This window comes from Silene latifolia, chromosome 1 (genome assembly GCF_048544455.1).
Source record: "Silene latifolia isolate original U9 population chromosome 1, ASM4854445v1, whole genome shotgun sequence".
Lineage (NCBI taxonomy): Eukaryota > Viridiplantae > Streptophyta > Magnoliopsida > Caryophyllales > Caryophyllaceae > Silene > Silene latifolia.
This window is the reverse complement of record NC_133526.1, coordinates 29,955,418-30,099,596: the sequence shown is the minus strand read 5'-3', so window position 1 is coordinate 30,099,596 and position 144,179 is coordinate 29,955,418. Positions and strand designations below refer to the sequence as shown.

General features: G+C 39.1%; 4 protein-coding genes and 1 non-coding gene across 5 annotated transcripts; 3 read left to right on the top strand and 2 right to left on the bottom strand.

Annotated features, from left to right (window-relative positions):
- Positions 1-432: 432 nt before the first annotated feature.
- Positions 433-539, top strand: LOC141619700 (small nucleolar RNA R71). Its single transcript, XR_012531786.1, has one exon. It is a non-coding gene; the product is annotated as a small nucleolar RNA R71 (small nucleolar RNA).
- Positions 540-49,455: 48,916 nt separating this feature from the next.
- LOC141602117 (uncharacterized) lies at positions 49,456-109,572 on the top strand. The gene is made up of 9 exons (XM_074422432.1): positions 49,456-49,537; positions 50,869-50,953; positions 52,491-52,586; positions 52,677-52,808; positions 53,466-53,858; positions 54,717-54,948; positions 97,413-97,909; positions 99,074-99,178; positions 108,043-109,572. The coding sequence occupies exons 4-6, from the start codon at positions 52,717-52,719 to the stop codon at positions 54,853-54,855; spliced, it is 624 nt and encodes a 207-aa protein (XP_074278533.1). The 5' UTR covers positions 49,456-49,537; positions 50,869-50,953; positions 52,491-52,586; positions 52,677-52,716; the 3' UTR covers positions 54,856-54,948; positions 97,413-97,909; positions 99,074-99,178; positions 108,043-109,572.
- On the bottom strand, positions 103,611-106,156 carry LOC141658407 (uncharacterized). Its single transcript, XM_074465402.1, has 2 exons — positions 103,991-106,156; positions 103,611-103,883 (listed from the first exon to the last, which is right to left on the bottom strand). The coding sequence occupies exon 1, from the start codon at positions 104,872-104,874 to the stop codon at positions 104,056-104,058; it is 819 nt and encodes a 272-aa protein (XP_074321503.1). The 5' UTR covers positions 104,875-106,156; the 3' UTR covers positions 103,611-103,883; positions 103,991-104,055.
- On the bottom strand, positions 108,090-116,264 carry LOC141602111 (non-specific phospholipase C6). The gene is made up of 4 exons (XM_074422427.1): positions 115,216-116,264; positions 111,211-111,512; positions 109,358-109,534; positions 108,090-108,567 (listed from the first exon to the last, which is right to left on the bottom strand). The coding sequence occupies exons 1-4, from the start codon at positions 115,971-115,973 to the stop codon at positions 108,269-108,271; spliced, it is 1,536 nt and encodes a 511-aa protein (XP_074278528.1). The 5' UTR covers positions 115,974-116,264; the 3' UTR covers positions 108,090-108,268.
- Positions 116,265-118,161: 1,897 nt separating this feature from the next.
- LOC141658249 (uncharacterized) lies at positions 118,162-118,953 on the top strand. The gene has a single exon (XM_074465381.1). The coding sequence runs from the start codon at positions 118,369-118,371 to the stop codon at positions 118,570-118,572; it is 204 nt and encodes a 67-aa protein (XP_074321482.1). The 5' UTR covers positions 118,162-118,368; the 3' UTR covers positions 118,573-118,953.
- The last annotated feature ends 25,226 nt before the right edge of the window (positions 118,954-144,179 follow it).

Here is a 144,179-nt window from a genome sequence, read left to right as displayed (position 1 = left end):
TGGTGAAATGGAGCATGGTATGGTTGAACATTGTGCATATTATCATCATTATTCATCATATTCATATACATGGGAGGTGGGGATGCATATAAAGAACAAGCGCAAGAATCATGACCCAAATAACCACATGTATCACAAGAATATGAAAATGAAAATGCATGCACATCATTCTCAATTATGGAGGGAGGGTTAACACAATTTTGTTGAACATTTTGAACATAAGAGGGAGAATCAACCTCAACTTATGGTTCAATCAATCGTGTCACTCTCCCAAACCCATAATTAGCATCCGTCTTAGCCACTTTCTCAAGCAAAGATCTTGCCTCATCATCACCCAAACTATCAAAGGCACCTCCGGCCGATGCATTTATCAATTCTTTAACGGCATGATGCAAATTGTTAAAGAAAGTTTGTGTGATTAGCCAAATTGGGATCCCATGATGAGGGCAAGCTCTCAAAAGTTCATTTAACCTTTCCCAAGCCTCACTTAAATTCTCAAACTCGCCTTGATGGAAAGTAAAGATCTCATTTCTTAGTTTGGCGGTTTTCGAAGGTGGAAAGTATTTGGTAAATAAGGCTTGGGCAAAGTCATCCCAAGTAGAAAAAGTGCTAGGAGGGTGAGAATATAACCATATTTCGGCTCCATCCCCAAGAGTAAGAGGAAAGAGCATGAGTTTTACAACATGTTCGGACACACCATTCTTTTTCACCAAAATGCATTTTCTATTAAACCTCTCCAAATGATCCAACACATTCTCATTTGGTAGACTAAGAAACACATCTTTTTGAAAGATTTCAACCTAATCCGGATGCAAGTCAAGCTCCACATCCTCTCCAATATGAATAGGAGAGGTAAACAAGTTCGGATCGGGTCTACTATGATCACGTAAAGACATGGATGAAGACATTATATAATGCAAGACACTAAATACAAGACACTAAATACAAAACTCTAAATGCAAGTGACTAACAACTATAACTAAAGATGCAAGTAAACAAACAACATATTTTTTTCTTTTTCAAATATTCAATTTTTTTTTCTTCTTTTTCAAAAGCAATAAAATAGAGACTAATCCTAAAACTCAACTAAGACTTATATCTAACAAAGCACCATCCCCGGCAACGGCGCCATTTTGATAGCAGGGTAAAGTCGTCACACCCTTATCAAAAACAAATTTATAAAGCTCGATACCTAACTAGTAAAGTCGGGTAAGTCGAGGTCGATCACAAGGATGGTGGGGTTAGAATCAGGTTATAAGTCTATGTCTCCGTTTTAGTCTAGTCGGTCGATGAGATTGATGTTGGAAATATTCTAAGAGTAAGTAAAAAAAAAATGAATGACCAACTAACAAGTAAACAATGAAAGTAGATATAAAATGACTAATTAAGGGAGTTAGGGGGATAAAGGGGGTTCATGTGTCTAATTGAGTTCTCAATGGGGTTTAAAGATTCATTAATCAACAAAGTATAAGTGTTAATTCGAGGTCTTAATACTCTCTCGAGTCACTAAGTACCCAACCACCCTATTACTCACTCTCGTGACAATAATAAGAAACGGTCTCATCCTAAATGCGCCTAATCAAGTCACGGGTCTCCCACATCGACCCAGTAACAAGGTCAAATAATACTAATCGTAATTAGGGTTACACAACACATTAAAGTACCAATTAAGTGACAAATTAACACAAATGACTTAACGATTAACGATAATAATGACTACCCATTAAATGAAATCCCAATTTAATACACTAATCCCTTCCCCCTAACTAATAATCTACTCTAACATAATTAAGGTCACAATAATTAGGCTACCCACTAATAATAATAAACTAGGTAGTATCCCGCGCTTCGCGCGGCCTGTTTTAATATTTTATGATTATAATTGAAGAAAAATTATATAATTCATATATAATCTTCAATATTTTCTCTTATAAATAATTTTTTCTCAAATTTAATATTTTTAGGTTTAACTTCAATGTTTTAAAATAAAATACATAAGAGTTTTAATTAAAACTAATAAGTGATAATTAATTATGCATGATCGACGTTTTATAAATAAATTTGTGAATGGTGAAATATCATACTAATCAAAATAAAATTTATTCGAGTAATAAAAAAATCAACAATAAGTTCTCAAATTATATCATTTCAGGATACTTTATGTCTCAAATCAATTAATATTTATTCAAAATGTTGTGAACATAATTTCATGTAATTTTTAATTTTTTATGTATAACATGTGACATTTATCTATCAAACATATAGAGTTCAAGCTCAACTTATTTAAATGTTTTGATTGTGTCTTGCATGTGATATGTGTCAAACATATCTATGAGAAATTTGTACCTTTTGTTTTTTTAAACAATTATATAGAATGATGTTTAAGAGTTTATTACCTGTAAATATAATAGGTTGAACTTTCTCAAATATTATTTTTTGATGTTTAACTTCAAAGTATTTAAAAGATAACATATAAAATATTTAACTAAAAGTAATATGGAGTATTTGGTTAGTCATAATCAATATCTTATATTTAACTTATACACATTTAATTAACGATATTAAAGAAAAATGTAACATGTTTTTACTTTTTCATGTCGTTTATAATACTATATTACTTAATAATCAATACTTTTGTTTTGATTATTCAAATGCACTCGCGATCACTATGTACATACACACTCGTACACATACTCGTTATCACACTATTGAAACCTATCAAAATCTCATATGTATTCAATTTGTCCAATATAATTTTTTTCATTCCCAGACTATAAAAACTTATCTCTTGGTAGTTTTTTTAAAGAGGTGTTTTTAATATATACAATGACTCTTCCAAATATATTTTTCTTAATGAATTTAATAGTCTGAGTTTTATAACTTTCTCAAAATGTTTTTTTACGTAAATGTAAAACATTGTGAGACACTCACTTTAATCATCTCTACATATTAAAATATATATTTCAATAAATATAATAAAAATTATACTCAATTGAAAGCATTTTTCACAATGAACGTAATTATTTACATTTTAAAATTTGTATCAAAATAACTTTTTAGTAAATTTAGAATCAAATCACCGTAATTATTTAATATAATTTTATAATAAAATTTATTAAACTATAATTAATATTTTGCTGAGATTTATACAGTATTTATTATGTTTGTATTTAATTCAGCTGTAATTAATAAGTATATTTAACGCTGGGTTGACACGTGGCGCATCCACAGCGTTTCAACCCGGTTTATATATATATATATATATATATATATATATATATATATATATATATATATATATATATATATATATATATATATATATATATATATATATATATATATATATATATATATATAGTATAAGGATCAAGAGAGTCCTTCTTCCCCTATTGAGTCCATAAGTCCTCTTAGAGGCCCTTGGATCTTGGAGAATGGAGGGCTTAGATTGAAAGGCAAAATGAGGATTATGGGGGTAATTAAGACTCTCCCTTATCTACTCCCTAACTAAACACTAATCCCACTACATATACCTTCCCCCCTCTCTCTCTTACCTTATTATTCCTCAACTTACTTCTCTCTCATCCTAACAAAAAAATATTCTTCTCTCATTTCTCTACAATCCTAACAAAAATCCCAATAACTAAAAAACCCAAATAAATAAATAAAACAAAAACCCAAAAAATCAAAAACCCAAAACCCAAAACCCAAAACCCAAATAAATCATCCACTCTTCTATTCTTCATTCACCACCACCCACCACCGCCGCCAACCCCACCACCACCCCACCACCGCCTACCCCATTACGGGTATTTTTTCAAATTTCGTTTTTTTCCCAGATTTTGGGTCTCGTTTTTTTTTTTTTTTTTTAGAGTCGGTTTATTTTTATTTGTTAATTTTTTTGTTTTTTATTTTGATTATTGTATTGTTATTTATTCTTTTCAAATCTCGTCTTGTTATACTTTTTTTTCCTAAGATTTCGGGTTTTTAAATTTCGTTTTTATTTTGTGAGATACTTTTATTTTGATCTTAGATCTACTAATATAGATTTCATATAATTTGTTTATTTTTATCTTAAGTTACACCGTCATGGACTAAAGTTACAGTGGGACTAAAATTATATGCTTGTCTTAAAATTTCATAAATTCTAATGAATTTATAAGAAAGGACTAAAATTACACTATTATGGACTAAAGTTACATTGTCAGTGGACTAAAGTTACACTCAAATAAATAGAGTTACATAAACTACACGACTGAAGTTATAGTATTAATGACCAAAGTTACATACTTAAAAATATATAAATTACATGAATTCCAATGAATTTATCAAAAAGGACTAAAATTACACTATTATGAACTAAAGTTACACTGTCAGTGGCTAAAGTTACACTCAGAACAAACTAGAGTTACATAAACTCAATATAATATATAAAATGGACTATATGACTGAAATTATAGTATTATTGACTAAAGTTACACCCTTTAAACATTAAAGTTACATGAATTCAATTAATATATTCAATGACTAAATTGATTTTGAATATATAAATTTAAATTTATATAATTTTAAAACAATTTGATATAACTTTAGCATTTTATTTGTAACTTTAGTCCAAATATGTGTAACTTTAGTATTTTATAGGTGAAATTTTAGTCCAAATTTGAGGAACTTTAGTCCTTTTTTATAAACTAATTGAAATTTATGTAACTTTAATCTCAGTGTAACTTTAATCATTTTTTGTATAACTTTAGTCCCAAATTGTGTAACTTTAGTCCAAAATCGTGTAACTTTAGTCGAAATTTAAATTTCAAACCAACACAATATAAATTCAAATTAATATATCCAATGACTAAAGTGATTTTGAATATATAAATTTGAATGTAACTCCAATATAGGAGATATGTAACTTCAATAAGGATGAATGTAACTTTAAACCCCAACTAACATACACCATACTATCACCACCACCATAACATGAAAGTTTATGTAACTTTAATAAAAAAACCAAAATAAAAACCAACTATACTAGATCTAAAATAATAAAAAAAATAAAAAATAAAAAAAAACGAAAATAAGGAGGAGAATAACTAGATCTGAAAAAAATCAACAAATAAGTATGAAAATGGTGGACTTAAAAACCAGATTTAAAAAACCAAGATAGCAAAAAAGACGCCTTAAACCACGAACAATCGATTTATTTTATTGATTTTTCGAAAAAAGAAATATAGGAGATCTGAGAGAACAAAAAAAGAACAAAAAAATTAAACGACTACCACCCACCAGAAAAACCATTAAACCACCACCAAAAGCAAAAATAAAACGAGATCCGACAACAAAATGACCGTAAAAAACGAGATCTGAAAAATCAAAAAAAAAAATCTAAAATAAAAAATTCGAACTGAGAAGAACTCGAGAAAAAAAACACAAATCTGAAAAAAAAAAAAAACAAAACTCAACAATACTAATCTACCACCATAACCAAAATCTGTAATTTAAACACAAATAATGACACAGACAACGACGACAAACACAAACCGAAATGAGATCTGATTTTTTTTTTAAAATGTAATCTGAAAACGCCATCGAAACCAACAACATCCAGCATCGAAACCAACAACCAACAACAAACACATCTCTTTTTTTGGTCGGCGTGTTGTTTTTGAAAGAAGAGGCGGCAGTAGTAGTGGATGGTGGCGGTGGTGGCAGGATAGGCGACGGCGGAGAACGACGATAGGAGAAGTGGTGTAGTAGAAGGAGAGAGAAAGGTGGTGGTTGGAGGAGAAAGGTGTTATTGTTGTCGGAGGTGGTGGCCGGTGGAGTTGTTTTTCATTTTGATTTTTTTTTTATTTGGTTTGATTTTTTTAGGTTTATGGGATGGGTATTTGTAGATCTATTTTTATGGGGTGGGTTGGTGGCGGAGGCAGGGGGCTGGTGGTGGTGTTGATGGCAGCCGGATGAATGTAGGGCTGCGGTGCTGGTTCTGGTGCGGTGGGTTGGGGTCCTGGTGGGGTGTTTGTGTCGGGTGGGCTGGTAGGCGGTGGTGGTGGGGAGTAAAATTTCTGGTGGGGTGTTTGATTTGAAGAAATATGGGAGAGTAATGAGAGAGAGAGGTGAGAAATAGAGAGGGATGATGAGGCTGTGATAATGAGGGAGAGGTTGAATGATTAAGGGAAAGTGATTGAGTTAAGGATATGATTAGAGGAGACTCATTTCTAGCCCTCCATTTAGATCTAATCTCAACCCTTCATCCACTCCATCCAAAGGCCTATAAGAGGACTTAGGGACTCAAATAGATGTAAAAATTTCATTTGAACCTTACTATATATATATATATATATATATATATATATATATATATATATATATATATATATATATATATATATATATATATATATATATATATATATATATATATATATATATATATATATATATATATATATATATATATATATATATATATATATATATATATATATATATATATATATAGAATTAGGTTGAAGTGAGTCCCACTTAGATTAGATGAAAGTCATGAAAGTCTATTCTATTCGCTTTGGATCAAAAAAAATAAATGAATGGTTAAGATTAAAACAAAATAAAAAGTTGACATATAAAAACAAAGAAACCCTAATCAAACCCTACATCCCATTTCATTTTTTCATACTGCCTCCCTCATTCTCACTTCTCTCTCTAACCACCACCACCCAACTCTCTCAACCCCCACTGCTCCATACAACAACCGCCATTTCCACCACACAGCCACCCTAACACCATCACACACGACCTCTCGCCGCCACCATCATCACCATCTGCCTATGCCACCACTGCCACGACCACCGTCTGCTGCTGCCGCCCCTCTCGCCTGGGACCACCGACGCCTCTTCTTTCCCCCCCTTTTTTTTTTTTGGTGTTGAGTTGTCGCGGTTGTTGCTGCCTTTCTCTTTTTTTTTTTGTTGGATGTTATCGTGGTGGTTTTTTTTTTAAAGATCTATTTCGCGGGGGTGGTGGTGTTGTGTTGGGTGTTGGTGGTAGGTCGGGTGGCGGTTGTTGAAGGCTGCCGCCTCTCTTCCATATCCTTTCTCTTTTTTTTTTTCCTTTTTTTTTTGGTGTGGTGGCGGGTCGTGGTGGTGTCGGGTTAGATGTTTGTTAGATTATTTTTTTTTTTTTTCATTTCAGATGTGAATTTTTAGGGGTTGGTTGTTGTTGTGGGTAGTGGTGGTGGTTGTTGTCGTCTCCCTCTCCTCAGCCGCCTCTCCTTCCCCTTTCTCCTTTTTTTTAGATCTTATGGTTGCGTGGTGTTGGTTTCTTGTTGGTGTCGTTGTCGGCCTTGTCGTTTCTCTCTCCTTTTTTTTTTTTCCATTCAGATCTGGTGGCCGTGTGGTGGTGATTGCAGGGGTCGTGGTGTGCGTTAGTGGTGTTTCGTGAAGTTAGTTGTGTGTCAGATGGGCGACAAAGGAGGTGGTTGTTGTTAATAATTGGCGGCGGTGGTTATTGTGTGGTGGATCAATTAAAGTTACCCCTATCGTCTATTAAAGTGAGATCTTCAAGGACTTAAAGTTTCGCCTTGAATTGTTGGAATTACAAAAAAATTACACAGTATATATTAAAGTTACACTCGCGTAGCATTGAAGTTTCACACTTGGACCATTAAAGTTACAATCGTGGATTACATAAATTTTAGTAACGATTACATTATTATATAAATACAAATTTTATACTGGAAATGGCCTGTAAAAACATAAAGTTTCACTCGTTTAACATTAAAGTTTCACTCGTTTAACATTAAAGTTTCATTCATAAACCAGTGAAATTTAAAGTTTGATATTGAAAATGGACAAAAAAAACTAAAGTTTCACTAGATACCATTAAAATTTCATTAGTTTAACATTAAAATTTCATTCATAAATCAGTGAAATAAAAATTATTCCATAAATTCTATTTTTTTTATTAAAAATGATTTTAAAAAAATTAAAGTTTCATCTTTAATTATTAAAGTTACACTTATATTTCATTAAAGTTATAGTCAAAAATCAGTTAAATAAAAAAAATATTAGTTATAATTATATAATTTCATAAATTCAATTTTTATATTAAAAATAGCGCAAAAAAATTAAAATTCTGCTTTTAAGATTAAAGTTTATTTCGTAAAACATTAAAATTATATTTAAAAATACATAAATTTTTATTTTTATTTACAAAATAACTTTAAAAATTAAAGTTACAATCATAAAGAAATAAAGTTTCATTCATGAGTTAAAGTTTATTTGATAAAGCATTAAAGTTTCATTCGAAAAATTGTTTAGAAGTTCAAATCTCAACAATCAATCTTAGAAGATCAATGGGCTTAGATTAGACAGGGACTCAAATATTTAGGTGATTTCATTTGAACTCGACTCTATATATATATATATATATATATATAAGCCAAGTTCAAACAAAGTCACCTATATATTTGAGTCATAATGTTCTAATCTAAGCCATTAGATCTTCTAAGATTGATGGTTGAGATTTGAGACTTCTAATCAATTTTTGAAATGAAACTTTAATGTTTTAAAAGTGAAACTTTAATCTGTGAGAGCAAATTTAATTCTTTACGATTGAAACTTTAATTTTTTAAAGTCATTTTGTAAATAAAAAATAAAATTTATGTATTTTTAAATATAACTTTAATGTTTTACGAGTGAAACTTTAATGCTTAAAAGTGAAACTTTAATTTTTTTAGGCCATTTTTAATATAAAAATTTGAATTTATGAAATGATGTGATTGTGATTAATGTAATTTAATTTAAATGATTTTTGAATATAACTTTAATATTATACGAGTTCAACTTTAATGCTTAAAAGTGAAACTTTAATTTTTTTAGGCTATTTTAATAAAAAAAATTGAATTTATGTAATGATGTAATTGTGACTAAAATTTATTTAATTTCATTGATTCATGAATGAAACTTTAATGTTAAACGAGTGGAACTTTAATGGTGACGAATGAAACTTTAATTTTTTTAGGCCATTTGACGAGTGAAATTTTAATTGTGATTATTTTAATTTCATTGATTTAAAAATGAAACTTTAATGTTAAATGACTAAAATTTTAATGATAATAAGTGAAACTTTAGTTTTTTTAGTCCATTTTAATATAAATTTCTATTTATGAAATATCTCTAATTTACAACTGTAACTTTAATGTAGTGCATGTGGAACTTTAATATATTTCGAGTGAAACTTTAATGTATCGAGTCATTTCACCGCTATATAAAATTTATGAAATATTAACAGTCAAGTGTGCAACTTTAATCAATCCAACCGCCATCGACACCCACCACTACTTTCATCGACCACCAACAACACCCACCACAACCCAACCCCACCAGATTTGAAAAAAATAAAGGAGGAGCACCGACACAAACCACCACATTCGCCACCATGACCAATCTGAAAAAAAAAAGGAAAGACGTCTGACAACCACCAACTGAAAGATACATATTTTTATGAAAGATACATATTTTTAATTGAAGATCTAAAAAAAGAAAAATCTCATATTTTAATTGAAGATCTAAAATTTTCGACAATAAAGATTAAAAAAGAGTAAATTTTCGAAAAAAAATGAAAGATACATATTTTTATTTGTAGGTCTGAAAGTTTCTAACCAAAATAGCGAAAAAGGAAGAAGGACGGAGTCGGTAGCGGGGTGGTTGGTCCACCTCTGACAACTACCTCTGACAACCACCAACAACAACCAAACAAAAAGCAAATCTGAAAAAAAAATGAAAGTAGAAAGGAGGCGGCGGCGCCCATACCCACCACCCCACGGCATCACCACTCCCACCAGCCCCACACATGCAAACAACAACCAACAATCACTCTTTTTCTCAGATCTAGAAAAAAAAAAGGGGGAGGGAGGCGGGGTAGCAGTGTCTGATGGTGCCGAGGGAGGTCGAAAAGGAGAGGAGAAGGGCGGCGTGGCAGGTTGTTGTCGATGGATGTGTGGCGGTGGTGTTTGAAGTTGGTGGTGGCTGAAAAAGAAGATGGGAGGAAGAGAAAAAATGAGGAGGTGGCGGGGGGCTGTTGTAGATGCCGGTGGTGGTGGGTGGAGTTGGAGATAGATGGGTGAGAGAGAGATGGGAGAGAGAGAGATGAGATGAGGTAGTGAAATGTGAAATGGGTTAGATTAGGGTTTTTTTTTTGTGTTTTATATAGGTCTTTTATTTTTAGATCTAATCTTAACCCTTGATTTGTTATAATCTAGACCATTTATTTTTCTCATCTAATGGTTAGAATTAGGACTTATGGACTCACCTAAGAAAGGTGGACTCATTTGATCCTAATTCTATATATATATATATATATATATATATATATATATATATATGTAATAAACATAATTAAACTAATAAAGTAATAAACTTGGATTGAATTAACAAGTAAGACCAACATAAATAATGAAATGAAAGTGATAAGAACAATAAAAAAAAGAGATGAGAAAATTATACCATATGAAAGGAGATTGCATAAATGGGATAGATCTATAACTTGAATACAAAAAGATTAAACCTTGAACCAAATTGATGAACTAAATTAATATCTAATTAAACTAATAAGGAGGAAAAATAAGAGGAGGTTTTATTTTTGAGACCTACTGTTTTTTCTAACTACCCGTCTAAAATCTTGTCTGCCTGCCTCTATATAAGCTGCTCTTTTTACAAAAAGCGTGTTTAAATATGAGGGGTGTATAGACCAAAATGCCCCCACTTAAAAGAACAGAGAAAGGCAATAGCAAGGGTCAATGCCATCAATAGCACAAGTAACAGGCTATTATTCGTAATCAACTCCTACTTATCGTGTTAGGGCAAGCAGGTTAAAAAACAAAATGGTCTAGGGTTTCCTAGGGTTCCCGTCTGAAAATCTCTGTTCTCTCGTCTTTTTTTCTTCGTTCTTCCTCTTTCTCGAGGCCTTACTCATAACCGCGGGTCGTGAGTCTGGTTTTGCCTTTCGTTTTTTTGTTGTTTTTATTTTTGCTGTGCAGGTGCTGATGGAGAGCGGATCATCGGGTTCTCACCGGGGCGGGAAAGAGCCAATGGGGTCAGATGATGAGGTGCTTGAATGGGAGGAGGATGGAACGGATACGGCTGGGGAAGGGAAATTTCTCCTTATTGGAAAGCTATGGGCGACGAGGGCAATTAACGTAAAAGTGGCAATCGACACGATGACTAAGTTATGGAATCCCTCTAAACCTATGATGGGCAATGTTATTGATGCAAAGGATAAGACCTTCATGTTTAGTTTTGGTGCTGAGCGAGATAAAGCGAGGGTGTTGGAAGGACAACCATGGCATTTCGACAAGTTCATGTGGTGTTTTGACGAGCCTTCTTTGTCTGGTAAAGTAACTGATTCATCGCTGTATCTTTTTCCGATTTAGGCACGAATATATGACCTCCTATTTCGGGGCGTACGAGTTTGTCTAATGCCAAGAAGTTGGGGGATCGATTGGGTACTTTCATGCACTTTGAACATGGCCCTAACCCTGAACTCGATAGAGCTATCCGGGTACGAGTTCTGTACGATATTCGAAAACCCTTGAAGGCTGATATTCCAATACAAGTTCGAGGTGGGAGAACTATTAGGTTCAATGTTAAATATGAGAGACTACCTACTTATTGTTACGGATGTGGTCTTATCGGGAATGGGGAAAAGGACTGTGACGATGGTCCATATGAAGAAGACGACCTTAAATTTGGTGACTGGTTGCGTGCTTGCCCATGGAAGGTGGTTAAAACGTCTAAGGAGGGTGTGGGGAAAGCTGCAAAGAATCTTAGTGCGCGATTTGAGGAGGAGTTTAATCAAAGCTCGGAAGATACTATATCAAATATGATCGAGAAGCTTAAGAATATTGCCCTCGACCTGCGTGTTAAGAAAGCGGTGCTGAAATCTCAGGGAGTGAAGGAAGTCTGCGTGGAGGGGGGCAAGGGAGTGCTGTGGAGTATGTGTAGGGGAATGAATCCCAGGGGGTGGAGAAGTCACCTTTGCTTGAAGAGAGGGAGTGGGAGCAGAATATGGGAGGAGGTGGCAGGGAGGAGAGGGTGGTTGAGCAGCCTACCTGGGTGGGACATGGGTTTTATAGTCGGGGGAAGAGATGGAGGGAGTGGTGCTGGAGTTGAGTACAGGGACTGAACGAGGTAGTGGCTTTGTTATTAGGGGAGGGGGAAGATGCTGGATGCGGCTGCCACGCACAGGTGGGAAGGGAGTAGGAATGGAGAGTATGGGCTTTCTGAAGGGGCATGATTATGCTAAAAGGGGCAGGGAGGGGGAGTTGGACGAGGAAGCACAAAAGAGGGTACGACTTAACATAGACGGGGGCGTCTTAATACCTGAGGCGGAGGTTGATGAGTGTCAACCCCGCCAGGCCCAATTAATATCATAAGTATCAACTGTCGGGGCTTGGGCAACCCTGATACGGTTTCTGCGCTCCGTGCTTTGGTACGGAGGGAGGCCCCGGCCATTCTTTTCTTATGTGAGACGAAATTCAGTGGTCGTGAGTTTAGGAGGGTGAAAGAGAGATTAGATGGATATTTCGGTATAGAGGTGGATAGTGTAGGTAGATCGAGTGGGCTTTCTATGCTTTGGCAAAAGGAGATCGACTGTAGCTTTGTTTCTACTTCTATACATCATATGGATTTTGTCGTGAAGAGTGAGGCAGGGGAATTGAGGATGACCGGTTTTTATGGGTGGCCAGCTATGTCTGATCGACACCTCTCTTGGGAGCTGCTTAGGCTCCTTGGTAGACAGTCTAATTTACCTTGGGTATGTATTGGCGATTTTAATGAGATTCTTTACTCCACCAAGATGAAGGGGGGCAGTCGACCGCAATGGTAAATGAATAACTTTCGTGCAGCTGTGGATGAGTGTAGGTTGAGAGATGTCATGTGGGAAGGTTATAATTTTTCATATGATAATGGACAGGTGGGAGAGGCAAATAGACAATATATGTTGGACAGAGCGCTTTGTTTGCAGTCGTGGAACGATCTCTTTCCGTATGCCAAATTATTTTACATGACGCGAGAATGGTCGGACCACGCTCCTTTGAAGCTTGTTCTTAATTACAGGGAGGATGGGAGGGACAAAAAACGGTGCTTCAGGTTCGAACAAATATGGGTCGGTGTAGACACCTCGTTTCTGCACCTCCCGCAAACCACCCGGTGATGATTGGGCCGCATGTTTGGTACGCGGAACGATTTGTGACAATTCGTAAGATTATCGTCAAGTGATTGCTCAAACACTTGTGTCTACCTCATGGTCGTCATCTACGCACCGATACGGTCGTTTTGGCAGTAATTAGAGTACATTCGGAGTCCGGGTCAAAAACCGTCTTCATTTCCTAAAACCGTCAAATCCCGAGTCAAAGCAATGTGCTTGTCTACCTAAGGTTAGGATGTCATAAAATGTTGAGATTATATCTCATTTTGAGTCTCATGTCACTTCATTAGGCTAAACTAAAAGTTTACATTACAAAATGTGCATTTCATTTAGCTAAAATGATAACCCGACTTTTAGGCCCGTTTTACAAGGTCATAACGAGTTTTTTGGGTCAGGCCTATTTCATAGAAAGTTCTAGATCTCTTTCTTAGCTTTCCAACGCCACCGAAATCACCTTAATCCGAGTCTTATAGAGAAAGTTATGCCTAAAATACGACAGGCTGTCAAACGCGTTTTCTACGCGCAGAGGAACCTACCCAGGAAAGGACGCAGCAAGTGCTGCGCCTCTTCCAAGGGACGCAGCACCTGCTGCGCCTTTTCCCAGGGCTTTCTTTTTGTCCAAGTTTCCGCGTTTAACCTAAGTCGGTTGTTTTCGGATCTTTCCTTCCGTATCCAACTCTTACCATAATTTCCTCCGTGTGATTAGTATAAATAGAGACCTTCGGTCTCACATATTTCTCACGCGAGTGTCCGCCCTTCTCTTCTCCCTTTGCATTCTAGACTTTGTTCTTACTTATTGGCGCCTACGTGCTTGAACTTTCGACCACGTAAGCTCGGATCTTTCCGGGTACCAGCATCTCCGTTGCATGACCGACCAATTTGACCAATTACACATAATCAACTTAATCAATCAATCGTTTTCCTCTTACGAGGGCACTCTCTTTGCATTCGCGTCGAGCATTCACTAATCGATATCTTAGTCCTTCTCGTTTCGGCAACATGTAAGTCTGAGGGTGTATAATCCTTATTTATTTATTGTATTTTACTTTTCGTATCATCAATTGTAAGATTTACGTCGAAAATACCATTAAAACCGATTTCTAAAACCGTCTTTAAAACCTATTTTTACGGATTTTCAGAAGACTGACCGTCGAGAAAGGACGCAGCAACTGCTGCGCCTCTTCGAAGGAGCGTTCCTGCTGCGCCTCTTCGTGAGGCTGCCGCAGTTCCTGCTTCCTTTCTTCTTCGTTTGTCCTCTGTAATTCGTATTCAAAATCTTTCTTTTGCTTGCTTCGTCTGTTAATTCTTCGTCGTAGTATCATAATAATTCCATATGTATTATAATCATCATCATTCTCATGTTTAATTTGTCATAAATCCGACTTAAATCCCAAGTAATCCAATATTTGCGGGTTTTCGTCATTAAATTCAAATCCGGATTGTAGAGATTCAATTTGTTCATATTGGGTTTCTGGAATTCGTCCTTGACATAGTTTAATCTGCCTTTTGTCATGTTCATCGCATATTCGTCATTAATCCGTTTGCATCCGTCTCATTCATATTTTATTGTTTTTATGACCCATTAATATGCTAAATAACCTATTAATCACTTTCATCCGAGTAAATAATTCAATCGATCATTAAATTCACCAATTAACATTAACGGCTTGCAATTACGGCTTCACAGCCAGAACTGAGCCAAGGAACAGACGCAGCGTCTGCTGCGCCTATTCCAAAGGACGCAGCTCTGCTGCGCCTGTTCCTGGCTGAGTTCTGTCCCTGAACTCCGTTTCTGCTTTGACTTAGTTTAATTAGCATACGTATTAACTAACTAATATCCGTAATATCGCTAATTCCTGTTCGTTAATTTATTTCTTTTATTCTTTTATTCCTTTTTCTCAAATTATCCGTTTTAAAGGTATTTTCGACATAAATCGCCTATTCCAATGTAATTAATGTAATTTTCATTATTGTAATTTATAATCATTGTATTTCTTTTATTGCTTGTATGCTTTCACATGAAAATTAAGCGTTAAATCCAACTTCGACCCAATTGTTTGCTAATTACGTGTCTCACCGACTTAGCCTAATTCTCACATGTTAGGATTAAAACTTGGATGTTGCATTGCATGCATATAATCGACAATATATCAAGTACGAATAACTTCCCTAATCATTAGTAGAGGCCGCTATCGAGGCGGGCGGGATTAGGTGTTCGATCAAAAGAGCTTCCTAATACGTACCCTCACCCCTTACTCCAGATCTCCGTGAGCACCCGTGTTCATTGGCATCCACGAGAGTCATTCTAGACATAGAATGCTAAGGGTAACGATTGCTTAGTGTTCATGTCACTACTTTGTGTCTTGACATGACACGAGGTATTCGAACGGTTCCAATTTCCCATAAAAATTGGTGGCGACTCCATACAAAATGCAAACGCTTGTTTCGTTTCTCACCAAGCGCCCCCGTGGGCGGCCCGCTGTCCACAGTTTGGCGACTCTGCTGGGGAAAATACACTTACGTGTAGCTAAGGGTGAAACTTGAACAAGGTTAGGGAATAGTTTGTACAAGACAATTGTCGGTTTTCATAACTCGGTCTTCTTAGATCGTTTATTCGGCCTTCCTAGGCCCAACCCAACCCATTCGACCAATCGTCCCGTCTAAAGGGTCCTAATTCTTATTTGGGCCTAAGGATGGATAGCGATTGACGTCATCCATACCATGATGCTTACTCTTGTTTGTATCAAGGGCCTTCACTACTTGAGGAAATGGACTAGGAATCGGCCTTACTCTTGTTTGGCACGAGCCTCTCCACCGACTTCGGGTTTGATTGTTCGGTATGGCAACCCACCCTTTAAACCAAAACCCTTTTTAATGCACTTAGCATCCCGTTATAATGCTTGTATAAATGTGTATACCTTACGTGATCGCCATTTCTAAACGAAACCATGACGATTTTTCAAAAAATCAAAACCCTTTTTTTCAAACAAAAATTTCGAAACATGGCCAAGCTTAGCGCAAAACCCAGTCGAAACTCTGTCCATTTGTCAAGTCAAACTTCGGGCCTAAAACCCATTTCAAAACTAAATACGATACAAAAAAAACGAAAAAGAAAAAAAAACAAAAAAAAACGAAAAAAAAAGTCCAACAAAAGAAGTCCAAAAAAAAAAGAAAAGAAAAAAAACCAAAAACGTTTTAATCAAAATATTTTCGAACCTTGTAAATGTAAATATGTAAATTCAATTGGGCTAAGTTAGAGTCAAAGTTCAAACCGACTATGTCCTAGTCCGAACTCTGTCAAGTTATAAACCCGTCTTCCTTTATATTTTGGGTCTTTTCAAATTCAAGTCAAAAGTCCTAAGGCGTCACGCCGTCATTTTGGACCCCCTACCCCAATTCAGTTAGGATCTAAACATTTTCGACACCTCGAGTCACACGGGCCTCATATTTGAGTCTAAACTACAACAGTCTTCTTAACACCTATAAGCAAACCTCGAGTCTAGAACCAACATGTGTCGTCAATCCCGTCAATCAAGTCCACCATACAAATGTCACTCCGTCAAAGTCAACACTCGAGTCTAAAGGTCAAGGTCAAGCACCGTGAATTCAAACTCGGGAAGTCGCCCACGACATTTCCTGGATTCACAAGTCAAGAGTCTAGTCATCTCGTCTCGTCGTTTATCCTTTGTTTGTTGCTCTAGTATGCGTGATCCTATGTTAAATCAAGTTGTAATGCGCATCGTTTTCTTCTCGGTAGGAATTCTGCAATTTCCAACGAAAGTATTCAAGAACGTTTATCTGTCGTCGTCGAGGGACTAAGTACTGCAGTCATTAAGCTCCAGGCCACCGTCGAAGACTTGAGCACTCGTGTCATCAATATGGAAAACAAGATAGACATGATGAAACCTTTACCATCTTCTCATACCCCAAGGCCAAGTTTTAGCTTCAACACGACTCACCCATCTAAGAAGGCCAATGAGGGCAAGGGAGTTAACCTCTTGCAAACTCCACCCAGAAGGCCGGGACGAGCTCATAGGGAATTCGTTGACCTCGGAGCCACATATGAAGTAGCTCTACAAAGACTAATTTCCCAAGGAAAACTCCATCCAATTGGTCCAACCCCAGACCCTGAAAAGATATTCCCTAGATGGAAGGGCGATTCATATTGTCAGTACCATCAAGGTAGGGGACATGATACGGAGGAATGCTTTTGTCTAAAGCATATTATTCAGGATATGATCAAGGATCGCAAGCTTCCTGTGCCACCTTCCGCCAAGAAATCCAAGAAAATCGACCCTCTTGGGTCTAATATTATTAAGCATGATGAAGAACCATCTCTAGATTGCTCTCACCTCCTCGCTCCACATGGTAGTGAAGAAATAAATGTCCTCGAAGATGAAGATATCCAAAATGGAATGCTCATGCTTTCCATGGCCTTTAACAACAAATTTTCTAAAATAGAGGGAGCTATTGATAGCCTAAACTCTCGACTTTCCAACATGGAGAAACCGATCGCCGAAATGAGTAAGAAGCTTGATGCCCAACCTCTCAAGATGAAAAGCGTCCAGACAAACCCTCAATTTGACAGTCTTAAAGAGAAAGTAACTAGTTAACGATCTATTCCTAACAACCCTCCAAGGTCATTTACAAAAGCTTCCGAAAATAAGGGCACACCTCCTAGGAAATTTACCAACATTGGTATTAGATACGCCGATGCCTTTAAGAGACTCATGGAACAACGAATGTTGAGTCCTATTGGACCTACTCCCGAACCCGAAAGGAAACCCAAATTCTGGGACGAGAACTCGTACTGTGAATACCATAGAGGCAAAGGGCATGATACAGAGAAATGTTACAAATTAAAAAACATCATTCAGGATATGATCGAAAGCGGGAGGTTGTCCCTCTCAACCTTTAACCCACAAGGTAGCTTAGGCGATCCTCATGGATATATCACTTATCAAGAAACTCTTCTTGACTGTTATCCTTCCAATGTTCCCAATGATGAGGACGAGGTGCTCAAATGGGTGAATGCTCAAAAACAGATGCCGAAGCCAGTTGCTGGAAGAGAAAATGTTCAAGCATGGGCCGATGATTACGAGTCTAGATCTAAGATCGCGTCAAAGTCCGAGTCCGAGTCCGAGTCTTAGGCGTTCCATCTCATATTTGTCATAGTGTCTTTCTTCGTGTCCATTTCCGTTTCTAGTGACAACCTGGGGGCTGTCCCACGAGTCACGTATCTTCTCATATCTATGTTAAATACATTTATTATCCATTTCAATAAAAGTACACTCTTCAATCCACATATTCTATCATATCTCCTCCTTTATCCTTTTCCTGTGACAACAAGAATTGATTTGAGACATTTAAAATGAATAACAAAAACAACCACATGTTCCAAGTCGATGTGAGTGCACTTAAATGATGTTCCATTCCAAGTTGTAGAGGACCTGAAACTCCGTGTTCTTTTCTTACCTATTCCATGTCTGGCAATAGAAACCACAATATAACCCTAGTTTAGGACGAGCCTATCTCAAGAGATTCTAGGACGAATCCAGACCATCTCCTTTATTAACGATCCGTGACGGAAGGCAAGCCCACTCCCCACAATAAACAACCCGTGTTACTAAAGACCAACCCGTTTCACACCAAAGGTGCTAGTCTGACCCAAATCCATGGTAGCAATCAAATCCAAGACGATACGAGCCACGATCAAAGACAAAGGCTCAATCAAGAGAAACTGAGGTCAATATCCAAGGCCGCAGTTATGCCCGTAATCCAAGACAAATGAGTCAAAAGAAGAAGGCTCAATCAAGCAAGTCAAGTCAATATCCAAAGACAACGTTATCTTCAAAAACCCGATCAAGATTCTGAGCCAAAAATCCGAGATATATTCTAGACCAAGAATCCAAATCTGAATCAAGAACAAGCCTGGAATCAAATGCTGAGCGGAATACTGCTGAAGTCTATATAGAATCAAGACATCGATGAAGATGGTCAGCTAGCACCCTCACTTAGCCTTTCATATTTCATACACCCTAAGTCCTTCTCGAGACCGTTATGGGGAGATAGTTAGGAATTTTGAGAATCCTCTTAAGCTCGTCAAGTATACCCATCCTTTAGGGCCAAGACATGGAAACTTGAACCCACGTCATTTTAACCTACCTTCATGTGCTCAGGCTACATCAAGCCAAGAGACCCCATTTCCAAGCCACATTACAAGCCGTAACCCCATAAAGCCTCAACACCACAAAATCAAGCTCCAGAGATTTGTTTCATCAAAGCCTCTTATGTCCAAGCTCCACATTCCAAATATCCAATCCAGTTTCACCTTGACCCATACACGGAGTCTTCAAATACTTTGCTACCCAGAACGGTACATACCCATATCATCCTTAGGGTCCACTTTTAGGTGTGCTCACACGACAAGGAAATTTTTACAAAATTAGTTATACCTCTTTGGTCTATGATCAGAGGGAGTTATCTCAAATCGATTCTTCGAGTCACCAAAGGAATATTACCCTTGTGACCTATGCACTTTAAGGTCCTAACAACATAGCTTAGGCACACACTTGAACTACGAGCATGGTTTGATTTCACCTCTTCAGGTGGATACGTAGGCAGTCCTTTCTTACACAAGAAGGATACAACCACAACACCCAAATAAAATTAACCAAACCTCAGAACTACGATCTGGTTTGATTTCACTTCACGTGAATACATAGGCAGTCCTCATGGACACAACCATCCCAACTTTCAACCTCAATTACCAACCATCCCAATTTTCGACCTTCTAATCTCAATTAACATTCCTTCCACAACTAACACCTCTATACTGGGGGCTCCTTATTGTCGCCCAGCCTCTTTTTTACCAAAGTCCAAAGTCATCTTCTCATCCTGGGGGCTTCTCTTCCAAGATGCCACCCTTCCTTTATTCCTCTAAGTCTAGCTAGTGCTCGGTCCGGATGATGACAAAGATCTTAGATCATTTATCCAAGTCATCGTGCCTCAAGATGGGTCTCTTTTACAGCAAACGGCAGCGAAAGAAGTCCTAGTAGACAGCTGCTCCACGGCTCATGCCTTGCCTTTATATGCCTTCATCATACCTTTATAACCGATACGTATTGTCACCCACACTTGGCTAGGGGTTGCGCATACTTAAGCAAAGTCTGTCAAAGTCATCCCTGTGTCGCGTCAAATCTAAGTTAGTGTCGCGTCAGTCAAACCTGAGTCTACATTTTGCGTCACGTCCGCATAAGGTCTACGTCGCGTCAGTCACGTGTCTAAAGCCCATTGAATATGCATAACGCATTACAAACGACAAACTTCTTTGAATAAGTTTTAAACTACTTTTATAAAGAAACAACTTTTGCAAAGCCTATGTGTTTCCTCATTCGAGGTCCATGTGATAATCGCTTACGTGCATATATTAGATTGCATTCTTGTGCGGCTACTAACCATGCAGGTAAGTATCAGAAGCAGTACTTTGCCAAGACCTCGCTTGCCACAACGAGCGAAAATTCTTTGACAGGTGTTTCGACACATCTCTATTATGTTTCCCAAGCGAGAGTAAGCGGATAAACTTTCCCTCTCAAGACATGGAGATTAGTTCCCGATTATGTTCCCCAACGAGAGTAAGCGGATAGACTTTCCCTCTCGAGACATGGAGATCAACATCAGCCCCTATTTCTTCCGAAGTTTGTTTGAAGCTGAACACGAACAGATTTCTCCCAGCAGTTCCCGCCTGTGTCCTGCTACTCACAATATTTCGTGTTTCCCCTCGGAGTGCGATAAAGATGTCGTTCTCCAGAAGTTCCCAAACCAGCGTCTCCTTCCTTAGGTTCGTAAACCCAAAGTTAGGATTCTTACCCCTAGATTCTTAGATCTCAAAATGGCTTCCTTAGGTTCATAAACCTTTAAGCTCCCACACCAACGACCTTAGGCTCATAAACCCATAAATCCTTTTGGAGTTCTCGTTTCCCTCAGAAAGCTTAAGTGCATGCGTTCAAAACAAGAATTAGTAACCCAGTAAGTTCCTAAACTTAACCCTAGGGTCCCAAATCCTCTTAGGTTCACAAGCCTTTAAGTTCTCATACAAGCCTTTCCTTTCCTTTTAGGTTCATACGCCCAACTCCTTAGATATCCCTTTCAGGATAATCCTTCCTTCAGCCTTATCCCTTTCAGGATAATCCTTCCTTCAGCCTTATCCCTTTCAGGATAAACCCTTCATCCTTCAGATAACCCTTTTTCAGGATAAACCCTTCATATCTTTCAGAAATTTGCCTTAATCCTTTAGACAACCCCTTAGATGACCCTTTCAGGATAATCCTTTCAGTAACCTTCAGAAAACCCCTTTTCAGTTTAAGTCCCCTTTCAGTCCTTTAGAGAGAGTTATCCTTCAGCCTTTCCCTTTAGAGATAACCTTCAGAGTTAGCCTTCAGAAGTATTAAGAAGTTTCTTCAGAATCCCTGTGACCCCTAATGCCTTCAGACACCAAGTTATCTTCAGACCAAAGAGTTTTGCCGAAGCGTCTTCAGTCCCGTTTCACCCAGGGGTATCTCAGGTATGGTCTATTCTTATGGCTGGCGAGCTTCCTTACGTAGTCTAATGGACTTTAAACGACCCTCCCCGATAGTCGACAGACTCTAAAATGTTCCCGACGACAGGTCCTTGGCTCAGACCCCTTGAGCCGCCTCGCGTCGCCATAGTCGTCAGGTTGTAATCTTCGATTGACCTGATGGCTATACTTTGACTTTCGCCTTGTCCAAGCCTCAGTCAAAGTGGGGCTCAGAGACACCTCGTTTTCGCACCTCCCGCAAATCACCCGGTGATGATTGGGCCGCATGTTTGGTACGCGGAACGATTTGTGACAATTCGTAAGATTATCGTCAAGTGATTGCTCAAACACTTGTGTCTACCTCATGGTCGTCATCTACGCACCGATACGGTCGTTTTGGCAGTAATTAGAGTACATTCGGAGTCCGGGTCAAAAACCGTCTTCATTTCCTAAAACCGTCAAATCCCGAGTCAAAGCAATGTGCTTGTCTACCTAAGGTTAGGATGTCATAAAATGTTGAGATTATATCTCATTTTGAGTCTCATGTCACTTCATTAGGCTAAACTAAAAGTTTACATTACAAAATGTGCATTTCATTTAGCTAAAATGATAACCCGACCTTTAGGCCCGTTTTACAAGGTCATAACGAGTTTTTTAGGTCAGGCCTATTTCATAGAAAGTTCTAGATCTCTTTCTTAGCTTTCCAACGCCACCGAAATCACCTTAATCCGAATCTTGTAGAGAAAGTTATGCCTAAAATACGACAGGCTGTCAAACGCGTTTTCTACGCGCAGAGGAACCTACCCAGGAAAGGACGCAGCAAGTGCTGCGCCTCTTCCAAGGGACGCAGCACTGGGCCTTGCGCCTTTTCCAGGGCTTTCTTTTTGTCCAAGTTTCGCGTTTAACCTAAGTCGGTTGTTTCGGATCTTTCCTTCCGTATCCAACTCTTACCATAATTTCCTCCGTGTGATTAGTATAAATAGAGACCTTCGGTCTCACATATTTCTCACGCGAGTGTCCGCCCTTCTCTTCTCCCTTTGCATTCTAGACTTTGTTCTTACTTATTGGCGCCTACGTGCTTGAACTTTCGACCACGTAAGCTCGGATCTTTCCGGGTACCAGCATCTCCGTTGCATGACCGACCAATTTGACCAATTACACATAATCAACTTAATCAATCAATCGTTTTCCTCTTACGAGGGCACTCTCTTTGCATTCGCGTCGAGCATTCACTAATCGATATCTTAGTCCTTCTCGTTTCGGCAACATGTAAGTCTGAGGGTGTATAATCCTTATTTATTTATTGTATTTTACTTTTCGTATCATCAATTGTAAGATTTACGTCGAAAATACCATTAAAACCGATTTCTAAAACCGTCTTTAAAACCTATTTTTACGGATTTTCATAAGACTGACCGTCGAGAAAGGACGCAAAGAATCTGCGCCTCTTGAAGGAGCGCAGTTCTGCTGCGCCTCTTCGTGAGGGGCCGCGCAGATTCTCGCTTCCTTTCTTCTTCGTTTGTCCTCTGTAATTCGTATTCAAAATCTTTCTTTTGCTTGCTTCGTCTGTTAATTCTTCGTCGTAGTATCATAATAATTCCATATGTATTATAATCATCATCATTCTCATGTTTAATTTGTCATAAATCCGACTTAAATCCCAAGTAATCCAATATTTGCGGGTTTTCGTCATTAAATTCAAATCCGGATTGTAGAGATTCAATTTGTTCATATTGGGTTTCTGGAATTTGTCCTTGACATAGTTTAATCTGCCTTTTGTCATGTTCATCGCATATTCGTCATTAATCCGTTTGCATCCGTCTCATTCATATTTTATTGTTTTTATGACCCATTCATATGCTAAATAACCTATTAATCACTTTCATCCGAGTAAATAATTCAATCGATCATTAAATTCACCAATTAACATTAACGGCTTGCAATTACGGCTTCACAGCCAGAACTGAGCCAAGGAACAGACGCAGCGTCTGCTGCGCCTATTCAAAGGACGCGGACTCTGCTGCGCTGTTCTGGCCGAGTTCGTCACGAACTCCGTTTCTGCTTTGACTTAGTTTAATTAGCATACGTATTAACTAACTAATATCCGTAATATCGCTAATTCCTGTTCGTTAATTTATTTCTTTTATTCTTTTATTCCTTTTTCTCAAATTATCCGTTTTAAAGGTATTTTCGACATAAATCGCCTATTCCAATGTAATTAATGTAATTTTCATTATTGTAATTTATAATCATTGTATTTCTTTTATTGCTTGTATGCTTTCACATGAAAATTAAGCGTTAAATCCAACTTCGACCCAATTGTTTGCTAATTACGTGTCTCACCGACTTAGCCTAATTCTCACATGTTAGGATTAAAACTTGGATGTTGCATTGCATGCATATAATCGACAATATATCAAGTACGAATAACTTCCCTAATCATTAGTAGAGGCCGCTATCGAGGCGGGCGGGATTAGGTGTTCGATCAAAAGAGCTTCCTAATACGTACCCTCACCCCTTACTCCAGATCTCCGTGAGCACCCGTGTTCATTGGCATCCACGAGAGTCATTCTAGACATAGAATGCTAAGGGTAACGATTGCTTAGTGTTCATGTCACTACTTTGTGTCTTGACATGACACGAGGTATTCGAACGGTTCCAATTTCCCATAAAAATTGGTGGCGACTCCATACAAAATGCAAACGCTTGTTTCGTTTCTCACCAAGCGCCCCCGTGGGTGGCCCGCTGTCCACAGTCGGGGAGGAGGAGTGCAGCGAGGCTATTGAACGGGGTGTGAATAGAGGCATGGGAAATTTGGTTCGAGTCTTGGACGAGTGTGCATGCGAATTACGCAAATGGAAAGGGACGAGTATTAAACAAATTGGCAGGAGTATTGTTACTAAACAGAAGCAGCTGGACTCTTTAAATAATAAGGACAGGACGGATGATAATGTTCGACGAAAGTTAGTTGCGGAGCTGGCGGGTTTGCGAAAGCAGGAGGAGCAATATTGGAGGCAGAGGTCGAGGGCTTTGTGGTTGAAGGATGGGGACAGGAATACAAAATTTTTCCATACTCGGGCGGGTGAACGGAAGAGGAAAAATCATATTGCGATGCTTATTGATGATGAGGGTGTCACGAGAGGGGGAGATGATGCCGTGGCTCATGTGGCAATTAACTATTTCCAGAGTCTTTTTATGTCTGCTAATCCGTCCATTCCCACTGATGTAATTCAGGGCGTGGAGCACCGTGTTACTGAGGATATGAATACTCAGCTGCGACGTGAGTATAGTGAAGAGGAGGTGATCGAAGCTTTGAACCAGATGCATCCTTTGAAAGCACCGAGACCGGATGGAATGAATGGGTTGTTCTATCAAACTTATTGGAATATGGTCGGGCCGGAGGTTATTACAGCTGTGCTAGCTACTCTGAGAGGGGAGGCTTCGCCTAGGATTTAAATAAAACGAATATTGTTTTAATTCCCAAGAAGAAGACGCCTAATAAGATACGAGATTTCCGGCCCATTAGTTTGTGTAATGTGGCTTATAAGCTTGTATCTAAGGTGCTTGCTAACCGTCTGAAAGTTTTTCTAGGTGAGATCATCTCGGAGAATCAAAGTGCTTTTACCCCCGGTAGATCAATCTCGGATAACGTGATGATAGCCTTTGAAATTTTTCATTTTATGAAGGTGTCAAGAAGTAAAGAGGGTTTTATGGCAATAAAACTCGATATGGCCAAAGCATACGACAGAGTTTAATGGAAATTTCTCAAAAGGGTGTTGGACGCTATGGGCTTTGATAGGGGATTGACTTCTCGCGTGATGGAATGTGTCACGACAGTCTTCTTTGCGGTTCTTATTAATGGGCAGCCCACGGAAACGTTTCGACCATCACGGGTTTACGTCAAGGTGACCCATTGTCGCCGTATCTTTTTATATTGTGTGCTAAGGTCTTATCGAGTTTGATGATCGAGGAGGGCGGTTGAGAGGGGGAGCTTACATGGTGTTAGAATTGCGGGTAATGCCCCTCCTATCTCGCACTTACTTTTTGCCGATGATAGCATCTTTTTCACAAGAGCATGTCCGGAGGAGGCGGATGTGATCACGGCTATTTTGCGCCGCTATGAGGAAGCTTCTGGCCAGCTTGTTAGCCTTGACAAGACTACAGTGTCTTTTAGTAAAGGGATTCCCATCCAGAAGCGGAGTAATTTAGCCACGCGATTGGGTATTGTTGAAGTCCAGGAACAAGAAAGGTACTTGGGGTTGCCTACGGTGGTGGGTAGATCGAAGAAAGCTCTCACGGACCTTTTACGTGATAAAATTAGTAAGAGACTGAGCGGATGGCGCGGGAAAATTTTGTCTAGGGCTGGTAAGGAGGTTCTTATAAAGGCAGTGGTCAATTCACTCCCTACCTATAATATGAGTATTTTTAAAATTCCCGTTCATTTTTGCGATGAGCTAAAATCTCTTATTACTCGGTTTTGGTGGGGCTTTGAGGAGGGGAAAAAGGCATTAGCTGGGTGGCTTGGAAACGGCTTTGCCAATCGAAGAGCTATGGGGGGATGGGATTCCGCGATTTTTATCTCTTTAATATGGCGCTCCTTAGCAAGCAGGTATGGCGATTGTTGGCAGAACCTGATGGTTTATGGGCTCGGGTGATGCGTGCTAAGTACTATCCGACGGGAAATTTTATGGAGGCTGATTTGGGTAGTGCGCCTAGCTATACATGGAGGGGTATTATGGAGGCTCGGAGTGTGTTAAGCGGAGGGTGGAGGAAGAGGATTGGAGATGGGCTGACAACGAAGGTCTGGCATTACGCATGGCTGCCCGAGACTCGGACAGGGAGAATTTTGAGTCCTCTGATTACGGGTCGGGAAAATATGGTCGTCGCTGAGTTGATGGAGCATGGCGGGGGGTGGAATGCGGGTTTACTTGCTGACCTTTTTTGCCATTCGAATGTGAGAGGATCTAAGGTATTCGGTTAAGTCAGGCGAGGCCGTCGGATAATTGGTACTGGGTAGGGAAAAGGATGGGTTTTTTTCTGTAAGGTCGGCGTATAGGAGACTAGCAGGTGATAGGGATGTCGTGGATATGGGGGGTGTGTCGGAATGGGGTAAGGAGAAATGGCTATTGAATAGGCTCTGGAAAGTCCCGGTGTGGCCCCGAGTGAAGCTCTTCTTCTGGCAATTGTGCAGTGAAGCTTTGGCAACAAGAGCGAATATTGCTTCTCGAGTTCGAGGTGAGCCTGCTTTCTGTTCCTTATGTAATTCTTTTATTGAGTCTAGTATACATCTATTTCCTGATTGTGCCATTGCTAAAAGGGTGTGGGAGGGTGTCGGTCTTGGCGAGGTGGGGAATGAAGGAGGTGGGGTAAGGGATTGGGTCGAGGAGAGGTGGAAGAGCTTTGGGGGCAGGGAACATACCTTATTTATGGTGAGCTATTGGGCTATGTGGGAGCACCGCAACAAAGTGATATTTGAGGGAAGGGAGGTGGACCATATGAGGGTGATAAGGCGTGTCATGGACGTGGTGGAGGAGATTGAAGGAGGGGGGTATGTGAAGGCTCGGAGAGATAACTAGAGGGCGAGGAGTGTAAGGGAAGGCGAGACAGGAGGATGGAAGCCACCTATGTCGGGTTTTGTTAAAGTCAATGTGGACGCAGGAGCTACGGAGGGGGTAGGTGTGAGTTGTGGAGCCGTCTGTCGGGACGATAGGGGGAGGGTGTTATGAGGAGCCTCGCTTGTGCAGGATCAGTATTGGGAGCCACAGGTTGCGGAAGCTGTTGCAGTCTTGGAGGGCATTCAAGAAGCTGCGAGAAGGGGACACGACAAGATCGTCATGGAGAGCGACTGCTTGGTGGTTGTGGAAGCGCTTCGAAAGAAGACTATCGGAAGGAACATGCTTTCTTTGATTTACTCGGAGATTTTAAATTTATGTAATTCTTTTAGTTCGGTTGTTGGGTCTTTTACTAGCCGTGTTAACAATAGCGTAGCACATTCTTTAGCTCATTTGGTTCCTAGAGTAGTCGGTAGAATAGTGTGGTCGGAGGATCTTCCACCGATTGCGAACAATGCTGTTATTGTTGATTCTATTATAATGCAGTAGACCTTCGGGTCTTCCCTTCAAAAAAAAAAAAACTCCTACTTATCAAAACGCAGCACTTCATCAACTGTGAAACTCAACAAATCCAATAACCCGTCTTCATTGAACACCTCCTGGAATTTCGCCCACTTGAGCTCGAGTTTTATGACGATGATGCTCGGTGGTGGAGTTGTTGCTGCTATTGCGGAGGTGTCGAGTGGTTGTTGCGGCGTTGAATGATGGTTCTGGGACGGAGCACAGGTGGGATAATGGTGCACAGCCACGAATTGAACGGAGGTCTTCAATTGAAAGAGCAGGTGGTGGTTGATTGATGATCACGGTGGTTACTAGTTTTTGTTGCTGCTGTTGTGCTCGGGTTGAATTCCGAGCTCGGAACCGTTGTTGCTAATGTTGTTGATTAATGATGGTGAGAACACGAGCAGGGGACTGGCAATGATGAACTGGGTAGTTCGAAAGTAAGACGGAAGGGACTCGGGTCTGTTTGCAGATCAGAGGTAAGGCGAAGATGGGTGGTGATGTGTGAGTTCGCATCGAGGTGGTTGCGGTTTGTTGTGGTGTGAATGAATGAAGATGAAGCAGCAGGAGTGCGAACTGAATTGATGCTGGTGGTTAATGATGAAACCAAGTCAATGAGGATTTGTCGACCTTTGACTTTGCTACATTTGTTTAATACTAGATCTCGTATTGACCCGTCTCACTCCTCGTTCCTCCTTAATATTCCGTCTCACCTACACATAAAAGCAATGAAATAATAATAATACTAATATTATATATAAATACGAGTAATTATTAAATACAACTAATATGACTAATTATTATAAATTAGTAATTAAATGAGCTTTTTAATCAATTAGGCACGCAAAATCGAGTCGGAATAAGGTATAAATGAGGGGTAAAATACGACCAAAATACTACTCATCAATGGTATTTCCCGACCGAGACCATATTTTTAAAGCTGAAAACTCGGCCACTTAGATGAGAAAAGTGGACCATTTTGTTAGATGCATTCTACTACTTGTTTCTATGCTCACATGATTGGATGCATCGCATTTTTCTTGCAAGCCCCCACTTGCCTTGCGAGTCGTGCCTTACCTCATAGGCATGACTACGTGAGTTGAAGGGACGGAGGAGGCCCGTTAATTGCCTTTCATCGGATATTATTAGAGTAGCTAACCTTTAGTCAAATAAGGGTCTCATTTTGGCTCATCCTCTTACTCGGGGACGGGTAATGTTTAAGTGTGGGGAAGTTGATATAGTGTGGTAATGCACCAATTTTCCTCTCTATTTTCATGTTTTCCGACTCAATTTGAGACGATTTTATGTGTCTTGCATTGCATTTTGTGGCCCGATTCCCTAGTCTATGATACCATGCCCGTCTCGCAGGATTTGGAGCGGAAATGGAGGATTTGGACCAAGCAAGGCCTTTGGATAGCATGAGCATGAAGAACGAGGAAGAATTGCTGAGGAGGTACTCCCAGCCGGTAGGCCGGCAGCCGGTCACCCGACTGGGACTACATATACACTTGGCATTTTGGAATTTTGGTGGAAGGTTACAGCGAACTCCCAGCCGGTGCTAGCACCGGCAGCCGGTCACCCGGCTGGGAGAACAAGAGGAAGAAAGAAAATTAAAGAAGTTACAGAGAACTCTCAGTCGATGGTAGCACCGGCAGCCGACCACCCGGCTGGGAGTACATGCCAATCACATAAGTCAAACTGAGAGAAGAAAAAGTCAAGATGCACTCCCAGCCGGTGGGAGCAACGGCAGCCGGCCCACCGGCTGAAGCCACCTGATGTTTGATTTCAAGAAAATTCTTCCAGCGAACTCCCAGTCGGGCCAAGCACCGGCAGCCGGCCCACCGGGAGCCGGCCCACCGGCTGGGAGTACTATTCCGCATTTTGAAGCCTCTTTATAATTTTCACCCTAATTGTATGCAACCTATAAATACCCCCTCTCTTAATCATTTTTGGCACACAACCCTAGATCTGAAACTCTCCTTTAATTTATGCAATCTTCCTTAATCAAAGCACTAATCTTTCCTTAATCAACATTAATTACTTAGTAAAATTAGCTTAGTAGTAGTTATTATCAATTGTTTACATTTGGTTATTGGGTTGTAATTTGGAGATATTGAAGAATCTCTTCATTAATTCAATCAAGTGACCATCTTTCCTTATTGTTGGTACATTTCTCTTCTTATTTACTTTGTTTAATCAATAGTTTACATTTCAAGTTGTCTTTTATCATTGTTGAAATTTATACCATGTCTTCTATTTTGATTACTTGTCTTTCTCCAATTATTTGCATGTATCATTTAATTTGAATATGTGTGAGTATAAATCCTCTTAGGGTTTAGGGGGAGTCTAAATGGGATTAATGGGTATGATTAGATGATTAATATTTGGGTTTTTGGTGAGTTGTTTAGCCTTCTTATCCATGCACACAAGGTGTTTGATGAATTGTATGAGTGAAAGCACATGCCTTTCTTCATTATTTGCTTAATTCCCCTATGAATGAAAGTTTATGGAGGGTCTTGTTGTATGTTTAGGAGAAGTGTTGATGCTTTATGAAAGTTAGGTGTCATCTTTAGGAAGGTCAAGACATTGATTGTTTTCCTAGGCTAGCCCTTACCATTCACCCATTAAATCACCATGTTTGTCCTTAACCCATTTAGATGAACCCAAAAGCCCTAGTCTTTAAATCAATCGTTTACACTTCATCTCAATCGCTTGTCTTAGTTTATATCTAGTAGTTTAAGTTTGAATCAACTCCCTTCGTTTTCCCGACTAAATTAGACTCGAATTAAACTAAGTAGAAACCCCTCCATCCTTGTGGTTGACCCCGATTAATACTACTTCTTAATTAGGTTTATAAATATTGTTGGTAGTAAGAGTTGACGGCTTTATTTATTACATTCATCTTACTCATCATCGAGTCAATTCCAATTCCAAATTCTAGGAGTTCTCAAATACTTGAAATGTCTCAATTACGGAATTCAATTCCAATTCAAGGTTCTCAAACATACCATAAAGAAGATCTCACTTCTCCTTCTCTCCAATCGGAAAAACACAACTTCTATTCCAATCCTTAAATCACTTCCACGGTTCCACCACAATCAAATTTTCATTCAAAAATGATTACGATTCCGTATTTGATAAGAGCAGGTGTATAAATTTGTTCGTTTCGAATGGAAATAGGGCTGTGCATATTTCGTTAGTGGTACCATTTCTAGTTTAATCACCATCATCTCCGTGAATTTCCCCAAATTGTTTTATTTTATTTTTCAAATTGAATTTCAAATTTTAATTATATATTTGGTTTTATAAGGTGTGGTGTAGGATGTGGTGGTTATGGACTTATGGTTGATGTAGGTGGTGATTGGGAGTGGCGGTATTATGGTAGTGGAGGATAGTGGGTAGCGGTGGTGGAGTTGTGATAAGCGGAATGGAAATTGTGGTGTTTAATTTAATGTTAACGGTGAGGGAGTGTGGGATAGGGTGGTGGTGATGCGGTGATGTCGACACTGGTGCTGTAGTTAGGGGAGGAGGTGGTTCATGATTGAGTAACTGAGAATTGGTGGTGATAAGTTAAAAGCAGGGGGTAAAATGGTCAATTTTAGAGATTTGGTATTAAGTATAAAAAAAATAGAGACTTTTGGTATAAGTTTTGACGAAAAATTATTCGAGGTATAAAATTTGAAAAGTATGTTATTGGATGTATAAGTTATCAATTTACCCTTGATTTTAGGTCAATAACAACATCATCATGACAGCCACTATATGCCACTTGTTCAAATATTTATGCCAACGCAACAACCACACGCACCATGCTCACGGCTTACATACGTACCACCCACAAGCACTATCCACCACCTAGAAGCACCGTCCAACACCCAAACCACCACGCCTCGGCTAATAAAATTTGATAAACTGGTAAACAGTTAATTTCACTAATTAACAAACCCTAACAATTTCAACCGAAGATGTTAACAATTGCTAAACAATAAAATTATTTCACTATTGGAGAATTATAATCCATTATTCAAGTTTTTAGAACAATTCGAATCGATTTTAGGAGAAAGGGTATACTCACTCCATACCAGACCAATGGTAACATGGTAAAAAATAGGGTTTTTAAGAAAAGAGGGTACAAGGGTAAAGAGGGAAAAATTAGGTGGGGAATGTAATTGTGGGTTGGTAGGTGAGGTATATGTAATGACATTTTGTGTAGATATCAAATGGATATAAGGATTACTTGGTAATGTTGTGGGCCAAATAAGGAATGTTACCATTGGTGTGGTACGGCCGTATTAGGTAAGTGTTACCATTGGTCTGCTATGGAGGGAGTATATAAAAGTTAATTTGATTATGTTTAGGAAAAGGGTGTGGTATATAAATTTTATTTATGATAAAATGTATATGAAAGAGTAAAATTTATATGTGAAAAATTAATTCCGTTAAAATAATCTATTTATATCTATATCATATCATATCATCATATATTATATTAAAGCAATAACCGTCCACCTCTTTTATCGCCACGTGTCACAACTCCTTCAAACGCCACGTGTCATCATCTATTTAAAAAAAAAAGAATCATCAAAATTTAAACAATGTCTTTTGATTGATTTAAGAAAGGCAGTTATATGGAGGTGTGTTCACTTTTCTCTGTAATCAAATCTAAAGAATCAAAGACGTATAACGCCAGTTTACAATATCATCCAATTAACCTCTGATTTTTAATTTTTTTTAACTAAAATAAAATCTCATAATATTAAATTCTTCTTAAACGCAATTCACATAATTTCCCATAATACGATTATACGAATATATTAGAGAAGGAAGTTAGCATAATTATATATAGAAGGAAGTGACTATCACTATATATAGGATGATGCAAGTTTTCATAATATCAAAAATATTTATTAACATAATCAATTTATTCATAATCAAAATTCAGTAATTAGTGATTTGTTACCGAAAATGAAACCGTTATTTATAAAAGTAAATATAGTAGCATTATTGTAATGATTAGTCAATTTGCTTAGATCGAGAATATCTTACCTCCCTATTCTAAAATCTAAATTCATATTCCAACTCTACGCTTCTTTGTTTTATTTTGATTTTTATATTACTTTCAAAAAAATTATTTATATAATTTATAATGCTAATTATTCTAAAGATGAAATATGTTTAATGTGTAGGATGAAGAATTGTAGATTTGTATTTGGAGTTGGGGATAAGTTTTAGAAGACTTTATCATGGGCGTCAAACAACAATTAAGAGCCCCTACGTTCGTCGCTTATTCGTTATTCCCTTTGGTAATTTATTTATGTTTTTATATGTTTCATCTAATTTCTATTTTTATATTGTAATCATATACTTAAAGATTTGACGACGATTAAATTGTTGCTATAATAATCAATTGTTACTCCATGTTAGTTATTTGAACTTTTTGTTAACTAATGTTATAATTGTTAGAACTAATGTCCAGACTTTATTGCGTATATGAGCAAGGTAATATATTGGTAGAGCTATGTAGTAACCAAATGGGATGCAAGTGGCTGGATGCTAATGAGCAACGTAAACAACAATGAGAGAGCAAGACATGGTTGATATGGCGCCTAATGTGTATATATATATGTATAATACAGCTATGATTACTCCCATGAGCGAAACAGTCAGTGGTAAGTTGTCTTTTTTTTTTTGCCAAGTAGGAAAAAATTAATAATTGATGATAGTTTTTTTTTAATCAACGATAAAGTCTATTTTTTTTAAGAGAATTGAAAGGGGAGATTGTAAACGTCAAAGACTCAAAGAGGATTCATATGAATGAAGGCCAAGGTGAGAAAGGTGATTGTCGAGATGATCAAGGGACTTACAAAGAGGTTTATATGGACCGAGATACTAAACTTGTGCAACAACAATAACTCAATCGATTTGCTTTTAGCTTTAGGTTTATACGGAGTATCATTCTTTTATTCCTCTCTTTTTTTTCTCATAATTCAGTTAATTACTTCTCCACACAAGAAATGCACAACGTGTAATACAAGAACATGATACCTTGACTCCTAATATCATTTATTTTTGTATATTATAATTTGAATAAATATTCGCATTCCTTTCATAATTTGAATACTTCCTCCGTTTCATTGATTTTTTTACAGGTCAAAACAAGTGGGATAGAGAGTCATTTGACGATAACAAAACGATTACCCCCATACCAAGTCGGGGTAAGTAAGTTATCATAGTCATTTAGAAAAGTTGCAATTCAGATAATAAGGTTCATTGTGAGATGGAGAAGGTTAAAATGAGTACAAATTATGATTTTTTTTTATTCAAAATGACCTGAAAAGTAGGATTTTCAGGTGAGTTGGTATTAGTTATGTGTCGGGGTTGATAGTTTGGTACTGATTATGAAAGATTTTTTTTTAGTCCGGTACCATTTATGAAATTTTGGCAAAACTTGGTACTATTTATCAATTTTTCCTTTTTTTTTTATGTATACTGAACTTAATTTTGTCTTCGACTTGATAATATCTTGAGATAGACTTTTATTTGACTCTAAATTATTAAATCAATTTAGTTTGGATTGTCTTAAATTACGGGTGAATAGTGACGGGTTTAGACCTTGATCAAACGGGTTGTCAAGTTAAGTCAAATTTTGACCGGTCTATTTCAAATCACTCCGTTTTTCTGATATCTTAGAACAGAGTTACGACTTCCCAAAGTTTATTCATTCAAGAAATTTTGACTGATTTTTTTCCGAACGCGAAATTGACTTTTTTTTTTTCAAAATGATTGTCTTTTCGAAATATACAATTTGAGAAAAAAAAAGCGGCTTTATGAAATTTTGACTAACAGATATGAGTAGTTGAAGTAATTTTTAAGAAAAGTAGGGTTATTTGGGAAAAAAATTGCAAACTTTAAAGGTACCATGAGAATTATTCGTATAAATTATGACAATTACAATTATAATATAAATACTATTTATAATGCAATTTTGAAGATCGCCCTGTGCGGGCACGAGTTCAAAAGCTAGTCTATATCTATATAATAATATAAAAAGGCATCTTGAGCTTCATTTGAGATGCCATGTGTCACACCCTAAACTATTGCCACCTATCGACCTGCATTGTTCATTTGCAATAACATAAAAAGTCAAGTAGTCAAACTGACTGTTGATCTGCCTCTCCCCATGTAATTAACCTCGCTAAACCGGTTGTTCATATTCAATGTCTCAATGTCTCATTCATTAACCCAATATTACATCTCAATTATAAACTTATGAAATAGACTGTAATCATCACTGTTTAATTGCATACCAACACACTCGGTTCATCTCCCATCATAACGGCTTACTGTATGAGTAACTCTATAGGGTAGATGTCTTTGTCTCTTCCCTTCATTCATGGTACCATTTAATGAATTTAAGATAGTTACCATTTGAGATGGAGTTTTATACCGACTATAATTTTCTTACTGTACTTATTTAGCTCTTTAAATATGGAGCAGTTATGATGAAGAAACCACTATCTTGGTCTCCCTCAACTCCATCTTTCTCCTACGAGGCTACTAACTTCTCTACCGCTGACCCTTTGATTATGAAATGTGATTTACAATTTCTTATTTCAGGGTTTTCTCGCTGACAGTACGATTTTCTCAGTGTAAGCTATACCCGAGTCGATGTAAGGCTCATTTTTTTGGGTTGGATGTAGTTGCAGCGTAAATTTTTGACTCGGTATTGCAAAATTAATGTTTTTGCAATTTTTCGTTATTGCAATTATTGGGATGCAGGTTTTCGTTGTACGGAGTATTAATTATCGAGGTATTCAGATTATTACGGAATATCTTATATTTGACAGAATTTATTTTTACGCATTTATTCCTTTTGATAGGAGCGTTATTTCTTACTCGATCGCAGTGTTGATACCAAGTTTAGTTTGTTTAGTTTTCAATTTAATATAATTCACCATTACCTATTCGAAACATCTTATTACTCATCCAAAGCTTTTTAATGCTTCATAGTTCATATAGTCTTATGGTGTTTTAATGACGCTTCCGTTGTTCTACTTGAAACACCGACTAAGAAGATTATATTATCTACTCATCATAATGTTAAATAATAAAAGCAATATCTACTGATTTAAAACGTCTTGCATATTTTTTTCTTTAGGGCGGAGAAAAGTTGGTATCACGATCCACTTAAACCAGGCTACTATTTCGTGTGATTAAGATTGCCTAGTACCTGAACAAGGGTGGCAAGTGTGCTCAATGTCTCGGCTCGCGTTCCCCTCATTTTCTCTCTTACGCCCTTGAATATCGTACTGTTGATAGAGGTGTTGGAGATGGCTTGAAACGCAGAGAGAGACAACAAGAAGAATAAAAGAATAATGCCAAGGGTTAAGGCACATTTGGCTGGCTGGCAAATATGGTGAAGAGCTAAGCAAACTCCTAAGGTAAATATATCACCATTGCTAGCAGCCGCATTCTGCTTAACATTCACATCGTTCTTCCCCCACAAGAAAGCCACTAAATATGCTGCTAGAAAGGCAAGGTCGGTACCGTTTCTCATGAGTTTTTTTGTAGCGTTATACTTATGTTGGATTGGGGAATTGGGATGTTCTTTTGCCTTACTTTAGTGTCTGCTCATGTTAGGAGTGAATCTTGTGAGCCATTTTAGTATGTTACTCTAGAGCTCGCTTGGAATGAAAGTAATTATTAAGGGAGTAATAGAGCTAAAATGAACTAAAAAATGGAGGGAATGGATGGAGATAGGAGATAAAAATGGGGAAATATAGTGTAATAGTTCCTCCATTAGGGGGTAATTGTTACCTACCTCCCCCTCAAGTAATTATTACTCCCCTAATGGAGAAACTATCACACTATATTTCCCCATTTCTATCTCCCATTCTCATCCATTCCCTCCATTTTTTAGTTCATTTTAGCTCTATTACTCCCTTAATAATTACTCCATTCCAAGCGAGCCATAAAGATTACTAATACTGAGTACTAAGTAAAGATAGTCTTCATTGTTAGAAAGCAAGATCTGTACGGAGTAATTGTTATCTCTCGCACTGTCGATCTTGTATTCCATTGTAACTGCATATATCTAATGGAACTATGGAAGCCAATAAATGTTCAAAGCGATTTATTTGAACCATGACACGAATTCAAGATATTGTAATTGATCTCTCATAACGGCGTATTTCTCAATTCTCATGCAAAAACTGTGCCATTAACTCATTTATAGTCGTTAAATGGTTGTATGTTTTTGCAGCTAAATGCTCACGTACAATTCCTTTGAGGAGTTTTTTTGTTTGAGATTATTGATGATTAAAACTAACAATGCTGCGTTTTTGCTCATTCAGAAATAGATACTCACTCTTTTTATACAATACTTGAATACTCGTATATCCTTAGCTGTTGAAATTGAATCACAATTAACAAATAATGTTTTCCCCCTATTTGTGCAATACATAGAACACCACAAAAACGTCGTGCAATAATTTTTAAAGTATAACATTTGCTGACCAAAGACATCAAATAAGAAGGAAATCCACGAAGCAAGTACACATACTTTCAGAAAATGTTCATATGCTTCAACAGTTGAACAAGACGGCTAACTACCTAGCAATGACATACAAATATACTTCACTCTTTCTAGAAATAAAGAAAAGCATTTTCGAGCTCACAATTAACTAATGCGAAGATACAGTACAACTCCAACAGTTGAAATGATGAAATCTTAATGTGTTGTTTTATGACCCTTCAAATTAAGGGCAAGAAAAACTTTGTTGATGATCAACAAAAACAAAGCATCAACCAATAAAAAACCCGTGGATTTCACGGGTAATAAAACTAGTTAAAGAATAATAGACAAACCACACTAAACACATTATTGGACACGTGTCATCTTTCCATGCAACAATTATTTCCCGCCAAACTATTACGTCTAACCCTAAAGATTGTCTAAAGCGAATAAGCGATGAAATCCGTATCTTTTCTAAGCCGCCACCCACTACTCCCTCATTCTCTTACTACCTCAATTTTCCTCTCTGCCTTCCCACTGTCTCCTTCAACAATTTTTGGTTTTTTTCGTCTTGATTTTCCATCACTCCCAACATTTTGTAAGAATACAACATGGAAGGGAAGGATGAATCTAATATCGCGAATCTTATGACGATGGTGTTTCAAGTTTAATTCACTGCATTATTCACAATGTATGTTTTCAGTCGTCCTCATCTTTCCGTTTCAGTTTAGGTGTGTTCTAAATTTCTGTAACTTCCTACCTCATTAAGTTGGAAATAAATTTTAATTGGTGATTGTTAGTCGCTTCTGCCAATAAGAGGAAAAAAACCCTAAATTTAGGCTCCAACCACCTTGATTTTCCTCCATTTTTTTTAGTTCATTTAGGCTCCATTACCCAAGTAATAGTTACCTCTAATCCAAGAAAACCCTAAATTTTCATAATTTCCCTGATTTATCAAGAAGGAAAAAACTATTCAATTATAGTAGCAGCTTCACTGAATGAAGATTGGATGTGTTTTGCGAACAATCAGGTTAGAATATGGCATATGGGTTGATTTAATGAAGGTTCACTGAATTTCGAACGCATCAATGTCGCTGACTTCTCTCTTCATCTTGCATTTTCATAATTGATTACTTCTAGATTGATTTATATGAAGATATATTCACTGTTTTTTTATTATTATCAATTTCGAACCAGATTATCTTGAGAGGATAATGCTTTAGTCTTTGTTTATTATCAATACCGAATAAAGCAGTCAATATGTGTTTTTTATTATTATCAGTATTGAGCATTATCAATTTCACTCTGTTTTATCTTTAACTTGCCTTTTTGTGTATTTACCTATTATAAATTTCGCTCACTTCTCGCTTTTCGAGTTAATGAAAAGTTTTCACCCCCGATTTTTCATTTTATACAGGTGTCTGATTCAATGAAGTTGTTTAGGTTGTTGGCAAAGACAAGCAAGGTATGAAAAGTTACACTTGTGTTCAAAATAGGACTGCACATGTCCCTTCTTTTCCATTCCATTTTACCTTTATGTTAAATATGAGTAGTTAATTCTGATAATCACGAGTGAAATACTTTGAAAATTTAGGTATTGGACTGGAAAAGAAAATGTTTGGGCGTTTGATACCTCACAAATTTTCAACATTCTCAAGGAACTCAAAGTGAGTGGTATGCTTTTCATTTTTTGCATTTTCTCCCTTTTTGAGGCGTACTAATCTGAGTTGAACAAGATAGTTGCATTGTAGAATAAGAATCTCTCTTTTCTTGCTTTTGAGTCACATTGTAACTAGGGACCATATCATACACTATATCACTTTACTAACATTGTTTCTCAACATCGAAACTCGCTTAACCTGCTGATTCGACTCATTTAGTCGTAGTTATTTGGAGCGATTTAGTATGGTTTTAATGGCTTGGAGTAGTATTATGAAGCTTAATTGCAGGTTATTTGTTAGTGAGCTTTGGTTAGCTATTGGGCCGGTTTTACAAGTTTAGAACGGAGTCCAAGTCCGAGGAGAGATAGGCCCGGATACCTATGGAGATACATGAGACGTGTGCGCTAATTGAGCGCACATAAATCAAAAGAAAAGGGCAGCGGCAGCAGCTATGCGTGACCTGCGTTCAACCTACATTCGAGCTGTGCGCGACCTGTGCGCGACCAAGGCGCGACTGAAGCGCGTGCGTGCTGTTTCAGCGTCCAGCTTTGCGTCCAAATTAAAGACTCGTGTTTTGTTTCCTTATTTGACTCGTTTGTTCCGATGAATTTTATTATTATTATTATTATTATTATTATTATTATTATTATTATTATTATTATTATTATTATTTCTAGTACTTTATTTCCTACTTTAATTATTTTACCTAATTACTATATAACTTATTATTTTAGTTTTAGAAAAGACTTACACAACTTTGAGAAGAGAAAAAACCCTATTATTGTTATTAGCAGACGATGTGTAACTAATCTTTCTTCTTGGATTCGAGCAATTGAAGCACTCTTAATACGATTGTGAGTTTGAATGTTTTAATTTCTTGTCTTGATTATTGTGAATTGCTTAGTTATTAATTTTATGAATGTCGATTGATTATTGCTAGGTGTACAACTAATGATTGATTTCTTCATTCTATTGTTAGTATTGTTAATTGAATAGGATTTATTGATTAACTCTACGCTAGTAACAGCTAGGAATTAATATTGAACGGGATACATTGATATTAGTACTTAGAAGCGATTTACATAAATATCTAAAGTGCAACTGGATTGTATGCATTATTTATTCTCTATCGAGTTCTCTATTTTATATTGCTGCTGTTGAATTAAATCTTGAACTGGATTGTTAAGGTTGTTTAACAGTTAGGGTTGATTAAGAACGGGATTCGTTTTAATTAACTATTCGTAAGGAGAATTGGAATTTGTCATTCACGATAGAGTAATCAAGATTAGTAATTGAAACCGTCTTACAGTGATCAATTGTTATTGAGTGTGGATATATGCTTGGCTGTAAGACCCTTTTAAATCATTTGATACACCGAAAGTCATTAGTTTTATTACTCAATTTGCATTAGCTTTTAATCTTAGTTTATTAGAAAATCAACTCAAATCCCCCCTTTTGTTACTACGATCTTTAATTATATTAAAGATCGACTTTTCCTACATTATAATTTGCATAAATTGTTAATCTAATTCCCTTGGGTTCGACCCTTATTTCCGCTTTACTACTATTTAGTAATTGGATTTAAGTGATATAAATTGTTAATTTGAGGCATACGACTTTAGCCTGTCAAATTTTGGCGCCGTTGCCGGGGAATTGGCATTAATTATTTTTGTGTTTTAGTGTAGGTTTATGCATAATACTCGTATTTCTAACCTGAACCTCGAGCCTTTCGATCCAGAGATTGAGCATACTCTTTTCAGGTTACGAAAGAACAAACGAGGTGCAATAGTGGCTGTTCCTGAAGGCAGTGAGTTCGACGATCTACATTCTGAATATTCTGAAATTTCTGAACAACCCGAACCTTTGAATATGGCTAGAGAAACCCACACTCTAAGGGAGCTCACAGCTCCAAATCTTAACGTTCAACCATTGTGCATCACTTTTCCAGCATTGGATGATGGAGTTACTTTTGAACTGAAATCTGGTTTGATACATCAATTACCAAGGTTGGTGGTATGAGCATTGAGGATCCGAATAAGCATCTTTCGGACTTTCATATTGTGTGCCTTTGGTATGAAGCCACCTGCTATTACTGACGAGCAATTGAAATTGAGAGCATTTCCTTTCACCTTGAAGGACAATGCGAGAGACTGGTTAAACTATCTCCCACCGGGAAGTATCACTACTTGGGTAGGTATGAAGAAGGCGTTCTTGGAAAAATATTTTCCTCCTTCTCGATCATCTCAGCTGAAAAGAGCCATCAGTAATGTTGAACAGCAAGACGGGGAAACTATGTATGAGTATCTTGAGAAATTTAAGAAGCTCTGTGCTAGTTGCCCTTACCATGGTTAGTCTGATCAGGATCTTATTATGTATTTTTGTGGTGGACTGAACCAAGATGACCGTCGCATGATTCACTCAGCTTGTGGAGGAAATATAGCCAACAAAAATCCAGATGAGGCTTGGGAGGTTATTTCAGAGCTAGCTGAGACCTCTAGACAGTTTGAGAGGAAACCATCACGAAGAGGAGTGAATGCTATGGGTGTTAGTCCTGGTTTAGAGGAAAAGGTTGATAATATTGTTTTCACTCTCCGTGACATGTTATCTGGGAGACAAATGGCTACTGTTTGTGGCATATGCGCCACTGAGGGTCACCCTAATGATTTGTGTCCTTACTTGCGAGAAGTGGCCAAGAAGAAGTAAATGGTGTTTGGGAGAGTACTACAAATAACAGGAAATGGGATCCATATTCCAAGACTTATAATGAAGGATGGAAGGCTCACCCTAACTTTCGTTGGGGAAATTCTCAAGCCGGTTCATCGTCTGGCCCTCCTAGAGGTCAGTTTCTCCAAAGACCACAAGGACAACAATTTAATCAACAAGTACCTCAACAAGCAGCTGAACAAGCACCACCGAGTTCATCAATGTCCACGAAGGATATGATTCGGGCTCTTACTCTCAGTGTTACTCAAGATAGAACAGATAATAAGCAAAATTTTAAGAATCTTGAAAATCAGGTTAGTCAGCTGGCTACTGCAATTAATAGGTTGGAGGCTAGAGATTCTAATGCACTACCATCTCAAACGGTGGTGAATCCAAAGAATGTGAGCGCAGTCTCTTTGAGAAATGAGAGACAATTAGTGGAGGCTGAGAAAGTGAAAAGAAAAGCCAAGGAACCGGTGATTCATGAAATATAGGAAGAGATAGTGATCAAGGAAGGTGAAGAAGCTTCTATTGTTAAGGAGAAGGAGCATATTCCCTCTTCTATACCGGTGGTGGAACCGGATGTACCCTTTCCTGATGCACTTAAGAGGACTCACCACTTTGAGCACGACAAGGACATTTATGAGGTATTCCAAAAGTGTGAGGTAAACATCCCCCTTCTTAATATTTTGAAAAGTATTCCTAAATATGCTAAATTCTTAAAGGAGTTGTGTACTATTAAAAGGAATAACAAGTTGAAAGGGGCGAAGAAAGTGAAGGTTAGTGAACATGTGTCCACTATGTTTCAAAGAAAATTACCCACTAAGTGTAGTGATCCGGGCATGTTCACTATCCCTTGCACCATTGGAAACACCAAGATTCAAAAGGCCATGCTAGATTTAGGAGCTTCTGTTAATGTGATGCCTTACTTCTTATATGAATCTATGAAACTTGGTCCTCTACATGCTACTAGTGTTGTTATTCAGTTAGCTGATAGATCGAATGTCTACCCGAAAGGGATTGTTGAGGATGTGCTTGTTTTGGTTGATAATCTTATCTTTCCTGCTGATTTTTATGTGCTAGACATGGAACATGATAAACATGCGGCTCCTATTCTGTTAGGTAGGCCACTCTTGAAAACTGCTAGCACTAAGATTGATGTGTCGAGTGGGTCTATGACCATGGAGTCTAGTGGTCAGGTGGTACAGTTTAACATCTATGATGCTATGAAATATCCTGATGATTACCACTCTTTGAATTTTATTGACATTATTGACCATTTGGCCCAAGATTTCTTTGGTTTTAATGGTGATGATGAGTTGCATGTAGCTTTGGAAAATAGTGTGGATGGTCAAGAGGTAGAATATGTTTTTTCTGCTAACTTGAAGGAGGTTGTGGCCGATTTACATAAGTTGGAGGAGCTTCCTTTGGATTTTAATAATAAATTGCCATTAACTGTTCCTTCGGAGAAATTGTTGCCATCTGTTTTGCAGACTCCTGTGGTAGAACTTAAGGCTCTACCTGAGCATTTGAAGTATATTTTCCTTGGTGAGGGAGAAACACTTCCTGTTATCATCTCTAGTAAGCTCACTGAGGAACAAGAAGCAAGGTTGATAGATGTACTTGTGGAGAACAAATTAGCTATTGGTTGGACTATTGCCGACATCAAGGGCATAGTCCAAGTACTTGTATGCACCGGATTTTGCTAGAGGATGATGCTAAACCGGTAAGGCAACCACAACGTCGATTGAATCCTCCTATGATGGAGGTAGTGAAGAAAGAAGTTCTCAAATTGCTTCAAGTAGGTATGATTTATCCTATTTCTGATAGTAAATGGGTGAGTCCGACCCAAGTAGTCCCCAAAAAGTCTGGGGTGACTGTAGTTGAGAACAAAGATGGTGAGCTTGTACCCACTAGGATCCAAAACGGGTGGAGAGTTTGTATAGATTATCGTAGGTTGAATGCGGTAACTAGAAAAGACCACTTTCCTCTTCCCTTTATTGACCAAATGCTTGAAAGACTAGCGGGTAAGGCTTATTATTGCTTTCTAGATGGGTATTCGGGGTAATTTGAAATAGCTATTGCCCCTGAGGATCAAGAGAAAACCACATTTACTTGTCCTTTTGGTACCTTTGCGTATCGACGTATGCCTTTTGAACTTTGTAATGCACCTGCTACCTTTCAGCGATGTATGGTTAGCATATTTTCTGAGTATGTTGAACGCTTCATTGAGGTATTTATGGATGATTTTACGGTGCATGGTGATTCTTTTGATACTTGTTTACATCATTTATCTCTTGTTCTTAAGCGTTGTATTGATACTAACCTTGTTTTGAATTCTGAGAAGTGTCACTTTATGGTGGAACAAGGTATAGTACTTGGACATGTTGTGTCTTCGAGAGGTATTGAGGTAGATAAAGCTAAGATTGATACTATTTCGTCTCTACCTTACCCTACTAATGTTCGCGAAGTTCGATCTTTTCTTGGTCATGCGCAGTTTTTTACCGCAGGTTCATTAAAGATTTTTCTAAGATCGCTTCACCCTTATGCAAGTCTGCAAAAGGAGACAGATTTCATCTTTGACAAGGCTTGTAAGGAGGCTTTTGATGAGTTGAAAGGTAGGCTTACTTCCGCTCCAATTATTCAAGCACCGGATTGGTCTCTTCCCTTTGAGATCATGTGTGACGCGAGTGATTATGCTTTGGGAGCGGTGTTGGGTCAAAAGAATGGGAGGGCTTCCCATGTTATTCATTATGCATCCATGACCCTAAATGAAGCACAACGAAATTACACCACAACTGAGAAGGAGCTTCTAGCAATTGTTTTTGCTTTGGAAAAATTCCGGTCCTATTTACTTGGTACGAAAGTGGTGGTGTTTTCAGATCATGCAGCATTGTGCCACTTGATGGCGAAGAAAGAATCTAAGCCGAGATTGATAAGATGGATTCTATTGCTTAGTGAATTTGATTTGGAGGTGAAAGATAAGAAGGGAGCAGAAAATGTTGTAGCGGACCATTTGAGCAGGTTAGTGGATGTTGATGCAAATCCACATGAGAAAAATCCGGTGAAAGGATTATTTCCTGATGAGAGCTTGTTCGCTATTCGATCCGTAGAGCCATGGTATGCCAATCTTGTAAATTTTCTTTGCTCTTCTAAATTTCCACAAGGTTTTTCTAAATCTCAAAAAGACAAGCTTCGTAGTGATGCGAAGTATTATGTGTGGGATGAGCCTTATTTGTGGAAGCATTGTTCCGACCAAATCATAAGGAGGTGTATACCGGAGAATGAGATGGCCTCTATCCTTACATTTTGCCACTCACATGCTTGTGGTGGCCACTTTGGTGCAAGAAGAACTGCGAGAAAAGTGCTAGATTGTGGGTTTTATTGGCCTTCTTTGTTTAGAGATGCTCATGGATTTTGTCAAACTTGTGACAAATGCCAAAGAGTAGGCAATATTTCCCAAAAGAATGAGATGCCGCAAAGTTACATGCTTAACTGTGAGATTTTTGATGTTTGGGAGATCGATTTCATGGGTCCTTTTCCAAGTTCATATGGAAATCTTTACATATTATTGGCGGTAGATTATGTGTCTAAGTGGGTGGAGGCTATTCCCACTAAGACCGATGACTCCAAGGTGGTGGCAGATTTTATCAAGGCTAACATATTTGCTCGATTTGGAATTCCAAAGGCCTTGATAAGTGACCGTGGAACTCATTTTGTCAACAAGACAATTAGTGCTTTGCTCAAAAAGTATTGTGTCACTCATAAAGTTTCCACGGCATATCATCCGCAGACTAATGGACAAGCTGAAGTGTCCAATAGAGAAGTCAAGTCTATCCTTGAGAAGACGGTGAATCCTAATCGGAAGGATTGGAGCTTGAGATTAGATGATGCATTATGGGCATATCGAACGGCCTATAAAACCCCAATTGGTATGTCACCTTATCGACTTGTGTTTGGGAAAGCGTGTCATTTACCTGTCGAATTGGAGCATAAAGCATATTGGGCAATAAAAAGCTTTAATATGAGCTTGGATGACGCGGGGTTGCATCGGAAATTGCAATTGCAAGAGTTGGAAGAGCTCCGACTTGAATCATATGAGAATGCAACTACTTACAAAGAAAGGACGAAAGCTTGGCATGACAAGATAATATTGAGACGGGACTTTAAAGTTGGTCAAAAAGTCCTTTTGTTCCAATCTCGCTTTCGTCTATTTCCAGGTAAGTTGAAATCCCGTTGGATCGGTCCACTTATAATTACTAATGTTTATCCTCATGGTGCAGTTGAGGTACGAGATCCGACGACGGATAAAGTGCTAAAAGTAAATGGGCAAAGACTGAAGCCCTATCATGATGGTGTCGAGATTGAGGTGGTAGAGTCACTGGATCTCTACGACCCCATTTATGAAGATTAATTTCACCAATAAGTCGAGCAAACGACTATAAACAAAAGCGCTAACGAGAGGCAACCCGGGGTTTTGTATCCTTTTTCTTTGTAATATTTCTTTAGTTTTTATAATTAGTTAATTTATTTGGTTTAATTAGTAATTAGAAATATTATTGTGTTCTTTTTATTACTTGTTTTAATTCATTTTATTTTGACGGTTTATTATATGTAATAGGAATGATGAATAATGCTTCGAGACGGAGAAAGAAAGAAATATAAGTCGTGAATGTAAAGTGTGCCTCAGTCGCGCTAATTAGTCGCGCATAAGTGATGGACAGTCCCTATTTCGCGTTCTACATTCACCTTATGCGCAATCGACGCGCGCTCGATGCACACTCAAGGCACACTTTACATTCACATTGTTATGTCACCTTATATCACTCAGGTATGGAAATTGTTTGATTGCTTTCGACTCTTTCCTTTCTTCTTCTTGTTTCCTAAAACTCAAATAACTCTCATACAAATCAATACTATATATTAATTCCAGAAACCAAGGGACTTCAATGTAATTAAAGAAATTTATACAAATTAATTATACTATATAGTTTTAAATCGATAGCACCGTGTGATGGACCTAAACAAGGGACTTCAATGTAAATATTATATAATTTTGGTTAAAAATATTAATTTAGATAAAACTAGAATATGGCGAGTTTCCTTAAAATAACAGGTCCCACTTATGATGTTAATTAGTACTCCATAAAGATGTTAATTATTTAGCATACACAAATATAATATAAGTATATGTTAGATTTTGGAAACTATTAATAGGTAAGTAAATCAATTCAGATTTCCAAAAAAATATAATATTCCATAATTCATTAGATTTTTAATTTAATTAGTAAAATAATTATTAATTAATTTTTCTTAAAATAAACATATAAACATGCCTTACTTATGTTATTAATTATAAAGATGTTTTAACATAAACAAATATAATTTAAGTATATTATATTTTGGAAATTATTAGAAAGTAGATAAATCAAGCTAGATTTCCAAAAAATATATTCCATAATTATTTTGACTTAATTAATTTAATGCATATATTTAATATATTTATTTCGAGTAGTGAGAGTAATAAAAGTAACCTTGGGTATAGTAATCACTCATTGGATATTTAGAGAGTAAAAATAATTTTGTTAATAGTGAAAAAAATTGTAGTAACATTGGATATAGTAATATGATAGTAATCATTCATTTGAATAGTCAAAATAACAATATTAGCAGCGAGCGAGAGTAGTGGAAGTAACAACGGGAGTAGTGAAATTATCAATATTAATGTACAAGTAGTGAAAGTAATAATAATTACGCCGGGAGTAGTGAAAGTAAAAGTAATAATAATAACAAATGTAATAAAATTAATAATTCTAAGAACAAAAGTAAGTATGTATGAAAAATTAGCTAAGCAATCGATTTAAGTAAAATATTAATGGCGGGAGTAGTGAATTTGTCTCATTATTTATTTCATTGTAAAATAGTTTTAGTTAACTGAAAATATATTTTAATACTAAATAGAGGTAGCCCGGACGAAGCCGGGCACCCATACTAGTCCATCTGATTTCCAAATCCCTCCCACAAATTACTGCTCAATAAATCACAAAATAAAGAAAGTTGTATCAATTGTGTCGGTTTCATTCATTGTGCAAACTGGTTCGAAATTTGGGGGTTTATAACCCTAATTTCTGCAATTTCGGAAATTCCAACAATTACTTCAATAAATCGTGTCCCTTCCTTGTTATATCAACGATTTCGTGCCAATACTGCTGAAATTGGTGCGAGAATATTGGGGTTTCGAAGAACCCTAATTCTGCCTCAATCAAACAATTCTTCCCCAATTCGTGTAAGTTTCGTTCCTTTCTTGCTTAAATTTCGTCTCTTTATTGCTGAAATTGGGACGAAAACTTGGGTTTTATAACCCTAATTTATGAACGGGAAATTTGCTTCTCAGTTTAGGCGATTTTGAGGACTGATTTGGGTTTGTTGCATCTGTTTCGACGCGTTTCAAGTTTTACTCGTGTCTTTGTGTGTTCCTTTTCTCATTGCATAAATTCGAATTCGCTGAATCGTAAAATTGCAGGGCTGTAGTTTTGTGCGTGTTTTTGAGTTGCAGGGAGACTGTGCAGTTACTTTTGTGAAGTGTCGGGAGTGTTACTGCGTTGTTGTTGCTGTATTGTTGGTGTTGGTGTTGGACAGTTGCTGAGGGGTGTGTTGTCGAGGCTACTGTGTTTGTGCTAGGCCGTGAATTTCTGGAATTAAAAGGGAGTTGTGTCGTGAGTGTTGTGTCGGGTTTTGTCGTGAGTGCTGTGGAGTGTTGGTATTCTGGAGGTACTGCTGTTGGATTGAGTTGTTGTGCAATTGTTACTGTTTTTGTTGCAGGCTGCTGAAAGTGCCGTAAAATGACCACAAAACGAAAAAACCCACCTCGAAAAGCTACAAAAACTACCCCAAAGGCCAGCACTAGTACCTCACGTGCTAGTGCCAACCGTCTAGCTGTCGATTATATGGGATGTACTCTGACTGAGGTTCAACAGAAATACTGGAGAGCCCTTATACTTCCCAAAAGAACCATCCGCGTAACCAAATTTCTTGACAGAGAGGCATTGAGACAGTTGGGAGTCCTTGAGGCGGTGGAGGTATTGTTAGAACGGGCTGGGTTGAGTGAGTTTTTGAATAAGAAGGCCGAGACATATAGGAGATTAACGCTGGAGTTCTTGTCCACCGTTGAGCAGGTGCCTGAGAGTGACCCCCCTAGCATTAAATTTCAGTTAATGAACAAAGAAACCGTCTTGACCTATCCTACTTTGAGGGAAATCTTTGGTGTGGCCCCGAGAGCTGATAAGGAGAGTTGGGCTGGTACTCCCTCTTGGGCGGCGACGAATGAGTTTTGGTATGCACTTACTCATCAGCGTAGTGATGGTCACACTCCGAAAAGTTCTAGGATTCCTCATCCGGCCTTTCGCTTTACTCACCGTGTCCTCGCCATGACATTCTTGTGCCAAGGGGAACCTACCAATATTACCCGGCCTGAGATTGAAATGTTGTGGGGTATGGGCCCGGAAGGAGTGGGTCGGCCAGATTGGGTGGGCCGATCACGTAACAAAGAAGATATCCAATGCCGATACATGACGTTTTTCGACTTTTCAAATGATATGGGATTGGAGTGACATAGTGGGATGAAAATGGAGTAGCCAAGTTGTTTGATTATTTAGCAATGTAGGTTGGATTGGAGTGACATATTGGGATGAAAATGGAACGGGGTAGTATCCAGCTAACAATCTAGGCAATAGTCCAGCTAACTCGAGATCTAATTTTTTACCTCTCTCTAAGCAATCGGTCATTCTTGGTAATAATCCAGTCTTACAGTTGTCAGTTGTGAGTCATAATCTCGCAATATTTTATGCAATGACTACACATATACGGAGTATCTCTTAATTCCTTCTCTTTTTACTAACAATCTTTGCTAGGTATCATCACTTGGGACAGTTATATTCATTGGTATTACCTCCGTCCCAGTAAATAATTTACGTTTGCTTTATTTTCCTCTCACCAAATAAAGCAAATGTAAACTATTCACCGTGACAGAGAGAGTACTACTTATTAGAATGCATTTATAAATTAAAATTTTCAATCTAGATTTGCAAATAAAGCGATTATAGTCATTTAATTTGCAGTAAATGAATACTCTTACCGCTTATAAGTCGCCGCAGTGTTACATTAGGGCATATTACTATTTTCCTTGCAAATTCCTCCTTATTTTTGCCCCATTTTCCATACTTTACTTTCCTCCCATAACTTAACACATGAATTCTCGTTCTTGAACTCATCAACTCGATCAATCATATTGAGGGATTAGATCAGTTCATAGACTATACCTCTGAGGTAGTACCTCTTATTATTTATTTTTTGAGTTTTATTTTAAAGTTTTTGAGTTCTGCTTTAGTATAAAGTTTTTGAGCACATTTACTAAAACATTACACTAAAAAAATAAAATATTACTCAAAAACTATATTTATAAATGGTAATATGCTCAGAAAAAATGTGTATATGCTCAAAAACTATAAGGTCTGAGGTACTACCTCAGATGCGTAATCGTTTTTCTCGGATTAGATGATTGGGGCATAATGGCTTTATTATTTAGCTATTAATACATATACCAAATAAAGATGCGAGACAAAGACGTAAATATGATATTTAATATGAGTGTACATATTACGAGACAAGGGAATGAGCAAGTCATTTCGAGTCGGGGTGTTATATGATAATTTTAAAAGATAAGAAGTTATTTAATATAGTCATTTAAATATCCATTTATTATACCAAGTTAGAGAATTTAATATTAAAGCAATATTGCAAATAATTTTTTGCATTTTTCATTATAATTGTTGTCTTGATTTTAGAATGAATATATATTTATCTAATGTAAATTAATTGCGAAAAATATTATACACTCAAATACTAAAATGATATAAACATAAAATTGTAAAATCTTATTTATATATGTCCGTGCAATTTTGCACGGGTACTAAGCTAGTACTCTATATTTTGCTACATCAAAAATCAACTTTGCTGAGAAAAAAGAGCGAGTCCCATTTTCACACAAAATAATAACCCAAAACCGTAATCGTCTTATGTCAGTGCTAAGTCCAACACTAATAACCTGTTCTAAAATTGCAGCAACACTTTACAAGTCAAGATTTGTGCTTCAATTATTCTGCCAACATTTTGCTTCAATTGTTATTCCTTCCTTCAAGTTTTTAAGGTATCATCTTTATGCTCCTAATAACTGCTTAAACCCTAATATCTTGTCGTAATTTACTTTATCATTATTTTTCGCCCTCTTTGGTCATATAATCAGTTGGATGAAACGAAAAAGATCATAAATTTACTGTTTTTCATCCTTAATAAGATAATCAGACGAGATATTAGCTTTTATTTTCATTAATTGAAGTGTATTAACGGCTCGTATGTGTGTGTTTGGTGTGGATTGTTAGGAGTATGCTGAATGATTTAATCGAAATTTTATCATAGACATAATAATAAATCTTTATGCACGCTAAATTTCCCTTTTCTGCTGTCTCACTTTCTTTCTTCTCAAAAATCGATTCTATAACCTTGAATTTGCAGTTACTTATTTGTATTGCACTCAGAAAACATAAATGTTTAATTTTTGGTCAATATTTTTTTTGTCTTTGTGACATATTTTTTGGAAAAAGGTTTGGTAAATTTGATGCGAAATATGGGTAGGGTTGGGAATTTAGGGGTTTTAAGGCTTAGGACTAGCCAATCCTTCCTGGGTCATTAGCTGAAGTAAGAACTTTTGTTTCTTAGCTTTAACTGACATTTGGTTGAGTGTAGTAAGAATTTCTCGTTGTATTTCCACACGTCTAAATTTTAATCAAATTTATACCTCAAATCTAGCCCCAAGGCATCTAAATCCTTGGACCTCTCCTGGCCGTGTTTATAAATTTAAGCCGCATGTTTACTGAATGTTCGTTATTATGTTTGTTTATGTTTCGCTGGTGTGTCTTAGTTAATTCTATAATACATTGCCTTAATTGCCTTGTTTGGGTATAACTTAAGGTGGGAAAGGTAGGGGAGGGGGTTAGATGGAAAGGATAAGGAGGGAAAGGAAGGGGTGAGGTAATGGAGCAGGTGTGTTTGAAATTTGGATACAGTTTCTCTCCAAATATTTCCTATGTTGAGGGATTTTTATTTGCATTGACAAAGGTGAAATGGATTTGTCTATTTCTATTTCCCTCCTACCCCTATTTGCTAACCGAAGGATTTTGTACCACTCCTCTCTCCCCTTCCCTCCAAATCCTTTATCGAAACAAAGCGTAAGTAAACTAAGGTTGAGAGAATTGTGGACTCCCCCTTGAGGTTGATGCTAGGTTGGCTCGCGTCTCTGTAACGTGTGGTAGAAATCTAAAATAAGTTTTTCTGACTTCACTTTCAATCAGTAATGTGTTTATATTGAAATGATTGAAAGTCATATTCAAGTTGCTATTATTTGTGCCAATTCTTACCTTTCATTTTCATCTTGAAGCGCCCTCCTCTGAGTATTCACACCACCACAGCACCAACAGTTTTGGCTGCACGGTGCCGGTTTATACTCCTACAAATTTTTTTGAGTGGAAGAGAGGCAAACAAGGAGAAACAAAAGCAATTGAACTACGCAATCGCTTGTTCATCACCGTTCTTGATTTCCCATCACATTCCAAATAAATGGAATGTTCTGAAGAAATTATTAACAACAAAACAATGACTAATCAAATTCATGCACTTTCTTGGTCAAGTTCTGGTGAAGGAAGTGATTCGGAGTTCTGTTTCGACGATTTTATTGATGAAGACTTGCTTAGCGAAGCTGGCTCTATACCCAAATTACAATTTAGGTAAATTGTTTTCCGATGCTTCGTAAAAAAAACTTTGACTGCTTTACTAAATTTCTACAATTGATTTTTCAATTCTCTGTTTTTGAGCAGGAAAACTGTTATCAACGCTTGTTGGAATGATGAATTGTGTATGTCTGAGGTTTTACGCCACAAAGGGGGCCAGTTGATCTCAAATGGCATTGTCCGAAATGGCAAGGTTTATCTCTCAATTGAAGAGACTCTGTAGGTTATCTCGGTACTCATTGTGGCCCTGTTTTGTTTTATTATGCAATTGTGTTGTAGTTCATGTCATTGTTGTCTCTTATCAATTCCAAACACTTGTTTTGTTTCACTCAATCAACCACATTTTTAATAAATCTTCCTAAAAATTATAGCAAATGGGGTTAATTGATGAAATAGAGAGAGTATAGGCAAGATTTGTCGAATTTTTCTAGTTTGTTTCTTCCAAAATAAGCGAATATTGCTGCGATTCTCATTCTCTATGTTTTGGTAATCATGTGTTCCTTGCTTGAACCAGAAAGTGAAGAAAACTTTTAAGTATCGTATAAGACTTACTTTTGATTAAACCAAACTTGACTGATGACTTGTAGCCCTGTAGAATGTTTGATTTTCATTTGTCACAATAATGATTTTGTATCTTCCTGACTTCTTCTGGTCTCACATCAATGTGATTATATCCTAAAAATTGACCTTGTATTTTTCAATTTATGTAGTATGTTTTAATGTTACGCTTGTTAATATTAATTATCCCTTTACATGTATTTCTATAGTGTTATTTTTGTATGTTAGAGATGTTCTAGGATGTTATAAGTTGTGATTTCTTATGCTTAATCATCTATTACTTTTGATCATTATAGTGAGTAATCTGTTGTGTATTAGGTTTTTATCTGAAATAGGGTCGTTGATGGTTGTTGATGATAAGGACAGAATATTTCTGCTGGAAGACATGTATAAGAAACTCGCGGAGGGCAAGGGAGATTGCAGTTTGGAGTATTTTAAGGTTTATAGGTACTTGAAGTCTCTTGGTTATATTGTGGGAAGACACGGCATTCCATGGAGCTTGAAGACTATTAGGAGTTGCTCAGTACCTTTAGAGGACAATGCGGTGGGGAAAACAGTAGCATCAGCTGTGCTGGATGAGACTTTCCTTGTTGAGTCGTTAAATAATTTACAGATCATAGAAAATAAACCTTTCTTTGATGTTTATCTCCCAAACTGCAAGTTCAGTAAAACATTACCAGGGGATCCTGTTTTTACTGTCTCTTTGGCAAGGTAACTCTTTTGCTTGCGATTTAGACTTTCTGACCTGATGTATACTTTGGTAATTTTTGTCTGTGAACCACGCAAGTCTAAATGTTCATTATATGATTATGCTCTGTACAATTTATTAAACTGTGGGAAGTTTCCTTGCTCGAGTATTTCGGATGTTCATGTAATACTTTAATTGATCTGCCCTGGTAGAGACACCAAAATCAACGAATAAGCAGCAAGAAATCCCTCTGCATCCATACAGCTACAAAAGAAATGACTATCTTAAATGTGTTTACCTGCAAAATTTCTCTATGTGCTCATGTATATGTATGGTCTAATTTTGCCAGAGGAGAATGAAATCAATTTGGCCAAACGAACGAGTCAGCGTAGCCCAACCCGTCTCACGGGTAATCATCCCCAAGGTCCGCTAGTAACCCATCTTGAACAGGATTGGGCCTGGGCCACACGTTCTGGCCCGACCAGCCTGAATCCTCTAAAAAACATAAAAATATTAAATAGGCAGTGCGAATGGCTCAGGGCCAGGCATGAGCCAGCCCAGCTCCTCCCGACCCTTGACACTAGCTGATTCAGGGCCGGGGGTAGCTTGGCCAAGTCTAGTTAGAAATTACACATGATATGTTTGTTACCCTGAAATGGGGCTCATGTAATATTGTACCTTTGAATGCTGAGAATAATTGATATTGAATCCTTTGCATGGTGAATGTGTCGTAATTGGTTAATTAATGATCTTCACAGCCTCCCTAAATATCTCTTTTTTTTTCTTTTCTTTTTTTCATCTAATCTCTTTTTGAAGTTGCAGTAATTTAAGCGGGTTTGAGGATATGCACCTGAAATTTGTTGTTACATTCTGTTATTCAGGCATCATCCGCCATCAATACATGAGATTGAAAAACTAGGGAGACAGTGCAACGGAATTCCTGTGAAAATTGCTCATGTAGAGCACGACCGAGTTAGTTTTTTCTCCTTCAAGCATGTGGAGCTTCCTACTTTACCATGATGTATTTGAGCTTTCTTTCATTCTCAGCAAGCTCTACTTGATGCCGTATGCTTCAAGGTATGGCGAGAATAACTATTTCCATACGCTTCATGAGTTTATTTGTTTGAATTTTGATTCACAATACAACCTGCTTCGCAAATGGCGGGTTAAGGAGGACATAGTTGATTCTTACGACGATGTAGGTACATAATAATTATATAAGCCATTTCAATTTAGAATCTTGGAAGTTTGAGTGTTTTGAGTTTCAAGTTTCCAAATCTGATAATTTTACGATTCACCTCTCTTTGGTAAGGTTATGTCAGCAAACTGGAAAAAAGGAGTTTCTTTTCCTTCCATTATAAGATGTATAATACTTATTGATAGATGTTTACATTTCCAGATATGTGATTTGTTCATATTTTTTTGGTCTCTGGGTTTATAAAATGATCACTAAACCGTTACTTGAGCCTCTTGCACTCATAGGTGGTTGGAGAGCTCTTGTTCGTTTTCATCTTTGCGATTAATGCCTCAGTCCATTATCCTAAACGTTTTTGTTTGAGCTTATTTCTGGATTCAATCATTTTCCCCTTGCATCTTTTCGTTTGGGTTTTCCAAAGTAGCGTGTTTCTGTTCTTGCTAAATAAGTTGTTTTTATAAAAACTACCGGAATATGTACGTTTTATTTTAATGGTGATTAGTTTTAAGGTTTAAATGCGTGATTTTAACTTGACATATCAAAAATTCCCTCGTAAACTTTTAGTAGATGTAACATATCCTATTTTACTGCACATACGTAAGGAGTCTCTTTTGGGTTCTAAAGGCGAGTGTATGTAGACGTTTGTAATTTTAGTTTCTTTTGTGCAGAGGAGTCCGAATTTTATCTCTCACCGCTTGTTTTAGAGGTGAAAGTATTTGTTGCTCACAACCTTTGGGCCTCCGCAAAATTTCGATAAGAAAAGTATTTTTTTATTTTTTTTGACGAGGGGGTTGAATCCTTCCGGGCCCATGCATTCCTGCACCACCACATGGACCATGTAAGCCACCCCCTTCGGGGGCTGCAGTGGCCAAGTGATCATCGTCTCAGTTGGTACCAGTCGAACCGGGACCTCTCAACTCCTGCATTTCTGCAAGCTTCAAAGTTTAACCCGGCTACCACTAGACTAACACCACTTGGTTAGACTCTTACTAATTAGTATAACTATTATCGAGTACACATCAAATATCTTTATCGATTAGTTACCTTCAGTAATGTTCAAGTATTTATAACGGATACTTTAGTCGGGATAAAAAGTGACAAAATGCCATATCGAGACATAGTTACATTGAAGGCGATAGGGTGTCACCCGGTGGCGCTGAATCTTGGCGCCATCTTAATTAAAAAAAAAAAATTGTTGGTTTTTGTTTTTGTGCCAAATGTTGGAGGATAGATATGTAATTTTGCCTTATCTAATAAATTATCTATTACACAATACTGTTCTTCATCATTGTTTTCATCTGCTTCTTTTTAATTTCTTTTACTGGTTCTCTTGTCAAATATAATACGGTGGTTTATATTCTATGCTTTGTTTTACTTCAATTCTCCTTTTCAGATGGTATATTTAATCCCGGTGAATATACAAGGATGTTGGTGAGAAAATACCTACTCTAGTAAAGTTTCAACATTTTTAATGTCAAAAAATTAATTCAGCAATATGTTTGAGCAAAGAGGACAATCAAATAACCTTGTGAATGAAGAAGTAAGTAGATCAAACATGGAGTAGCAGCCATAGTTCGAAAGACCGTCTTGGAACGATCAAGTCAGCTAGCGCATTCGTTGAAATACTATTGTATTCAGTGTCAAATAACGTAATTGATGAAGTTGCTTAACACCTATAAAATTTTCCTCTCTCTCTAACTTTCCTCTTCCATCTCTCTTAAAACAAATAAAAAACCCCTAACCCAGCCTTCCTTGTTCTGCCGCCTCCACCCTCCACACATTGTCCCCTTCTTCTTCCCTTACCCTATCGCCGGAGATGGGTTCTTCCCAAAACCTATCTCCGGCGATAAATCACATCTCGTCCCTTGAATTTCCCATTAAGCATCGTTTTCTTCCACCTGTCACTTCCACCACAGTTCCAACTCTGCCTTCATCGTCGTCGGAGGTGGGGTTGTTTACCTGTCCGGGACCACGATTAAGCATCTTTTATCCGGTTTTCTTTAGGATGTGGCCGCGTCGCTCGATTTGTTAAAGGATCTTCTTTGTTTCATTTCACTCCGTCTGTCTTGTTGTTGGTGTCCTTGCATGTTTCAGGGTGTTTCCCCTCTTGTCGTCCCCGTCCCTCCGTTACCTTGTCCTGTCACCGTCTCTTTTGATTCCAACTCAGGGGTGATCCCCCCATTCCCCCCACCCTTGGTTTGGTTTTGGTCTTGTTTTGTTTGTGTGTTTTGGTCCTTGTCCCGGGTGCGCGTCATTTGTTTGTCGTTGTCGATTTGGGTTTGATATGGTGATCCCCCATTCCCCCACCTATCGTCCCATTTCCTTTTCATTTGTTTCTGTCAGTGTCGTTCCGGTTGTTTGCTTTGTTTGCATGTTGGGCGGTGGTCCGGGGAGGTGTCGTTGGTGAATCGGGTTTGCATGCATGCGTGTCCTTGACTCCTTGGTGTAAGTCAGTTGAGGTTTGTGTCTTTGGAACTTAAGCTGTGGGAGATCCTGTTTTGGTTCGTGTGGATGCTTATGGTGTTGGGTCCTTTTCTGGTCTTCTTGGTGGTTGTCGGATCAGGTTGGTGTGTCTTCATGATTGATGTGAATTTCTTTGTTTGAGATGTGCGGGGTAGGGTGAAGTCGAGGTTTGGCAATGTTGTTGGTTGGCCTGGACGCGGTGGTCTTCACCTCCGTCTAATGTTTGCTCTTGGTTTCGTTTGCTTTTTAATTTTTCAAATAATAACCTCCTATAGGTTTATCTTACTAGTTCCTTTATGGATTTTCGGGGTGTCCTGTCCTCTTATCCATGGGGTGTCTGTTCCAGTTAATTTACTTTTGGTCATAATAAGTCTCATTTATGAGACTCTAGTGGAAGATTTATGTCTTGTATGGGTTGGATTCGTCACAAGACTATGCTTTGTAGCAATTATGGACAGAAGATTGGTTGCCGGGCGTCTTTTGATATGGTCTTTGTACTCTCTGTATGTTTTGGTTCGTCGCCGGGTGTGTGACCGTAGAGTTCCATCACCAAGGTGTAGGAGTTCATTCTCCATCGGATGTAGGCCGTTGCAATGGTCTATAATCCACCTTTCCTTTCTACGCTCTTGTGGCGTAAGTACACCTAGTCCTTGCCTCTCCTCAACTCACATGTGTCGATGGCATTCCGAAGATGCTACCTGTGTGCAAGATGTTGACAACGATGACTGCAACTTCTATTTCGTACTCCACCAACCTGCTTTTTCTATCCGACATTATCTTTCTTTAGTGTTAGTTGTTAGATCCGTTGTGAAGTTAAATTACGAATGTATTAAGAGCTTAGTATGCTCTAACATTATGTAATTGCTTCTTCTCTTACTGTCAAAAAAAAAAAAAAAAAAAAACTTCAGGTGTTCAGGATGTTTGGAATTGAAAAACTTGGACAGTAGGACTCAATAAAGTTATCAGTGTATGATGATTGGATACTTACCTTTTGAATACAACAATTAGTATATTAATTTCCTCGCGTTATCCCTCATATGCAAACTTGGGAGATCTAATTTCCTAGGTGACTGCAGTAGTACAGTAATAATTTTGAAGATTGTAACTATCTCTGTTAATTTCACAACCAACTCGAATTTGGTCTAGCTCGGCTGTTATCCGATAACAGTTGTGACAAAATTTTGACACAAGCTTTGAACTAGTTAATTCCAAAGGCTATACGAGCACTCAAATCATTGGCAGGCCTAGTGCTATGTAACAACCTCAAAAATAGAGGTGTACGGGATTGACCGGTATCACCGACTCAGTATGATTCAAGTTGCCTCTGTAATACTCCGTATTTTAGTTGGAGTACTCGGTCGAGTGTGCGTTATTCGGCCGAGTGCACTTGACCTAGTAAACCGGTTTAGCAAGTTTGACCAAGGATTTTGTTTATAAGGCTTAAGTCATTTTTAGTTCATTTTAACATCTCTAAAACCATTTCTAAACCTACAGAGAGGAAGAGGAATTGTTGAGCCGTTCATTTGATTAAAGATTTCTCACCGATTTCAACCTAATTCGATTTCTCTGTTTGTAAATCGATTTCATTCAATTGTTTATACGGTTTTAAAGTCTTTGTCTTCGAAAAGTTTGAAAAGAGAGTCCTGTTTATTTGAAGTCTAGTTTATGCATACCAAATTTCGTAGTCAGATTCTTTATGGTTTGTCCTAGGTGATTTATTTATGAACATGTCGCTGAAAAGTCTGCGAATCTGATTTGGTTGTGGAAAATGATTTGAAACCCTAATTTATATGTCGATTCAGTTTTGGGGATTTTTCATACATTATCTTTGTAGAGTCTAGATGACAATAGGATTTGGAATTACCGAAAAATGATGTTTTAAACTCGTTTTATGAATCAATACTTTTTCTGTGACGGATTCTGTCAGCTTTTGAAAATCAGTTTTAAAACCCTTGATAAGTTTGGAATTTGAGAAAAATACGTTAGATAAGATTTGTAACTAAGACTCATGGAGTTCCAATCCAATTGGCCTTGCATCGATTCGATTTTTCTGGAATTAGTTATGCATTTTATACCGAGTCTGTCATGTGCTGGAAAATCAGGAAAAGTCGTGTTTGTTCTTTAAGTTGATATTCCTATTAAGTTATGATGAGTCTAGGTTATGTGCATGATTAATTGATTGAGTAGGTGGTAATTATATATAATTATGCTATGTAGGTGATGGATATGTGAAGGATCATAATTGATTGCTTGTGTGTGCTTAGATTGCGAAAAGGTAGGGTTTCCCTACTCGGTTTACTGTTTAATTGTTATAAGATTTCATTGTGATTCTTGTACGATTTGATATTGTGATTATCTGCTGATTGTTGATTTGGAGTTGAGTGTTGGAGTTGTGATGGTTGATGGAGATTTTCGCGAGGTGCGTCCTCGGCTGAGTGGAGTCACTTGCGGGAGTGACTTCACGCCCTAGTTTTGCCCTCTGTGGAACCTGCCATAGGAGGGGATGTGCACATTAATGAACATGATTATCGCTCGTTGATGAGCGGGGACTTAGGTGGGTACGGCTGCGGTCCCCCACTGGTAGGTGCAGCAGGAGCTGTTAACCAGGCTAGTAATCTTTTAGAGGATGGCCAGGGAGAAACCAAGCACACCCTTGTCTTGTCAGGGATACCAGACACAAATCAGGTCAGCAACAATCACAACAATAGCACTCAGGCAACATCTACTGTCAGTCCAAGTTCATCAGCTCACAAGTACACAATTCAGGCCAACAACCAGCTGCCATCTTGGCCAGCTGAATCCTTTTTCAACTAAGATTAAATCAACCCTAAGGAGCCAGGCTTAATTTCCATTGCATTTCACAGAAATCAAACTGAGGAGCCAGTTGCAGGAGGGGTAAATCAGAAAAGTAAGATTGCCTCTTTTGGCCAAACAAGGGAAAACTCTCACAAAAAAGAACCTTGGCATGTTCGAGCATTCTTTAGATAATACGTAGAGCAACAGTTGGTGCATGAACCAAGGTTATTTGACTTCATACAACCAGCCAAGAAGATACAGCAGTTTATGACCAACCTGTCACTATCAAGCCTGCAACACTTTTGTTTTACTCAGTTTTTCTTTAATTCTTTTTGTATCCATTGTAATATATTTCCAATGTTCTTGTTTGCTTCCTTAGACTAATCCTGGCCCTTAGATGGAGTTATCTAGGGTTTTAGTGTTTTACTTGTACTGAAACTTCACAGGAAGGCCTATATAAGGACCATTCCTCAGTCTGTTTTACTCAGACTTTGATTAATGAAAACCTTGAGATTTCTCTCAAAAATTTGCAAATCTTATTAACTTTGCCGAGTCTTAGTTGTAAGTTAGACTTAATATCTTCTTGTGCTTGCTTGGAAGGTGATTAAGGATCCGTGGTGTTACTTAGAACGGGTCTGTGCTTGCTTGAACTGTTTTGAGTGCATTGTCTGTCTGTTGTGAGTTTGTTCTGTGCTTGCTTGAGTAAATTCATTTCAGGCTCCCTAAATTATTAAGTTTAACCTCTGTGCTTGCTTGAGGGTGAATTTGATAATTATATCCTGGTTTCTAGGTCACAAAAAGAGATTCAATCCAACTAAGAAAACTGTCTGAGAATTAAACCGTGTCAGTTTGGTTTTCTATTTATTAAAAATAATTAGGTTGTGTGTAAAATTCTGAGATTTGGCACAGTTTAAGTTTACCGTTCTAACTAAATTGTCACCAAGTTTCATAATTTTTCAAGTCCATTTACTATTTTTACAAAATTCATCAAGTTTATTGCATTCCCTGAGAATTGCTCATTGTCTGTTTCAGGGTTTGTTCAAAAGTGGCTGTTCCCATAGCTTATACTGCAGCAGGGCTACACACTTTAGTGTATAGCCAGTTACATGTTGTGATTGGGAGTGGAGGTGAATAATGACAGCTATTTATCTTGATCGTACTTTGTCTTATTTTGATTATGCAATGAACTGACCCCGTTTAATTGTTTTAAAAACTGTGGTGATCCATTCGGAGATGATGAGCAGTTTGTGACAGGTGATAGTTGTCTTTAGCTACGAGGACGAGATGGGATGTCATCACTTCGAGTCTAACTTCCGCTGTTACGAGTTTAGCTTTTTGATCCAGTTGTATTGAGACTATATACTTTTCTTTTGAGTCGGATTTCGAGACAATGTAATAGTTATCTTTAAATACTTTAATAGATATTTTGGAATGGTTTCTTTTGATATACTAGCCTCGGGCAACCGAGATGGTAACAGTCTCTCATGCTAGGGTGGTCCTTGGTAAGACACCTTGGTATGTGGGGGTGTTGCAGCCTCCACCGGCTGAGTATGGTTCAAGTTGCCTCCAGCGGCTTTGTGTAACTATCGTAAATATATCAAAGGAAAACAGAGACACACGGAATGCAATAACTTATCAGATAACAATATAGTATTTTACAATGGTCCTAAAATCGTCTCTTTGTTACCACAATGTAACACCTTCTTCGTTCAAGAGTCTTAAAACGATGTTCCCGAATAAACAAGCGTGTTACCAGACCTGGCAAAATTGACTCGATCCGAATGACCCGACCTCAACCCTAACCGACACTCGAACCCTAACCTGAAATGGCCCGCCCCGAATAATGTTTATGGTTGTAAATAGATTATTTTATGTCCAAAAATAACTTAATAATAGTTGACCCGAAAATGACCTAACCCAAAGTCTACAGACCCGAAACGACCCGATCAGAAATTGATCCAACCGAAACCTGACTCGGTTGACCCGTTTGTCAGCTTTGCGTGTTACCATTATTGACCATCATTTACTTATTTCGACGCTCTAGCTACTCAACCCGACGTGTCTCACTTCAACTCAACTCTGCCAAATATCGACTTGTTAATTAATTAAATTCCGTCGCCCTTCATTCCTTTTAAATCTTCTTATGTTGGACTCGGTTTCTAAGTTCCGTACTCAAAGTTTTGTACAACTTAGTTTAATTTAATTAAGCTCAATTTAGTTAAGCTTAACTTAGTTCACCATCTTTCAAAATCATTCCGTCTAGCTTAGCTCAGCTCAATTCAGTTTAGTACGGTTTTGCCCAACTAAGGTTATTCCGGTTCATTAACACAATAACACTTGAGTATCTTAGATATCACTTTATTTTGACAACATAATACTTTATAAATAATTTCAACATATAATTTTGACATCAATATAAAATACAAGTATTAAATTGTCGCGCTAAAAGTTATAACATATTATATAGTCCACCGTCTCAGTAATGTGTTTACCACTTTACCTTTAATTTAAATACCGCTCACGAAGAATAAAAAAATGTAAACAAATCATCTACATAAAGGGAGCACAAGAATACAAGATAGAGTATACTTTACCATTTTTATCTAATCATTTTACAAAACCTAAACATTTCTACATAACTCTAATCCTCTCCAAATCTCTCTCAAGTGCGTGGATTGTTAGCAAGTTTCTTCATCTTTCATTGTATCGTCGGTGTCGGTAAGTTCTTGATTTCATTAGTTCCATTGATTGATCTTTTAGGGTTTGCCTTAAATTGTGAATTGGGGGAAAAGGGTTTTCATATGGTAATTGGAGTTTATGTGATTGTTGTTAGGTGAGGACTTCGTAGAGGAGCCATTCTAGATTGCTTTGCTTGTGTCTCATTGTAGTTGTGCTAAGGTAGGGTTTCCCTACTCGGTTTATTGTTTAATTGTTTTAAGATTGTGTTTGTATTGTGTACGATTGATTATTTGTTGATCATTGTTGGTGTGTTGGAGTTGGTGTGGTTGTTGATGATGTTCGCGAGGTGCATCCTCGGCTTAGTGGAGTCACTTGCGGGAGTGGCTTCACGCCCTAGTTTCGCCCTCTGTGGAACCCGCCACAGAAGGGGATGTGCACATTAATGAACATGGTTATCGCTCGTTGATGAGCGGGGCTTAGGTGGGGATTGGCTGCGGTCCCCCACTGGCGGTGAGGATTATCTGTTGCGATGGGTAATCTGACAGGGCTACACACTTTAGTGTGTAGTCAGTTACTATGTGAGATCGGGAGTTGTGTGTGGATGATGATCAACAGTTTACCTTTTTGTACTTGTCTTATTTTGATTATACAGTAACTGACCCGTTGTTCTTTTGTAAAATATGTGGTGATCCATTCGGGGATGGTGAGCAGATTATGACAGGTGATGATGTTCACTAGCTATGGGGCCGTCGTGGGGAGTCATCACTCAAGTCTAGCTTCCGCTGTCAAGAGATTTAACATTCAGTCTTAGTTGTTGAACTTTAATAGTAGTACCTTGGTTTTGGTTTTGAGAACATGTAAACTTTAATCATTTATCCTTTAATAATTGTGTTTGGATTGTTAACTTTGATATACTAACCTCGGGCAACCGAGATGGTGATGGTGTCTCATGCTAGGGTAGTCCTGGTAAGGCACCTTGGTATGTGGGGGTGTCACAAAGTGGTATCAGAGCGACGATTCTGGCACCTAAAACTAATGAACCCAATGAACTTAGGGAGTCTAAATAAAAAACTCGGGGAGAGTTGTTTGGAGCCAACGCAAAGACTTGGGAGACGTCCCGAAGTCGCATTAAGGCTCTTACGATCTCAAGCCGGTCACATGGTGGGGGGGGGGGGACTATTGTACGTTTGAGTCATGTGTGTGTGATATCTATAACTTGTATCTTAGGAAGTTGTTGGCTGAAATGATGAAAGTGTTAGAATATAGTAATATATGAAAGGTGAATTGTGAATTCGTATATGATACATCTTGAGCATGAAATATGTTGCGCATGTTACCTGTTTATTACGTGGCTTTCAAAAGGGTAGTGGTACGTACATATGTGTATATCTTGATTGAAAAGTATGTTTAAGTATGTTTACGATAGTTACTGTTCGTTTTTGGCATAACTCGGCCGAACAGGGCGGGTACTCGACCGAGTAACCAGGCACTCGACCGAGTGTTGTTTGGGGTATGCGTAGCAGTAGCTACTGGTTGTGACCACTCGACCGAGTATTATAGCATACTCGACCGAGTGGAGCATACTCGACCGAGTATCACCATACTTGACCGAGTATGTTTTCTGTGTTTCTGACGTTGGCTACTGGAGTGGAACACTCGACCGAGTAGTCCATACTCGACCAAGTATCTCACCATACTCGGCCGAGTACTTCTTTGGCGGAGGGTCATGTTTATTTTGAGCCGTAGGCTATGTGCTTACGCTTCCTTGCTTTGATCAGCTCAAAATGTCGCCAAAGAGGTCAGCAACGTATATCCAAGAAACTTAGATGACCACAGAGGAGGTAGCCCGTATGATCGAGCAGCAGGATGCACTCCTTGAAGCTCTTAAGAATGTGGGTAAGGGGGCGGAGAAACCGGTGGATGCTACCCACCTGAGCATTATCATTGCCCGCTTCAACCCATCTACTTACGAGGGCACTGGAGAACCTAAGTTGCTTGATAACTGACACCGTGAGATGGAGAGTCTCCTTGAGGTTGTGAAGTGTCCGCCGGAGTTAGCTATTGAGCAAGTAGTGTACTACCTGAGGGGCGAGGCTGCAGTATGGTGGCAAAACGTGAAGGAAGATGCCAGGGCATACTACACGGATGAGGAGCTCGGTGTTATACTGTGGCCAGGTCTGAAGAGTGCCATGAGAGAGCAATTCGTGCCGGAACACATTTGTCACAAGTTGAGATCCGAGTTTGATTCTTTCACCATGACTAACGACATGACGGTTACGGAGTACTATCACCGATTCCTTGAGTTGTCACGTTATACTGAAGACATGGAGCTGGGGCAGCGGGGTTTATCTCTTCGTTTCGAGGGGGGTTGGCACCCAAGATCATGAATAGGTTACCAGCCGGGGTTATCACTGATCTGAATGATGTGTACTTGAGGGCCGGGCAAGCTGAGAGATTGGTGGACTTATCCAAAGAGGCTACGGAGAGGACCACTACTGAAAAGAGGAAAGCAGAAAGTGAAAGTGGCAATCAGTCGAGCCACAAGAAGGGCAGGTATGGTAAGTCTAGAGCCTTTTCGGGAGAATCTGGGTTTTCTGGGGTATCTCGAGCATGGGGAAGGGGTGGTGGTCGGAGTTTTAGTGACAACTCCAATCTTACTTGCTTCAACTATGGGGGAATAGGTGACAAGAGGTACGACTGTACCAGTGCCAAAGTTGGAGGGGCTTCAGGAGCTTACCAGGGGAGTTTCTCTCAGGCTCCGAGTCAGAGCTTTGCTTGCAACATGCCATCTGGGTCTTGGGGTAACCGTGGAGGGCAGAACAACAATAATGGCGGCTTCAACCACAATAATGGAGGATCTTATCAGTGCCCGAACAACAGTGTGACTCAGAACTCGACAGCTAAGTCGACTACTTCTAACACCTCGGTCCAAGGTGGAGGTCAGAAAAGCAGCGGGAAGCTCTTTATGATGGACAAACAGGAAGCTGAGAACGATGCTCATGTGGTTACCGGTACCTTTCTTGTTCATAATACACCGTCTTTTATTTTGTTTGACTCTGGGGCAACAAACTCTTTTGTGTCTAGAGGCCATGCTTTGTCTATGGGTTTGGGGGAGTTTGAGCTTGTAAAAGATGACGTGTTTATACCTTCGGGAGAGTCGATGTCTTGTGTTAAGTTGTATAGGGATGTGTCCATGTTGGTTGGAGGGGTGGACTTACCGGTCAACTTGTTAGAGTTTCCTATGGATGGGTATGAGGTCATCGTCGGGATGGATTGGTTGGGTAAGTATGATGCTAAGATAGACTGTCGACAAAACAAAGTTTCCTTAAAGGGGCCCAAGGGTATTAGAGTGTCATATAAGGGGTTTGTTGTGAGACCTAAGTGTAAGCTCATCGTGGTAATGACCTTAAAAGCATGTTTGAGGAAGAAGTGTCCCTTGATTCTTTGCCTAGTGAGAGACCGGTGCGCTGAATAGCTGACAACATCTGATGTACATGTGGTGGGAGAGTTTAGTGATGTCTTTCCAGATGAGACATCGAGGTTACCACCTAAGAGAGATATCGACTTTAATGTGGAGCTTAAACCGGGAACAAGTCCTATATCTAAAGCACCATATCGTATGACACCTAAAGAACTGGAAGAGTTGAAGAAACAGTTACATGATCTGTTAGACAAAGGGTATATCCGGCCTAGTGTGTCACCATGGGGAGCATCAGTGTTGTTTGTGAAGAATAAAGATTGGAGCATGAGGCTATGCATCGACTACAGAGAGCTGAATCGTGTCACAGTGAATAACAAGTATCCTTTGCCAAGGATTGATGATCTTTTTTACCAGCTGAGTGGCGCAGGGGTGTTCTCTAAGATCGATTTGAGGTCGGGTTATCACCAGTTGAGAATAGCAGATGAGGATATTCCTAAGACAGCTTTCCGATCTCGTTATGGTCACTATGAGTATGTAGTGATGCCTTTTGGGTTAACGAATGCACCAGCAGCTTTCATGGATCTTATGAACCAGGTTTTTAGTCCGTTATTGGACAAGTTTGTGGTCATTTTCATCGATGACATCTTAGTCTAGTCTAAGACTAAGGAGAAGCATGAGGAAGTGGCTTTTCTGGGCCATGTGATATCTAAAAAGGGTGTGTCGGTGGATCCTAGCAAGATTGAGGCAGTGACCAAGTGGGAATCACCGAAGAATGTTGCTGAGATTCAGAGTTTATTGGGTTTAGCTGGTTACTACAAGAGGTTCGTGAAGGACTTTTCTACGATAGCACGGCCTATGACAGCTTTGATGAGGAAAGAGACCAGTTTTCGATGGGATGAGAGTTGTGAGACGGCGTTCCAGACTTTAAAGGAGCGTTTGACCATAACTCCTATCATAGCTTTACCTGAGGGTTGTGATAACTTTGAAGTATACACCGATGCTTCAAAGAATGGGTTGGGATGTGTTTTAATGCAGAGTGGGAAGGTCATAGCTTATGCGTCGAGACAACTGAAGCCATATGAGGAGAACTATCCTACTCATGATTTGGAACTGGGTGCCGTTGTTTTTGTTCTTAAGATTTGGAGACACTACCTCTATGGGGCAACCTTTAAGGTGTTTTCAGATCATAAGAGTCTGAAATATATCTACACTCAGAAAGAGCTTAACATGCGACAGAGGCGATGGATGAAGCTGATTGGGGACTATGATATGGAGATCATCAACCACGAGGGTAAGGCTAATGTGGCTGCAGATGCTTTGAGTACGAAGAGTGTTCATTCGTTGTGTACAACTATTTCTTTGCTGAAGCTGAGGGATGAGATGTCCGAGATGGGGATCCATATGATTCGAAAAGGGGATATCGTCGGGGATTTGACGATCGAGCCAGATTTGTATGAGGATATCAAGAGAAAGCAAGAGTATGATCCTAAGATCCAAGAATGGAAGTCAAGGGTGGAGAGTGGCACAGTTTCCAGGTTTTCTATCCACACAGATGGGAGTGTTCGCTTTGATGAGAGATGGTGTGTTCCTGATGATGCAGACTTGAGGAGGGTAATCATGACAGGGGATCATTGCACTCCTTATTCGGTTCACTCAGGAGGTGACAACCTTTATAAGGACCTCAAGAAAACTTTTTGGTGGCCTAACATGAAGAGGGATGTGGTCGAGTTCGTGGCTAGGTGTCTGACATGCCAGAGAGTTAAGAGTGAGCAGCGAAGACCACAAGGTAAGATTCAGTCACTTGAGGAACCTGAGTGGAAGTGGGAGTCGATCTCTATGGACTTTATCGTAGGGTTACCAAGGACACAACAAGGTAACAATATGATCTGGGTGATTATCGATCGGTTAACAAAGTTAGCTCACTTCATTCCGATGAAGGATACTTGGACTAAGATACAGCTAGCCTTGGGTTACAGGAAACACGTGGTTCTGTTACATGGTGTGCCTAAGGATATAGTGTCGGATCGAGATGCAAGGTTTATATCACGGTTTTGGAAGGAGTTGCAGGATTTTATGAGTACAACCTTAAAGATGAGTACAACTTTTCATCCTGCCACAGATGGTCAGACGGAGAGGACTATAAAGATTTTGAAGGACGTGTTGAGGGCTTGTGCCATGGAGTTCGGTGGGAGTTGGGAGGATAGGCTGGATTTCATCGAGTTCTCGTATAACAACAACTACCATACTAGTATCGGGATGGCACCTTTCGAGGCTTTATATGGCAGAAAATGCCGAAGTCCAGTTTGTTTGGATGACAGCGCAGAGGTAGTGGTTTTAGGGCCACAGATGGTGCAGGATATGATTGAGCAAGTTCGGCTGATTCGTCAAAAGATGAAAGCAGCTCAGGATCGCCGGAAGAGTTATGCCGACTTACACCACATGGACATCGAGTTCGCAGTGGGTGACAAAGTCCTTTTGAAAGTATCACCAATGCGAGGAGTGATGAGGTTTGGAAAGAAAGGTAAGTTAAGCCATAAGTTTATCGGTCCATATGAGATCTTGGATCGTGTAGGTGAGGTGACCTACAGGTTAGCTTTACCACCAGCTTTGGATCGAGTCCACAACGTGTTCCATGTTTCACAGCTCCGGAAGTATGTGAGTGATTCGTCACATGTGCTTGAGGTTGAGAACATCGAGCTTGATGAGTCTTTATCTTATGCCGAGGTTCCTAAAGAGATCTTAGACCGCAAAGTACGCAAGACAAGGAATGGTGAGACCGTCTTACTTAAGGTGCTTTGGTCTAATCATAATGTGAAAGAGGCCACATGGGAACCCGAGGAGGCTATGAGAGAGCGTTTTCCCGCCCTTTTTGAGCAGGTATGTTTGGTTACGGGGACGTAACCATTTTCTTTTTAAGGGGGGGGGGGGGGTAGGAGATAGTCACATGTTTATTTTTGAGTTAGTCTAAGTCGTTTTAGTGATGTTTTGTGTTGGTTTAGCTATAGTTGTGTCGTCTGGTCGGTTGTGTTGGGGGTTTTGTTGGGTGTTTGTTTTATGGGGTAGGAGTTGGTTGGCTCTTGTTGGTCTTGTTTTGTGTGTATAGTGTGAACTTCGGTGACAAAGTTCTTTTTAAGGAGGGAAGACTGTAATACTATGGTTTTTCCTAAGTCTGTACTCGGCCGAATATGGCTTACTCGGCCGAGTAAGGGCGTCGCGTGTTTCTGGATAGTTTACTGCCCAGGAATACTCGGCCGAGTATGGGAATACTCGACCGAGTAGAGGATACTCGGCCGAGTATACTCTATACTCGACCGAGTATTCGGTCTGACGGGTGTTATTTCCGCGGTTTGATTTAGAAAGGGTTAGAGTTATATAATTGTAGATTAACAGTTTCTAATCATTTTACAAAACCAAAACATTTCAACGTAACTCTAATCCTCTCCAAATCTCTTTCAAGTGCGTGGATTGTTAGCAAGTTCTTCATCTTTCATTGTATCGTCGGTGTCGGTAAGTTCTTGATTTCATTAGTTCCATTGATTGATCTTTTAGGGTTTGCCTTAAATTGTGAATTGGGGGAAAAGGGTTTTCATATGGTAATTGGAGTTTATGTGATTGTTGTTAGGTGAGGACTTCGTAGAGGAACCGTTCTAGATTGCTTTGCTTGTGTCTCATTGTAGTTGTGCTAAGGTACGGTTTCTCTATTCGGTTGACTGTTTAATTGTTATAAGATTGTGTTTGTATTGTGTACGATTGATTATCTGCTGATTATTGTTGGTGTGTTGGAGTTGGTGTGGTTGTTGTGATTGTAATACTACGGATTTCCTAAGCCCGTACTCGGCCGTATATGGCCTACTCGGTCGAGTAAGGGGTGGCGTGTATCCTAGAATGGCTACTGCCCAGGACTACTCGGCCGAGTATGTGGAATACTCGACCGAGTAGAGGGTACTCGGCCGAGTATACTCTATACTCGGCCGAGTATCCGGTCTTACGGGTGTTATTTCCGCGGTTTGATTTGGAGATGATTAGAATTATATAAAACGCGTTAATCAGTTTCTAATTACATTTTTACAAAACCTAAACACTCAACGACGCTCTAATCCTCTCCAAACCTCTCCCTAGTGTGTGTGATCGTTAACAAGTTCCTTCATCTTTTGTTCTATCGTCGGTAAGTCCTTGTTTTTTCCCTAATTCTTTGATTAATCTTTTAGGTTTGGCTTGAATTGTGAATTGGAAAAAAGGGGGTTTTGCATATGGTGATTGTTGTTTATGTGATTGTGTTAGGTGGGGAATTCGTAGAGGAGCCGTTATAGATTGCCTTGCTTGTGTCTCTTCCAGTTGTGCTAAGGTAGGGTTTCCCTACTCAGTTCCTGTTTAATTGATTTGAGATTATGTTGTTTTGCGTACGATTGTTTGTCTGCTGATCATTGTTGTAGTGTTGGTGTGGTGTTTGTGTTGGTGTTGTAATGATCGTGGTGGAGTCACATGCGGGAGTGGCTTCACACCCTAGTTTGCCCTCCGTGGAACCCGCCACGGGTGGGGATGTGCACATTAAAGGACAGAGATATCGCTCGTTGATGAGCAGGGCTTAGGTGGGGATTGGCTACGGTCCCCCATTGGCGGCGAGGATTACCTGTTGCGATGGGTAATCTGGCAGGGCTACACACTTCGGTGTGTAGTCGGTTACTGTGTGAGATCGGGAGACCGGAGGAGGATGATGATCAGCTGGTTGCCTTTTGTACTTGTCTTACTTTGATTATTCAGTAACTGACCCCGTTGTTGTTTTATAAAATCTGTGGTGATCCATTCGGAGATGGTGAGCGGATTATGACAGGTGATGCAGTTCTTTAGCTATGGGACAGTTATGGGGAGTCATCACTCGAGTCTAGCTTCCGCCGTCAGGAGACTTAGCTTGCATTCTTTGTAGTTGTTAGACATTTCACAGTTGTACTTTGGTTTGGTTTTTAAAAATATGTAATCGTTAAACTCAGTTGCGCTTTAATAAATGTGCTTTGGATTGTTAACTTTGATATACTAACCTCGGGCAACCGAGATGGTAACGGTCTTTCACGCTAGGGTTGTCTTTGGTAAGGTACCTTGGTATGAGGGTGTGTTACAAAGTGGAGCTGTTGTGTGTCGAGTCATGTGTGTGTAGTACTTGTGGCATGAATTTTTTTCACTAGTTGGATGATATGGTGGAAGAAGTGGAATATGATAGCATGTGAAAGATGCATTGAAATTTATCGATATTAGATTTTAAGCATGGAATATGTTGGCATGTTAAGTGTTTATTATGTGGCTTTCAAAGGGTAGTGACATATCTTATATATATCTTGGTAGAAATGTATGTATAAAGTACGCTTATGTTAGTAGTAACTCGTTTTGGCATGACTCGACCGAGCAGGGCAGGTACTCGACCGAGTAGGGGGTACTCAGCCGAGTAACCAAGCACTCAACCGAGTGTTATTTGGGTATGCGTAGCAGTAGCTACTGGTTGTCTCAGCTCGACCGAGTATTGAGCATACTCGACCGAGTTGAGCATACTCGACCGAGTATCACCCATACTCGACCGAGTATGTTTTCTGTGTTTTTGACGTTTGCTTCTGGAGTGGAAAACTCGACTGAGTACTAGTAGTACTCGACCGAGTAGACCATACTCGACCGAGTATTATGTTATACTCGGCCGAGTGCTTCTTTGTCGGAGGGTCATTTATATTTTGAGTCGTAGGCTTTGTGCTTACGTTTCCTTGCTTCTTATCAGCTCAAAATGCCGCCAAAGAGGTCAGCCGCGTATATCCAAGCAACTTAGATGTCTACGGATGAGGTAGCTCGTATGATCGAGCAGCAGGATGCACTCCTTGAAGCTCTTAAGAATGTGGGTAAGGGGGCTGAGAAACCGGTGGATGCTACCCACCTGAGCACTATCATCGCCCGCTTCAACCCATCAACTTATGAGGGCGCCGGGGAACCAAAGCTGCTCGATAACTGGCACCGTGAGATGGAGAGTCTCCTTGAAGTGGTGAAGTGTCCGCCAGAGTTAGCTGTTGAGGTGGTAGTGTACTACCTGAGGGGTGAGGCTGCGGTGTGGTGGCAGAATGTCAAGGAGGATACCAGAGCTTACTACAAGGATGAGGGACTCGGTGCTATACCGTGGTCGGGTTTGAAGAGCGCTATGAGGGAACAGTTTGTGCCGGAACACATCCGTCACAAGATGAGATCCGAGTTCGATTCCTTTACCATGACCGATGACATGACGGTCACAGAGTACTATCACCGGTTCCTTGAGTTATCTCGCTATGCGGAAGACATGCAGTTAGGGCAAAGGGGTTTAACTCTTCATTTTGAGAAGGGGTTGGCACCCAAGATCATGAACCGGTTACCAGCTGGGGTTATCACCAATCTGAAAGATGTGTACTTGAGGGCTGGACAAGCAGAGAGGTTGATGGATCTATCCAAGGAAGCTACGGAGAGAACCGCTACTGAGAAGAGGAAAGCAGAGAGTGGGAGTAGCAACCAGTCAGGTCACAAGAAGGGAAACTTTGGTCAGTCAAGGGCTTTTTCAGGAGGAGCTGGGTTCTCTGGAGGGTCGCGAGCATGGGGTAGGGGTGGAGGACGAAGTGTTAGTGACAACTTTAACCTTACTTGCTTCAACTGTGGTGGCATATGCCACAAGAGGTATGACTATACTAGTGCCCGAGCTGAAGGAGCCTCAGGGGTTTATCAGAGAAGTTTCTCACAGGGTCCGAGTTAGAGTTTTACTAGCAACAGGCCATCTGGGTCGTGGGGTAACGGGTAACCATAGAGGGCAGAACAAAAATGGCGGTTTTAACCGCAATAATGGATTGAAGGTTAAGGATAAGCTATTTCAGATTGGTTGCTGCACTGATAATAGCTGCTGCTTATGTGATGCTCCTGTTGAAACTCAGAGTCATCTGTTTTTTGAGTGTTCATACAGTAGGCTAGTTATTGCTGCAGTGGAGTCCTGGTGTGGATTCAAGGTTGCTGTTAACATATCTGCAGCTACTACTGGTATTGTTCCCAGGCGTGCACTGAAACATGAAGTACATTCCTTCATTTGGACAGCCTGTGTATACTGCATTTGGAACCAGAGAAATAATGCAAGGATGAACCTTGTCCTGATAAAACCAGACATTATTGCTAGCAATATAAGAGAGGAAGTGAAAAGAAGAATCAGATCAAAGTTGAGCAAGGAAACTACACGAACTGATAGAATCTGGCTCAGGAAATGGGGCATAGCAGTGGACTGACTTGTGTCTGCTAGTTGTTCTTGTTAGTGTTAAATTTGTATTGGTATTGGTACTGCAGTGATACTCTTTGTAACAGGAAAGTTTTGGCTGAGGCTAAGACTGGACTGTCCATCCTGTATATTTGTCTATTTGATTAATATATTTATCTCACATTTCACCAAAAAAAAAAAGTTACCGGTACCTTTCTTGTTCATCATACACCGTATTTTGTTTTGTTTGACTCTGGGCAACACACTCTTTTGTGTCTAGAGGCCATGCTTTGTCTATAGGTTTGGGGGAGTTTGAGCTTGTAAAAGATGGTGTGTTTATACCTTCTGGGGAGTCGGTGTCATGTGTCAAGTTGTATAGGGATGTGTCCATGTTGGTTGGATGGGTAGACTTACCGGTCAACTTGCTAGAGTTCCCTATGGATGAGTTTGAGGTCATAGTCGGGATGGATTGGCTGGGAAAGTATGATGCCAAGATAGATTGTCGACAAAAGAAAGTGTCTTTAAAGGGTCCTAAGGGTATAAGGGTGTCTTATAAGGGGTTTGTTGTGAGACCTAAGTGTAAGTTCATCGCGGTAATGACCTTAAAGTCATGTTTGAGGAAAAAGTGTTCCTTTATTCTTTGCCAAGTGAGAGATTAACGTGTGGAACAGCTAACAGCTTCGGATATACATGCGGTGAGAGAGTTTAGTGATGTCTTTCCAGATGAGATACCGGGGTTACCACCGAAAAGAGTGATACGTGCATTTTATATAGTCTTTTTAGCCTAATTTATGCGCGTATCTTTATGCTTTTATCGTGGTTTTATGCTACGAAATGCCCCGAATATGCTACTTTGGTGTATTTTGTCTTAATTGCAGGAATGGACCATAAAGTAGTGAAATCAAGCCATTTGCCGTCCGTTTTGCATGCATTTGGAGGAAGAGTAGATTTGGAGCGGGAAATATTGCTGTCTTGGGATGCGTGAAGGTGTTTCGGGAGCTAAAAGGACAAGTCAAAGTCAAACTAACGTGATTATGAGCTGCTGAAGTCAAGATCCACTCGATCGAGTGCTTTTCCCTTCGATCGAGTGGTTTTAGGATGATTAATCAGTCGATCGAGCAGTTTATCTGGTCGATCGACCAGTTCTTTATATGCCTTTACTCGATCGAGTAACTAATCAGTCGATCGAGCAGTTTTTGGTTCAGTTTACTCGATCAAGCGGTTTTAAATCACTCGATCGAGTGGATTCGCTATGGGCTGGGCTTTTTAAGCTTTGTTCCGTCATTAGGTTAGTTAATAATCCTATTTTTCTTATAAATAGGAAGGGATTTCGACATAATTAAGGGTCTTCTCCTCTCTAATTATTCTTAACACTTTGTTACTGTTACTTTGCTACTGTTATTTTCTTCCGGATCTAATTCAGTATTTCTTTCTTTCCCTTTCTTTTCCTCTTTAATTTATGCTTATGATTATCATTCTTCCTTTATTTCTTATTCTTACTTATTCCATGTCTAGCTAATTCCCCTTAGTATGTTAGGATTAGGGAAGCCGTGGTAGCGACATGATAGGACCAACTTGATTAGATTAGTCTTGCCATAAGAATTGTATTAGGCAATATAATTGTTATTAGGTTGAATGAATGCATGCAGGAGACCATTTATCTAGTTAACCCCGACCTGGATCGAAAGATTGGAAGGGAAGGCTTGCTTAATTACAATAGGTGATACCTAATTAGGGCGAAAGCTAAGTTAGGAGACCCTAGGGCGGTTTAAGGACCGAAAGGTGACGACCATAGCTCTTCTTATCAATAGTTTAATTGACTCAGTTGACCCGTTAGTGTAGCTGCCACGGTAGACCGACTCCTAGCATATTCCCTTCTCTTACTGTTAATTTCTCGCATTCTTTTCCCTCTCGCTTTAGTCCCTTTAGTCTAGCTAAAACAATCAAAACCCCCATTAGTGACATTAAACAGATAGAATAGACAAGTAGATAGTACACCGCCTCCCTGTGGAGATCGACCTTACTTATCGCTAGCTTCTGTTAGTTATATTTAGGTATTTATTTTTGGTACAGAAACGACAGTATCAAATTTTAGCGCCGTTACCGGGGAGGCAATCTATTTATTTATTTGTTAAATTTTATCTGTTTTTAGCCTCAGGGGATTTTTCCCTTGAGGCCGTTTTAATCTTTTTCCTTGAGTGTTGTTTTGATAGGCCTTACAGGTACTACCTAGACAGTTCTAGGTGAAAGACCGTCAAAGGGAAGGCTTGAGTACCTTTGACCCGTCACCTATGTCCCATTACATGGCACAGCAGGTGATTTACTGCGGGAGATGTGGTGGTGCTGAGCATGATGCAGTTTTTTGTTTGGCAGAGAATGACGAAGTTTACGCGTTCAAGCAGCGCAGTCGAGCTAGTCAAGCAGCTGTAGTTATGCCGCCACATCCACCCTATCAATGGCCACCGCAACAAGATCCTCCTGATATACAAGAAGAAGAAATTGCGGAGCTGAAATCTTTAGTGAAGACACTTGCATCTCAAATGCAAGTGAGGCAAGAATATGATAGACAATACTTCTCGCGAGTTGATAAGCTCGAGTCTGTAGTTGCTCAGTTAGCAGCTGAGATAGAGATAGAAGAGATCGCGGAGCTGACATATTCAATGGTAACGCTTGTATCACAAATGCAAGAGAGCAATAAAAATATGGGCGCTCGATTCCTTAAGCTCGAAACTGACATTGCTCAGTTAGTAGCTGAGATGCAAGAAGAAGAGGTATACCTTGCTGAGAGCGGTTTTTCCCCTGAGGAAACCGTGTTACCCAATGCTGAGGATGACCTCTATGACTCGGATGACGAGTTTCTATCATATTTCAATGCCTCACGCGAAGATTTCAGCCCTGTACAGGAGGAATCACTCGATCGAGTGACTAAAAGTAGTCGATCGAGTGACTTTCCAGGAGAAACTGCTCGATCGAGTGAAATTTCTGCTCGATCGAGTGGAATTCAGGAGGAAGTTGGTCGATCGAGTGATTATTTTGCTCGATCGACTGATTTGGCCATTGGGAGCATTGATTCGTCATTTGGGTTTGTTTTGGATGACGATTTTGACGATGATAACGGATACGGTGAATCTCCCCTATTCAAAGCCGAGCTGGATGCGCTTGAGGCTGAGATTTACGGGGTGAAACCCATCGAGGAGGTTGATGAAGAGGCAGCTGAGTCGGTAATTACTCCTAGCGCGGATGAGGTAATAAATTCTTTTATCTATGATTCCGTCATTGAGAGTGATCAACCTGAGGTATTGAACGATAATTTAATTATTGTTTGTTTAAATAGTAAATTGCCTCGTTTGACTTATGCCTTGCATTCTAATGCTTTACCCCTTCCTAGTAGGTCGTACAATTTAACGATTTTTCACCATCCTTATCATTACAAAATTGTTAATCTGAATTGGAGCCTTAGATTATCGTCAATTGCTCCGTCGCTCCTTTATTTTGTGGATAAATTTAGGAGTTCGCATAGGAAATTTGTTAGACTTAAATGTTTACATATATTTATTTCCTATTTCTGTATTCCACTTTGGTGCTACTTATGCTGTTGTGTAGCACATGCGCAGGTTTATGATTTAATGCTGCGCGCTTTGAGCTGTTTTGATTGTGGTTAATTTGAGTGGCTCGAAGAAAAAGAAGGTCGAGTTGGGACCTGTCTGAAGCTAGCGCTACCCGGGAGGCAACCCGGCGATTTTATTTTGCATTTTTATTTTACTTTCAGTTGTAATAAATGGTTTTTATACCATAGACTATCTCAGTAGGCTTGTTTAGTTAGTTTGCGGGCTGTTTTAATTGCGTTTTGCAGGAATTACATTGAGGATCACTCGATCGAGTAGTTTTTCTACTCGATCGAGTACTTTAGCTGATGGATTCACTCGATCGAGTGAAAGTCTTACTCGATCGACCACCTGCAGGATGAGAAACCACTCGATCGACCTAAATTCCATTCGATCGAGCAGTTTTGAGCGCCCATTCTACTCGATCAGCCACTGTTCGACTGCTATCGAGTGTTTTTGACTTGGATTAGCTTCCTGAGACGGTTTTCCGGGCCTTAGCAACCTCCCATGTTCATGGTCGGTTTGGGGAGGTCCTTTTAGTCGCGCTATCTTGTAAGTTTTTCCGCATTTACTCTCTTTCTCTTTTAGTTTGCGTCTCCTTTCCATGTTTTGGGTACAATGGGGGCATTGTACAGTTTGGTTTGGGGAGGTTATGCATCCATATCTGTATCTGCATGTTGTTTTTATTGCATTTCTGTTGTCACGTTTAATTTTTGTATGCATTGTTGTTTATTTTTCATATAAAAATTTAAAATCTCATAAAAAATTGAAAAAAATTGTTAAAATTTAAAAAATTCAAAAAATTTCACGTTTAATTTAGCATATAGGTTGAGTCGGAACGGTAGATTTCAATGATGAAATTGCACTGCAACTGTCTTTTTTGCTTAAGCCTTGCAATAAACTGTTATCTTTTAGCTTTGTCTTATTGCATATCTACGAGTTAATGTTCAAATTTAGCTGAACGAATAGACTTGACCTGAAAATTTTGGCAAGCTACTTATAATTTCTAAGGATTTAGAGCCTTATAAACTGGTGTCATTTATGACCAGTTTCATGTAGGATTGTGAGTAGTTACTCCTTGCATAACATGTATCATCAATTTGCACATATATGAAATTCAATTGCTTTTTGCCTTCATACATTCGGGTTAGTGGTTGGTGTCACATGCAGAGAGGTGCTTACAAATTTCTCTTTTCTTTCATTTTTACCCATTAAACTCCACATTAGCCAAATTTGTCTGTTGACCCTTAGCTACATCCAAATTTAGCCTGCCTTGTCAAGCTAGTTTAGATTGTTCTGCGGTATATTGTCTTTTGTATCAAGTTTGGCTTGTATCCTTTGATTCAGAGTTGGTAATTTATGAAGAAAAGGAGGTTGATGAAAAAAAACGTGAAAAAGAAAAAAAAAAAAGAAAGGAAACCGAAAAAAAGAATAGAAAAAGAAAAGAAAAATGAGAAAAAATGGTTGTAGTCGGTTTCTGCTCCTATGTTCTATCTTATATCATTTGAGGAGTTTTTGCAGTTTGGTTTGGTGAGATTTTATGCCAAATAAAGGGCTTATGCTTAATTCATAATTGAGTTGGAAATGGATATGTTTCATATGGTTTTGTTTAGGTACTAGCTTGGCCGCCTATACCTCCACATTCCCATAAATATTTTGCCTTTTCTTACCCATTGCCTCACTTTACCATATTTTTGTAAGCCCTCGGCTGTGACATGACCTTGTTTGGTTGGAATGTATGTACGGTAGTTAGAATTGTCTATCATATTAGGTGCATGCATGTTTATGTGGGTCGTAGTCTAGGTGAGCGACTATTCCTCTTTCTCTCTTTTACATATATATGCTTACCCTTTGCTTCATGAGAGAAGAGTGACCCGTGAGAGTCCATTATTAAAGGTCTTGCAAGGTCGACGGTTCAGCTTTATTATAAACATCCTATAACTCGTTTGCATTTGACTGTTTGCTATAAGTGTTAGTTTCTTTGCATTAAATTGGCTTAAGTAGGCATTTGTAGCTAGCTTTGAGTTATCTTTTTCCGTTCCATTAGTTGCATTTTAGTTTACTCGGGGACGAGTAAAGGTTTGGTTTGGGGAGATTTGATACGTGCATTTTATATAGTCTTTTTAGCCTAATTTATGCGCGTATCTTTATGCTTTTATCGTAGTTTTATGCTACGAAATGCCCCGAATATGCTACTTTGGTGTATTTTGTCTTAATTGCAGGAATGGACCATAAAGTAGTGAAATCAAGCCATTTGCCGTCCGTTTTGCATGCATTTGGAGGAAGAGTAGATTTGGAGCGGGAAATATTGCTGTCTTGGGATGCGTGAAGGTGTTTCGGGAGCTAAAAGGACAAGTCAAAGTCAAACTAACGTGATTATGAGCTGCTGAAGTCAAGATCCACTCGATCGAGTGCTTTTCCCTTCGATCGAGTGGTTTTAGGATGATTAATCAGTCGATCAAGCAGTTTATCTGGTCGATCGACCAGTTCTTTATATGCCTTTACTCGATCGAGTAACTAATCAGTCGATCGAGCAGTTTTTGGTTCAGTTTACTCGATCGAGCGGTTTTAAATCACTCGATCGAGTGGATTCGCTATGGGCTGGGCTTTTTAAGCTTTGTTCCGTCATTAGGTTAGTTAATAATCCTATTTTTCTTATAAATAGGAAGGGATTTCGACATAATTAAGGGTCTTCTCCTCTCTAATTATTCTTAACACTTTGTTACTGTTACTTTGCTACTGTTATTTTCTTCCGGATCTAATTCAGTATTTCTTTCTTTCCCTTTCTTTCCCTCTTTAATTTATGCTTATGATTATCATTCTTCTTTTATTTCTTGTTCTTAGTTATTCCACGTCTAGCTAATTCCCCTTAGTATGTTAGGATTAGGGAACCGTGGTAGCGACATGATAGGACCAACTTGATTAGATTAGTCTTGCGATAAGAATTGTATTAGGCAATATAATTGTTATTAGGTTGAATGAATGCATGCAGGAGACCATTTATCTAGTTAACCCCGACCTGGATCGAAAGATTGGAAGGGAAGGCTTGCTTAATTACAATAGATGATACCTAATTAGGGCGAAAGCTAAGTTAGGAGACCCTAGGGCGGTTTAAGGACCGAAAGGTGACGACCATAACTCTTCTTTTCAATAGTTTAATTGACTCAGTTGACCCGTTAGTGTAGCTGCCACGGTAGACCGACTCCTAGCATATTCCCTTCTCTGACTGTTAATTTCTCGCATTCTTTTCCCTCTCGCTTTAGTCCCTTTAGTCTAGCTAAAACAATCAAAACCCCCATTAGTGACATTAAACAGATAGAATAGACAAGTAGATAGTACACCGCCTCCCTGTGGAGATCGACCCTACTTATCGCTAGCTTCTGTTAGTTATATTTAGGTATTTATTTTTGGTACAGAAACGACAGTATCAAAGAGATATCGACTTCAATGTGGAGCTTAAGCCAAAGTCCTATATCTAAAGCACCATACCGTATGGCACCTAAAGAACTGGAAGAGTTGAAGAAACAGTTACATGATCTGTTAGACAAGGGGTATATTCGGCCTAGTGTGTCACCATGGGGAGCACCAGTGTTGTTTGTCAAAAAGAAAGATGGGAGCATGAGGCTATGCATCGACTATAGGGAGCTGAACCGTGTCACGGTGAAGAACAAGTATCCGTTGCCTAGGATTGATGATCTGTTTAACCAGCTAAGTGGCGCAGGGGTGTTCTCTAAGATCGATCTGAGATCAGGTTATCACAAGTTGAGGATAGCAGATGAGGATATTCCCAAGACAGTTTTCCGGTCCCGTTATGGTCACTATGAGTATGTAGTGATGCCTTTTGGTTTGTCGAATGCACCAGCAGTGATACGTGCATTTTATATAGTCTTTTTAGGCCTCTTTATGCACGTATTTCTATGCTATCCTCGTAGTTTTATGCTACGAAATGCCCCGAATATTCTACTTTGGTTTGTTTTGCTTTATTTGCAGGAATGGACCTGAAAGTGGTGGAATCAAGCCTTTTATCGTCCGTTTTGCATTTATTTGGAGGATGAGTAGATTTGGAGCGGAAATACCGCTGTTATGGGATGCGTGAAGTCATTTCGGAAGCTAAATAAACAAGTCAATGCTGAAGTCAACGAAACAAGCAGCTGGTTGAGTCCAAGTCATTCGATCGAAAGCTTTTGTGGTCGATCGAGTAGTTTTGGATAGAAGAAGTCTTCGATCGAGTAACAATATTTTCGATCGAAATGCGCATAATTGGAGTTCCACGATCGAGTAGGTTTTCTACTCGATCGAGAGGTTTTGTCAGGAATCTGTTCGATCGAGTGATTCTAAATTGCTCGATCGAGTGGTTTTCTATTGGGCCCGGGCTTTTCCAGTCTTATTTCATTTTTAGGTCAAATAATTTGTCTTTCCTATAAATAGGAAAGATGACAGACACTTTAACGGACCACATACATTACTTTTCTTCCTTTTACTGCTGAATACTATCTTTCTCTATTCTTGCGGATCTTATTTAGTAATTTTCTCTTTATTCTCTCTTTAATTTACAATGTTCTTTATTTCTTCATCTTCTGCTTTCGCTTTATTTATTATGTCTAGCTAATTCCCCTGCTAGGATTTAGGGGAGTCAATGAACTGTTATTAATTGCTAATTAGGTTACGGATCTTTCATTGTAGTTACGTCTATGTTGTTAATCACTGCTCATAACTATAACTGGCTATTTGAATCGATGCACTTAGCTTAATTAACCTTGGGAAGCCTTGACCTAGACCGGAAGGTTGGAAGGGGTGAGACCCGCAGTGAACAATAGGATGCTTTAGTGAGGGCGGAAGCTAAGCTAATAGTATTTTAGGGCGAATTGAGACCGGGAGGAGATATTCGTTGCCTCTTAGACCGACACATGCGACCGATCTGTACCTTAGCTGCAAATAACTGACATTCATTGATGACCCGACGATCCTAGTTTCCTTTCTCTCTTATTATTTCCTCTTAACCTTTTCTCTTGCCTTTATCTCAGTAGTTTAGTTAAATCAATTCAAACCCCCATCTTGTGACCTTAGGCAGACTGAGTTGACAAGTAGATAGTGACCGCCTCCCTGTGGAGATCGACCCTACTTACCGCTGACTTCTGTTAGTAGTAATAGGTATTATTTTGGTACTGAAACGACGGTATTAAATTTTGGCGCCGTTGCCGGGGAGGCAACTATTTATTTACTTGTTATTTCTGTTTGTCTTTAGCCTCGAGGAATTTATTCCTCGAGGCTGTTCTTATCTTTTTCTTTAGTGCTGTTTTGATAGGTCCTACAAGTCCTACCTAGACAGTTTTAGGTAAAAGATCGTCAAAGGGAAGACTTGAGTACCTTTGACCTTCCACCTATGTTCCATTCTATGGCGCAGCAGGTGGTTTACTGTGGGTGATGTGGTGCTGTTAGGCACAATGCAGCTGTTTGCTTAGCGGGAAACGACGAGGTCTATGCGTTTAAGCAGCGTAGACAAGCTAGCCATTCCGTTGTAGTTGTGCCGCCACATCTACCTTATCAACGAGGCTATCAAAAGCCTCCGTTTGTCTGGCCACCGCAACAATAAGCTCCTCCTCCTGATAAGCAGAAAGAAGAGATTGCTGAACTGAAATCTTTGGTGAAGGCGCTTGCGCTCCAATTGCAGGAGCATGATGGACTTAATTACGCTCAAATTAATGAGCTCGAGTCTGAAATCTGTTGAGACGAACTTTAGGCACGCTGAGAGTGGTCTTTCCCATGAAGGACCCGAGTTGCCTATTGGTATTGATGATCCATATGACTCGGAGTACAGAAGTCAATCTGAAAACGAAGCTTCATGCGAAGATTTCTGCGTTGTACAGCAACTTGTACTCGATCGAAATGACTATAGTGGTCGATCGAGTGAGATATCTGAGGCAATGTTCGATTGAACAACAAATACTACTCGATCGAACAGCTATTATGAGGAGGATCTCGATCGAGCAGTTTCATGTACTCGATCGAGTAAAATTCAGGAGGAAAGCGCTCGATCGAGTACTATTTTTACTCGATCGACTAGTTTGGCCATGGAGAGCAATGAAACGTCATCTTGGTTCGTTTTGGATGACAATTTTAACGAAGATAATGGCTACGATGAATCTCCCCTTTTCAAAGCCGAGCCGGATGCTCTAGAGGCTGCAATATATGGGACAGAACCCACAGAGGAGGGTAACGAGAAGACAGCTGAGTCAATGATTGCTCCTAGTACGGAAGAGGTAATAAATTCCTTTGTTAATGAATCCGTCATTGAGAGCAACCAAACCGAGGTAGTTAACGACAATTTTATTATTATTGATATTAATAGTACGTTATCTCATATGATTCCTGCTTTTTCTTTCGATGCTCTACCCCCTCCCGGCTGGACAAACAATTTAACGATTTTTCACCGTTCTTATCATCCGAAATTTGTTAGGCTGAAACGGTACCGTAGTTTATTTTTAAGTGCTCCTGAGCTCCTTTATTTTGTGGACAAATTTGGGAGCTGTCATAGGAAATTTGTTAGGCTTAAACGATTGAACATGCTATTTTCCTATGTTGCTGTTATACTATGGTGCTACTTACAGTTTTGTGTAGCACATGCACAGCTATTTGATCGGTTGCTGCGCGCTTTGAGCTGTTTTGACCATGCTAAATTAGAGAGGCTCGAAGAAAAGAAGGTCGAGCTGGGACCTGACTGAAACTAGAACTACCCGGGAGGCAACCCGGATATTTATTTTTAGTTGTTTTGTTAAAACATTTCAATTGCATTGTAATAATTGGTTGTCATACCATAGACTGGATCAGTTAAGCTTGTTTTGTTAGTTTCGCGGGCGGTTTTATTGCGTCTTTGCAGGAATCTATCACGGATGGCTCGATCGAGTATTTTATGTACTCGATCGAACCCTTTTGCTACTGATTTCATTCGATCGAACACAAATACGACTCGATCGAGTGTTTGCAAAGGAGGATCCTTCGATCGAGAGCCCTATTTCCTCGATCGCACTGTTCTAGATGCCCAAGTCACTCGATCGATCATTCTGACATCTCGATCGGGTGCTTTTAACTTGATTCGCTTCCTACGACGCTGTTTTGTAGCTATTAGCGACCTCCCACGTTGCTGGCTGGTTTGGGGAGGTCCATACTTCGTGCATTCTTATGAGTTTTCCGTATCTGCACTCTCTCCTTTTTAGTTTGCATTTTCTTTCCCCGTTTTTGGGTACAATGAGGGCATTGTACGGTTTGGTTTGGGGAGGTTATGCATCCATGTCTGCATGTTGTTTTTATTGCATTTATGTTATCACGTTTAATTTTTGTATGCATTGCTGTTTATTTTTATAAAATTCAAAAATCTCATAAAAATAAAAAAAATTCGAAAAAATCAAATAATTTCACGTTTATTTTTGCATATAGGTTGAGTCGGAACGGTAGATTTCAATGATGAAATTGCACTATAATTTGTCCTTTTGCTTAAGCCTTGCGTAAATCAATATCTTTAGCTTTGTCTTTTGCATATCTACGAGTTAATGTTAAAATTTAGCTGAACGAATAGACTTGACCTGAATTTTTGGCAAACTACTTATAAATTCTAAGGAACTAGAACTTTATAAACTGGTATCATTTGTGACCAGTTTCATGTAGGTTTGTGAGTAGTTACTCCGTGCATGTCATTAATTTGCACATATATGAAATTCAATTGCTTTTTGCCTACATACATTCGGGTTAGTGGTTGGTGTCACATGCAGGGAGGTGCTTACATTTAACTTCACATTAGCCAAATTTGCATGTTGACTCTTAGCTACATCCAAATTTAGTCTGCCTTGTCAAGCTAGTTTAGTGTATGTTTTGCGGTATATATTTCATTGTGCCAAGTTTGGCTTGTATCTGATGATTTGGAGTTGGTAATTTATGAAGAAAAGGAGGATGAGAAAAGAAAATTGAAAAATATATAGAATTTGAAAAAAAAAAAAAAAAAAAAAAAACGTGAATGAAAAGAAAAAAAAAAGAAGAAACCGAGAAGAAAAAAGTAAAAGAAGAAAAAAAAAGTTTGTTTCAAAAGTCAGTTTCCACTCCTATGCGATCATTATATCTTTTGAGGAGTATGTTCGGTTCGGTTTGGTGAGTTTTGGTGCCGAATGAAGGGCACATGTGCTTAATTCTATAATTGCGTAAGAATCGGATTTTGTTATTTGGTTCTGTTTAGGTACTAGCTTGGCCGCCTATACCTCCACATTCCCATAAATGTTTTACCTTTTCTTACCCATTGCCTCACTTTACCATATTTTTGTAAGCCCTCGGCTGTGACAGGACCTTGTTTGGTTGGAATGTGTGTACGGTAGCTAGAATTGTCTATCATATTAGTTGCATGCATGTTTATGTGGGTCGTAGTTTAGGTGAGCGACTATTTTTCTTCTTCTCTTACAATTCATATGCTTACCCTTTGCTTCATGAAAGAAGAGTGACCCGTGAGAGTCCATCATTAAAGGTCTTGCAAGGTCGACGGTTTAGCTTTATTATAAACATCTTACAACTCGTTTGTATTTGTCAGTTTTTGCTATAAGTACTAGTTTCTTGCATTAAATTGGTTTAAGTGGCCATTTGTAGCTAGCTCTGAGTTTTCTTTCCCGTTCCATTTACTTTGCATTTAGTTTACTCGAGGACGAGTAAAGGTTTGGTTTGGGGAAATTTTATACGTGCATTTTATATAGTCTTTTTAGGCCTCTTTATGCACGTATTTCTATGCTATCCTCGTAGTTTTATGCTACGAAATGCCCCGAATATTCTACTTTGGTTTGTTTTGCTTTATTTGCAGGAATGGACCTGAAAGTGGTGGAATCAAGCCTTTTATCGTCCGTTTTGCATGCATTTGGAGGATGAGTAGATTTGGAGCGGAAATATCGCTGTTATGGGATGCGTGAAGTCATTTCGGAAGCTAAATAAACAAGTCAATGCTGAAATCAACGAAATAAGTAGCTGGTTGAGTCCAAGTCATTCGATCGAAAGCTTTTGTGGCCGATCGAGTAGTTTTGGATAGAAGAAGTCTTCGATCGAGTAACATTTATGTTCGATCGAAATGCGCATAATTGGAGTTCCTCGATCGAGTAGGTTTTTTACTCGATCGAGAGGTTTTGCCAGGAATCTGTTCGATCGAGTGATTCTAAATTGCTCGATCGAGTGGTTTTCTATTGGGCTCGGGCTTTTTCAGTCTTATTTCGTTTTTAGGTCAAATAATTTGTCTTTCCTATAAATAGGAAAGACGACGGACACTTTAACGGACCACATACATTACTTTTCTTCCTTTTACTGCTGAATACTATCTTTCTCTATTCTTCCGGATCTTATTTAGTAATTTTCTCTTTATTCTTTCTTTAATTTACAATGTTCTTTATTTCTTCATCTTCTGCTTTCGCTTTATTTATTATGTCTAGCTAATTCCTCTGCTAGGATTTAGAGGAGTCAATGAACTGTTATTAATTGCTAATTAGGTTACGGATCTTTCGTTGTAGTTACGTCTATGTTGTTAATCACTGCTCATAACTATAACTGGCTATTTGAATCGATGCACTTAGCTTAATTAACCTTGGTAAGCCTTGACCTAGACCGGAAGGTTGGAAGGGGTGAGACCCGCAGTGAACAATAGGATGCTTTAGTGAGGGCGGAAGCTAAGCTAATAGTATTTTAGGGCGAATTGAGACCGGAAGGAGATATTCAATGCCCCTTAGACCGACACATGCGACCGATTTGTACCTTAGCTGCAATTAACTGACATTCATTGATGACCCGACGATCCTAGTTTCCTTTCTCTCTTATTATTTCCTCTTAACCTTTTCTCTTGCCTTTATCTCAGTAGTTTAGTTAAATCAATTCAAACCCTCATCTTGTGACCTTAGGCAGACCGAGTTGACAAGTAGATAGTGACCCCCTCCCTGTGGAGATCGACCCTACTTACCGCTGACTTCTGTTAGTAGTAATAGGTATTTATTTTTGGTACTGAAACGACGGTATCAAGCAGCTTTCATGGATCTGATGAACCGGGTCTTTAGCCCGTTCTTGGACAAGTTTGTGGTTGTCTTCATTAATGACATCTTAGTCTACTCTAAGACTAAGGAAGAGCATGAGGTGCACTTGAGGCTAGTTTTGCATACTTTGCGAGAGTATCAACTTTATGCCAAGCTATCCAAGTGTGAGTTCTGGTTAGAAGAGGTGGCTTTTCTGGGTCATGTGATATCCAAAAAGGGTGTGTCCGTGGATCCTAGCAAGATTGAGGCAGTGACCAAGTGAGAATCACCGAATGATGTTGCTGAGATTCGGAGTTTCTTGGGTCTAGCTGGTTACTACAGGAGGTTCGTGAAGGACTTTTCTACGATAGCACGGCCTATGACCGCCTTGATGAGGAAAGAGACAATATTACGATGGGATGAGAGTTGTGAGACGGCGTTCCAGACCTTAAAGGAGCGTTTGACCACAACTCCTATCCTAGCTTTACCAGAGGGTTGTGAAAACTTTGAAGTATGTACTGATGCTTTAAAGAATGGGTTGGGTTGTGTTCTGATGCAGAATGGGAAGGTTATAGCTTATGCGTCGAGGCAGCTGAAGCCATATGAGAAGAACTACCCTACTCATGATTTGGAACTGGGTGCAGTTGTCTTTGCTCTTAAGATTTGGAGGCACTACCTTTACGGTGCAACCTTTAAGGTGTTTTCAAATCATAAGAGTCAGAAATATATCTACACTCAAAGAGAGCTTAACATGCGATAGAGACGATGGATGAAGCTGATCGGAGACTATGACATAGAGATCATCTATCACGAGGGTAAGGCTAATGTGGTTGTAGATGCTTTGAATAGAAAGAGTGTCCATTCGCTGTGTACAGCGATGTCTTTGCTAAAGCTGAGGGATGAGATGTCCAAGATGGGGATCCATATGATTCGGAAAGGGGATACCATCGGGGATTTGACGATCGAGCCGGATTTGTATGAGAATATCAAGAGAAAACAAGAGCTTGATCCTAAGATCCAAGAATGGAAGTCTAGGGTGGAGGGTGGCACAGTTTCCAGGTTTTCTATCCACACAGATGGGAGTGTTCGTTTTGATGGGCGATGGTGTGTTTCTGATGATGCAGACTTGAGGAGAGTTATCATGACAGAGGCTCATTGCACTCCTTATTCGGTTTACCCAGGAGGTGACAAGCTTTATAAAGACCTCAAGAAGACTTTTTGGTGGCCTAATCTGAAGAGAGATGTGGCTGAGTTCGAGGCTAGATGTTTGACCTGCCAGAGGGTCAAGGGTGAGCAGCGGAGACCACAGGGTAAGATCCAATCTCTTGAGGTACCTGAGTGGAAATGGGAGTCGATCTCTATGGACTTCATCGTGGGGTTACCAAGAACACAGCAAGGTAACAATATGATTTGGGTGATCGTCGACCGGTTAACAAAGTTAGCTCACTTCATTCCGATGAAGGATACCTGGACTAATTAGATACAGCTAGCCTTCAGTTACAGGAAACATGTGGTCCGGTTACATGGTATACCAAAGGATATAGTGTCAAATCGAGATGCGAGGTTTATATCAAAGTTTTGGCAAGAATTGCAGGAATTTATGAGTACGACCTTAAAGATGAGTACAACTTTTCATCCTGCAACAGATGGTCAGACTGAGAGGACTATCAAGACCTTGGAGGATATGTTAAGAGCTTGTGCCATGGAGTTCGGGGGAAGTTGGGAGGACAGACCGGATTTGATCGAGTTTTCGTACAACAACAGCTACCATACTAGTATCAGGATGGCACCTTTTGAGGCTTTATATGGCAGGAAGTGCCAAAGTCCAGTATGTTAGGATGACAGTTCACAGGCAGTGGTTTTAGGGCCACAGATGGTGCAGGATATGGTTGAACAAGTTCGGCTAATTCGTCAAAAGATGAAAGCAGCTCAGGATCGTCAGAAGAGTTATGCCGACTTGCATCCCAGGGACATCGAGTTCGCAGTGAGTGACAAAGTCCTTTTGAAAGTGTCACCAATGCGAGGAGTGATGAGGTTTGGGAAGAAGGGTAAGTTGAGCCAGAAGTTTATCGGTCCATATGAGATTTTGGATCGTTTAGGTGAGGTGGCCTACAGGTTAGCTTTACCACCAGCTTTGGACCGAGTCCACAACGTCTTTCATGTTTCACAGCTCCAGAAGTATGTGAGTGACCCGTCACATGTGCTTGAGGTTGAGAACATCGAACTTGATGAGTCCTTATCTTATACCGAGGTTCCAAAAGAGATATTAGACCGCAAAGTACGCAAGACAAGGAGTGGTGAGACCGTTTTACTCAAGGTGTTTTGGTATAATCATAATGTGGAAGAGGCCATATGGGAACCCGAGGAGGCTATGCGAGAACGTTTTCCTAACCTTTTTTATCAGGTATGTTTGGTTACGGGGACGTAACCGTTGTCTTTTTAGGGTGCTAGGAGATGGTCGCATGTTTGTTTTTGAGTTAGTTTAAGTCGGGTTAGTGATGTTTTGTGTTGGTTTAGCTAGTTTTGGGTGTCTTGTTGGGTGTTTTGTCTTATATGGTGGGAGTTTCGTGGGTTGTGTCGGTCTGGTTTTATGTGTATAGTGTGAACTTCGGGGATGAAGTTCTTTTTAAGGAGGGAAGACTGTAATACTACGGATTTCCTAAGCCCGTATTCGGCCGAATATGGCCTACTCGGTCGAGTAAGGGGTGTCGTGTATCCTGGAATGACTACTGCCCAGGACTACTCGGCCGAGTATGTGGAATACTTGACCGAGTAGAGGGTACTCGGCCGAGTATACTCTATACTCGGCCGAGTATCCGGTCTGACGGGTGTTATTTCCGCGGTTTGATTTGGAGATGATTAGAATTATATAAAACGCGTTAATCAGTTTCTATTTACATTTTTACAAAACCTAAACACTTAATGACGCTCTAATTCTTTCCAAATATCTCCCTAGTGTGTGTGATCGTTAGCAAGTTCCTTCATCTTTTGTTCTATCGTCGGTAAGTCCTTGTTTTTCCCCTAATTCTTTGATTAATCTTTTAGGGTTTGGCTTGAATTGTGATCTGGGAAAAAGGGGGGTTTGCATATGGTGATTATTGTTGTTTATATGATTGTGTTAGGTGGGGACTTCGTAGAGGAGCCGTTCTAGATTGCCTTGCTTGTGTCTCTTCCAGTTGTGCTAAGATAGGGTTTCCCTACTCAGTTCATGTTTAATTGATTTGAGATTATGTTGTTTTGCGTACGATTGTTTGTTTGCTGATCATTGTTGTTGTGTTGGTGTGGTATTGGTGTTGGTGTTGTGATGATCGTGGTGGAGTCACTTGCGGGAGTGGCTTCACATCCTAGTTCGCCCTCCGTGGAACCCGCCACGGGAAGGGATGTGCACATTAAGGGACAAGGATATCGCTTGTTGATGAGCGGGGCTTAGGCGGGGATTGGTTGCGGTCTCCCACTGGCAGCGAGGATTACCTATTGCGATGGGTAATCTGGCAGGGCTACACACTTTGGTGTGTAGTCGGTTACTGTGTGAGATCGGGAGACCGGAGGAGGAGGAGGATGATTAGCTGGTTGCCTTTTGTACTTGTCTTACTTTGATTATTCAGTAACTGACCCCGTTATTTTATAAAATACGTGGTGATCCATTCGGGGATGGTCAGCAGATTATGACAGGTGATGCAATTTTTTAGCTATGGGACAGTTATGGGGAGTCATGACTCCAGTCTAGCTTCCGCCGTCAAGAGACTTAGCTTGCATTCTTTGTAGTTGTTAGACATTTCACAGTTGTACTTTGGTTTGGTTTTTGGAAACATGTAAGCGTTAAACTCAGTTGCGCTTTAGTGTTTTGGATTGTTAACTTTGATATATTAACCTCGAGCAACCGAGATGGTAACGGTCTTTCATGCTAGGGTAGTCCTTGGTAAGGTACCTTGGTATGAGGGGGTGTTATAGTGATGGTTGTTGATGATGTTCGCGAGATGCGTTTTCGGCTGAGTGGAGTCACTTACGGGAGTGGCTTCACGCCCTAGTTTCGCCCTCTGTGGAACCCGCCACAGAATGGGATGTGCACATTAATGAACAAGGTTATCGCTCGTTGATGAGCGGGGCTTAGGTGGGGATTGGCTGTGGTCCCCCCACTGGCGGTGAGGATTATCTGTTGCGATGGGTAATCTGGCAGCGCTACACACTTTAGTGTGTAGTCAGTTACTATGTGAGATCGGGAGTTGGGTGTGGATGATAATCAGCAGTTTACCTTTTTGTACTTGTCTTATTTTGATTATACAGTAACTGACCCCGTTGTTGTTTTGTAAAATCTGTGGTGATCCATTCGGGAATGGTGAGCAGATTGTGACAGGTGATGATGTTCACTGGCTATGGGGCCGTCGTGGGGAGTCATCACTCGAATCTAGCTTCCGCTGTCAAGAGATTTAGCATTCAATCTTAGTTGTTGAACTTTCATAGTGGTACCTTGGTTTTGGTTTTGAGAGCATGTAAACTTTAATCATTTATCCTTTAATAATTGTGTTTGGATTGAACTTTGATGTACAAAACCTCGGGCAACCGAGATGGTGACGGTCTCTCATGCTAGGGTAGTCTTGGTAAGGCACCTTGGTATGTGAGGGTGTCACACATACTCTCCTTAGAAATATTTGTTTCAACCACTTAAATAGGCAAAAAGACATTCAATATTCAAAATCAAACTAAAACAAATTTATAAGGGAAAAAAATTAACAAAAACACTCCTGACTAGCCTCAAACCCGCGTTATTCGTAATCAACCATTATACAAAGATAGTAAGATACCATCCTACCAAAGCCTTGAGTTGATTTCTCTTGGCATTTGGCTTTATTTATACCATAGTCAGTCTTGGTCAATGGTAAGAATATGTAGTTCCACTAAAAACGCCTATTTTGGTGAGATTTTTTTTAATATATAAAATTATCATTATTGTTACAATTATTAATTAATAATGTTATTTTCCTAAACTACACTTTAAGACTACTTAGTTTGAATTTCAAATTTTGATGGAGGGAAAGCACATTAACTAATGAATTTACAATAATCACCCCGGTGTCGCCCAAAGTGAGCGCCACTTGGGTGTACCCGTTATTAGGGCAACTGTCTTAACTAGCAATAATAAGGGAGATAGAGTCCATATTGCTCGGATCACGTTAACTCCTTCTGATTCAATAAAATTTCCAATTAGATTTGAGAGAAGACAGTTTTCAATAAGCGTTTGTTTTGCCATGACAATCAACAAAAGTCAAGGACAATCATTATCCCATGTTGGTTTTTATCTTCCTATGCCTGTTTTTAGTCATGGCCAACTCTATGTTGCTATCTCGAGGGTGACAAGTAAAAAAAGTTTGAAAATACTTATTTGGAACAATGAAACTGGCACATGTAATTTAACTTCTAATGTTGTTTACTGGCCATGAAATATTTGAGTATTTGGAATAGTATTTGTTGTAATTATACTGATACGAAAATTGCGAGGAAGTGGTTTCAAAGAATAACGAACAATAATGAAAAAGGGATATTTGACCGATCTAGACCTATAGATCGTTCAATGGTGATCAATTTCGCAAGACCTATTGCTAGTTGATCGAGTTAATGTTTGAAAACGCGCCAAACAAGAAATAGGGTTGGAACGAAACCCGTCGATCCGAATAGCACAATTGCAACAACAATTCTGTTTCTTTTCTAATTCAATATTCAATGATCTCGAAAATAACAAACTAAATCCCCTATAAATAACTATAGTCTTCTTAACCAACAAGAAATCTATTAACTAAAAGATACTTAAAAGATAACTAATAAACTAACTAAAAGATAATTAAAATTCTAAACTTAATCAACAAGATCTAACAACTAATAAAATCTAATCTTATTTTAGTTTTATTTTGTATCATATACACTGTATTTTATTTTCGTAGTATGTAAGTTGTAACCAAGTGTCTGTATGAAATTGCAATTTTCATAATGTTATTTATATTGATTTTTTTTTTGGTCAAAAAAATAATACTGCAGACATAATGTTATTTATATTGATTACACGTCTAATTATTTACTTATATACTCATTTAAATATTTCTACAAAGTACCAATTATTTCCATAACTTATATTTTACCTGTGTAAATAAACCTTTATACATAAACTCATATTATACCCGTGTATTTATGCACGGGTTACACACTAGTATATAGGAAAATTTACAAATAACCACCACGTATTTACGTATTTTTACAAATAACCACCACGTATTTCTGTTTTACAAATAACCCCCATACTTTCACCTATACTCCCCAATCACCACCGTATATAAAATACCCAAGACTCGTTTTTCATATTTTCCGACTACTTAATTAACGAGCTATCTGAAATACCCATATTACCCTTATCTACTTAAACATAACATTTCTATCTTTCTTGATTTCCTCCTGAAGACCCAAATCAATTACTGTGTAATTCATATGGAAACCCTAAATCCCCAAATCAATTGATCCAATATGCTTTACAATTCATTTGAAATGACCCTCCTCTTTATCATTTTCCATAATTCTTGGACCCATTCATATGAATTTAGGTTCTGCTCATACTCACGATACATTCCATAAAACTGATCTACAAAGACACCAAATTGAGAAGTATTTATCGTCAATTCGACGGCATACATGGTGGTCTGAATTGACGGGTTCGAATAGAGCAGAAGCGCGAGTTGGGCGTTGTGGTTAAATGGTGTACTGAATTGTTATTTGCGAGTGCGGAACAAATGATGAGGACGAGTTGGGACTCAGTTTTTGGGTTGAGATTCTAGGGCAATATGGAGGAGGGGGTGAGTCGTGACGGCCTTATTCTGGGATGCACTAGGTTGTTCGATGGAATGGTGGATCGGAACTGAGTCGAACTGGCCTTATTCTGGGCAGCTGGACTTGTGGTTCGTTTGTGCTCAATTCGTTCAACTTGTCAGACTTTTAAATCAGGCTCCGGTTCTGACTTTAAATACGATGATTCAAATGGTGGTGTGCGGTAATGCAGCTGTTGGCTGCTCAATTGAGCGCGTAATCGGGTTGTTGCTGCACTTGAATTCGGCAGGGTAGAGATGAGTGTTGGTGATATGCTGGAGGATTTTTTGGATTTAAGGTTTCCAGATAAATCAATATCAATTGATTTGGGGATTTAGGGTTTCAGGAGGAAATAGATTTGGGTATTCAGGAGGAAATATAGAAAGATTGAAATGTTTTGTTAATTTGGGAGTGTATAAGTTGATAAGGGTAGTATGGGTATTTCAGATAAATTATTAATTAATGAGTCGGAAAATATGAAAAATGAGTTTCGGGGCAAATATACTGTGGTGATTGGAGAATATATACATGAAAGCTTGGGGGTTATTTGTAAAAATAGAAATACGTAGTGGTTATCTGTAAAAATACGTAAATATGTGATGGTTATTTGTAATTTTTCCTAGTATATAATCAAAGCTGAAACTTGTTGCCTACCAATGATAAATTCACTATTTCAGATGGCTCAATCCGTTTGAAATTAAAACAATAAAATAATATAACCATTTTACGATACAATCTTAACATTTCCTGGAAAAAAAATACCATTAAATGACAATTTTTGTTATACGGAGTACTAACCATTTATCATTAAATGGTCAATTTTTTTAATTATAAAATGATGATTTTTTTTCGAGACGGACTCTATTAGTTGAAAATCCTCCACCCACTACTAGAATAACCTTAAAAATATGACTAAATCTTACACACCTAAATACACCTCTAAGACTAGAATGGAATTTTATCGAGGAAACTTTTAAACAAATGGGTTTTAATGCTAAGTGGATTTCATGGATTATGGCATGTATAAACACTGTTTCTTACTCAGTGTTAGTAAATGGAACACCGGGAGACGTTTTTAGACCCACTCGAGGTATTCGACAAGGAGACCCACTTTCGCCATACATATTTATTATGTGCGCCGAGATTTTAGCAAGATCTCTACAAAATAATAGTGATGTTAGCTCTAGTGATATTGGTGTTAGAATTGGATCCGGGGTGGAGAAAATTCCGTTTCTCACTTTTGCGGATGACACTATCATTTTCGCTAAAGCCTCTAACCAGAGTTGTAGAACTATTAAGTCTATTTTAGATAAATTTTGCACGATTTCCGGACAATTTGTTAATTTTGACAAATCCACTTTTCAATGCACTAGAAATATTGAGCGTTCTCTTCGTGAATCATTTAGAGGCATTCTCCATATGAACGAGGAAGCTCATTTGGGTAAGTATTTAGGATGTCCTATAATTGATAGCAGAGTGACTAAAAATACTTTCGAGAACATTATTCAATCTTCTTGCACTCAACTATCGAAATGGAAAGCGAATTCTCTATCTCAAGCAGGTAGACTAGTTCTTGTCAATGCTAATTTAGCCGCGAAGGGAACTTTTCATATGCAAAGCTTCCTCCTCCCTTCATCGATCCATAATAGATTAGATAAAATTAATAGAGACTTTCTTTGGAATAAGAATCCTTCCCAGCGTTCTCCTAATTTGGTTGGTTGGCATAAAGTTTGTTTACCAAAGTCGGTTGGTGGTTTAGGAATTAAATCTTAAAGCGACTAATAAAGCTCTTCAAATGAAACTTTTATGGAAAATTCTTATGGATAAGGAAAGTATTTGGGTCAAAGTGGTATCTAAAAAATACTTGAGAAATTGTTCACTCTTTGATCATAAGCCTAATTCAGCCTCTTCTTGGCAATGGCGTAAACTAATGAGTCTTCGGACTCTATTTAGAAAAGGACTGAGATGGCAGGTAGGTAATGGTAGCAACATTAAGTTTTGGTCTGATAATTGGGTTTTTTCACACCCACTTACAAGGAGTGTGGTTGATGATGATAGTAACCGCGATCTTAATCTTTTGGTTAAAGATTTCATAACCTCAAACAAGCAATGGGATGTTTGTAAATTATCCAGTTTAGTGAATAACGATATTGTTAATCAGATTACTAACATTCCAGTGCCACATAATGATATTCCAGATACCCTTATTTGGGGGTTGTCCGTAGATGGAAATTTCTCTACCAAAACAGCAACTTGGTTAGCGCAAGGTTTGTTCGATCAAACTCTTGTCAAATGTGAATTTCAGTGGATTTGGAAATTGAATATTCCTCCTAAATTGAAATTTTTTCTTTGGAAAGCTTGTGTTGACGGCCTTCCAACGAAAAGTAGACTTCTCAAGAGTCATATTGATGTCCCACCTCATTGTGTTCTGTGCAACAATCCTATTGAAAACAAAGATCATTTCTTTTACGAATGTCCTTTGATTGGGTCTGTCATCCATGACCTGAACATTATTAGTTTCAACGAGTTTTTGTCAAATTATGATACTATTACAAGTCAAAGTTTTCTAACGAAACTGAATTATCTCAAGTATTTAATTCCAAAAGATGACTTTATAAAGATTATTTTTATTTGGTGGAATGCATGGTTCCATAGAAATGATATTATCTTTAATAATGTTAATTTAAGTATCAGCAAACTTATTACTCTATGTAATAATAGCACTAAGACATGGAATGTGACTAGATTTAAGGATCTCAACAATCCCGAGGTAGAAGAGTCAGCTAGAAACAATTCTAGTAAGGAAGAGATTTGGTGGGAAAAACCTACAAACGGTTTCCTAAAGCTAAATTTTGACGGATTGAGAATAGAAGGTAATAAAGCTGCTTTAGGATATTCTATAAGAGATCACAATGGTAAAGTCGTTTTGTTGGGAGCAAAAAAGTGCGGATCCAATAGTATCCTTGTTGCGGAAGCACTTGCTTTAAAAGAAGGTATTTTAGCAGCTAAATATTTAGGAATCTCAAAGTTAATTGTGGAGGGTGATAACTTATGTGTTATTAACTCGATTCGAGGTACTTGGCAAATTCCGTGGGAAATTTCTAGTATTATCAAGGATGTGAAGTTAGACCTTCATTTTTTCGATGAAGTGATAATTAAACATTGTTTTCGTGAAGCCAACAAGGTTGCTGACTTCATGGCTTCAGTTGGACATTCATGTCCAACTCTTTCGAGGTGGTTTGATAGCCGGTGGCTTCAACTTACCTCCCTCATTCGAAAGGATGAGATAGGTTGGTCCTACCCTAGAGGATCAACCTAGTTTTCTTACCTAATAAAAAAAAATAAAAAAAATAAATACACCTCTATATATAAATTCGCTATTACTACAACTCTACAAGTAAATAAAAATGGCTGCGAAATTGATCGAAAATCATGGCAAAGACGCAGACGTGTACAATGGTCCCGTACAATGCAGGCAAAAGTTGAATGAATTGTTGAAGGAGATCAACATGCCAAGTACTTCGTTTCCCTTGATTGACATACAAGAATTTGGCTACAACAAGTCGACCGGGTTCATGTGGTTTACCCTGAAAAAACCGTTCCAGCACAAGTTCCCCAGGATGAAAAAAACTGGGGTCTAACGACACCCTTGTCACGGCTTTTGTCGAACCGGGTTGGATGAAGAAGGTTCAAGGAGTGAAATCTAAGGAAGTATTGATTTGGATCACTCGATCTCAGTGATTTCCACATTGAGGATCCCAACTCTGGCAAGCTTATCGTTGGTAACCCTTCTGGTCTTACCTTTCCTATTAACTAGTATTGGTGCCCGGCTTCGCCCGGGCTACCTCTACTTACCATTAAATTTTTTTTTCATTAAATAAAACTACTTAAAATTACATAACTCATAAATTTATCATTAATATATTTTTCTATGGCATATCCTAAAATTACGATTAAATAAATTTTGAGACAAATTCACTACTCCCTCTATTAATATTTTACTCTTATTAATGAAACAATAGTAATAACATTTCATTACTTGCCCGTAATCATTGTTACTTTCACTACTCCCGCCGTAGTTATTGTTACTGTCACTACTGCCGCGTTAATATTGATAAGTTTACTACTCCCGCCGTAATTATTGTTACTTTCACAATTGCCACATTAATATTGATTATTTCACTACTCCCGTTGTTGTTTCTACCACTTTCACTAATCTCGCTGATAATATTGTTACTTTTACTATTCAAATGAGTGATTACTATCATATAACTATATCCAATGTTACTACAATTCTTTTTTTTATTGAAGAAATTACTTTTACCACTTAGGCATGCAATTTTAAGACGATTATATATTTATAAATATATTACATATATGCAATAAATCAAATCGAAAGAATTATGCAATATTATATATTATGGAATCTAACTTGAACTATTTATAACCTACTTATATTATATTTTTGTATGTTAAATAATTAACATATCTATACATCTAATAAACTATTAAGTTTAATAAAATTGCATAGATTTTAAATTTAATATATAATTTTATGATGATAATAATTAATACCATAAGTGTGCATGTTTATACTAATTAATTATTTTATTTTAAGGAAATTAACCATCTCCTAGTATTCTATAAATATTTAGGAAAATTACCAAACATGTTATTTCTTTTAGTCTCCTTGAAATTGACCATCTTAATTAATTATTTTATTTTAAGGAAATTGACCATCTTAATTAATTGTTTTATTTTAAGGAAATTGACCATATTTTAGTCTCTTACAAATATTTAGAAAAATTACCAAGCTTCTATATAATTTAATTTTAACCCAAACTATATAATATTTGCATTGTGATCCCTTAATCGGGTCCATCACACGGTGCTAGTGATTTAAAACTATATAGTATAATTAATTTGTATAACTTTCTTTAATTACATTGAAGTCCCTTGGTTTCTGGATTTAATATATAGTATTGATATTTCTGATTTTGAGGAAGAGGACAAAAATAGAAGTTCTTTTGGATGTCTTGGAATTTAAATTTATGATTCTATTGAAGGGACCGCGGCACATTACATGTAGCAGCGGAAGACAGAAATGCGGTCCTTGTGAGATCTATTGCATTTAAAATTTTTGTAAAAACTGAGTAAAAGGACACATACTTTATGTGTATATAGTAAATTGGTCTAACCCCGAAAATACGGAGTCTCTAGTGTATCCACACCGGTAGATAAACTAACGTTCTCAGCCCTTGAGACGACCTCGGAATATAGAGAAAACACTTATCTCGCTTTTATGTATGTATGAGAGTAGATGATATCCGAACTTGTTACTGTTGTACGTATAAATAGCAAGAATGCATGGCTATTTATAGGTAACAAATAACTTGCTCATTAAGTTTCTCCACGTGAAACTTTGTTAAGCAATCATTAGTAAAAGCCACGTAGCAAACTCTTTGATAAACATTGAATCAATCATGTTTATCAAAAAGGACGTGTAAATCAGCTTAATACCAATCTGATTCATTTTGATCCGTCTCTCATACAAACGTCTTTCCGATAATAACTATATTTCCGTGTTAGCGGACAATATAAAAATATGTCGTCGAGATTATTTAATTAATTATCTCATAATAAATTAAATAACCGTAAACGTTAAATATCAACCGTAAGTGTGTGACCACATAGGTTCATCGCTAAACCGATAATAATTAATCTCATTAACTATTAATCGAGGTTGGCGTCTAACAACACTCCCCGACGGCCGGATAACATGAATACCAATATTCACTGTACTTTACTGTACTCGAACCTGGTAAAGGATACTGTATTTTTTTCCCTCAGTCGTTCCAACTCCGGATCGTCCTAGGGTATGGTTTGACTGTCAAACCCCACGAGACGACCACTATGTTACATGCCAATCATTATCGGTCAAGAATGACTTTAAGAAACTCCTTTCTTAAAACATTCGTATGCCCTGGCCAAGGTCTTTATATGACCAATAAGATTAATGACAACATAGAGTTCAAACTCATTACCCTGAGTTGACGGATTCCATCTTGACTCACCACTAATTACATAGGTACTTAATTATACCCAATGACCATTCAACTAGCATTCTTACACACTAGGTGTCCGGTATCTAAGTACAATAAGTAGTCTATTAACTACAATGATGATCTCAGGTCAAAGGATAAAATATACAACTACTCCTTAAGAGAATTTCCACATTGACAATGCATAGGTAATAATAACCATTTGGGAAATCTCACTGTTGGTCAGTTCAATAATCATATCTCCATATGCATTATCTATATTATAACTTAATGAATGAGATCCATTAATACTCATCTCATGAGTACCGTTATCAATATATTGGTCTATTCGGATTATCATAGTCCCATTCTGATAATCACACGACCAAGAACACTTTTAGACTAAACTCTATAATACTCGACTCTCATTATCATAATCTCCATTATGATGTCAAATATACCGGTTTAATCAAGGACTTATCATCGTATTAATACCATAATGAGATAATAAGAAAATGCCATCTAATTATTAATCTCCATTAATAATTACATTGTATGAAATATGTTCAAAATGTTACATAACTAACGATTGCCCTGGGGCATAATTCTAACAATCTCCCACTTGACCTAGAGCCAATCGGTCATGAACCTTAATCCTATATTCCACTTGTGCTTGTCAAACTCCTTTGATCCAAGCGCTTTAGTGAGAGGATCTGCAACGTTTTCTTTCCCTTCCACCTTTTGAATTTGAACGTCTCCACGTTCAATTATTTCTCTAATCAGGTGAAATTTCCGAAGAACATGTTTGGATCGTTGGTGTGATCTTGACTCCTTTGCTTGTGCAATAGCTCCCGTATTGTCACACATTAGAGGAACACCTTCCTCCACAGAAGGAACAACACCAAGTTCAGTTAAGAATTTTCTTATCCGAACGGCTTCTTTAGCAGCATCACATGCGGCTATGTACTCTGCTTCGATTACTGAGTCGGCTACTGTACCTTGTTTGGAACTCCTCCAACTCACAGCTCCACCATTCAAGGTGAAAATATAACCAGAGGTAGACTTGCTATCATCTTTATCCGATGCAAAGCTAGCATCAGTATAGCCAAACACTTTTAGCTCACAATCTCCAAAAATGAGGAATTGGTCCTTAGTCCTTCTCAAGTACTTAAGGATGGTTTTCACCACTTTCCAATGTTCCTCACCAGGATTTCGCTGATACCTACTCGCTATTCCTAGCGCGTAGGCCACATCAGGCCTTGTACATGTCATGGTATACATGATAGCTCCCACTGCATTCGCATATGAGACTCTGCTCATGCGTTCTATTTCCTCTGGGGTTTTAGGACTATCCTCCCTAGAAACAGATATACCAGTACCTATCGACAGATAGCCTCTTTTGGAGTTATCCATGCGATATCTCCTTAAGATAGCATCAATGTACAAAGATTGGGAGAGCCCTAGCAGCTTACTAGATCTATCTCTATAGATTCTTATTCCAAGAATATAAGCCGCTTCTCCCATATCCTTCATGGAGAACTGTTCAGATAGCCAAATCTTTGTCTTTTGCATGGCTGGCACATCATTTCCTATCAGCAATATGTCATCCACATATAGCACTAGGAAAATTACTATACTCCCACTTGCCTTCTTGTATACACATGGCTCCTCTTCACATCGCACAAAATCAAAACTTTTGATTGTCGTGTGAAAGCGAATATTCCAACTACGAGAAGCTTGTTTTAACCCATAAATGGATCGCTGCAACTTACATACTTTATTATGAGTAGACGGCAATGTGAAACCCTCAGGTTGAGTCATATAGACTTCTTCCTTAAGCTCTCCATTAAGAAAAGCTGTTTTCACATCAATTTGCCATATCTCATAATCATAGTATGCAGCTATGGCCAATAGAATCCGAATAGATTTGAGCATTGCTACGGGAGAAAAAGTTTCCTCATAATCAATACCTTCCTTTTGATTATATCCCTTAGCAACAAGACGGGCTTTATAGGTTTCAACCTTCCCATCTGCTCCAATCTTTTTCTTGAAAACCCATTTGCATCCAATAGGTTTAACGTCCTTAGAGCAATCAACCAAATTCCATACTTTGTTAATTCTCATAGACTCCATTTCGGATTCCATAGCCTCAAGCCATTTCTCATGGTCTGGACATGCCATAGCCTCTTTGAAACACTTAGGATCGTCATTAACAACTGAGATATCATCCATATGATCATCCTCGTCATTTTGCACCATAAGATTTAACCGATCTGGTGCCCGACGTTCCCTAGTGGACCTTCTAAGAGGTTCATGTACAACTTGATCCTCTTGTTGTCTAGGTTCCTGAACTGGTTCATCAACCACGTTATTTACCTCAACAATTGAGGTTGGAACCCTTGGAGGCAACTTTAAGATATCAAGTAAAGGCTGCTCAACTTGCATCCCATGCTCTTGAGCTAATGCTGATTCGTTGGTATCTCGAATTTCCTCAAGATCTATTTCTACACCATGACTTCCTTTTTCAAGGAATTCCTTTTCCAAAAAGGTTGCATTTCTAGCCACAAAAACTTTGTGTTCAGAAGGGTGATAAAAATAGTACCCCATAGTCTCCTTAGGATAACCAACAAACCTGCACTTGTCAGACGTTGCATCAAGCTTATCTGACTGCAGTCGTTTAACATAAGCCAGACATCCCCAAACCTTCAAATGTTTCAGGTTGGGCGTACGTCATTTCCATATCTCATATGGAGTTTTAGCAACTGCCTTAGTGGGAACTTTATTCAGTAAATATGCAGCAGTTTCTAAAGCATATCCCCACAAGAAGATCGGAAGATCAGTGAACCCCATCATGGATCGTACCATATCTAATAAGGTTCGATTTCTCCTTTCAGAAACACCATTGTGCTGTGGCGTTCCCGGAGAAGTCCATTGTGACAAGATCCCATCTTGTCTTAAATAATCAACAAACTTATCACTGAGATACTCACCGCCACGGTCAGATCTCAATGCTTTGATGTTCTTACCAGTCTGTTTCTCAACTTCACTACGAAAACTTTTGAACATCTCAAAAGATTCTGACTTATGTCTCATTAGATATATAAATCCAAATCTTGACATATCGTCTGTGAAGGTGATAAAGTAAGAATATCCACCTTTAGCTTGAACTTTCATAGGTCCACATACATCACTGTGTATAAGTCCTAAAAGTTCACTGGCTCTCTCTCCAGTTCCAGAAAAAGGAGATTTGGTCATCTTTCCTTTGAGACAAGATTCACACATTTCATATGATTGATAATCATCTTGTCCAAGGCAACCTTGACCTTGTGTAATTTGTTTACTCTTTTCTCACCAATATGACCAAGCCTACAATGCCAAAGATAACTTTGATTTTCTTGATTATTTCTCTTCCTCTTTTGGCCAGAAATAGTCATGATAGGAGAAGTTGTCAATTCAGGTAAGATATACAGACCATGTTGTAAATAACAATTTACATATAATTCATTACCATGAAATACAGAACATTGATTATTATCAAAAGTTGTTCGAAAACCACACTTGTCTAAAGACGAAATGGAAATTACATTCGATGCAAACTTAGGAACATAATAACAACTTTTTAACAACATTGTCTTGCCCGTAGGTATTACAAGAGAAATTTCTCCTACAGCTATGGCAGCAACATGTGCTCCATTCCCAACTTGTAGGGTGACTTCTCCCTTCTTCAACCATCTACTGATCTTTAAACCCTGCAACATATTGCAGATGTTAAAACTACTACCGGTATCCAATACTCATTTATTAGTATCAGTAATTGCTAAAGAAATCATGAAAACATTATTCACGAATATCTCACCTTGTTTCTTGCCCTTCAGAGTAGCTTTGTACTCCGGACAATCTCTCTTCCAATGACCTTTCTTTTTACAGAAGAAACATTCGATATCCACTTTGGTCAAGCTGCACCTTCTTTCCCTTGGATTTGTTCACAACATCCTTGGGTGCAAGTGGATTTTTCTTAGACCGTTTCTTGCCTTTCCACTTGCTCTTAGAAGAGCTCCCAACCAAGTTCACAGAACCAGATACATTCACCTTCCCAGATGTGATTTGTTTTTCAAAATCGATCAACAGATTGAGCAATTCATGCAGATCACAATCCATCTTGTTCATGTTAAAATTAACAATGAACGGTGAATAAGTATCATTAAGAGATTGCAAGATCAAATCTTGCGACAACTCTTTACCAAGAGTGCATCCATGCTTCTCAAGCTGTTCTATCAGATCAATCATCTTTAGAACATGGAGACCCACTGGCTCCTTAGATTTCAGTTTAGACTCAAACAAGGACTTAGATAACTGGTACCTTGCAGTCCTACTCTGAGATCCATACATCTTCTTAAGATGTTCAATAATCTGTGGTGGATTCATGTCATTATGTTGTCTCTGCAAATCGGCAGTCATGGAGGCCAAAATAATGCACTTTGCAGTAGTACTTTGCTCCAAGTACTTAGCATATGTATCTAATATATTTGCATCATCTTCTCCCTCATGGGGTGCTACCTTAGCAGGCTTATCGATCACATCGATTAGCTTTTCATGCATGAGAACAATTCTCAGGTTGCGGTACCAATCATCAAAATTGTTACTGCCCAGCTTAGCATCAAGTATGCCACGCAGTGTTATAACAGCCATTTTGAGAAATCTTATTCTGAAAGAAAACAATCCAAATAAGAACATAATCATACATCATTATGATATGGACTTCATCAAAATGATACATAAAAATTTTAAAACATGCATGAGCCCCCTGGTTGTCAGGTCGTTTCTCATCATAATTAAAATTCATCTGATTTTATCTTATAAAATCATTTCAGGCTCTACACTACATAGTCCCCTGGTTGTCAGGTCGTACCTATCAGTGTAGTTGAGTTTATCCACTCTAGTGACAGAAAATTAATAAATGCCATACCCTCTGGGTTGTCCAGACTAAAAGTACAAGATTAGTTAACTTTTCTTCACCCCCGTATCATCTACAATAGACAATATTATTATATCTCCGAACTACAAGCCCCCTGGTTGTCAGGTCGCTTCTTGTAAACAAAATAAAATAATTTTATTGTCTACCTGAGTGGCAACCTTTGACAAAATATCTAATATTTTATCAATTAAAACCCAATAATATTTAATTGGTCAAGTTTTTTTTATGTCACTTAAACAATTTAAGTAACTCAAGTGCTTATATCGTATAAACATTAACAATTATATCTAATATAATCGTCAATCAGATAGCTATAAATAGCCATCATATAACTCTTGCGGTTACATCTCATGTAACTTATTAATAACTAATCATGCCAATACGAATGTCATATATAATGCAATCTTATCATTCGTTCTATTAATTAAACAGAATCAAATATGTGATTAACTGACTAACTAAAACAAGCATGAGCATCCAGCTTTAAGTATCACGTACCAACATCATTTTAACAATCATGCTTCATGCATACGTGCATAGCTAATAAAACTTCATTTACATGTGTCAATATTAAATTAAAGTTGCATACAAATCTATCATTAAAAGCTTAATGATTGAAGAAATTAATGGCCATGCAATTTTAATCAATGTTCCACTTAATATTATCACACTTGAACCTTGAAAAACAAAGCTCAATGATAATAGCGAGAACCATTCTCGCGTATAAACAAGATCGGTCAAACTTACAGACCCAAATTTATAATGCAAAATTGGCTCTGATACCAATTGAAGGGACCGCGGCACATTACATGTAGCAGCGGAAGACAGAAATGCGGTCCTTGTGAGATCTATTGCATTTAAAATTTTTGTAAAAACTGAGTAAAAGGACACATACTTTATGTGTATATAGTAAATTGGTCTAACCTCGAAAATACGGAGTCTCTAGTGTATCCACACCGGTAGATAAACTAACGTTCTCAGCCCTTGAGACGACCTCGGAATATAGAGAAAACACTTATCTCGCTTTTATGTATGTATGAGAGTAGATGATATCCGAACTTGTTACTGTTGTACGTATAAATAGCAAGAATGCATGGCTATTTATAGGTAACAAATAACTTGCTCATTAAGTTTCTCCACGTGAAACTTTGTTAAGCAATCATTAGTAAAAGCCACGTAGCAAACTCTTTGATAAACATTGAATCAATCATGTTTATCAATAAGGACGTGTAAATTAGCTTAATACCAATCTGATTCATTTTGATCCGTCTCTCATACAAACGTCTTTCCGATAATAACTATATTTCCGTGTTAGCGGACAATATAAAAATATGTCGTCGAGATTATTTAATTAATTATCTCATAATAAATTAAATAACCGTAAACGTTAAATATCACACCGTAAGTGTGTGACCACATAGGTTCATCGCTAAACCGGTAATAATTAATCTCATTAACTATTAATCGAGGTTGGCGTCTAACAACACTCCCCGACGGCCGGATAACGTGAATACCAATATTCACTGTGCTTTCATCGTACTCGAACCTGGTAAAGGATCTGTATTTTTTTCCCTCCGTCGTTCCAACTCCGGATCGTCCTAGGGTATGGTTTATTTGTCAAACCCCACGAGACGACCACTATGTTACATGTCAATCATTATCGGTCAAGAATGACTTTAAGAAACTCCTTTCTTAAAACATTCGTATGCCCTGGCCAAGGTCTTTATATGACCAATAAGATTAATGACAACATAGAGTTCAAACTCATTACCCTGAGTTGACGGATTCCATCTTGACTCACCACTAATTACATAGGTACTTAATTATACCCAATGACCATTCAACTAGCATTCTTACACACTAGGTGTCCGGTATCTAAGTACAATAAGTAGTCTATTAACTACAATGATGATCTCAGGTCAAAGGATAAAATATACAACTACTCCTTAAGAGAATTTCCACATTGACAATGCATAGGTAATAATAACCATTTGGAAAATCTCACTGTTGGTCAGTTCAATAATCATATCTCCATATGCATTATCTATATTATAACTTAATGAATGAGATCCATTAATACTCATCTCATGAGTACCGTTATCAATATATTGGTCTATTCGGATTATCATAGTCCCATTCTGATAATCACACGACCAAGAACACTTTTAGACTAAACTCTATAATACTCGACTCTCATTATCATAATCTTCATTATGATGTCAAATATACCGGTTTAATCAAAGACTTATCATCGTATTAATACCATAATGAGATAATAAGAAAATGCCATCTAATTATTAATCTCCATTAATAATTACATTGTATGAAATATGTTCAAAATGTTACATAACTAACGATTGCACTGGGGCATAATTCTAACAATCTCCCACTTGACCTAGAGCCAATCGGTCATGAACCTTAATCCTATATTCCACTTGTGCTTGTCAAACTCCTTTGATCCAAGCGCTTTAGTGAGAGGATCTGCAACGTTTTCTTTCCCTTCCACCTTTTGAATTTGAACGTCTCCACGTTCAATTATTTCTCTAATCAGGTGAAATTTCGGAAGAACATGTTTGGATCGTTGGTGTGATCTTGACTCCTTTGCTTGTGCAATAACTCCCGTATTGTCACACATTAGAGGAACACCTTCCTCCACAGAAGGAACAACACCAAGTTCAGTTAAGAATTTTCTTATCCAAACGGCTTCTTTAGCAGCATCACATGCGGCTATGTACTCTGCTTCGATTACTGAGTCGGCTACTGTACCTTGTTTGGAACTCCTCCAACTCACAGCTCCACCATTCAAGGTGAAAACATAACCAGAGGTAGACTTGCTATCATCTTTATCCGATGCAAAGCTAGCATCAGTATAGCCAAACACTTTTAGCTCACAATCTCCAAAAATGAGGAATTGGTCCTTAGTCCTTCTCAAGTACTTAAGGATGGTTTTCACCACTTTCCAATCTCATTTCACGATAAATTTGTTGTGAACCGCCTTACACAAGTATTTGTGTTTTTAGTATTAATAATTTTAATTACATTCTGAAACAACTACAAAACAGTACTAGTATTAAGTATTAACTATATTAAGGATAGTAATAACCTTACACTTTTTAGCATAGAAGGTTCATAAAAGGGTACCAAAAAAAAAGTGATCGACTACTGATGGACAGAAGATCGAGTTGTAAGAGAAGATTTCATATTCACAATGGTCGATTCATCAGCACCAAGCTTAACAGCTTGTCTGCCAGCTCTAAGAAATCTCGAAACAGCCCCTGTTACGTATTCATGAGCTTCCTTCACGTTCATCTTCTTCGCCATTTCGTCGGGGAAACTGTTTAGTAAATGGTCACCATTAAGTACAGCAGCTAATTCCAGTATTTCTCTTTGGAATGATGATAGTTGTTTCTCTTCGTTTGCTTCTGTCTTCCTTAGAGGAGTTACTTCTGGTAAAACCTCTATGCATAACAAAACCGAATTTGAAATAATTACAACCAATTTAAATAAGTCTTATCTAAAACCGTTCTACATAATAGTTAGCTTATGCATCTCATTTAATCGTAGTAACAATAAAGAAGGTGCATAAAGTATTAATAGGGAACAATAATATGGCCGATCAGATAGTATCAAGACTTAGTACCACCCTCTCACGTGCATTAATGCATTATGTATGATCCATCATTTTGATGTTCCGGGTATTTTAATTGTGAGAAGATGGTACTGAGACTCGGTACCACCTACGAGCTGGTAACGTCATCTCATGTTTCATTATAAGGTTGTTAGCCATCTAGGTAGCACAAAAACGGACACGGACACGTAATACGACATCCCATGAAATTTAGGACACGGGACACACTATTTAAATTAAATAAAATATATATTTTATGATTATAAATAACGTATGATTTTATTTTTGTAATGTATTTGATATTAAATTTAAATAAGTGAAAGTAAAATTTGACCTTAACTATAACTAATTCTCATTTCTCACCAAAACTCATCTTCTAATCAATGTCTTTTGACATTTTATTCCTCGTCTAAATTATAACATGTTTAGGCGTGTGTCCGACGAGTGTCGGATGTCCGGGTGTCCGACACGACATCTGACATGGGACGCCTAGTTAGAAGGAGTGTCCATGCTACCTAATTAGCCATGTGCTCCCTCAATCCCAATTATATTGTTAGCCCGTTCCCTTTTGTTCCGTTTCTAAATTTACGTAGCGCGAAGATTAGGAGAAAATAGCTAACCTGGGCAATCAGTTCTGGGTTGGGTCAACTGGGTGACAACACCTTCAAAAGTGCCAGCCCAAGCATCTCTGTGGGTCAAGAAATTAGATTTAAGATTGAATATCTTCTTAATGGTAGCTGGGATTGAAGAGTGCTCATATTCTGAGTTTGCTGTTGGACCTGTAGGCTTGCTTATAACTGATCAAATCACATCCAATAAAAAAAAAAAAAAAAAAGTCAAATTATTGTAAAAAGTGAATCAAAATGTAACAAATTTTTTGTTTAAGATGGCTATATCCGTCTTAGACAATAAAACGGGGCTAATAGATGGATGTTATAAAAAGCAAAATGTCGAGGTAATAACAACTCTTGTCCCTGCCACCTATAAGCTATAATATTTGACCCATTTAACTCTTAAAACGGATGTAATCGTTTTAATGGAGACCAACTGCATTATATAACACGGTCGTAATGTTGATGTTCATCCAATTGTTCTCTAGATTTAATACTTAGAGGCTACAAATCTACAATGTCTTTATGTATCGACTATCGAGTCAATCGTCATTATTGAAGTAATAAAACATTTGTTACTTCTTCATAAGAATTAATTTATAGATACTTAGTAAGTTTTTCTTAAAACTGTCTTAAGAGTCAAACAGATCCAAATAATACACAAATCGCCTTAGAGTGAGCCACTCAAATAATTACCAACAATATAATGCACAAATTTATTATAAGGAGGATTGGGTTTTGGGAGATACATTAATGATATAAATTCATCAAAATTGCCATATTGTAATTTGGAAATATAGGTGGCCATCCTATATATTGTATCGACCCACAAGTCATCATTATTAAAAAGCCTCTATTATTTGATCACCATGTGTTTGGGGACTATCCAATTTTTGAGCTAATTTTATGTCGTGTACATATTTATTTACATTCTAACTAAATCTAATCGTAACTAATTGAAAATCTCTTTGTTTAAAGGTTATGGCGAAAGTATTGTGAATGTCAGAGTTAGTTAATTAGGGACCGAATATTTAAAATGAATGTTATGAAGTCCACTATTTGATATATAGAAGTATCGAAAAGATATTAGTCTAATGGTTAAGATGCAGATATCATGATAAATAAATTATGGATTAAACTCCACATTTCCGATATATTACATTAATCTTGCGCTTCATTTAACCCCAACAACAGTTTGATAGAGAAGAGTATAACTAATGTGAACAAGTAGAAACTATCAAACAAACCCTTTAACATAGGATCTTAAACTAGCATGTGTGTATGTGACCAGTTATAAACATTAAAATTAATTTAAGAAAATTGTCGGTGCAAGTAGTCAAAAAGCACCCAAAAAAGGTGCACTACATACCAAAGCAAATACCCAATTACACTCCCAAAATCACTAAAAGAGAAATCAATCAAACTTCACTATGCAAAAACAAAATGCTCAAAGTCATGTTAGCATACATGATATGGGACATTCTCTTTTGTTGATTTTCTTGATAAAATGATGAGTATACATGATCAGCAAGTCTTCATTTATGTACCCTTTTATTTACGACCAATTAAATCAAACCAAATGTCTTAGGATTCAAGATCTTGGAATCCACATAGTTAAAACTCTAAGGGAAAGGCTTTAGTGATGTTACCCGACTCGAATCAAGCCTAAAACTGGATAATATACACGCAAAAAATTCACGGCTCATAAAATCAATGAACTTGTTCAAAACCCGTTAAGCTATTTCATTTATGTTAACTTGTAACTCATTTTCCTTTTTTAATACACTAAATAAATAAGATGAATAAACAGAAAATAGGTGACGAATCGACCACAGTAAAAAAAGAGGGGATATAAGACATACCGGTTCCCTTGTTGATCCAAGGCGAGACCATAATAGTAGGCACGCGAACACCAAGCCTATCAAACTTGAAAAATGAAGGAGGAGGACCGGTGTTACCATCAGGACTAGGGACATTAACATAAGGTGTTTGAACATGGTCATAAAATCCACCATGTTCATCATATGTTATTATCAATAATGTCTCATTCCATTGTGGACTTGACCTTAATGTTTCATACACTTCCTTCACTAGCTTTTGCCCGTTTGCAACGTCGTGTGATGGGTGGTCGTCGTTTGCTGGTTTTCCTTTTAAATCGAAGAACCTGTGTGCATTATCCATTTCGCACTCTCTAATCAATATCTATTCCGTATTTACTTATAGTAATTGGGATAAATTTTAGTGCACTAAACATAAGTAATTGGTTCGTGTAGTGAAGTTATTAATAACATCAACATCAATTAATTTGTGACGCATCACAAGTTTGTGGGGTTTTACAATTGATTAAACTAGTTTTAAACCCGTGCAAAATTGCACGGGTATGTATTTGGGCCGTTATTAATGTATTTTGATGTATTTTTTTTTGTATTTCTATTGTACTCATCTAGTTGATCTAAATCAGCGATCTACATAATTAATGTTTAAACTTGTTACAAATACTTGTTCACGTGCAATGGTTTAAGAGGAAATAACAAAGGATATTTTTTTTCCTTAAAAATATATCGTATTATCTAGTTTTTAAAAATTATGCATGTAATTTATTCGCATTATATGTAATTCAATCCCGTAATTAAATGTAATTCCTTCTCGTAATTATGTAATTTTATTATTATTTTTTTTAAAAAAATTATGTAATTCATTTATTTGTAATTAGTTTCATTTATTCCGATTTGTAATTCATTCCGCTTATATGTCATTAATTTCATTTATTCGGAATGTATAAAATTATTTCATAGTATTATTTCATAGTATTTCTTCTAAGACGGAATTTGTCGCATGTTTGTATAGCCGAAATTCTGAAGAAATAAATACATTGCACACTAACGGGTCCCACCATAACATGTATTTCCAAAAAAAATAAAAGGTTGAATTAATGACGTGGCACGCCCTGGATTGAGTATTGTCTTCTAAATTAATAAAGATAAGATTATGTTAAAAAAGAAAAAGTGATTTGTGAAATGTCCGAAGTTACTTTTCGTCACAAGTAAGAATAGCTAATTAATAAATGATGTATGTGTTTTTGTAACTCTAACCTAGGTTGCACGAAAACGGACACGGACACGGACACGGACACGACACGGACACGCGACACGGCACTTCAAAATTTTCAGGACACGGACACGGCAAAAAAAAAAATCAATATACATATTAAAATAAAGGGAATTTGAAGAACATTATAACCAACATCTAAACTTTGGTCATTTAAACATTTTAAAGCCACAAAATCGTAAAATGACAACCAATATTAACGTCTTATACATTAAAATCAACATGTCTTAAAAGCTACAAATTTCCAAATTACAAATCCAAATTTAAATAAGCATTCAAATCTTACAAAATTAAATAAAAAGTATCAAAGTTTCCAAATTACAAACCCAAATTCGAGTTTTACAATACTATTCACCATAGTCATCAAACCGAATATTTTCCGCAAAATATATTAACATTAAAAGGCACCAGAAATAAATTGGACAAACAATGCTCACCAAAAGCTAAAAAAAAGGAGTTCATGGATCATCCTTTGCACCATTGTAATTATTCATTAAACTTCTTTCAATAAGTGGGAATAACAACTCAGTTATTCGCTTCCGAAAATTATCCATAAATCAAACAAACCCTAGCTTCCGAAAAATCAACAATCTCCAAATTTAAAACCCCCAAATTTAATAACAACAACAATAATAATCATTATAACGATTGATTTTGATTAATTTGATTATTTAGAAACTTATTATTATGTATAATATATATATAGATTAATATAGAAATAAAATATAGATTGAGAAATTAGGAAAAAATGAAAAAGCGAGCTACGTGGCGAGCAGAGGCTGGCGGCGGGGAAGGGGAGGGTCACGGCGGTCGGACTGAGGCGAGGGGAGGCGGGAAGGCATCACAATGCAAGAGAAAAAAAGGGATAAGTGAGATGTAAGAGGAAAATGGAAGAGTGAGATGTCCTGATAACTGATAAAGTGAAATTTTGATTTCAAAGCTGCTTATTTGGTGTGTCCAGCGGACACGGGCCGTGTCCAACCATGTTGGACCGTGTCCGACACGTTTTTTTTAACATAAAAACCGGGGACACGGTTCAAGGCGTGTCCAGAACGTTTTCAGGCGTGTCCTACAAGTGTCGGTGTCCGACACGGTGTCCGGCACGGGAACGCTCAAAACTAGGAGTGTCCGTGCAACCTAGACTCTAACTACTCAGTCATTTGAAAATGACGCATGCGTGCAAATGTGCAATATAGATTTATAAAAAAATCAACTAACCCGAACTAAATTCGACTCACTCCGTCCTTCAAGTTTCAAGAATTTAAAGACAAACACTTGCTAAATTAAAATCCAAATAGCTAAACAAAATACACTAAAAATCACATTTGAGAAGAATCTTACATTTTTATCCCTCCGTTGACTCCAATTTCATTCATTTCAGTAAAATATGCGAGAAATATTTAAGTTAAAATGTATGAAATTAGACTAAACAGAGAAACTATTTTAATTCTACCCAAACCCAACCCGGCCCTAGATCACAAATCTATAACTATACCACATCACCTAAAACAACACGGTGTTGAATAACATTATAATAATTTATGCACCTTATTTAATAGGGTTTTTTCATGTGAATAATCCAACCTATGCCTTCCCTTCTCACATTAATCCATCCTAACGTTTAACTGAGAATAATCTCGTCTTTAACCTCATTTAACTTATATTAGACCAACCCCATTTTTTACCTGTTACAACCGGTATCCAAACAGGTGACCTCATTAAAACTTTATTTAATCCTTTTAATCTTCATATCTTACAGTTCTTCATCTTCATTTATTAGATTATTATCATTCTTCTTCATTTCTTCAATTTTTGTTTATTTTTCTTCATTTCTTAAGTTTACTATCTCTGTCTCTCTTATTTCTTGTTCTTTCTTTTATTTTCTTCTTACTCCCCAATTTTTATTCCTCCCTTCTCCTTCAAATTAGAGGGCAAATTCTACCACAAAAAGATTTGGGGGAAATCAATGCTCGTCATATAACACATTCTTTACATCGTGTTCATATCTGCATTTCAAAAGGTCACAAACAATCGCATAAAGCTAAAACCTTGAACAACACCAAACAAAAAAAAAATCAAATTAAACACAAAGCTCGGACATCCGAGCCTCAGATTTGGAAAAATCAAAAAAGCGAGCAGCGTCAAATTCATACTCGAAATCGACTTCAACGGCGTCGTATAGAGGGATAACGTTTTCGAGTACCATTTCCATGCGTCAAATTGTTGTGAGTAGAATTGGAGTTTTGTGAGTGTGCAGACAAGTAGAAGGAAAAAGAGCGGTGAAGATTAGACGGCGGGGGTCCAAATTTTGCCAATAGAATGAAAATCGCCCTTGTTGATCAATTCGCACCACAAATGAAAGGGAAATCAAATTGGGGAAATTAATTGAGGGTTTCCATTGATTACAAACTTGACAAGTTCTGGGGAAATAACATTATGGTTTTTGTTTTGACAATAAGAAATGAATAAGAAGGGAGTTAAGGGTTAACAAGTTTATTAACATAAGGGATACCGGTTGTTCAGGTATCCCTTCCACTAGTCTAATACAAGTTAAATGAGGTCAGAGATTATTCTCAGTTAAACGTTAGGATGGATTAATGTGAGAAGAGAGGGCATAGGTTGGATTATTCACATGAAAAAACCCTATTTAATTTAATAAGGTAAACGAATTGCATGATCATTATAAAATCATTATACACCGTAGAACGATCTTTAACCCGGCCCCGTAAAAAACTAAAAAGAAAAGGAGAATTGGTTACCTAGGTTCGATGACAGCCAAGTTAGGAAGTTTGCCAGTTCTCGCATCTTTCTTAAATTTATCGAACAAATGAAACTTAAAAACATACTTCAATCTTCTCAAATTCCTATAAAACAAAGTACTAGGAACTGACTGAAAGTAAATCCCAAAATTTAACCCATTTTCATGCACTGAATCAAATACCGTCTTTTGCGGATACCCCAATGCCAACTGTCTCTTCACATGTTTTATTGCACCATGTGACGTACCCGAATACACAAACAATCTATTCGGTTGTGTCGGGCCCGGTAATCCCGAAAACCATCTATCAAATACAGCAAATTCTTCCACCAGTTTTGCCATTACTGGTACATTTTCGGGTTTAAACCCTCGCATAACCGTGTCCGACACATTTCCTGACATTGACATTGCCTGTTCTATAAACCCATTCATCGCCGGTATTTGACTCGACCCGTATATTTGTTTTGTTACGTCTTCAAATTCGTGGCCTGGATCCGGGTCCACGTATTGGGCGTCATCGGTCACGCAGATGGACTTTGAACCCGGGTTTTTGGTTGATACCGGGTTGCATTCGGTGCCGGTTAGACCGTTTATTTGTGGGTTTATTCGTTTCATCCAACCGATTAAATGGTCGAATGACCGGTTTTCGAGCACTAATACAACGATTGTTTTAATGGGTGTTTGTGTTTGGCTTAAGCATTGTTTAGTGCAAAAAATGGTGGAAAATATAAGAATTGGAAGAATAATTAGTGCTCTCATTTTTTATTTTATTTTTTTGGAGATTTTGATTTTAGAATGTGAATTTTGAAATGAAGTGGGTTTATAGAGAAATATAAACATAAATTGTAAATGGGAGGATTTTTATTTTTTTGGAGTTATAGTAAGAGTTGAGCTTTGAGTGTTTTTTCCTTGAAGGTTCATGATTTGGATGATTTATGATAAAGAATGAAGTTTATGGGTTTGTGTTTTTGCTTAATTTGTTTTCTATATAAATTATTGTACAAGAAGTTTGTAAAACGTATTCTTTTTTATAAATCAAATTTTTATTTTGACGGGTCATGATATTTACATTAATAGATTTGCTTTAATTAAAAAGAGTAATAGATTATTATTGCTATAATTAAGCTCTATTTAGTTTTGTTGAGTTTAGTTTCACTTAATTTATATTACCCCAACACAAGTCTATTCAGTTTCGTTTTACTAGTTTAATTGAAAAGAATAGGGTCTAATCGTGTTTTGTAGGTAGTAAAAGGAGTGGAGAAATAAAGTAGCACGTGAGTGGAAAAAAAAAAGAGTGAAGGGGAGAGGACTGAGGAGTGCTTTAAGAGGATCAATTGGTCTCCCTTGTGACGGGTCACCATTTGTGGCGGATATTTTGTGAGTTAAAATGGTAACAAAATGGGTTAGTGGAGAAAGGGGACCACATGAATAGTGTTGCAGAGAGAGAAAAAGTGGGTACTTTGTGAGGTAAAATGGTATCCGTCACTCCAGAGTGACGGATATGTGCCGTCACAAATGAGATTTTGTGTAAGAGGATATAAAGATAAAGCAATGTAAATAAGATGAATGTGTGATACTATTAAGGTAACTAATCACTTGAGTTATGATTAGATCATAAATGGGTTTATTATTATGAAGTAAATATTGGCAATGGATCTTCTCCATTACCTATCCATCTCCATTATTTATCAATGGATGTGATTTAATTTCGAGAATAAATCGACGGCCTAGATTTACTTGTGATGGTGAAGAACGTAGATCTATCCTCTCCCGAGTTTTAAATGTAGTATGTAATTTTTCTTCCGGCAAAAAATTAAAGCGTCTTGCTTGTGATGGGCTAATCCCGTCACAAGCTGAAGACCTCTCACAAAAAGAGAGAGGGGACAAGGTAGGGCACCCCTCATGTGCTTCCCCACTCATCTCTCATGAGTATTTTGTGAGAGGAAATGGTATCCGTCACAAGCTTGTGACGGATATCGCCGTCTTCAATGAGATTTTTGTGTATAAAAATATGGTATGTACTATGTAGTATGTACTTTCGCACTTCCAAGTTCCAACCAATTGCTTATTTCGTCATTCTCCATCGTTTATCTTTGTCATTATTATAAAATTTTAAATAAAGTAAATAAATGACTAGGACAACGAAAGAATTAAAGCAATCCGACTTGTCACCAATGATGACCCAATATTGGTTGTAACAGACACATTAATAACTCGACACAACCCAAACAAATATGACCTGACCCACTTTAACCTGGTCCATAAACGACCTGATTAGTGATTACCACCTCTAAGCAACAATGTATAAACCACATGGATGTTCACTCAATAGTTCGGATAGAAGGCCAGATTGGGCTACACAATTTAGCCCAAACCAGATAACCAGACCATGACATGATTACTACCTCTAAGTAACAATGTAATTACATCCTATCAAATTTAAATCAATTCACAATTTACACTCCTATTTTTATTTCATTGACAGTGGCGGATTTAGGGGGGCTAGCAGGGGCGGTCGCCTCTACTGGACATTGGAAATTTCGAATTTTTTAGTTTTCGCTTTTTTTCTTGTGGCATTACCAGTTTGCCTAGGCTGAAATTTTTCGCCCCCCTAAAGGGAAATCCTGGCCGCCATTGTCCATGGATCTAAAGACTACTATAATAATTAGTTAGTGATTACGATGGAATAATATCAGTCAGTCGATGCAATTCCCGATACATCTCCATTCTCCCCTAACCTGTGAAATATGGTAACCCCTTGAGTCACTAGACAATGCTGCTGCTACTGTTGTTCACAAATATGTGGATTGGTTGCAGATGCATTTGTTTCTTTGTCTTAACTTAAGCTAACTAGTACCTTGAAATTGACAAAATCATCATTCTCTTGTTAAGAGTAGGCCACCTCGACCATGTTTTGAGGCGATAAGCGTACCTAGGATTGAATGGCCGAGATCAGGCCGTGATAACTCCTTGATTTCTAACGTTACTGATATATTGTACCTATGTAAGAAAAAGTGTGATTCTATTTCTACAATGCAAGCAAGCATAAAGTTTTACACCAGCTTTTGTGAATCATATGGCTTCTGTTATAAAGATCACAGATGTTACAGCTAACATTACAATTTACAAATTGTAATCTACCAAAGGGAAATCAATGCTGGATTGGGGGCCAATTCTGATTGGGGTATTGCTCTTCATTATACTCTCCCCGGGTTTACTGTTCCAATTGCCAGGAAATGACCGCCATGTCGAATTTGGAAGCTTCAAAACAAACCCCAAGGCCGTCATCATCCACACCCTCATCTTCTTTGCTGCCTTCACCATATTCATTATGGCCATTGGTGTCCACATTTACTAGGAGGAGAGTACATCATTTCAGAGTTTTTTTTTACGATGCAAAATGCTACGGAGTATAACTTTATATTTTACCGTTTTCCTTAGTACAAAACTTAACCCTTTATTTTACTTATTGACTTATTGTCCTTTGCCATTGATTTTTTATTTCTTTTTGGCATAGCCGACCCCAAAATCATTTTGTGGTTACGGCTCTGATGGCATTTTTTATTTTTCGGCTAATGGTTCTAGTTGTACACTTGTACTCCCGGTCAAATGGGTAATGTATATGCAGCATGGAAAATCCTACTCCAAGTTTTCTGAACTAACCCTCTCATTTTTATTTAATTTCTTGTTCATTTTATTGCCTCGTATAGTCGTATATATTAAAATGACGTTTGACTGTTTAATCATAGAGGTAATCCTGTAAAGGCTTGATTTTGCTACAGTTACTTGTTCCTTAAACTTGGAACGGAAATTGTTATTGTTAATAGAGTAACAGTACAAGCAAATTGTAAGTTAAACACATACAGATGCTTATGATGAAGTTAATGGCTACGGAGGTTCGTTGGAGGTTTGAAATTCATGTGTACCGTGACTATAATCATTGTGCGGACTGGCTTGTTAACACGGTGATTGACGATGAAGCGAATGAGTATTAGAAGATTGGGTCTATACTAGGCACGGCTATTATTAGGGTTGACCATATTAGGGTTAGGGTTAAGTTGGGAGGTATTATATATACCTCACCATATCGATGTAACACAACCACAATTCAATAATACAATTCTCTCTATACAATCATCTCCCCTCTATAATCTTAACATGGTATCAGAGTCACTTTTCTGAGGACTCTAAAAATTCCGCTGCCCCTACCGGTGGGTCGTTTAACCTACTACACCCACCGGCGGGATCTTCTTCCGTATTTACAAATTTAATAAAAAAAAAGGGTCCTGATTAGTCATATAATAAACGTATAAAAGTGTTAAAATTGTATATTTTATAAACATATAATTAATCTTTGTGAGAAAAAAAAAAGAGATCATAATGTCTTACAAATATAAATATTGTCAAAAATCTAAGTTGTCGATTTTAACTATTTGGTGAAATAATTTGTGTAGTAATAAAGATAATTTTATTTAGAAACATTTTTGAATATTTAAAAGATTTACAAAAGATTCGAGTTGGTAATTATAACCAAATCTGTAATTGTCTTACACAAAAACCTTAGGAAAAGGCTAAACTTTGTTTTAAAAAAAAATACTTCATGAAAAAGTAACATGTCATAATAGGAAAAAGAGGTAAAGAATGATATTTACTTAGCATTTGACAGAGAAAAATTTCTACAATAACAATATTAGAAATAAACAACTTCAACGATGACATGAAATAGTTTTAACGGGTATTTCCAAGGGAAACGAGGCATAAGACAAGGAGATCCTTTGTCTCCTTTATTGTTCACTGTGTGCATGGAATACCTCGGCATGGTTTTAGCTAATGTCACTGATAATATGGTGTTCAGTTACCACCCCCTTTGCAGAGCACTAAAGCTAACTCACCTTTGTTTTGCAGACGATCTTTTAATGTTTTGCAGAGGTGACAAACCTTCTATTACTGTATTGCTAAGAGCGTTTGCTACCTTCTCTGTTGCATCTGGCCTTGAGATGAATTGTGAGAAGTCTGATATTTATTTCAATGGCCTGGGTGTGTGTGGACTGCGGGCCGCCCACGGGGGCGCTTGGGACGAGGGGAGCTCGGGAAGAACAAGCGTTTGCATTTTGTAAGGAGTCGCCACCAATTTTTATGGGAAATTGGAACCGTTCGAATACCTCGTGTCATGTCAAGACACAAAGTAGTGACATGAACACTAAGCGATCGTTACCCTTAGCATTCTATGTCTAGAATGACTCTCGTGGATGCCAATGAACACGGGTGCTCACGGAGATCTGGAGTAAGGGGTGAGGGTACGTATTAGGAAGCTCTTTTGATCGAACACCTAATCCCGCCCGCCTCGATAGCGGCCTCTACTAATGATTAGGGAGTTTATTCGTACTTGATATATCGTCGGCTATATGCATGCAATGCAACATCCATAGATTAATCCTAACATGTGAGAATTAGACTAAGTCGGTGAACACGTAATTAGCAAACAATTGGGGTCGAAGTAGGAATTAATGTTAATTTACATATGAAGACAATACAAATGAAAGAAACAATACAATAACGATAAATTACAATAAAATTACATTAATTACAACGGAATAGGCGATTTATGTCGAAAATACCTTTAAAACGGATAATTTGAGAAAAGAAAATAAAAGAATAAAACAAAGAAAATTAAATAAAGTAAACGAACAGAAGTTAGTGATAATACGGGTATTAGTTAATTAATATGTAGACTAATTAAACTACGTCAAGGCAGAAAAGGAGTTCGGGACGAAATCACCCGAACAGCGCAAAGCGAGCACTGCGCCCTTTGGAAGAGCGCGGCGATTCTTTGCGTCTATTCCAAGGGTGAGTTCTAGTGTAACGAAGCCGGAACTGCAAACCGTTAATGTTAATTGGTTAATTTATGGATCGATTACGACAATTGACTCGGATGAAAGTAATTTAATGTATTATTTACATATGAAGGTGTCATAAAAACAGTAAAACATGGATGAGACGGATGCTAAAGAATTAATTACGAGATGAAATAACATTAATTAGTAACTACAAACTAAACAAAATTAATTAGACTAAACATGATGAATTGATGACAAATTAATGAATAAATAAATTAGAATGTATCAAAGGATGAATTCCAGAAACTCAATATGATGAAATTGAATCTCTAAAACCCGGATTGAATTTATGACGAAAACCCGCAAATATTGATTATAAGGGATTTAAGCCGGATTTATGATGATTAAACATGTTAAATGATGAATGATTAATTATATACATGTGAAATTAATATGTTATTATGATGAACGAATTAAAGAACAAGAGGAAACAAATGAAACAAACACAAACACGAATTACAGAGGACGGAAGAAGAAGAAAAGAAGCAGGAACTGCGGCAGCCTCACGAAGAGGCGCGGCAGGTGCTGCGCTCCTTCGAAGAGGCGCAGCGATTCTTTGCGTCTTTTCTCGACGTCATCTCATCGGAAATCGGCAAAAAAAAGGTTTTGAAGGCGGTTTTAGAAATCAGTTTTAATGAGGTACTTTCGACATAAACCTTACAATTGTTATACGAAAAAATAAATACAATAAATAAAGAGAGGTTAATACACCCTCAGACTTACATGTTGACGGAACGAGATGAACTAAGAAAATCGATTAGTGATGCTCGACGCGAATGCAAGGAAAGAGTGCCCTCGAAAGAGGAAAACGATTTAACAAATTGATTAATTAGATTGATTGAGTGTAGTGGTCAAATTGGTCGGTCATGCAACGGAGAGGCTGGTACCCGGAAGGATCCGAGCTTACGTGGTCGAAGGTTCAAGCACGTAGGCGCCAATTAGTAAGAACAAAGTCTAGAATGCAAAGGGAGAAGAGAAGGGCGGACACTCGCGTGAGAAATATGAGGAGCGAAAGCTCCTATTTATACTAATCACACGGAGGAATAGGGTTTCGGAGACTCTTTGGAAGTGAATCTCGGAAAGATATGAAAAAGATACGTAAATCATGCAAAGAAGGGCCTGGGAAGAGGCGCAGCGCCTGCTGCGTCTCTTGGAAGAGGCGCAAAGACTGCGTCTATTCCCCGTGGAGGTTTCCTCTGTTTAAGAAAGATTTCCGTGTTTAAGTTATGGTAGGACGGATTTGATTCGATTATCTTTTGAATATTACGGGATATTATTTGCCAAAAGATAAAATTTGAGAAATATGGAATAGAAATATCCGGAACATTCAGAACATTCAGACTCGGGATTTAATTATCGAGAAAATGGAGACGGTTTTTGACCCGGACTCGAATGTACTCTAATTATCGCCAAAACGACCGTATCGGTACGTAGATGACAACTAAGAGGTTGACATTAATTTTTGAGCGATCACTTGACGATAATCTTACGAACTGTCACAAATCGTTCCGCGAATCAAACATGCGGCCCAATCATCACAGGGTGGTTTGCGAGGGGTGCAGAAACGAGGTGTCTCTGAGCCCCCACTTTGACCGAGGCTTGGACAAGGCGAAAGTCAAAGTATAGCCATCAGTTCAATCGAAGATTACAACTCGACGACTATGGCGACGCGAGGCGCTCAAGGGGTCGAACCAAGGACTGTCGTCGGGAACATTTTAGAGTCTGTCGACTATCGGGAGGGTCGTTTAAAGTCCATTAGACTACGTAAGGAAGCTCGCTTGACCATAAGAAGAGACCATACCGAAATACCCCTGGGTGAAACGGGACTGAAGACGCTTCGAAAGAGAAAAAAAAATTTGGTCTGAAGATAACTTGGTGTCTGAAGGCATTAGGAGGTCACAGGGAACTTTGGTCGAACTCTGCGGGGAACAAAAGATATATATAAAAAATAACAGCAGGACGTCGGTAGAAACTGCTGGGGAAGTCTGCTTGCGTCGGTCTCAAACGAACTTTGGCGAAATTTAGAGGCTGAATTTGCTTGCGTTGGTCTCAAACAAACTCTTGTCGGGTGATTCTACTGATGATCTTGGCGGGAATCTGCTTGTCTCTGTCCTCAAGCAAACTCTCGTTGGGTGATTATTTTGACGATTAGGAGCATCTTGATCGTCATGGGAGAAACTTCAAGTGAGCAAGATCTTGCAAAATACCACTCACATTTGAAACAAAATGAGCAATACTGCAAAAAATCTGCTGCGAGGGATAAAATGAACTTGGACGATCTTTGCCAAAATATTGTCGCTATTTGGATAAAATGCGGGCCGGAACGAAGAAAAAATCGCCGAAACGGACCAAAATGATACAAATGTCATCGAGGAAGAGGCGCACCAAAGATGGGCCCACAAATAACGAACTCATAACGAATTTCCGAAAATTCGTAAGGAGGGAACAAAAGGAAGAGGCGCAGCAAGAGCTGCGTCTCTTGGAAGAGGCGCAGCGCCGTCGCGTCCTTTCCCCAATTTGATTCTGCGTAAAAACGCGAAATCGAAGGGTTTTAATTCATTATTTGAAACACAAATCCTTCAATTTCTCTCTCAAATCTTCACCATTTCCGTCAAGGTTGGATTCAAAAGCTTGCTTGAAATATGACTAATCGAGGTATGTGTTTTAAACTTGCATTAATCATCCGTATTTGTCGAATTTTGAGCTGCAATAATTAGGGTTTTCGACCCATTTGCTCGAAAATTTGGGGCTTTTCCCCCAAATGGATTTGTCTTGCCAAATTGATGCTAGAAATGGATAGTAGGCAATGTTAGGAACATAACCATGTATTCACTTTGAATTTTCATCGAGTTTTGAGCCCTTGAGCGAATTTTGAGACTAAGTTTCTGACTAGATCGATGATTGCTTCGAAAACGGCCTTAGGATTGCCCATTTGTGATGAAATTTGATATTTGGGACCCTTGGGTGATGGGTAAACTTCCTGTCATCTCGGAATTTTGGTTGGTGACAACTTTTGCAGGGCACCTTTTAGGGCATAAACGCCATTATAGCGAAATGCTGCCGAATTTTCGACTCGAACCCGGAACCAGACTTTGATTTTGACTTGACTTGACCCAATTTGTCACATGAGTGATTGAATTGGTGAGAATATGGCCAAGGATGGCCAGAAAGGATAGTTTCCAGGGCTCCGGAGGCTCGAAAACTTCTTAATCAAAGGCTCGCCGTCACGTGACGCGGCCTAAACTTGCTTTAATGTTGCAGGTGATGATGCTTCCACTTCCGGGAGGACTCCCATGGAGGTAGACGCCAGTGCGGTTGAGGAGGCTTTGGAGCAGGCTTTCACCGACGCGGTGATGGCTGCTGCAGACGAGGTTCCTGAGGAGGAGGCTGAGGAGGAGATTCCGCGACGGGCCCACCTCGGACGAGGGGGTCGTCAGCTGAGAGGAGCTCCCGCGTGGGCTGAGACTTGGGAGAGTAGGCACCTTGTGTGGGCTGCAGAGGGTCACTTGTCCTACAGGACGGTGAAGAGCTTGGTAAATAGGAATTCCCTAACTCATTACTTATCCTCTTTCTGTTTTTTGTTCAAATTTCCTTCAAATTTACTTCAAAATTAAAGATAGCTTTATCTCGAATCATAATAGGAGGCCGGGAATATCCGGTCATTCTCGGGGTACACGACGGCGATGGAGCACTACGAGCGGCTGTCGGAGGAGGAGAGGGCCATGATCGAGCGTGGAGCGTTCGGTCCTCTGGTTCAGGTCTGGAGGGATATCGTGAAGAGGAAGTTGCGGGCCAACCTTAGCCTGGTCCGCGCTTTCTTGGATCGATTTTGGGATACGACTTCCACGTTTCACCTGCCTTTTGGTGAGGTGGGAGTCACCTTGGAGGACTACGGCATGATTTCAGTGCCGTGCGGGATCGAGGAGATGGTGTGGCGGAGGCTGGCATGAGAGCGGATTCGGCCGAGGCGAGGAGGCGATCGGTGGAAACCTGTCGCCGAAGGCTGTTGCGTGCGGGTTTGGTACCCAGTACCTATGTTCGAGATTACTTGCGGGGAAGACCCGGCATCGGTGGTGATCGACGGGAGGGAGACGGCTCCTCCTCCTTGTACGGCGGAGCGAGAGGGCTCGTCTGTGGCTTTGGTGGTTCTTGTCTTCGATTTACCTCGGAGACAAGGGGGAGAGGTTGTCGACGAAGCTTCTTCCCTTTCTTCGACGACCGAGCTCCCTAGGGCGTTGGGATTGGGTCATCTTGGTTTTGCGGTCCTTATCCGCTTCATGAGGGCCATGGTTCGTCCGGAGTTGATGGAGAAGGGGACTTCTCCCGGCGCTGTCGGACACAGGCTCTTGTTGGAGGTATGAACCTTCCTTTGGACAAAAATAAATTCCTTTCTTTTATCAAAGATCGAAAGATCGTCATTGACTATTCCGTTTACGGGCGTGGGTGTACTCTTACTTCCGGGCCTCGCGCCCAAGAGGACGGAGCCGTTGGAGAGGGCCTATCCCGTGGTGAGGTATTGGGTCATGTGCCGGACGAAGAGCAAGCGTTCTTCTCACAATGTCTACCGGCGGGATGTGAACGCCCTTCAGCTGAGCAGCGTGAGTATCCCGTTTGCATGCATTTATATTTCTTTCCCTTTATCTGATCATAGGAATGATCCCTGTCTTTATCTTGTTGCAGTGGGTGCCCAGACCTTGGGCGGAGTATGCCGAGGCACCTCCTTTTGTTCGAGGTCCTTCGACCTAGGAGCCCGAGTCGGTTTGTTGTTGTGGACGTCGATGGGTCTGTGTGGTACTTAGGCGAGCGTTTGGCTCGTCGGTGCTCTCGGGCGCGTTGACGGTTCTGTTGATCCTCCTAGGACGATGTTCGGGGGAGCCTTCCGAGGCCGAGAGGGAGGCGGACTTGGCGGTGCCGGTGGTGACGACCTCCTTTCGCTCGGTGAGGACTACTCGGCATTCCTTTACGGGAGATTGCGCGTCGGCCGTAGTGGTGAGTATCCTTTTATTTCTCTTTGATTGACTTTGGGAATTTCGATGAAAGATCACCGATTAATGAGAGTCGTTTGTCTTTGCAGGAGGTTGAGGCGGCGGGCATCGAGCCCCCAGTGTATCCCGAGACTCTCGAGTACACCGACGCGACCGGGAGGACGACGATCTCCGAGTTGCGTGATTTTGACGTGGGCGTGACGGATCGGCCTCGACGACCGGGCAAGATCGATTCGGAGGGTGAGCCTCGGCTTCTTCACCTTTTGCGTAAGAACACATTGGATTAAACTTGTTCAATTTGAGAGAATTTCTTTTGAAAACGCAGTCGCGCCATCTCGGTTCGTGGCACTATGGAGGGTGGCCAACCGGTTGCGAGCTACCGCCATCGAGGCACTCGTCGGTGGTCGAGGTCGTCAGGTATGAACCTTATTTGATCTCTTTTGATTGATTTTTTTGTTTTGTTCTTTTTTATTTTGTTTGAATAGATTGACATGAGCCAATTTCTTTCTTTGTTCTCGGGCCGATCGTGAGTGGAGCGAGAGTTAGCTTGATCCGGGAGGAGACGGCTCGTTTGTCGAGGGAGCTCGAGTTTCGGGATGCCGAGATCGCTGCTCTTATGGCGAGGGTTGCCGAGTTGGAGGGTGCTCAGCAGTAGTCTGCGTGGTTTTTGTAGTCTTGATTTTGAACATTTTTGGATTTTGTTTGGGGCGAAGCCCCCAGTTTATTTGGACTTGGATTTGTTTGGGGCGAAGCCCCCAGTTGCACATCTGGACTTGTTTGGGGCGAAGTCCCCAGTTTGCTTGTACATTTGCTTTTTGTTGTATATACGACGGCCTGAGTGCCTTTTGATGTCGGGTTGTGTTGTTTGTACCTGCAGGTTAGCTTTTGGACAAGTTTGGTAGACAGTGGTTTGCACCGTCATGCTACCGAAGTTAAAAAGAAAAAAAAAACATTCATTTACATTTTTATATACACATAAGGCCTTTAACTAGTGCAAAAAAGAAAAATGGGACTCGAAAAGAACGCGAAAATGCAAAAATTTTGTAAAAATGACCGGACGGTAGGGAGGGTTACCCCCGCAAAAAAAAAAAAAAAAGAAAAAAGAAATATATAAGTTAGAAAATGAAGAAAATAGAAATGAACTGACTAAATAAAAGTGAAAATGAAAAAGAAAGAATTAAAAAAAGAATTAGAATGAGAACTAAACATAAAAATGGCCGAAAATGTTGACGTCGCCTCGAAATGCGCGTTCCTAGATCAAGGAAACTTGAAGCATGGTAAATTTCGCGGATTTACCAAAATAAAATCCCGTAGGAATAGGAAATTATTCGTTTATAGAATTTGGAAAGATCCAAACACGGAAATCACAGAAGTGATGCTAGGGAAGAGGCGCGAAAGAAGAGTGCGTCCCTTGGAAGAGCGCGCGAGTGCCGCGCGCTGTTCCCAAGCAGGTCGGTTCTGACAGATTTTTGGAAACAGCAATTAGTATAAATAGAAGCGTCGATGAGGCTTTAAATCATACAATTCTTCCGTCTCTTCTTCGTTGATTCACATACAAAACTCCCCATAAATTTTCAAGAGAAAATTATCATCATGAATACCCTAGAAATTCGCTTGAAGGAATGGACTAACGAGTTTTCGAATATTGAGAAACATGACATGGGTGCTTACAACCTTGGATCTTTGTTGAGTTTGAAGCTCATTAAGGTAGTGAAGCCGTTCTTGGATGCTTGTCTTGATTATTGGGATCCAAATTATCATGTTTTCGCGTTCCCAGGAGGTGATATTTGTCCTTTCCGGAGGAAATTGTCGCTATTGGCGGGTGGGACCCTGAACATTTACCTGCTATCCCCTCCACTTCACAAGGGTATAAGAGCAAGTTTAGAGACTTGCTTGGACTTACTAGGCTTGAGGTAGATCGTCTTGTTACTTCGAAAGGCGTGCGGATGTTGGATTTTTATGGATCGATTCATCAACAGGGCCGACCCTACTGTCTCTTATGTTGCTAGGAGGAGAGCATTCGGTTTCTGTTTGCTTCACGTTTACGTCTTTCAGGGACATGTTGATGAAGATTTGAGAGGTGATCCCCGCCTATTGGGTCTCGTTGAGCAAATGGAGGCTGCAGAGAGCCCACTGCTTACTGTGTTTAGGGGAGATTATCTTGGGCTTGGATAATAGGAAATCTAATCGCGATCTTCCATTCTTGGGGGGTCCCGTCATCTTACAGGTAAAAGACACCCTTTTTCTTTTCTTTTTCTTTTTTTTCGTTTTTTTTTTTTTTTTTTTTTTTTTTTTTTTTTTTCGTTTTTTTTTTTTTTTTTTTTTTTTTTTTTTTTCGTTTTTTTTTTTTTTTTTTTTTCTTCGGGTGTCTAATACCTGTTTTGGTAGGTTTGGCTTATGGAACGTCTCCGATTGCTCGAGCCCCCAGTTCATGCACTTTCCTATCATGCCCGTATGATTTCGATGAGGACACGGCTGTACATGGTGGATTTCACCCGGTCGTGACTATTGGAAGAACAAGTGAAGAATGACGATGGCCCTTTGATCGGGTGGATTGTACCGTGGTGGCATCTCAAATCATCCGGAGTGTCTTCCTTGGATCCTACTAGGTCCGTGCGCATCCCTGGATTGGAGTTTATGGTATGCATCTTCCCTGAGAGATTGATGAGGCAAGTCGGGTTGAAGCAGATGATTCCTAGGCTTGACACCGTCCCGCAGACTGCCATGGCATTGACTACCGAGAGCCGAAGAGAGTGGGCTATGAAGTGGGCCCAAAGGAATATGTGGTTCCTGAGTTTCTCCTCCAATGCCTTGTGGGTGTCGGATTCTTATCTGAGATGGAGGAAGGCCGCAACTTCGGAAGAGCGTGAAAGAGGCGAGGAAGCGTGAGCCCGTTGACTACAAGGTGCGCGAAGGAGAGAAAGAGAAGGAGAAGCATCGATCGAAGGAGAAGAAGAAGCCGGCTTTCAAGTCATTCATCCTTTGAAGAAATCGAAGACTACTCTGTCGCATGAGAGGTGGTGGTTGGCAAGAACGGAAGAGTCGGGCCTCGAGAAAGACCGTTGGTGATTAGGTCGAAGTGGTGCGGGCGCGCCGGCTCGAGGTCGTGACCGAGAAATATGACAAGAACGACAAGGGCAAGGGAAAGATGGAAGAATAGCCCAAGTCTTATTTATTATTTGATTATTATTATTATTGTTGTAATAAAAGGAGGGATTTTTAGAATCCTAGCCTAGTCGATTTTTATTATTTGCCGTATTATTATTATTAGAAATTGAATGAAATATAAAAGGTTAAGTGGTTACGAAACCGTTGTTATTTTCTTTTAATTATTCTTGTCGAATTTCAAATGCAATGCAGATGTCCTTCTATTTACATTTTAAATAAAATGGTGGGTTGAATCCCGTGAAGGACTGCCTACGTATTCACTTAAAAAAGCGAAATCAAACCCTTGCGCGTAGTTCGAGTAAATGTAAAAGAATAATTGTTCGAAGCAAGAGCTTGTAATGAACATAGAAAACAAGCATGAGCTTTTGCTTACTCGGGAGGTGCGAATTTAGTTTGTTTGATGATATGAGGATGACAAATTTGCCAAGATGCAAGAGCACAGTGACATTCAGATGGGCCAGGGGCCGTTTATTTAGTGCCGCAAGAGCGACACGTAGGTTTACGCGAGGCGCGTTTCTGTTCTATCCTAGGCATAGTACCGTTTCAGTTGGTCGAGATTTGTGGGGTTTGAAAACTCATTCCCGTCTAGGTCTGTGATTCTAACCGCCCCACGGGAGTATTGATTTGACTAGATATGGTCCGGCCCGATTAGGCTTGAATTTTCCCCTTGGGTCGACAGGTAAAAGAGCTCTGACCGATTTGAGAACTAAATCTCCTTCTTTGATGTTTCTTGGCCTAACCCTTTTGTTGAAAGCTCGTTTGATACGTGCTTGATATGTTTGGACATTATGTAAGGCACGAAGTCTACGTTCATCCAAGAGGATGAGTTCTTCGTATCTATCCCTCTTCCAATCGGCTTCAGGGATTTGACTTTCGAGTAGAATACGTAAGGATGGTATTTCTAGCTCGACTGGTTGTACGGCTTCCATGCCGTAGGTCAAATAGAAAGGAGTGGCCCCAGTGGGCGTCCTGACGGATGTTCGATACCCCCACAAAGCGAAGGGTATTTTGCTTGGCCAATCTCTGTAATTGTCAGTCATTTTCTTGAGGATTGTGACGACGTTCTTGTTAGCCGCTTCTACCGCGCCGTTAGTCTGTGGTCTATAGGGCGATGAGTGATGATGCTTGATCTTGTATTTGGCTAGCAACTGTTCGGTTTCGGCTTGGAAGTGGGACCCATTATCGCTGATGATCTCATGTGGGCAACCATATCGGCAGATGATGTTATTTTGTATGAATTTGGCTACATTTTTGGCTGTGAGAGCGGTGTAGGAAGCCGCTTCTACCCATTTGGTGAAGTAGTCAATTGCTACTAGGATGAAACAGTGACCTCCTGTTCCTGCTGGGGTTATTTTCCCAATTATGTCGATTCCCCACGCGGAGAATGGCCAAGGAGATGTCATCGTATAGAGCAACGAAGGAGGGACATGCTGTACATTCCCGAAGATTTGGCAATTGTGGCAGTGCCTCACATATTTGATGCAATCGGATTCCATTGTGGTCCAATAGTACCCTAGACGTGTGATTTTCTTTGCCATCATAGGTCCACTCATATGAGGACCGCACTCTCCATCGTGGACTTCTTCCATCACCTTTCGCGCCTGTGAATGACCAAGGCAACGTAGGACTACACCAAGAGGTGTTCTTTTGTATAATTCTCCTTGCATGAGGACGTATTGTGAAGCTAGTAGGCGTATAGCTCGTTGTCCCCTCTTATCCATATCCGGCGGATAGGTACCATTGAGCTTGAAGTTCAGGATTGCTTGGAACCAGGGTTCCTGTGCGATTTCTTCTTCATCGGTAATTTGATGGACATAAGCGGCTCGACCGTCGTTCGATACACAAAGGCATTTCCATCATGTAATCTGGTATACTTATCAAAGATGCAAGTTTCGCAAGAGCGTCTGCAAATTGATTTTCCTCTCGAGGTAAGTGTAAGTAGGTTACGTGATCAAAGAATTGAGCGACTTGGTCAATCCTAGCTTGATAGGGTGCTAGGCTTTCGCTTCGGATTTTCCAGGATCCTGTAACTTGGTTGATGATTAGTGACGAATCTCCATGCACTCGGAGGTTTTTGATGCCTAAGCTTACTGCCGCTTGTAGTCCAATTAAACAAGCCTCATACTCTGCGGCGTTGTTTGTCACCTCGAAGTCGAGTTTGACAGCGATCGGTGTATGCTCACCTTCAGGAGAAATGAGCAACACTCCTATCCCAAATCCTCTTAGGTTTGATGCTCCATCAAAGTATAGGTCCCAGGAGTCTACGTCTGTTTGAAGTATATCCTCGTCGGGAAATGACCAAGTATCTATGGCTTGTGCGTCGTTGATGGGATTTTCTGCGAAGAATTCGGCAACGGCGCGACCCTTTATTACTTTTAGTGGCACGTATTTGAGGTCAAATTCTGAGAGCATCATGGTCCATCTTGCTAGGCGTCCATTGAGGACAGGTTTCTCGAAGAGGTATTTGACTGGATCCATCTTGGAGAATATTTTGACGGAGTAGCTGAGCATGTAGTGGCGTAGCTTCTTTGTTGCCCACACAAGAGCGAGGCATGTCTTTTCGAGTTGCGAGTATTTGCACTCGTATTCCAAGAACTTCTTACTTAGGTAGTAAATAGCTCTTTCTTCACTTCTGTAACACCCCCTCATACCAAGATACCTTACCAGGACTACCTAAGCATGAAAGGCTGTTACCATCTCGGTTGCCCGAGGTTAGTATAGATCAAAAGCGTCCGTCCCAAACACATTTATTAGAAGTGCTGTAAAGTATTAATGTTTACAACAATCCAAACCCAAACCAAAACCAATACAGTGAATACAACTGAGGACAATTACAAAATCATAGCTAGGACTCGTGATTTGTGATACTACAATTGGTGATGACGACTTCCCATGACCGCCCAAGCTCATCAAATGCAATACCTGTCAAGTCTGCTCACCATCCCTGAATGGATCACCGCAGGTTTTACAAAAAAACAACAACAACGGGGTCGTACCACTCAATCAATATAAGACAACAAACAATAACACCAGCTGATCATCGATCTCACTCAGGAACCGACTACACACCGAAGTGTGTAGCCCTGCCAGATTACCCATCGCAACAAGTAATCCTCGCCGCCAGTGGGTGACCGCAGCCCATCCCCACCTAGTCCAGCTCATCAACGAGCGACTAACAATCCCTGTCCCTTAATGTGCACATCCCCTCCCGTGGCGGGTTCCACGGAGGGCGAACTAGGGTGTGAAGCCACTCCCGCAAGTGACTCCACCACAATCACACAAACCACGATCATCAAATTTGTCTCAACACCACAACCGTCACCACACAATCACATCACCACCGTCACCACAACACCCATAATCCGATGATCGCGCAGATAACAACAAATACAACATAACTACAGTCTTAAATCAATTAACGAAGAATCGAGTAGGGAAACCCTACCTTTTCGCAATCCTCTTACGCCGCAATCAATCATACAATAAGCATAACAATTACCACATCGTCACCTACAACAATGATAATCAACAATCACATAACGCACACACTATATGCAAAACCCCATTTCCCCCAAATTCATAATCAAAGACAAACCCTAGGACAATCATCAACAAGCATGGGGAATAAAGACTTACCGACGAAAGGATGAATGATTGAATGCGGTTGCTAAGATTGTCCATACATACACAGAGGAGAGATTGGGAATGATTAGAGCGTCGTAGGTTTTGATTAGGTTTACAAACCGTGTTTTAGAAACTGATTTCTCAAATTTTATAATCTCTAAAAACACTCCCATCAACCGCTGAATTAATACTCCTCAGACCGGATACTCGGTCGAGTATGATGTATACTCGGCCGAGTATCCTCTACTCGGTCGAGTATTCATCATACTCGGCCGAGTATTCCTCGGCAGAAGCCAAACAGAACATACACTTAGCACTACTCGGCCGAGTAGGCTCTACTCGGTCGAGTACTTAGCTTAATAAAGTCTGTAGTGTTACAATCTTCCCCCCTTAAAAAGAACTTCGTCCCGAAGTTCCAACCCAACCTATAAAACATGGACACCTAACACTAAGTCTACCAACAACACTTACTTCCACAACATGACTCACGGTATCATCCCAACTACAAAGATAGCCTCTCGACACTAACTCCCTAATATTATCGAATAACCACAATATAACGTTGCCAACCTTGTCTCACTTCCATAACACTCGAGCACTCAATCCACAAAAGAAGATCAATCATCAAAACGGAGTGTTACATTCTACCATCCTTAAAGCGAACTTCGTCCTCGAAGTTTACTCAAATACATAAACATCATCTTCCAACTGTCAAAACTATCGGACTCATAATCATTATCATACAATCATCAACACTTTGTTGAAATATTCTCTCATTGCTAAACATCGAACTACTACAAGCACGGTCATGACCTTTAATCAAATCAATTAAAACAAATATCCGTCCTCTATGCTACACCAACACTCTACTTCCAATAATATTACGACATGCACAATCCTCAAACGCTATTTGCCGCATCCTACTCCTCTTAAGACACATGTTACGTCCTCGTAACTCATTAGTACTAAATCCTCAGCTATACCTCTCATTATCTTCATTGCCACCACATGTGAAAGATACACGTGTATAATCTAAACACTTACTATTCCTATATCCAAGGCTCTCTTACTTAAACAGTTATCATACCTCAACTCATTTTGCACTCCATTTAACCAATACCACACAATCCTGATCAAAACAAACACTCTAACTCTTCCACATTACCGCATCACGACATACCTCTCTATATAAACTATATAAAACTCTTATCGCCAAAAGCATAACTCACGATCCACACTTTTTACGTACACTCACACGAGATCCTCATGTTCTTTCCTTCATTACCGCAAAACTCATACATAACTTAACATGACACTAATTCCCCAACACTCTACACTCACTATCTCAACCCAGGATTATGAACCACCTGCATCATTCAGGTCATTACCACACATGTTTTACGAATCACTAACCATTACCATTTCCATTTCTACCAAAGCCTCATCTAGAACAAGATCAAAATTACTGTAACAACCTATCACAACTGTGTCTCATCACAGATTATCGCTATACCATGACAACAACGAAAACATATACAACTCTCTTTCATATCATCCTCTACCCTCATTCCCAAACCGAAAGCGGTAAGAAACATCAACAAACAAAACAACGAGTCTACATGTCTAACCGAAACTCACGAAACAACAACAGACAAAATAACGATCTGTGCATAAGTGGTCAGACTTTGAAACTCAATCGTAACCACCCCGTATACTCCACCACAACCGGTGACGGCATCGCAACTTCGCCACCAACAGCCGCACCGCAGCAGCGCAAAATGCCCGCATCACAATACGAAGTACCGTGCCGGATCACCACCCGAGGCACAACAACCACATCGATAAACATCACGCCCACATATAATTCCCACAAACACGACTCAAGTATAACTCTCAGGACAAGAAAACTTACTCAAAACCGCTTTACTCGATCATAACACAACATTTTATACGGAATAAACATACAAGAATCTCATGCACATCATTCTTACCATTTCACGGAATAAACATGTATCATCAATACACATACAATTTTAACTATCCATGTCAGATCAATCAAATTATTACCTTTTGAACCTTATTCCATTATATTGTCGTACCCAACATATATCACAAACATTCATATAACAACTTTATGACTATCACACCATACCGCTTCTCGTGAGGTCGGAACCTCACACAAACATTTATACACATCATAGACCCATAATCACATCCAACCAGTCAATCCTGATCACGTAAGTTACCACTTGACAATGAATACCTCTCATCCGGATTTAACCCAGGTGCCTTTCATAACATATCCTCTCATACCCACAATTATCACTCCTCCGAAAATTGTAGCCATAACATCGCACCCAACTTCGAGCGAATACCTCACATATCTACATCTTATACTCCCTCACAACCAAACATATTAATTACCCCCACAAAATTAACCTCATTAAAACAACTAACTTCCCTAAAGTAACATCATCCTCAACCACTAGTGACAATACGATGGCACCAACATCCTTCATGTGATCACTCTCTTACTAACACTTCGTAATATCACAATCCGTTTTCTCTCTTTGGTTATCATCCCAAATAAAGAACATCCAATCCATCAACAAGATTTACCTCAATATTCTTCCCAATACTATGCTTAATTGTCATATTACCCGATTCCCCACCAAGATTTCATATCGTGCAAATTCTCTACCCAACTTTTACTTTACTTAGTTCCTCGAAACTCCTGACTAATCATGTTGTTCTGAAACTCCTATATAACCATTAACTCAAATCCTCATGCTAGTATCATACATCTCGACGATTATTTCTTACTTTATATCACATAACTTCGGTGAACATTTTCTTAGTTTTACTCCCCTCATTCTTTTCTTTTTACACTCGACAAAAGCAATTAACCACTCAACTCCTTATTACTTCTTACCTAACTCTTAAGTAATTTGTTTATTTCTCCCATAGCTCCACAACTCTAATTCCATTAATTCATATCAATATCTTATCATTCTTCTTATCATTTATCCTCTCTCATCTTGCTTCTCACTCACCCTTGTCACATCAAGTCTACACACTAATGGTTACTCTTCCATTAGTCGTATCTCCCTTTCGTATCTCTAGGAAACCAAAAATTTATGTCATACCGTTAATTTTCCATAGAATTACACACTAGGCTCACCCCTTAATATTCCAACTTCCCAAACTTAGCCACTATCTACAAATCCACATCGCGACATCACTTCCTTTAAGTTCACTATATACCTCTCTTTCCTATCTTCTTACAACAACCTTCCATTACATATATCCTTAAGCAACTCTATCCTAGCTGTCTTCCTCCCTAAATCCTTACACATCCAAATATGCCACTATTCTTGTCCCATATCTCAATCTTTCATTCTCATGCTTCTTTACACTTACATCACCCTTGTCCATATACACTTACTTTTATACTACTCAACACACCGACTATATCACTCATCATATCTCACAAAACATGCTCTTTGCCTCAATTAGCTCACATTCTTTTTTTTTTTTTTCTTTTTCCACTATCTCTCACATGTCTTCCTTATCCAACACATGTCCCTCATAAGTTTCGGCATTCCCCTATCATAGTATTTGGTAACTTACGTATCAAGACCGTCTCACATATAAGAGAATGCGTTAAAACTCAAAACATACATGTGTATATACCCTATGACTCAAACAATGTAAAAACATAGCCACCGGCTCAAAATAAAAGTAAGAACATAGCCACCGACTCAAAGTGGCCGCCCAATGAGGTACTCGGTCGAGTACATAACATACCAGGTCGAGTATAAGGTACTCGGTCGAGTAACTATATTACTCGGTCGAGTTTCGACTCCAGAAGCAAACTCAATTGTCGCAGAAGGATTACTCGGTCGAATATTGGGAATACTCGGCCGAGTGGACCTTACTCGGTCGAGTATGAGACTACTCGGCCGAGTTCAGGACTCCAGACGCTAAACAGTATTATCACAGAGAGATTACTCGGCCGAATATGGAACACTCGGTCGAGTACAAAAGACACTCGGCCGAGTAGGGACTACTCGGTCGAGTATCGGCGCAATTCTCAGCACCGTCCAGTTTTCGTAAAACAGTCATATCTCACTCGTTACTTGGTCATTTTGGGCGTGTGACCTATCGTTAGAATCGTAAGAGGACAAGCTATCACCTCAACTTGGAATTACAACAATATCATTTCTAGAACTCGACTTATGACAGTTTTAAGACAACCCTTCCAAAATCGGTTTGTATACAAATCAAAATTTCTTAACAAAACAACTTAAACATGCATAAAGCAAACAATAACAACTCAATACTTCTAAAAACCAGTACATAGGTGAACTTTCATCATACTCACATTAGAATTAAACACGACATTCACATATGTAGACGTATGACCTTAACCACATGCTACGACCAACAACCAAACATTAACATCATCATGATTATGTAGACACATCCTACCTCACATTACATATACTCCAATTTCACATTTCGTTAGCACAATTACACAAAATTTTCCATCTATATATGACACTTCACACCCCATTTCAAAAGCCTAGCAGTAACCACATAACATGCTTGATTACATCACACACAACTACGCAATTCCTTTATCATATACCACCATGGTCAAATCCTTTCATTTCATCCAACAACTACACAAGGCTCAAGTTACAAGTATTACGCACACATGACTCAAACATACAAAATTTCACCCCATGTGACCGGCTTGAGATCGTAAGGGCCTTAGTGCGACTCCGGGACGTCTCCCAAGTCTTTGCGGTAGCTCCAAACAACTCTCCCCGGGTTCATTTTATTTAGACTCCCTAAGTTCATTGGGTTCATTTGTTTTAGGTGCCGGAATCGTCGGCTCTGATACCACTTTGTAACACCCCCTCATACCAAGATACCTTACCAGGACTACCTAAGCATGAAAGGCTGTTACCATCTCGGTTGCCCGAGGTTAGTATAGATCAAAAGCGTCCGTCCCAAACACATTTATTAGAAGTGCTGTAAAGTATTAATGTTTACAACAATCCAAACCCAAACCAAAACCAATACAGTGAATACAACTGAGGACAATTACAAAATCATAGCTAGGACTCGTGACTGTGATACTACAATTGGTGATGACGACTTCCCATGACCGCCCAAGCTCATCAAATGCAATACCTGTCAAGTCTGCTCACCATCCCCGAATGGATCACCGCAGGTTTTACAAAACAACAACAACGGGGTCAGTACCACTCAATCAATATAAGACAGCAAACAATAACACCAGCTGATCATCGATCTCACTCAGTAACCGACTACACACCGAAGTGTGTAGCCCTGCCAGATTACCCATCGCAACAAGTAATCCTCGCCGCCAGTGGGTGACCGCAGCCCATCCCCACCTAGTCCAGCTCATCAACGAGCGACTAACAATCCTGTCCCTTAATGTGCACATCCCCTCCCGTGGCGGGTTCCACGGAGGGCGAACTAGGGTGTGAAGCCACTCCCGCAAGTGACTCCACCACAATCACACAAACCACAAAGCATCACAATTTGTCTCAACACCACAACCGTCACCACACAATCACATCACCACCGTCACCACAACACCCATAATCCGATGATCAGCAGATAACAACAAATACAACATAACTACAGTCTTAAATCAATTAACAGTAACTGAGTAGGGAAACCCTACCTTTTCGCAATCCTCTTACGCTGCAATCAATCATACAATAAGCATAACAATTACCACATCGTCACCTACAACAATGATAATCAACAATCACATAACGCACACACTATATGCAAAACCCCATTTCCCCCAAATTCATAATCAAAGACAAACCCTAGGACAATCATCAACAAGCATGGGGAATAAAGACTTACCGACGAAAGGATGAATGATTGAATGCGGTTGCTAAGATTGTCCATACATACACAGAGGAGAGATTGGGAATGATTAGAGCGTCGTAGGTTTTGATTAGGTTTACAAACCGTGTTTTAGAAACTGATTTCTCAAATTTTATAATCTCTAAAAACACTCCCATCAACCGCTGAATTAATACTCCTCAGACCGGATACTCGGTCGAGTATGATGTATACTCGGCCGAGTATCCTCTACTCGGTCGAGTATTCATCATACTCGGCCGAGTATTCCTCGGCAGAAGCCAAACAGAACATACACTTAGCACTACTCGGCCGAGTAGGCTCTACTCGGTCGAGTACTTAGCTTAATAAAGTCTGTAGTGTTACAACTTCCTACGGTTTGAGCTAGCATAGCACCCATGGCAGTTTCGGTTACCGTGAGATACAAACCAAGAGGTTGATCTTGTTGTGGTGGCATGAGCACTGGTGGTTTAGCCAATATCTCCTTGATTCGGTCGAACGCCTTTTGACAATCATCATCCCACATGGTGTGGTCTGTCTTCTTAAGTTTCTTGAAGATAGGCTCGCAAATCATCGTAAGTTTCGATATGAATCGACTTATGTATTGAACTTTTCCCAGGAATCCTCTGACTTCTTTCTCTGTTTGAGGTTGTGGCATTTCAATCAGGGCTTTGATTTTTGAAGGATCTATTTCTATACCTCGTTGGCTAACGACGTATCCTAGGAGTTTGCCAGACGTTACCCCAAACGTGCATTTCTGAGGATTGAGCCTCATGCTGTACTTCCGTAGCCTTGCGAAGAACTTGCGAAGGTTCGCAATATGTCCCTCTCTCTCTTTGGATTTGACGATCATGTCATCTACATATACCTCAACTTCTTTGTGCATCATGTCGTGTAAGAGTGTAGTTGCGGTGCGTTGGTATGTAGCTCCAGCGTTGATCAATCCGAACGGCATTACTGTATAGCAATAGGTTCCCCATTGGGTGACGAACGCGGTCTTGTGCATGTCTTCTATGGCCATTTTGATTTGGTTATAACCCGCATATCCATCCATGAAGGATAGCAAAGCGTGGTCTGCAGTGTTGTCCACCAATATGTCGATGTGAGGTAGGGGAAAGTCATCTTTCGGACTTGCTTTGTTCAAATCTCTAAAGTCAACACAAACTCGAATTCTCCCATCCTTTTTGGGTACGGGTACTATGTTAGCCACCCAGTCAGAATACTCGGAAACTTTGATGAACCCGGCTTTGAATTGCTTATCCACTTCTTCCTTGATCTTTAGGGCCCATTCTGTTCTCATCCGTCGAAGCTTCTGTTTTACAGGCTTGAAACCTGGCTTAATCGGAATTCTATGTTCGGCAATGTCCCTGTCGATCCCTGGCATGTCTTTGTAGGACCAAGCGAAAACGTCTTTGAATTCATTTAGGAGGTCTATGAAGTCGGCCCGTTCGGTAGAGCTCAAGGTAGTCCCTATCCTAAGTTCTTGGGGTTCTAGTTCAGTTCCTACATTGATGGGTTCGGTGTCCTCAATTACTGGTCCCCCTTCCCCTTCTGTAGTATTTCTTTGGCTACGTAGGGAGGTATTTCGGTCAAGTCCGGGTTTTGGTCATCCTCAGTATCATCATAAACAGAATTGCACTCAAGATAACGCAAAGAGTAAGCAGAACCTGATTTATTCATATTAAGATTTGAGTAAAGTTGAAACAAAGAAGCCAACTGATCCATGGTCAGTGGCGGCAAAGGAAACGATAGTTGGGGCATTTCCCGAACTACGTGACTACTTGAAAGTAAGCTAGGAGAAACGAAAGGAGTGGGGGTGACGACAGGAGTAGACTCTCTAATGACTTCTCTAGACTCTGACTCTGACTCCGACTCCGACTCTGATTCGAACTCGTCGTCTTCCGGCTCTTCCTTGAACATCTCTCCTTCTCCAGTGGTGAGCTTGAAGAGTCTTCCCTGATTGTTGGTCCATTTGATTGATTTTCTCCATCCTTTCCGCTGCTTTGTATCGATTTCTGTGATTAATGCGGTGGGGTTGAAGCGATCGTCTTGAAGTATCGTAGTAATGATCTCATCCTGCGCGGCCCTAACAAATCGGTCCTCCCCAAATAGGAGGCTAACAGCATGTTCGTCTAAGCAAGGTGCTTGACGGGTTTTGACGGTAGGGAGGTTTTACGGAGGGATAAAGTAGCAATCGTGAAAGATCTCGATTCCGGCTAACTTCCTCTCAAGGTAATGCCAAGGTTCGGAAAATCCGTGATAGAGTTCCGAACTTCCTTCTTGAACGAAGTATCCATTTAAGGTGGGGAGATATGGCTTCATTTGGACTCCTACATACTTGCGATTTTGGACTTGAGCAAGCATTTCGAGAACTTCTTCTGCTGTGGGTTTGTACCCTAATCCAAGTGGTATTCTTGATGAGTTGCCTTTCTTGTATGGCGCGAAGGTGTTCTTCCGAATTGGGTTCAAAGGCATTCCAGGGAAGTATCCCTGATTCTTGAGTATGTGATTGACCACTAGGTTAGAGTAGGGATTATAGTATAAGGGTGCCAACTCGCTTTCTATGACACTTACACTTTGGAAGCCCCCAAGTTCGTATATGGGATCTGCAAGGACTTGATTGCTTGATTGTTTTTCGATTATTGCCTTGATAGGCGACGAAGTGATTGTCACAACTTTGCCATTGAGTGGGATCTTGATCTTTTGGTGAAGGGTGGATGTTACTGCTTTGGAAGCATGAATCCAAGGCCTTCCCAGAAGTATGTTGAATGAAGCTTCGATGTCCACTATTTGGAAGTTGACCTTTCGCTCGATCGGTCCCGTAGCTATGGTTAGGCTAGCAAGTCCAACCACTTTTCGTCGCGTACCGTCATATGCGCGTACGCCTTGACTTGTAGGGGTCCAATCCGACTCTTTCATGCCCAGTTTATATGCCGTTTTGAGGGGTATGACGTTGACCGCGGAGCCATCATCTACCAAGGTCATTGGCACATTTTTCTTTAGACAGATAATGATGATGTATAGAGCAAGGTTGTGACTAGCGCCAAAAGGTGGCAAATCTTCGTCTGAGAAAGTAATAGGATTACTTAACTTCGGTGATTCTTGGAAGACCAAGTTGACTACATCTTCGGGAGTAGAGTTATGTGCCACATTCAATTTGGCCAAAGCTTGCAGTAAAGCTTGGCGGTGTGGAAATGAGCTTGCCACTAGTTGCCGGACCTGAAAGATCGGCCTTGGTTCTTTGTAATTGCTTGAGCAAATGGTCAGTGGGATCGTCTTCGTTGTCATTTGGTGTGATGACATTGGTTGGACTGCTTTGAGTAGTACTTTGGTATGGACGGCCCGAGCGAGTTAGGTGATCCACATCTTGGTCTTCGCCATTTTGGACTATCTCTTTGACTAAAGAGTTTTCGATGAGATATTCGTCTTCATCGTCATCGGCCCAAACCCCATTAATTGCAGCTAGTTCCTTCATCCTCATGATGTCACTTTCTAGTTGTATGATTTGATCGACTAGCTTATCGACCACGGCGACTACTTCTTGCATAGTGGCATTTTGAGAGAAGGTCAATGGTATGCGTTCTTTAGGCGTTGCCTTGGGATCGCGTAAGATCATTACCATGTTTTCTAGTTCCCACACTTGTCTATCTACACTCCTTGCCCATGCGATGAAGTCGGAAGTGGTAGGGGAGATGGTAGAGTAGAGTCTTTCCTTCTCAATTGCATGAATTTCATTTTCGGTGGGAGAAATGAGATGTGAGCAATCTAAGGTAGATTCGTCACTTGTAATCACTAGAACTCCAAGAGGATTCTGAGTGTTGTTGGGCTTACCTCCTGGTGGAATTGGAAGCCGACCATCTTCGATCATATCCTGAAGCACGTGTTTCAATTTGTAGCATTTTTCTGTGTCGTGCCCCTTGCCCCTATGGTATTCACGAGAAGAGTTTTCATCCCAAAACTTGGATTTCCTTTCGGGTTCGGGAGTAGGTCCAATGGGTTGGAGTTTGCCTTGCTTCATTAGCCTTTTTAGAGCATTGGAGTACGTATCCCCAAGGTTTGTGAACTTCCTTGGTGGGCTAGTTTTCTTGGATGGCTCGAGAAGGTTAACTTCGTCGGTCTTGCTAGTAGAGCCGTATGAACGACTTGTGGACCCTTGATATCCTCGACCTACCGTTTTGGACAAGAGCCCTTTGCGGATGTCATCTTCAATTCGTGTCCCCAACACGGTTAAATCTTTGAAAGTCTTGATGTTTTGATATCTCAAATGGTTGGCATATATGGGTTTGAGATTGTCCACGAACTTCTCCACAAGAGTGGCCTCATCCGGGCGTTCTACTAGTTGAGTACTAGTCTTCCTCCACCTACTTAGGAAGTCGGTGAATCCTTCTTTGTCATTTTGGGTAAGAACCTCTAGAGTGCGCATGTTGACTTGGATCTCGGCATTATCCGCGTATTGTTTCGAGAACTCAATGGCGGCGTCCTCCCAAGTAGCGACCTTTTTGTGATCTAAAGTGTAGAACCATTGCTTTGGGATAGTGTCAAGAGATGAAGGAAAGATCCTTAAGAACATCTCGGGTTTGATGCCTTTGATAGACATGTAGTCCTTGAAGGCGCGGATGTGGTTCAAAGGATTCTCATGTCCTTTAAACTTAGGGATATCCGTCATGCTAAAGTTAGTGGGCAATTTGGAATTGACGGCTTCATACTTACGATTGTTCTCCCTGTAAATGTCATCCCCTTTAAGGTACATCAATTGCTCCTCTAGGTATTGGAGTCTTTTCTCAGCTGCGGTTGTCCCCATGAGAGGATTCTCATCTTTGGACTCGTCATCGGAAAAACCTAGTACTTCACTTTTAATGGGAGGTAGCTTTCCCTCTACATCAAAGATGCGGCCTTCGATGAGCTCAAGGCGGTCATAGGTTTGTTCTTGAGTGAGTTGCATTTGGGTTATCGCGGCCAGGATTCGATCATTACTCTCTTGAATTTGCTGGAGGTTCGTATCATCACTTGACCCAGGCATCTTGGAAACGGATAAAGGCAGCGACGAATCAAAACACGATCGACCATTCTATCACATTTGCTAAAAGAGGAAAAGTTTTGACTCGTGAAGTGGGTGTGTGCCACTTGTGTTGAGTGAGTTTTTGAAGAAAGACAAGGTCTTTGAAAATGTGCGTCCTAGCCAACTGTAGTGTAGTTGTAGGAGTGGACTCGAAGTGAGGTTTTGAAATGGGCTTGTGGCCCGAATTTTGACTTGACAGACGGACAGAGTTTCGACCGGACTTTGTACTAATTAAAGGCCCTATTTTCGAAATTTTTGATTGAAAACGGGTTTTGATTTTTTTGAAAATTCGTCATGATTTGTTTTGAAATGGTGGTCA

Bases quoted from the DNA above. Each gene is read 5' to 3' on its own strand.
- LOC141602117 (XM_074422432.1), top strand. From the start codon at position 52,717: ATGTCTGAGGTTTTACGCCACAAAGGGGGCCAGTTGATCTCAAATGGC. The intron at 52,809-53,465 runs GTAGGTTATCTC...GTTGTGTATTAG, and splicing joins CTCTCAATTGAAGAGACTCT to GTTTTTATCTGAAATAGGGT. The intron at 53,859-54,716 runs GTAACTCTTTTG...TCTGTTATTCAG, and splicing joins TTTACTGTCTCTTTGGCAAG to GCATCATCCGCCATCAATAC.
- LOC141658407 (XM_074465402.1), bottom strand. From the start codon at position 104,874: ATGATTATGTTCTTATTTGGATTGTTTTCTTTCAGAATAAGATTTCTC.
- LOC141602111 (XM_074422427.1), bottom strand. From the start codon at position 115,973: ATGAGAGCACTAATTATTCTTCCAATTCTTATATTTTCCACCATTTTT. The intron at 109,535-111,210 runs GTATGTCTTATA...TGATTTGATCAG, and splicing joins TTGGATCAACAAGGGAACCG to TTATAAGCAAGCCTACAGGT. The intron at 108,568-109,357 runs GTTAGCTATTTT...TGTTATGCATAG, and splicing joins ACCCAGAACTGATTGCCCAG to AGGTTTTACCAGAAGTAACT.
- LOC141658249 (XM_074465381.1), top strand. From the start codon at position 118,369: ATGCTGGATTGGGGGCCAATTCTGATTGGGGTATTGCTCTTCATTATA.